Genomic DNA, 144,179 nt, shown 5'->3' on the forward strand with positions numbered 1-144,179 from the left:
ATACACACACACAAAGTCACAATTCCTTAATATCTTCAAAAATGCAGTCAGTGTTCACAGTTTCTGATCTCAAATGACGGTGACATTTAAGTAGGGATCCCAGCAGAGTTCATTCATTGCAATTGGTTAATGTGCTTCTTCAATCTTTATAGGTTTTTCTCTTTGTCTCTCCTCTCTTCTCTTCTCTCTGTTTGTTATTCAGTAAACCTGGTGGGCTGTTCTTGAGTTTCCCACAATCTGGATTTAGCTGATTGCAAGCCTGTACTATCTTTTATCATGTTCCTCTGTGTCCTTCATTCCTTGTAAATTAATCATTAGAACTAATGTCTCAACACCTTTTTATTCAGTTAATGGTTATTTTGGAAGAACTGCACTGTTACAATACACTTGGTAAACAGACATGCAATGTAACACTTGTAACTTGTATAATACAAGTTTAAATTATGCATTTTTACAATAATAAAACCAAAAGATTAAAATGAGACTGAATTTTAAATTCAGACTTCTAATGAGGGGTAGGAAAACTAAAATGATGTGCCAAATATGCTAGCATGTCAGTCTTTTGTTTTCAAAGATATAACATACTGGCTAGTCTTTTTTTTTTTTAATTTTATTTAACTTTACAATATTGTATTGGTTTTGCCATATATCAAAATGAATCCGCCACAGGTATACATGTGTTCTGGCTAGTCTTTAAAAAGGAAAAAGTTGAGGACTCATCTATAGTACGTAATATAATTCTAATAAAGTAAGGAATAGTTATGTCAGGTGGGTTCTTTTGTGATGTGTATTTTGCTTTGTTGCATAGGCAGGAAAGGAAGGCAGCTCTCTACAGTGAAGTGAAAGAGAAGACAGTTCATGATTTGAGTGAGGAAGTTTTTAGAAACAAACTACTTAAAGTGTGGTGAGACCATAGCTGACCTAGCAACAGTGTGTGTACTTCCTGATTTACAACCTTTATTTTGCACATAATGGAATAAACATCATTATTTGGCAACAAAACCTGCAACAGCTCTCCTTCAGGGGAGGACAGAATTTTTTAGTTATATTCATGGTCCTAGAAGAAGAAGCATTCTAATACAATGTTAATTTCATGGACAATCTAGTAAAACCACAGTTTACCTCAAACTTCATAAGCATAAAGTTTTAAGAAAATTGGTCATGTTTATGGTAAGCCCTGATCTGAAGGGCTTCCCTTGCTCAGCTGGTAAAGAATCCGCCTGCAATGTGGGGAACCTGGGTTTGATCCCTGGGTTGGGAAGATCCTCTGGAGAAGGGAACAGCTAATCTAGAGACTATGGTATATTGGAAGGACTGATGCTGAAGTTCCAATACTTTGGCCACTTGATGTGAAGAGCTGACTCATTGAAAAAGACCCTGATGCTGGGAAAGATCGAAGGCAAAAGGAGAAGGGGTGGCAGAGGATGCAATGATTACATAGCATTACCGACTAACGGACATGAATTGAGCACACTCTGGGAGACAGTGGAGGACAGAGAGGCCTGGCATGCTGCTGTCCTAGGGGTCATAAAGAGTCACCTTAGCAACTTAACAACACCAAAAAGTATATTCGTCTAGACTCTGAAGTGAGAACTGAAGGTTTTCTTCCTAAATCTTCGTTCCAGTTAATATCTTATGGCACCCCCCTCCCCCTCAAAGTGAATCCTCTTCTGAGAACTGTGTGTTTCAGGAAAAATTCGTACTTTAATGTAGGAATAACTGCCCGTGTGTGATCTACTTAGAAGTGGCGTTTGAAAGCAACTCCTAATTCCACTCCAGCTTGTTTTGTTCTAGTTATTTAACAAGTTTATAGGCTTCGGGTAAGAGGCTTGATTGTTACCTTCATTTTAAGGCACACATGTTTGATGTTCATTCTTAAAGCATTTTTCAAAAGAACAGATAAAAGTTACGAACTTTTACTTTTGAAGATGGACCCCTCACAACGATTTCTATTCGTGTAGTTTGCTGTCTTACTATACAGGCTGAGAAAAGCATGGTTTTCTTGGATCAGCAACTGTTCAGGGCTGCGACAGCCACGGCCCGGGTACCTGAGACAAAGGGGAAGGAGGCTTCAGAACAAGCTTGTCTTAACACGGAGTGTTTCCTTTCTAGAATACATATGGCACATAAAATGCTGAGGGCTGTGTTTCTGAGCTCTCTAAACCGAGTTGAACCCTCGTGAGACGTCTTTGCCTCCTTGCCTTCCATCTTTTCAGGGCGAAGATCTCGTTCTTCCCGTCGACAAAGTAGCGACCGCTTAGATAAAAGAGATGACTCAAACCAAATCGAATCTGGGCCGTTAAAATGAAATTTGGCCATCCCGGTGGTGGGCATGACTTTTTTTTTTTAACAACCAAAAACGAGGGGAGGGGAACAAATAACGTGGCTATAAACCATGATGTAATATTTAAATTTGAAAACCAGGACGGGGAAGGCTTTACATCGAAACAGCCAATCCTTTCGCCTTCCTCGACTGCCTCCGTGCCGCCTGCCCCGCAGCCCGTTTTTCCGTACAGAAACATGGCGCCGCCCTCTCTGGGGCGGGGGCCTCCCGGCTCCGAGTCACAGCCCACTGGGCCCCCGCAACTGGCACCCAGCCGCACCTCCCGCCTTTCCGTAAGGGAACATGGCGACGCCCTACGTGGGACAGGCGCCTCCCGGCTGAGAGCTTCCTCCCGCTACCCGACACTGAGGAGCCGCCGCGCTGGCCGCTACCCATCCGAGCCCGGCGGGGAGGACCGCTCGCAGCGCAGCGAGGGATGCGGCCTCCGAGGGGCAGAGGTTGAACCGGCCCTTCCCGCCGCGCATCCTCCCTGCCTCCGCCGCCGCCAGATCCCCGGCCGAGCGACAGTAGGGAAGACGCCCACTCCGGAGCAGGTGAGGGAAGCGGATGCGCAGGCTGGCAGCCCTGCGGAGCCCTCACGCCAGGGACGAGACCGAGATTGCAGACGCTGCTTCGCCGTTTTCCGTCGACCGGGGCCCAGTGATGTCGGGTGGAGGCGAGGAAGAGGTAGACACAGCGGGCAGGTTGAGTCTTAGCGCGGCCTTTGTCCCGCCCCTCGAGGCCAACCCTCCAGGCGCGCCTCGCTAGCTCCCGGCCCGGCCACTCCCTCTCAGGCCCAAACAGTTGTTTACAACGGAATCCAGACGCTGGGCGTGCGTGGCGTCGAGTGCTGGGGAAAGGGTTTCTCGCCGGCGTTGGACAGAGCTTCTTGCTGTTGCTGAAAGACCCTTTCTCCTGGGGAGACTCTTGAGAGCAGCTTGGGCTCGGCGTGAGGCTCAGACAGTCTTCACGGCAAGTGCGAGGATCCTCCTACCCTCGGTTCCCTTTTTAGGCATGGCAGGAGTTGGGGATTGAATGAATGAGCACACTGCATGCAGTTAAATGGTTCCTCGCTGCGTCCTATATAGCCCTCTAATTATAGTTACCATTTTTGGAAGCCGGTTGTGCACCAGCTGTCGTTATGCACGTCCTGTCATTGACACTTCCCCCAAACCCAGGAGGTAGGTAGCTGCGTTTTACAGATGAGGAAACGGAAGTTAACACAGCTAATAAAGAGCCAGAATTGGAACCCAGGTATGTCTGAGACTAACGCCCAGCCCTCCCGCATAAACTGACTTTAAATAGGTGACAGCTATCAGTAAATACTTAATGGGCATCTGTTCGGGGGATATACTTATATGTGTGGAGCATATGTGGGGAATGTGGTTGGTCTGGCCTGTAAGAAGTTAAAAATGTAGGTGAAGAGTTTTGTGTTTTTTTTTTTTTTTATTAAGAACTAGCAATTTTACGATCTAATCCCAACTCATCGCTCCTTTGTCACCTGCTGCTTGTTCTGCGTATTTTCATTTGCCTTTGCTCCTGCCCTTTAAGTGAAACGCCCCCCTTTTCACCTTCTCTTCCTCCAGATGTTTTGTGTTTGATTTTTTTTTTTTTTTTTGGCTGTACCAGCATGGCTTTTTAGTTCCCCAACAAAGGCCCCTTGCAGTGGAAATGCCTAGTCCTTAATCACTGGACCGCCAGGGAATTCCCTCCAAATGTTTTTTAATGGAGTGAAATCCTACTCTTTTCAAAAAGACAGGCTCAAATATCACCTTTTCTGGAAGGTTATCCCAGCCTCCTTCCAGGAAGAATTAGTTTCTCCTGCTTAGTGATTTCATAATGCCATTAAGGCATTAACTGTATTTCCTTGTAAGAATGTCTCTCTCCCCCTCTCGACCATGCCTTTTCATCGTTCTATTCCTATTTAAATTAGCATATTTTGAGTTGGCTTTAAGGCAATGATGAATGACAGATGTCTAACATCCATCCCTATAGGCGTTCAGAGAAAGGAACAAACACTGGTGAGGTTGGGCAAGTGACCTGCGAAAGGGATAGCCTTGAACCAAATCTTAGAAAGATGGGTTAGTTTACTAAACTGAATATTAAAAGACCTGGAAATTGCATTTTCTCCTTATTGCACAGAATGAGTTACTTCATCCTCAGCTCATTCCCAACATGTGAAGAGGATAAAATTAGAAGTGTTTTTGTTTGTCCTTTGATAGAAGATGCTGGTAATGTTACCCTTTGGTTCTTGGAGCATTTCCAGAGCCAGACAGGATTTAGGACAGAGGAGATGGGTGTCTGGAGTGGGATGCTGGAAGGTTAAAAAGGAATGACATTAAAGCAACCTTCATATTAATAATACAGGCCTGAAAATGTCAGTTCCAGTAACTTCATTTTGTTTAATGGGTTTATCTGATGTTCAGATAATTATATCAAATGATTCTTCTAATGTGCAGAAAGGAGTCTGCCAAACGTCCTGAAAATGGTCAACATTTCTTTTGATCCTTGGATTACCTTCCAGGTGTGTAATAAAGTCTAATTAGTGCTTATGAAAATATTTTGTGGTCTTCAAGTGCTACTAGTACAAATGCTAAATATTTTCAGTATTATAAATGCAGAAAACATTGTGTCTTTCTTTTCCTTTACTAGGAAGCCCATTAGGAATAAATAACTCAATAAAAAAAATTAGGGGAAAAAAACTTGATAGGAAACATTTATAGTAAATAAGGCCTTTATTCTAGGCCTTTATTAACTAGCCCAAACCAACATGTTAAGCGTTAGTCCTCTTCTAATCAGCACCTAAGACAGTTAACACCCCATCCAACCATATGCATTATGGTGGTTTGCAACTTCCTACTTTACTCACCAGCTTTTCCTGCTGACTGGCAAGGGATTAATAAAAATATTTGCCCCACACATTTTTCTTAAATGCTGCATGAGATTCTGCCTTCTATTTGTCATCCCCGGGTGTCTTATCCACATAATAGGATTGGGGAACCAACTTCTCAGTCCAGTGTATATTTACTTTGAACGCTGATGAAAAGCATTATTTCCAGAGTCTTCCTTTCAGCTCTCAGGAATGAAAGAATTTGAGAATTAAATCACTGATGGATTAAAATACAAGCAGGCAGTTTATAGTGTTAAGGCCATGTTCTCGTGACATGGTACTCAGATTGGAACAAAATATTCGAACTTGTTACTCTCTGAAGTATAGGCCCATGAATTTGATAGTTACAAGTGTCGTTTTACAGGTGATCTGTTTAATCATGGAAGTAGAATATTATAGTGGGATAAGGATAAGATCTTAGCAAGCCCATTTATTTTACAGGTGAGAAATCTGAAACCCAAAGAGGTTAAATCATTTGCTTAGAGTCACACTGCCAGTTAGTGTCAGAGCAAGAACATTTTGGTGTTTTTTTTTTTTCCCTCTAGGAAAGTGAATGAACTTAATTGAGAATGTCTGAAAACCTTGACAAGTCCAATATAAACGAAGCAGGAAAATCAAAATCAAGTGATTCTGAGCAAGGCCTTGAAGATGCTGTGGAAGTTTCTGATGAAGCTTTACAGAAAAAAATAAAGTCGGGCTCTCCAAGCACCCAAAGAGTGCAAAGACCTCACTGTAAGCACATTTGACTTTGGTTAGAAGCATTATCTTCATTGTTTTTGGATGATATTTTTATTATCCTTCCTTGTACATGTGGCCCTGAGCTAGGTTCTAATAGTATGATAGAATTGCCAATAATTAGCATTTAAGTATAGCAACCATTTTACAACTAACAGCCCAGTCACTTATGGATTTTCAATTGCATGAGAAACTCACATTTTAGAATAATGTTCAGAATATTGCTGTTTTCCTCCAGCCTCAGTGACATTCCAATTTATCTGAAATGCTCTTGAGAAACAGGGTGGAGTGAAAATTGCAGCTTTAATTAAGAGTGTTTTGAAAGGTTCTAGCCAGGTCTGTGCTTGTGCAGGTTAAAAAAAAAAGTTTTTGACTGTGAGTTCACCACACCCTAACTTCACTGCCTGGGGGCATCGTTCCCACAAGGATGAGGGGATTCAGTGTACTAACTGTGTGTGGTGAAGTCACTTCAGATCCCTGGCAGGAAGCAGGCCTTGCCAATGAGAGGATGGCAATTTCCGCAAGTATTCCCAGCAGATGCTCCAGCTCATGTCTTTTATTAGGAATACTCAGGGTTTTTGAAGTGAGTCCAAAAATGAAAGTTTTAAGAGGGATTGTCATAGTCTAAGAATGTCAGTGTTGATATTATCTCTTTAAAGTACAAATGATCAGTAATCCTTCATGTTTGCAAAAAGTATAGACATTTGGGAGTTTAAGGTATGTTTCTATTAAAATGGTAAAAGCCCCTCCCAGGTAATTTATTAGTCAACATGGTATTCTTAAAGCAGACATTGGTGGACCCCATTTTATTATAATTTATCATCGAATAGATTTTGATAAATATACTACTAGGTCACATTGTATTCAGGGAAGAAAACATGCTGTTAATAACAGTCTAACGTGGTTGTGTTATACCTTGTCTCCAATGTATAGTTAGAAAGTTTCATCTGTTTTCTCATTTTTAAAAGGAGGAAAATATGCTTATCTCTTAGGGTCATTGTAAAGACTAAATGAATTCATATAAAGCTCGTACAACAGTGTCTTCATATAATAAATGCTCGATAAACACTAGTTGTTAATACTACTGCTACTAACATACTGCATTTATTTATTATTAAAAATTTTTTTGGCCATGTCATGTGACTTGTGGGATCTTAGTTCCCCAAACAGGGACCCGACAGCCTTGGCAGTGAAAGTGCAGAGCCTAACCACTGGACCACCAGGAAAATTCCCTCATCTGTTGCATTTTAAGATACCCAGGAGATGGCTGTAATATGGATGTTGATGGCCAGTATGGTAGTGTTATCACTTATAGTTTCTGGTAAAGAAGTACCTTTGGATTAGAATCTTCAGTTCTTTGATTAATGGCCTTGCCTATGGCATCCCGTCAGTCTGATGGCATGATTCCAAATTAATGTCAAGCCAGCACTAGACTGTATTAGTTAACATTGTATGTAGTTATGTCCTTAAGGCAGCTTATCCTGAGACCTATGATCAAGTGTTGGGGAATCCAGGAAGAGTCAAAAAGGTGTATCAACGTGTCTGTGTATATATATTTTTCTAGGAAGGTCAGAAAAGCTTTCATTAAATTCTCACAGTTCCATATCAAAATGAGGTTTAAAATCAATGACTGACTATATTGTTTCTGGCTTTCTTGCCCTTTTTTCCTTGTAATAATAGGTAGGAATAGAGCTATGGACTCCAGTGGTAAAACTGCCACCCCGGAGTTTGGGGACCAGGTCAGGAGGCATCACTGCTTGCAGAGAGCATAAAAAAGAATTTATAAAATATGAAATTAGTTATCTGCAGACATTTCTCCCAAACTGTGTAAATGTATAGCTAATGAGTTTAAAGTAACTCTAAAATCACATCTTTGTGTTCAGTGGCTCAATCATGACCAACTCTTTGTGACCCCATAGACTGCAGCACGCCAGGCTTCCCTGTCCTTCACCATCTCGCAGAGCTTACTCAAATTCATGTCCATTGAGTCAGTGATGCCATCCAACCATCTCGTCCTCTGTCGTTCCCTTCTCCTCCTGCCTTCAATCTTTCCCTGCATCACATCTGGGGTTCTACAAATTAAAAGCAAAAAGATAGCCTTTAGACTTGCAAAGTAAAATACAGAGTAATGTTTGAATGATAGAAATACTGTTGGTAACTGTGATGCTGTAATTTATAATGGGAAATATATGTTTGGTTCTCATCCAGTTTCTGGCTCAGAACTTCTAAACTACTGGAATCTCCTGAGTGATGAGAGCTAGAGAGATGTCTTTTGTTACTCTAATGAGGCACAGCCTAACCTAAGGGGACTCAATCTTGAGATTAGAGGGTCGGAACTTTGAATCCTACCCATCCCTCCCTCCCACCTCTGGGGAGGAGGGAGGAGCTGGAGGTTGTACAGTTGCCAGTGGCCATTTATTTAATCAAATTTGCCTGTGTAGTGAAGCCGAGAGAAAACCCCAGAAGGACGGGGTTCCGAGAGCTTCTGGGCTAGTGAGGCCATGGAGGCACTGGGGGAGTGGCGCCCTGCCCCTCCGTACCTTGCCCTGTGCTTCTCTTCTATTTGGCTGGTTCTGAGTTACATCCTTTTATAATAATCCAGTAATCTAGTAAGTAAAATGTTTCTTTGAGTTCTGTGAACTGTTCCAGCAAATTAATCGAATAAAAGGGGGTGAGGGGTTGTTGGAACTTCCCATCCACAGCCAGTCTGTCAGAAGCACAGGTGACACCCTGGACTTGGGACTGCCCTCTGAAAGTAAGCGGGGGGAGGCGGGGCGGGGGGCGGAGTCTTGTGGGACTGTGTCCTTAACCTGTGGAATCTGATACGATCTCCAGGTAGGTAGTGTCAGAAGTGCAGCACACTTGTCTGGTATCCGAGAATTGCTTGGTGGTGTGGGGAGAACACCCTCACCTGCTTACCCTGCACGTATAACGTTTAATAGCTGATACAGAATATAAAAAAGGAAAAATGGCTGGCCTTGTCAGAATTGGTTGGCACTGATCCGAGGCAGTTATTTGGTTCTAAAAATATTAATTCTTTAAACATAGAGATCCTTAGAGTAAGGATCAGTCAACTGTAACTTAATGTTTCCCATAAGTTTCTCTACTTCCAAATACTTTATTTATTTATTTATTTTTCTGTGGGAAAAGGGAGGATTTATTATTTGCAGCAAGTAAGGAGAATACCAGGGATCTTTTCCAAAGCAATTTCTCCCTCAACAGCAAAACTAGGGAAATTTTAAGCCAAGGGTACCTCATATTCATGAAGGGGCTTGACCAGAGACTTCTGCATGGAATTGGAATAAAGGTTGCCAGAGCTGAAGCCCTTGATGATTGAAGCCAGGAGGGTCAGAAAAGGTCACCATGGTGACATTCCCTCAGTTCTGACCAGACTTCCATCTCAGCAGGTAGTTACCCTCCTCCACCTGGGTTGGGGGCATTAGTTCCTACAGAACTCGAAGATATCAGATATTGGATCATAATGTTTATCTTACAGAATTACTGAGATTTGTTCAAGGGCAAGCATTGTGGTCAGGCTTAAATCACAAAGTGGCTTAGGTCAAAATGGCTTCTTATATCAAGAGAATCATGCCTGGTTCTTTTTCTCTGGGGACCACCTACCCTATCTGCTTACAGTACTTTTGTTGTTATTGTTGCTGTTTAGTCACTGAGTCGTGACTCTTTTGTGACCCCTTGGACTATAGCCCACCAGGTTCCTCTGTCCATGACATTTTCCAGGCAAGAATTCGGGAGTGGGTTGCCATTCCATTCTCCAGGGGATCTTCCCAACCCAGGGATTGAACCCAGGTCTCCTGCATTGTAGGTAGATTCTTTACCATCTGAGCCACCAGGGAAGCCCTAGAGTGGGTTGCCATTTCCTTGTCTAAGAGTCTTCCTGACCTAGGGATCGAACCTGCATCTCCTGCATTGGCAGGCAGATTCTTTACCGCTGAGCCACTAGGGAAGCCCTGCAGTACTGTGTAACTTTGCAAATATCCTGTTTCTGCTTAAACTTCAACTCACTGATTTTAGCCTTTACCAGTGGATCTGTCCTGCACCAATATTACCCTTTTATTCTAATGGTGAATTTTTGAAAATTGAAGTATAGTTGATTTATTAATACAATATTATGTTAGTTTCAGGTGTCCAGCTAGTGATTCAGTTATATATATATATATATATATATATATATATATATATATGTTTCAGGTTATTTTCCTTGATAGTTATTACAAGGTATTAAATATAGTTCCCTGTGCTAAATAGTGAATCCTTGTTGCTTGTATAGTAGTTTGTATCTGTTAATGTCATATGTGTTGTATGTTAATTGCTTCAGTCGTGTCTGACTCTTTGCAACCCCATGGACTGTAGCCCCACCAGGCTCCTCTGTCCGTGGAATTCTCCAGGCAAGAATACTGAAGTCAGTTGCCATTCCCTTCTCCAGGGGATCTTCCCTACCCAGGGACTGAACCCAAGTCTCCCACATTGCAGGTAGATTCTTTATTATCTGAGCCATACTCCTATTTTATCCTAATTAGGAGTTAATTCCATACTCCTAATTTATCCCATCCCCCCGCTTCCCTTTTGGTAACTGTAAGTTTGTTTTTCTGTATCACTGAGTCTGTTTTGTTTACAGATTCATTTGTATTATTATTTTATTTTATTTTTGGTTTTTTGGAGTTTTTTTTCCTTCTGTAATTCACAAAGCACCTTCTGCTCCAGAGTTTAGTCACCTAGTTGATCAGTGAAGCATGCCATATTCAGATGAAAAAAATCAATTGTTATTCCAGTTACTATTTCCCATTTAGCACTGTAGTTTATTAAATCAGATCCTGGTGAGATTTATTAGATAAAGGGATGACACAGAGTTCTACATTTCTAAAGTGCATGACCAGACTGAAGTGTGGTGTGTCTGTGCTGTGCTCAGTCCGACTCTTTTGTGACTGCACGGACTGTAGCCTGTGGTGTGTCCTCTGTCCATGGGGATTCTCCAGGCGAGAATGCTGGAATGGATTGCCATACCCCGTCTAGGGGATTTTCCCAACCCACGGATGGACCCCAGGTCTCCCGCATTGCAGGCGGAGATTCTGAACCAGCGGAGAAGCCCAAGAATACTGGAGTGGAGAGCCTATCCCTTCTCCAGGGGAACTTCCCAACCCAGGAATCGAACTGGGGTCTCAGGCATTGCAGGTGGATTCTTTACCAGCTGAGCTAACGAGGAAGCCCTATAGTGTCTCTATATTCAGTTAATCAGTCAGTGTGGGTTGAGTGCACACGGTGTAGCAGGAACCCATCAGTCAAAGAGGCACATGCGTTCTCGGTCCTCCTGGAGCTTGCAGTCTGTGAGGAAGATATGGTCACAAGCATGGTGTAATATATTTGATGGCTAGGCTTTACTTTTGCTTCACTGTATTCACTCCACAGTAGCTGTTTGGGTGACATTTGCCCCTGCCATCAGTAAACATCCATTTACACGTGTGATTGGAAGCATCTCTGCAGAGTGTATAGACTTCTCAGCTCCTAGAACACCTTTAGTAAAGAAAGGTAGAGAGTATAACCATGTGAATTAGACCTTCATTTTATTTTTGGAATCTGTTCACCAACCTCTGAAAGGGCATTATTAACATCGTGTGGTTCTTAGCTTCTCTAACAGGGCATCAGTGTACAAATGCTGTAACAGTTTAGTGAGAGCTTTAGTGTTATGCCACATAGTAAAATAAATTGTAGGGTGAAGTACATGTAACCTTACCATTCTTTATGGCTCTTGTTACAACTCAGGTCCTCTTCACAAATTGAGGTGAAGCCGGGTGGTTCAACAGATCGCATCTTTATAAGCTGTCATTGATGAAATTGGTAAATTTGAGAACTCTCAAAACAAAAATAAAAACAAAAAACCCAACAAACCCACCCCACAACCCTATGATTAGCATGTAATGAATAACCTATACATGTGGATCTGTAATATACCCTGGTCATGTCTTAGAATTGCATCTTTCTTGATCAAACACCCTCCATTAATCAGTCTAATTTTTAAGTAGCCTTTAACTTGGACAGGTCCTGAAAACTTTCTTCTTCCTGGTTGTCTCATGGTCTCAGCACTTGGTACAAGCTGTTTTGGCCCACATAGACCCAAAACAATGAAGATTCACTTGCCTGTAACTGGAAAGAGTCTCAGTCTTTCCTAGAACATCCCTCAGTCTTCTTATCTTCTTTTTCCATATTAGGAAACAGTGAGCCTTAAACATTTAAGTGACTTGTTCAAGGCTTACACTGCACAGTCTGGAGAGAGCTGAATTTCTTCCTGACTTGCTCTGTCCACTGCGTTTCATGACCAGATAGTGTATTAACTGTCTTATTTATCAATTACCCAATTTATCAATTACCCAAATGCCTAAAATTGTTGAAAAAATATATAGTAAACTTATGAGAGAACATGATATGTTTCTGTGATTTTCATAAATTTAAGATGGTCAGACATTTGAATATTTTTGCAAAACCAAGGTTTAAACAAAACTTGGAAGCCCTGGTGACAGTCTATGAATTTCTTTATAAAAGTAAAAGAACTCAGTGGAGTTCTGATACTGAGTATATCACAGCGAAAGCTCCATCTTCTGATAAGTAGCAACAGAAAACACTATCTTGAAGAAATTGACTAACAATGTGTGTGTGTGTGTGTGTATATATATAGAAAGAGAGAGAGAGCGCGCACATGCACATATCCTTACTGAGTGCCTTACAATTTTCAATCAACTTTATTGAGGTATAATCTATATATAATAAAATTCACCAATTCTAAGTGATGAGTTTTGATAATACATGTACAGTTTTGTCACTACGACCACAATCATGAGCTGCTAGAATATTTCTATCACTTCTCAATATTCTCTTGTGTCCCTTTGCAGTGAATCTTCCCCACTCCCCCAGTGCCAGCTCTTAGCAGCCCTAATCTGCTTTCTGTGGCTGTAATGTTGCCATTTTTACAGTTTCATAGAAACGGACTCTCCTGTACGTACTTTTTTGTACCTGACCCTCCCAGGGGCGGTACTTTTCAGACTCGTTCATGTTGTTGCATGTGTCAGTACTTTGTTCCTTTTTTATTGCTGAGTAGTGTTCCCTGGTGAGGTCGCGCGACAATTGTTTATCCATTTTGCGGTTTATGGACATTTTGACGGTTATGAGCTTTTGAGTACAGATCTTTAAATGGCCATAATGTTCTCCATTTTCTTGGGTTAACACCTATGAGCAAGGTTGCTAGATCAGGTGGTAAGTGTACGTTTTAGTTTATGAGAAACCAAGAGGCTCTTTTCCAAAGTGGCTGTACCATTTGGCATCCCTACCACTTATGTATGAGAGTTCCAGTTATTCCGCATCTGTGCCAACACTTGGTAGAATTAGTCTCTTTAATTTTGGTTCATTTAGTAGGTGTGGATAGTGGTATCTCTCTGGTTTTGACTTGCATTTCCCTTATGATTAATGATGATCGTGATGATGTTGACCATTCATGCTCTGACCGGCCATTTGTTTATCTGCTTTGTAGAAATGTTCAAATCTTTTACCATTTGGTACTGGTTGTCTCCTATTATTTAGTTGTAAAAGTTCTTTATATATTCTGGTTACAAGTCCTTTATCCAATATTTGTTTCATAAATATTTTCTTCCATCTGTGGCATGCCTTTTCATTTTCTTAATATAGTCTTTCACAGAGCAAAAGTTTTAACTTTTAAGTTTAATTTATAAATTTTTTTCTTTTGTATTTTGAGCTTTTTGTATCTTATCTATTTTGCCTATTCCAAGATTGCAAAGATTTTGACCTGTGTTTTCTCCTAGAAGTTGTATAGTCTTAGTTTTTATATTTAGCTGTGAAACTCATTTTGAGTTAGTTTTAATTTATCATTTGAGGTAAGGGTCAAGGGTCATTTTTTTACAAATAGATTTCTGATTGTTTCAGCACTATTTGATGAAAAAACTAATCTCCCCTTATTGACCACAAACATATATATGTACTTCCCTGGTGGCTCAGATGGTAAAGAATCCGCCTGCAGTGCAGGAAACCTGGGTTCGATCCCTGGGTCCAGAAGATTCCCTGGAGAAGTGAATGGCTACCCACTCCAGTATTCTTGCCTGGAAAATCCCATGGACAGAGGAGCTTGGCTGGCTATAGTCCATGGGTGGCAAAAGAGTCAGATACGACTGAGGGAATAATACTTTCACTTTCCATACATATGTATGTGTGTGTTCCAGTCTAGTTTGGGATCCTCTGCTCTCTTCAGTTCATCTGAATATCTTGTGTCATGCCAGACGCACACAGTCTTTTTTGTTTTTTTTTTTTTTCTTTAACGTCATGTGGCATATGGTATTTTAGTTCCCCGACCAGGAATGGAACCTGTTTCCCTTGCAATGGAAGTATGCAGTCCCAACCACTGGACCACCAGGGAATTCCCACATGCTGTCTTAATTATTATTGCTTTTCTTTAAATCAGTCAGTATAAGGCCTCCAAATTTCTTTTCCAAAATAGTTTGACCTGTCTAGGTCCGGTACATTTCCATCCAAGTTTAAGAGTCCATTTGGCAATTTCAACAAAAACCTTGCTGGGATTTTGACTGGAATTTCATTTTATCAGTAGATCATTTTGGTAGAAATTGACAGCTAAGTAATACTGAGAATTGAAAAGATCTGTTGGGCCTTGATTTTGGATATTCATTGCATTTTACTAATATCCACAAACTCAATTTTATTTATTATTTTTATTACTATTCTCTGAAAATGCTGAAAAGAATTTTGTGAAGTTTTTCAACTTCCCCTTACATGACTAAAAAAAGATTTTTACCAGACAGGATATGACCAGCTCTTAGATTTGATTCCTTTTTCTGGTGAGCAAATGAAAAAAGGGAAAGAAGGGAGAAAATAACTTTTCAGTGACCTAGCAAGATCTTTACAGCTGTTAAACCATGTGGAAACCAGTGCCATTTTAAGCCCAGATTTATCACCATTGTGTAAAATTAATATAATCATCCTCCAGGCCAGTGCTTTTCAGAGTATGGTTTCTGAAACCATCAGTATCAGGTGGAATCTTCCAAGAAATGTAGTTCTCCAGCCCCGCCCCAGACAGGCTAAATCAGAAACCTGGAGTGGGGCCAGCATAAGCTCTCTCCCTGATTTTAAGTTAAAGATCCGATGTCATGGGCTTAAAAAAAAAAAAAAAAGCTTTATTAAGGTATAATTGATATACCAAAAACATGCATGTAGTAATCATTGACTTTTTAAGCATAGGAATTTCCCTGTGTTCCTTGGCTCAGAACACCTGAGGAGATTTATGAGTTGTTTTTTTTATTTTCCCCCTGGAATTTAAGTCTCAAACTTTATCAAAAGAAAGAGAAGAACAGAAAGCCATCATGAGGGTATTGCCACAGGTGATACAGAAATAAAACTCACTGGACCTGGCTAACAGTGGTGGAAAGGGAGAAATCAAACATAACTCTGAGTTTTTGGTTCGTTGGGCCTGCATTCCAGAAATTCTTGTGTCACACGGACTCTGATTTGTTCATCTGTCGATCTCTGAATTCTTATATGCCCCTAGTATCCTAGTTTTAGCATTGTTTAAACAGCCCCTGGCACCCTAAAGTACTCACTGCTGTTTTTATTTGGGGAGATTCATTCATGGCACCAGGGGCTTCCCTGGTGGCTCAGACGGTAAAGCACCTGTCTGCAATGCGGGAGATCCCTGGGTCAGGAAGATCCCCTGGAGAAGGAAATGGCAACCCACTCCAGTACTCTTGCCTGGAAAATTTCATGGATGGAGGAGCCTGGTGGGCTACAGTTCATGGGGTCACAAAGAGTCGGACATGACTGAGCGACTTCACTTCATTTGTGGCACAGTGTTAATGATGGAGCGAAACGTAAACTGCTAATGGGAACAAAAGAGGAGATCTTAAATATGGTGTCTTTTTTTCTATTTAGGGTGGACAGGAGGCATAGGGATTAGAAAATAAACTCTCAGCTTGTTGGGAAAGTGATAATCAGTAACTTTAAAAAGTTTTTCTAAGTTTTCATTTATTGTAATCATTTGCCATTGACCAGTTTTACCAAGGGGGAAAAAATGTTTTGAGTATTGTAAATGATCTCTACTTTTAGGATTCTAGGTTAAAAGAAAAAAATGAATATGAAATAGGTACAATTCTCTTGTTTGAAATTGCCAGAATATTTTCATAAGTAGAGGCATAACTGAAATTATTAGCTGTTAGCTGGTAGGAGAAACACTGCCTTCTAAAATTAATAAAAAATTTTAGGAGAAAATCCTAATTTAGAGGAGCAAACCTCTTACACCAGACTTTTGTTACAGCTAGTCCTCCTGGATTCGTGACAGTAGAAGAACTTCTAGAGACAGCGAAAGGAGTCACTAACATGGCCCTAGCCCATGAGATTGTTATAAATGGAGACTTTCAGATTAAACCCGTTGAGTTACCAGAAGACAGGTAAGGTGGTTATCTTGTTAGTAGAACACTGCCATTTCCCAGTTCTGGAAATATTTTCTTCACTTGATGTATATATTCTAAAATATTTTTCCTTTTGTATGTTGCTAAAAAATATTCCTTATCCTTGGAGTTATCAGAGTTTGAAAGTGTATCTCAGGACCACTGATTCTTGACAATGTAAATAAAAGGTCTGGAAGTCTTCCATGGAAGTCTTCCATGTTAGTGCCTCCCCCGTCCATAGCATTTAGCTGCCTCCTTTTGCGTGTTCATAGTACTGTTTCCTTCATTTCTTCTTTGTAACTGTCACATTGTACTGCAGTTGTTGGTTTACTGTCTTTCGTTACCAGATTGTAAACTCCTCAGAGACAAGGACTGTGCTTTATTCTCTATCCCTACCTAGCACCTGGCCCATATTGTATTGAATCTGAAATTCTATTGATTGTAAGATACCCTGTTAAAAGATGGATTGTCGCAAGAAGGAGAAAAAGCATTTCCCATTGTAATTGTGAAAGTACCATGAAAAACTTGGGTTTCTGTTGACAGAGCAGTGACTGCTGAGTCAGCAAGCTACAGTGTCTCCCACGTGAGGCTTCTAAATAGGACTTTACAAATGTTTCTTGTATGTTCTGCAAGGATAGCACTTTTTCATGTTCCTAGTGAAGAATTACTTGTTTTGCTCTCATGACATAAAGACTGGCTTTCCTGAAATGTTATATATAAGTTGTTATAATCTGGTACCTAATTAAACAGTTGTCCCATATGTCACATGAGAATAGGGTAATTTTAGGAAAAAAACTTCAAGTTTAAAGTCTTAAACTACTTAATCATAAACATCTTAGGAAATTTTCTGATATCAGGGAACTTAAATGAACAGATCTGAGCTTTCTAGTATTATTTTTATCATATGGCACTGGTATAGGCTGTTAATTGGACTAATACCACCTATCAGACCAGAAGAAAGTTATTCTCTCCATTGAAAAAATACTTATTAAGAAAGGTACTTACTGAAATAAATCACTAAAAATAAGGTATGTGATTGGTTTAAGTATGTTTGGGAACTCTTTCCTTCATCCAAATAATTAAAAAAATTTGTCACTCTAAACCCATAGAATTTGTGGTTTTGAGAGTGATTTGAGACAATGATATTTGCTTTTTTTCCCATTTGCCTCCAGCTTGGAGAAGAGAGTAAAGGATATTGTCCATAAAGCTTTTTGGGATTGCTTGAGTGTCCAGCTAAGTGAAGTCCCCCCAACGTATGACCGGGCCATCAAGCTTGTTGGTGAGATCAAAGAGGTGAGGCGAAGAGCAAGTCGTGGTGCTTTCCTGGTGTGTTAGGAGTTTTTAAGCCCACCTCTCTGTGTTAGTATAGCAGAAGGCTTTGAAGAAATTGAAGGATGAAGAGTTTAAATTGCTTGCTGAAATGTGGGTTTAGTGTATTTGTGGCTTACTGCCCTTTAAAAACTTTCAAACAAGCTATGATAACCTGAGGGCATTACTCTTATAAATGAAAAAAGGTTCAGATTTTTAAAAACAGAATTACTTAAAGAAAAAAAGTTATTTTATAAAATATGATGATTTATAAAAATCTTAACAGATATGAACACCTTCAATATATAAAGACCAGAAAAGTGACTCAGACTTTGGGATAAAGAAAGTGACTCAGACTTTGGGATAAAGACTTTGGGATATTAAGTGGTGGGTAGAACTGTTTTTACAATATCTTTAGCAACAGTTTCTCAAAGAAGTAATATGTCTTTGGAAATTACTATTTGTCATTGGCTCACAGGCTCACATTAATTAATGTGGTTTTTTTTTTTTTTTTCACTTTTAACAGTTTTTTCTTCCTATGTCCAGTTGATTGCTTCCTTAGAGCTTAAATGGAAGCTTAAATAGCTAGTCTAAATGATTTGTAAACATGTTTTCCTATAGATTTGTTGAATAAGAGCTTAAAATATGTGCACCATTACACTAACAGTTGGTAAGCCCTTTTTTGGATAATTGTAAATTCCTTTACATATCATAAAAAAATGCCATCTGCCTAGGAGGCTTTGATGAGCTTGGCTGTGCTCTCTTGTAGACTCTCCTGTCTTTCTTGCTGCCTGGTCACACTAGACTGAGAAACCAGATAACAGAAGTCTTGGACCTGGATCTGATAAAGCAGGAGGCCGAGAACGGGGCCCTGGACATTTCTAAGCTGGCAGAATTCATTATTGGCATGATGGGGACACTGTGTGCGCCTGTGCGAGATGAGGAAGTGAAGAAACTAAAGGACATGAAGGAGATCGTGCCCCTTTTCAGGTGGGTATTGTGCTAATCACCTTCAGGGCACCTAAAACACGTAGTGTGTTTTCAGAGTCAGACTTCCTCAAGTGTAAGTATTCATGCCTTTAAAAAAAAAGATTAAAAAGCAGACATTTTGTTGTGCTTATGTCGGCAGCGCATATCTGAAAATTGGAACAATACAGATCCCTTGGCAAGGAAGACTTGCAAATCTGTGAAGTGTTCCATATTTTTTAAAATAATGATTATAATTAAAGAAGAAAGGAGGGAGGGAAAAAAGGAAGTGAAGAGAAGGGGAAAGCTTGAAGGAAGAGAGGAAAAGACACTGAACTTGAGACTCTGGGTGAGGTTATAGTGTGTATACTCTTTAAATGACCAAAGGCAAATCAAGGCAAAGACTGATCATTAGCATATATTTTTAAAAAGTTAAAATTTAAATCTGTTTTTTACTAAAATCAATATAAATCCAATAGAACAAAAAGACATGGAATATTTTTTTAAAAGCAAACATTTTGTAAACTACAGAAAAGTAGAAAGGAAAAAATTCACCCATAATTTGATCACACAAAGGCAAAATCACTATTGTCATATTGATATATAAATTTTTTTAGTTTTTTTGCCTCAGCATTTTATTTTGAAAAATTAGAAATCTACAGAAAAATTGCAAAAACAATATAATCAACACTCATATGACGCTTACACAGATCCACCAGTTTTTAACATTTAGCCAGTTTGCTTCATCATACACTGAGGATGTGTGCACGTATGTATGTATTTTTCCATGAACCTTCTGATGGTTAATGTCAGATGTTATATTTCACCCTTAACTATTTCAGCAAGTACTTCCTAAGATTGTGGATATTCTCTCACATGATCAGAATACAACCAGGATATTTAAGAAATTTAACATTAAAATAATCCTATTAACTTTCAGTCCGTATTAATTTCCTTTAGTCTTTTGACTGTATATTTCTAAATATATATAATTATGATTAAATTTATATAATTTTTATTCTAATATGGGCAGAGGATTGACATGATGCTTTCTGAGAATTTGACTTTTGATTAAATTCTTAACTCTTTTCTGTAAACAGATATCAAAATGCTACTAGGCAACATTGCTTATGGGGAAAATAACCTCTGACTGGTAAATTGCCTGTGGACAGAAAGGAAGATAATGAACTATAAATACTGGATGGGATACCATACTTGGTATTTCCTCAAGTGGGGAAACTTTTGTTGTTGTTGTTGGGGGTAACTTGTAACTGGACATGCCCCCCATAGACACCCTAGAAGGCATACCTTGGAGTTGTTATGAGCTTTTAAGCCGTTGGGGCTCCCACATTTCTGAGCTGTCTGCTCATGGTTGATATTGTAACTCTTCTTGCAAAGGAGTGCTTGGTGTCACCCTGTAGGCAAGCTGTGTGAATAGATGGTGTCAGACCTGTGGTCTACAGTTGTCTTGTGAGTCTGTTCAGCTGAACCAAAGAAGACCTTCCAGTGGGCATTGCAAGCCTGACTTTTTTTCATTACTATTACACCCTAATTATTTCATTTATTTTTTCACTGAAAGTGTCATTGAGATAATTGTATACACATGGAGTTGTAAGAAATAATACAGTGCACTCTATCCCACCTCTCCCAAGGGTGACATTTCACAAAACTATCATCCTCAGTGTGTTGATCCTGATACAGTCCACTGATCTCATTGAGATTTCCTATATACACGTGTATGTGTTTATGTATAGTAATTTTTATACAATTTTATCACCTGAGTTTGCATATCCACCACCACATTCAAGATACTAAATAGTTCTGACACTCCAAGGATCTCTTGCATTGCCCTTTTATAACCAACTTATATCACTTGTTTAAACTCCTCGTAAGTATTTTCAGTGGCTGTAAAAATCCTTTTTCATGGATATTATTAACTGTTTCTCTGTTAAGATATACAATTAGATCTTGTATAGTTATTTAGTACTTAACCCTGTAGTGAAAACATCTCTGCACAAAACATTTTTCTGTATTTTAGGTTATTTTGTAAAGATAGGTTCTTAAAATGACATTACTGTGTCAGAGGATGTGAACAGTTTTAAGACTCATTGCGTGTTAGCAGGTTCCTTTTCAAAAGTTTTATAAGCAAAAAAAGTTTCATTTCTAGCTTTCTTGACATCATCATGCTATCAATATTCATTACCTAGAAAAATGCCTGGCATTGTAAGGTTACCTCAAGGTTTAGATAGAACATGTTTAAAAGACTGCCTTAAGATAGTTATTGATTTGTTCATTCATTCAACAAGCTCTTACTGAGTACCTCTTATGTGCTAGGCATGATGTTAGTAGAAATAAGATAGTCAGTAAGAGCCCATAATCTAGGCTTCCCTGGTGACTCAGATGGTAAAGAATCTTACCTGAAATGCAGGAGACCCAGGTTCAATCCCTGGGTCGGGAAGATCCCCTGGAGAAGGGAATGGCAACCCACTCCAGTATTCTTGCCTGGAGAATCCCATGGACAGACGAGCCTGGCGGGCTACAGTCCATGGGGTCGCAAAGAGTCGGACATGACTGAGCAACTCAGCTTTCACTTTCAAGAGCCATAATCTAGACAAGTTAAATGCGGAATTCCTTGGAAGAGAGACCTCTGGGGAAGTAGCTTGTAGCAAACTCATCCAAACTCAGATTCCTGCTGGAAGGAGAAGGGACTGGGGAAACCGGGTGTACACACCTTACTGAAGGAGGCTGCGGTGGCCGCTTGGCGCCAACCGGTGTAGCTGAGATGGCATGTGGGCCCAGGTTGCCAGATCTTTTGATTTTTTCAAGAGAAACTAGAAACCCCAGCCTTTAAAAACACTGTGAGCACAAAACCTGTGGGTCACTTCCAGTCAGTGGCCTGCCAGCTGGCACTTTCCAGTAGTCCTTGGGTTCCTGTAGGTGAATTCAGGGGCCTGTTGGGCATGCTCAAAGGAGAGGCACAAGGCCCTCCAGAACGTGGGCTGCCCGTGTACTTGGGAGTGGGACAGAGTGGTGGCGGGGAGGGGCCCCGAATTGTTCCTCAGACCGCGTAATCTTTCCCATATGTGATCACCTTGTGTGTGGGTGAGTTTATTCTGCCGTATGATGTCCTGTCAGCCCCAGAGGGCATCAGGAGGCCCCGAGGATGTTTGGTCTGACTCTTACCTCTGTGTAGGGCCACGCCTAAGCCCACCTTGGGTTCTTACCCCCCTTCTGCAGGCGGGTCGCGAGGCCGCAGTGCTGCAGGTAAGGGACAGGCATGCTGTGGAGGCATCTTTGGCATCATGTCAGTTTTGCCCATCAGGTACTTTCAGAGCACAAACTCACAATTATGCTGCCAAAGCCGGAGCATAAAACCTGCCCTGGAATTCAGAGACTAGGGCAGGGGAAGAGAAAGGAGAGAGTTAACTTTCTCTCCTAGGAAAGAAAATTAACCTGTAAGCTTGGAGACCCCGTGGAGAGCTCTGTGCTCTTAACCTTGGTCTGGGGCCATTCTTCCTCTGCTGCCGTGAGGGCTGACCCAGAGCCAAGGAATGAGCTCTGGGCCACACAGGCAGTGGGGAAAGTGATGTTTGCCTAGGGGCATGGGTGGGATTAGAGAGCAGCTTAAAAATTTCTTCTAAATTTGTTTTTCTTAATCTTCTTTCTCATGGCTTCTCCAACTTTTCTTGCCACCCTTTCCAGGATGAAAAAACTACCTCAAATCAGCTCACTTCATTTTTTTTTTTTTTTTTTTTTTAACCTCAGTGTTTACTTTGCACTCGCCTAGGGCTAAATCCTCTTATCTCTTCCAGGGCGATTTTTTCAGTGTTGGACCTAATGAAAGTGGACATGGCGAACTTTGCTGTCAGTAGCATTAGGCCGCATCTCATGCAGCAATCGGTTGAATATGAAAGGAAGCAGTTTCAGGAGTTCTTGGAGAAGCAGCCAAGTATGTTTAACGTTTTGTGGTACTTATTTGTTGTCTATGTTTTTTTCATTTTAGTCACTGTAGGTTGTTGCAAAATGATATTTTCAAAACAAAATGAAAATTTAATATGGGAATACGTGCGTGCGTGCAAGTCACTTCAGTCATATCCTACTCTTTGTGACTCTATGGACTGTAGCCCGCCAGGCTTCTCTGTCCATAGGATTCTTCAGGCAAGAATACTGGAGTGGGTTGCCATGCCTTCCTCCAGGGGATCTTCCAGACCCATAGATCAAACCAGCATCTCTTATGTCTCCTGCATTGGCAGGTGAGTTCTCTACCATTGAGCCACCAGGGAAGCCCAGTATGGAAATACAGTAGTCTCATTTGAAGACAGAAAAACAAGACATTAGGCCTTGATAACTTAGTTGACAAGCAAGGGAACTGTAAGTAGACGAGGAGAATAGAAATTTAAAAGAACAATGAAGTCCTAAATTAAATGAATTTTTAGTGAAAACATCAGTTTGAGGTAAATTGTTTACTTGGCCTTGATTTTTAAAATGTGACAAACTTCTTAGGACTGTTTAGCTCACATTTCTTTTCTCTATGAGGTACATCAAGAAATTTCTCTTTGTTGTGTGTGTAGATCTTCTGGTTTCATAATCAGAAAAGGTTTCATTTTTATGAACGTCTCAGATGATTGCTGGGAACGGTTAACTTTGGAGCCAAACTGTGTTGCATTTCTAGGGTCCTTTTTTTGGTCTCTGCCTTGGCAGCAGATGGTCTCAGTAAATTGCAGTCTTCAGTTCCAATTTATTACATGTTCCTTTTAGCCTGTAAATTTGCTGGTCACAGATGAAAATGGCAGTCTCTGGATAGATTGTGTAGTCTGATCAAAGTTGTTAATTCAGTGCCCCTGCTTGAATTGACTATGTACCAGCTTTGCCACAGATGACCTCACAGTAAGCCTAGGAGGTAGACACTATTTTTTAAACCAATTTTACAGATGTGGAAATAGGTTTTGAGGGATTTTTGACCAGAACTTATGACTACAGGGATTTCCCTGGTGGTCCAGTGGTTAAGAATCTGCCTGTCAGTACAGGGGACACAGGTTCACTTCCCTGTAGGGGAAGATTCCACATCCCATGGGGCAATTAAGCCCACTCACCACGACTTTTGAGGTCTGTGCTCCACAACAAGAGAAGCCACCTTAGAAGCCCTCACGCTGCAACTAGAGAAAGCCTGCGAGTACAAAATTGACCCACTCAGCTCTTTTTCTCAACCAGTATTGTACTGCGCCTCAGGAGACATCAGGGTTACAGTTTACAGGCTGAAGAGCCTTAGAGTAAGGGTCAGGTGCTGGCAGCCGGGCCCAGGCCCTGAGCCGGTCAGAGTCACTCGCAGCATGAAAGCCGAGGTTTCCCAGAGCTGGTGGCCTACAGAATGCTGCCTCCAGAGGCTAAAGGGAGAGCGAAGCCCAGAACCGGGAGCTCGGCGTGATCAGCGTGTGGGCAGGACCAGAGGTGTGTCCGGCTGCAGCCGTGAATAGCGGACTCCAGCCGCGCCCTCGACTGCACGCTTGGTGGTAAGGCGGCCTCCGCTGATGGGGCTGCAGCCCGTTCGTGTCGTGTCAGAGGGTTGTTTTTGCTCAGACAATGTGGACAAAAGCTTCATCTTCTTGCTCTTGTGTCCCTCAGAGTCCCTGGTACATTACTCAGCTTAGAAGAGTAGGAAAGCATGCCGGCAGATGGGAGACAACCAAGGTCCCCTCGCTGGGGTGGGGGAGTTCCCCCCAAATGCCATGCAGTATGTGCCACACAGGTGACAGGAATTACCCCCGGCAAGGCTGACCGTAAACCAGATTGATAGGAGGCTGAGATCTAGAGAAGGACAAGCCTCATTTTCAGTGTGGAGGGTACTTTACACTGGGAAACTCTAGCCAGCATCTCCCCCCATCTGTCCCTGGGCAGGAATTTTCTCATCTCACTGAGCTGGACTTAGCTTCCAGCCGCGTGTCATGCATGAGTGGCCGGGGTGGGAGAGCAAAGAGCAAAAGTCTGCTGAAGATCTGAGGTGGCAAGACCAGGGTGCATGCGCTGCGTCCACCATCATGGTCAGTCCTCAGCCGCCTCTGGGGTGGCGCTGGTGCGCGCATACTAACTTGCTTGTGGTGTCTGAATCTGTGCGACCCTGTGGACTGTAGAGTGGGTTGCCATGCCCTCCTCCAGGGATGCCATGCCCTTCCCGACCCAGGGATCGAGCCCGTGTCTCTTATGTCTCCTGCGTTGGCAGGCAGGTTCTCTACCACTAATGGCACCAGTGCCAGACCTTTGATTATGTTAAGAACCTTGACAGTCAGACAGATTATGACGAACCTAAGGTCACTCAACTGATAATTGCCTGTCCTGTGATGTAAACCGAGGTCTGTTTGATGCCAAAGTCCATGTTCTGTACTTTACCACACTTCCAGGATGATCTTCCCTAAAGTAATTCTGGGAAGTGTCTCAGAGTGTTCAGTAATGTTCCAAGTCTTGCTTTTTCACAGATTCCCTGGACTTTGTCACCCAGTGGCTGCAGGAAGCCACAGATGACCTTATGAGTCAGAAGTACAAAAACGCGCTGCCGGCTGCGGGAGGGGCTGCCGGCTCTGCGGACGGTCCCTGGCTAGATCCCGTGGCCGTGCAGAATTACGCGTACCTGAAGCTTCTGAAGTGGGACCACCTCCACCGGCCTTTCCCTGAAGTAGGTGCTCCAGGGCAAGCTGACTGCTCGTTTCTCTCTTGTACTGCTGAACTTCTGAAGAATAGTTACAACTCACATAGAGAAAGTTGTTCCTTTGTAAACTGTATAATTCCTGGGTTTTTAGTACATTCACAGAGCTGTGCTTCCATTACCACTGTTTCATTTCAGAACATTCTCATCACCAGAAAGGAAACCCTGGACCCATTAGCAGTCACTATTCTTCCCCCTTTCTCCCCTCACCCCTTGGCAACCTACTCTCTGTCTCGATGGATTTGGCCTATTCTGGACTTTTTGTTTAAACGGAATCATACAATATTGGCCGTTCATGTCTAGCTTCTTAGCATAAAGTTCATCCATGTTGTAGCATGTATCAGTACTTCATTCCTTTTTTTTTAAATTGTGGTAAAATATATGTCAAGTTTACCCCCTCCCCACATCTTTTTTCTTTGACTGAACCCTTTGGCCTGTGGGGTCTTAGTTCCCTGAACCAGGGATGGACCCCCCCCCTCCTCCTCCGCTGCCTTGGAAGGCAGAGTCTTAAACTACTGGGGCAAGCCCCTCCCATCTTTGCTTGGGCAGCTCTGGGCATTAGGTGCGTTCACGTGACTGTGGAGCCTCCACCCATTTACAGAGCAAGCTGAAACTCTGCACTCTTTAAGCACTGACTCCTCGTTCCTGTCCCCTCCCGTCTCCTCTGTGTTTCTGGATCTGACTGCTCGGTGCCGCATATGAGTGAAATCACACAGTGATTTGTCCTTTTGTGTCTTGCTTATTTCACTTAGTATACCATCTTCAGGGTTCATCCACGATGTTGCTTGTGTCCGCACTTCTTTCTGAGTCTGAATCTCTTCCATTGTGTGGCTCACCCCATTTTGCTTCATTCATCAGCTGATGGACACTTAAGTTGTCTCCAGTTTTAGGCTCTTGTGAACTGCGCTGCTCTGAATATTTGTGTACAAGTTTTTGTGTAGACATGTGTTCCCGCTTCCCTTAGGTATGTATCTAGGATTAGAACTGCTGGGTCACGTGGTGACTCTTCGGTGCTGCCAGACCATTCTCCAGAGTATCTGCCTCGTTTTGTAATCCCACCAGAAGTGTGTGCAGCTGCTAATTTGTGCTGCCGAGCGTCTGTCCTGTTTTTACTCATCCTGATGAAAACCCTAACTCAGCGATGTTGCTTTTCAGTTTTATCTAAAGAAACTGCTTCTCCTTCCATGCAGAGCCATGGTTTTTTTTTTTTTTTTTTTCTTTTTATGTTTTTTAGAATAAGTGCTACTAACGGCCAGAATCCCTTAAGGAGATGACTAACTAGGGATTCCCCAGCAAATAGGTGGTTTGGTGTCTAGACTCCCTTTCTTTTTTGAGGGCACTCAGGCTTCTTATCTCTAGCCTTCTCTGCTGCTTCTCTAATTTTCTTTCTCAGTTCCTTATTTTTCCTTTTAAGATGTTGTGAGCCTGAGTTTTCACCTCCTGTCTCTGAGTTCCCTGTTTCGTGCCAGACCAAGCTCTAAAGAGGGTGTTGAACTGGGGGTGGGGGAGGCTCCTTCCTGAAGAGTCACAGGCTCTCTCGTCTCTCCTGTAGATGTTTTACTTGAAAAATAGCTGTGGGGAAAACGGTGTTTTCACTGGGGATAGGTATCCACTCTCAGAATTGATCCTTGGAGATTTTTTTCCCCCGCATAGGTAAGAAGTGGATTTATTTAAAGAGAAACACACTCCCCAGACAGAGTATGGGCCATCTTGGAAGGCCATAGCAGCCCAGAAACATGGCGTGATAGTTTTTAAGGGCTGGGTAATCACATTGGCTAATGAATGGGAGGATTTACATCCTAAACCCAAGTACTACATACTGCTAGGAGGCTTCAAAGCAAGGACGCTGCTGCCATGTAACAAAGTGAAGTCAAAACAGGGACTGGTAAAGCCTCTCTGTTTGACAGTAGAGGAGTATCAGCCTTCAGAGATGGTTTTTACTTCGCAGAGAGAATTCTGGGCGAAGACTCCACATTGTTAACGTCCTGATTTGGTGCATTAGTTTCTTATACCAAGACCAGTCCTTAAACTTTATTTGGTTAATCTATAAAAGCTCAGATTGGACGTCGTATCCCCCCAAACTCTCCACTGCCCTTTCTCTCACCCCACACAGGGGGACTCTGGCCCGGCCGGACCCAGGCCTGTCCATAACACGGGGACACCGTCAGAAGTTCACTCACTAACTGCTTTCCACGTGACTTTGGGTTACCTGTCATTCCTGCTTTTCCTATTGACAGTTTTTCTATTTTTTTATTCACTCCCCATTTCTTGAGAGCCTCCCTTGTGCTGGATGCAGAGGGGGATACAGAGGTGAAGAAATACATCTCCCCCTCCTTCCCTCCGGTGCCCTGGATAGAGTGGATTTATTGAGTTCTGGCTCTGCCAGCTGCTTTATATACATGGTCTTTTTTCATCTTTATTTATTTATTTTTTACTTTTATTGAAGTATAGTTGATTTACAGTGTTGTATTAATTTCAGGCAAAGTGAATCAGTTATACATACACATATATCTACTCTTTTTTTTTACATTCTTTCCCCATGTAGGTCATTACGGAGTATTGAATAATTCCCTGTGCTATACAGTAGGTCCTTATTAGTTAACTATTTTATATATACTAGTGTGTACCTGTCAATCCCAATCTCCGAACTTGTCCCGCTCCCCTTTTTTCATCTTTAAAACAGCCCCATGAAGGAGGAATCCCCGTTTTGCATAGTTGTGGGGGCTGTGGCCACACAGCCCTCTGCTGGTCACAGCTTGAACCTGCAGCTCAGGATGATTTCTGTTGTATTCATCGCAGACAGTTTTGATGGACCATTCTCGCTTCCAAGAGTTCCAGCTCCAGCTGGAGCAGCTGACCGTCCTGGGGGCCGTGTTGCTGGTCACGTTCAGCATGGCAGCCCCAGGGATCGCCAGCCGGGCTGACTTCGCTGAGAAACTCAAGATGATTGTAAAGATTCTGCTCACAGACATGCATCTGCCGTAAGTGGCCAAAAGCTGTGGGGGAGGGTCTTCAATGGATGGTGCGAGGCAGAGGGTGGCAGGGAGCAGGCTTGGGTGGGGGGTCTGCAGTGTGAGACAGAATCAGGGCCACTCACCAGGGACTGAGGAAATCTGGCTCTCCAGTGCCCTGCAGAATTTATTCAGGGTCACACGGTCAAAGTTAGAGTCAACTCTAGGGTTGCTGAGCAAGGCTCTGGGACAGTGGCTTTCAAATGTTTGTGACCAGGACGCCTAGTAAAGAAATTCGTCTTCCATGGTGACAGAGCACACTTGGACACTCATGTAACTAAAATAAAAACTTCAAAAGTGAAACTTACCCAGCTGTGCTTAATACTTCCTGGTATTTCTATTATATTCTTGCTCCATTAAAAAAAAAATATTGGTTGTTATCCAGTGTTACCCTACGTTCACCACCAACTAACAGTTTTGTCAACACAGCCCTGGGGAAAGGTCAAATAAGAACCAAGTTGCATTCTTCCAGTGTGTGTGAATGTGGTTGAAGTTTTCTGCCCTTTGCACACCCCTCATAGACGTTCTGTGCTGGGTGTGAATGGGTTATTTATGAACCAGCGGCAGTCCCCGCTTGTGTGAGGGCGGCGGCTGTGAGTGCTCCTGCAGTGAAGCCAGGTTAGGTGATTTGTGTGGTTTCCACCTTTTGGAATGGCTCTAAATAAAGCTGCTAGTGGTAAAGAACCCTCCCGCCAGTGCAGGTAGGCAGAAGAGATGTGGGTTCAATCCCTGCTTCAGGAAGATCCCCTGGAAAAGGGCATGGCATCCCACTCCAGAATTCTTGGAATCCCATGGACAGAGGAGCCTGGCAGGCTATATCCATAGGGTCACACAGAGTCAGACACAACTGAAGTGATTAAGCACACACAAATAAAACTGTATCTAACGAGGTTCAACTTAGAGGATTCTTCAAGTGGAATGTCCACAAACCTCCTCCTCCTTACAAAGTGGAGAAACTGGCTGCTGCGTTTGCACACAGCCTGAGTGTGTTCACTGCCACGAGGGGTGTATCCACAAGTCCTGACCTGGCCCTCAACAGTCTTGACTCCTGCAGGGTGTTTGCTGAGGCGAGGCCTGGCCTGAGGCCCTTGCACAGGTGTAGCCCTGGGCTGTCGCCTAAGTTCCGCACCAGTAAAACTGCTCTGTCACAGCTCCTGAGGAGTGGGGCCTGTCTGGCGCTCCCTCAGAAGGCCAGCCCCGGCGTGTCCACCCTGGCCCCAGCATCGAGTCCCAGGGCTCGGACGTTTGCTCTAGATCCAGGAGAGAGGTGATTGCCCTCTTAGAAAACACCCACCACCACGAGGGCTCCCTCCAGAGATGTCAGGGGAGCCCGGGAGCTCTAGGAAATCAAGGTGTGAATTTTAACTTTAAGGTTTCAGTTCCGTTTATTCTTTGAAAGTAGTTAATACACTGTTTCAAAAGCCAAACAGATAAAGTGGTATCCAGTGAAAAGTTTGTCTCCTGCTACCACATTTCTGGTTGTTGGTGTTGCTCCAGAGGTGTCCAGGGTAGGCCTCGGTCAGTTCCAGCCTTATTTCACCCCATAGATGCGAGCAAGAAGTTGGGTTTTAGATTGTTAGACCAGGTATAACCTGAGCCCTCCCCTCGCCTTTCTGTTAGAGAGAAGCTCCCTGAGTCGGGTGGACACGGTCTGAGAGGCTTGGGGCAGGGAAGGGTCACAGTTTCCCCCTGAGCCGGCCAGTCCACAAATGGGTCGCGGGGGCTGGGGGCTGAGGGGACTGTGCACTCGGTTCACGGGCCCTCCCTTCCCTGCTTCTCCTTCCCTTCTCTGCTGAAGCTCCTTCCACCTGGAGGACGCCCTGACTGCCGTCGGGGAGAAGGTCTGCCTGGAGGTGAGCAGCTGCCTTTCCCTGTGTGGCCTCAGCCCCCTCACCACGGAAAAGGAGGCTGTGCTCAAGGGTCAGATCCAGGCCGTGGCCAGTCCCGACAACCCCATCCGCAGGATCGTGGGTACGTCTGGGGGAAGTCGGGGCCAGGGATGTGCCTGTGATGGGCTGGCGGACATTGTGGAGAGGAGAGGGATTAAATCACCTCTGTGTGGTGAGAGCGATCCCAAGTTCTGATAAGCGACCGGCAGCCAGCACTGTCCTGAGGGCTCTGGCTTTGGAATCCCGGGTCTTGGTTCAGAACCCTGCTCCAGCACCGTGAGGTAGTGGGAAATATCCGTATTGGTCTCTGCCCCTGGTTCCTGGCACAGAGCTGCTGGGACTCTGGTGGTTTCCTCCGTGAGAAGAGCTCTGGGAGCACCTTTTATTCGAATATTTGGTCTTTTCCTGATCCGGAGCTCCTGCAGCCTTTGGAATTTCCTGGGTTTGGGGAGCGTCTTTTGTTCTGAAGAGGTGACTCTTTGGACTCCCTCTTGGGGGCTGGTCCTCCAACAGGCCAAGCCATGATTAGAAGTTTGGAACTTTCAGCCCTACCCTCCATTCTCCAGAGAGAGAGAGGAGAAGGACTAGAAATGCCTGCAAGATGAGCCCTTCATGAAAGTCCCAGAAGTACAGGGTGTGGAGAGCTTCTGGGTGCGTGAACACATCCGTGTAGGGGGTGGGTGGTGCGTGCACCCCTGCTGCACAAGAACAGAGGCTCTGGCCCTTGGAATTCTCCCCGCCTCGCCTCATGAATGTCTTCACTGTTCACTTGTATCCTTTATCAGAGCCTTTATTATATAATAAACTGGTGAAACCTCCCTGAGTTCTGTGAGCTGCTCTGGCAGATCACAAATCCACGGGAAAGGATGCCATGTGAACCTCCGATGTGTAGTCAAGTCAGACAGAAGTGGTGGGTGACCTGGGGACCTACTCCTTTGGGTTGGTGTCTGATGTGGGCATCAGCCTTGTGGGCCTGAGCCCTTAACCTGTGGGAACAGAGGCTATGTCCAGGTGGTGTCAGAACTGAGTAAGATTGTGGGACACCCAGCTGGGGTCACCGACAACTTGGTGGTGGGAACCCCTCTCCCCCAGACCTGGAGTCAGAAGTGCTTTGAGGGGCTTCCGTGGTGGCCCAGATGGTAAAGAAATCTGCGGTGCAGGAGACCCAAGTTTGATCCCTGGGTTGGGAAGATCCTCTGGAGGAGGGCATGGCAACCCACTCCAGTATTCTTGCCTGGAGAATGCGCATGGACCGAGGAGCCTGGCGAGCTGCAGTTCATGGGGTCGCGCAGAGTCAGACACGACTGAAGCGACTTAGCACGTGTGCCTGGCGGTCCAGTGGTTAAGACTGCGCACTTCCAGTGCTTCCACCGCTCGGGGCACAGGTTTGATCCCGGGTTGGGGAACTAAGATCCCACATACCGCAAGGCGCGGCCAAAAGAAAAAGAAACACAAAACAAAACCCAGAAGTTTTTTAGACGTTGTAATGGGGCAAGGGTGAGGAGAAGCACAGCTGTAGGTCAAGACTAGGATGGATTTTCTTTGCAAGTACTTACTGTGTAGCTTGAGGAAGTGATGTGATACTTGAGATTCTTCATCTCTAAAAAGGGAGTACTACCAGCAGCACCTCTAGGGTTGCTGAGAGGACTGCCGTGATCATATTAAATATAAGTAAGGTCCTTCCTGCCGAACCTGGCAGCACATAGGACTCTGCAACAAGTCGCAATTAATAAAAATATTACTGCTATGTGAGCTGTTCCTTTCCATCATCACTGTTTGATTCTGTTCACTGGTTGATCAAGGAACACATCTAATATTTAATTTTTAGGATTATTGTTATTTGATTGTGAAGTCCTTCCTCAACTTCTTTGTGAAATCAGATAGCTGTTCCTCTTATAAATAATGAAAAGTTAGCAGGTTTCAGGCAAAAACAGAATGATCCATAGTTATCAGATTCTGAGTAGAGGCTGAACCAGCAATATGGGTGTGCTTCTAATACTATCACTTGGTTTTCTTTATTCCTAGGTAATATTTTATGATGGAGAAGGAAATGGCAACCCACTCCAGTAGTCTTGCCTGGAAAATTCCATGGACAGAGGATCCTGGCGGGCTACAGTGCATGGGGTCGCGAAGAGTTGGCCGCTACTGAGCAACTGAGCAAAATATTTTATGAAAAGAAAGAAAGTCCCTCAGTCATGTCTGACTCTTTGCGACCCCGTGGCCTGCCAGGTCCATAGTATTCTCCAGGCAAGAATACTGGAGTGGGTTGCCATTCCCTTCTCCAGGGCATCTTCCTGACCCAGGGGTTGAACCCAGGTCTCCCGAGTTGACAGGCAGATTCTTTACCATCTGAGCTACCAGGGAAGCCCTGCCAAAACAAGAATGCTGTCAGAAGTGGGATTTATAAAAAGAGAGTTACATGAATCAGTGTTTTTTTTTAAATATTAGATTTTTCCACCCCAGGCCTGCCTTAGTTACAGTTTCATCTTTGGATTCCTCAGGGGGAGCCTCCTGATGTTGCAGGGCCCTCAGACCCTCAAGATCATTGTCGTCAAGTGGGGTGTGGAGGCGGGAAAGGGCTGTGTGAGGAGACCGCTGGCTACCAGGCTGCCCTTGGTTCTGCCAGCTAAGTTTAGTCACAGCCAGTGGCGGTGTGTTACTGGCATCCAAAGAGTGTAAGTCAGTCACACCTGAGAAGGTTCCCTAGTTGAGGGGGGCGTGAAGTTTGAAAACACTTATTCGATATAAATGCCCCTGTTGCTTTTGTAATAAAATCTGCAAGGTTGCGGCTTGCACACACTCTTTTTTGACAGCTGAGGCTGCACAGGAAGGTATAGCACTATCATAGGGGTGAGGGTGCGGGGCTAAGAAAGCAAATGAAGTGATTCCAGGGAGTAGGACAAGCTGCCCACAGCTCCGTGAGCTTCACTGTGGGCTGTGGAGGAGGAGGCTCAGGCTTCTCTCATGGGCTTTGTGGGAAAAACTAGATCACAGGTTAGCAGTGCTGGAATCGTCTTTCTTTCTCCTCTTTTTGGAACTTGTATTTCTTGCTTTGCTTTTCCTCCCACTTTTTATGTGATCTTCAACAGTGGCTAATGTTGGTCTCATTGCACCCTGCTCCTCTGAGAGCAGAGCCTGTCAGCACCCTAGACTCTCCTTAATCATCCATGCATTTATCCTTGCTTTCCAAGTATATTATTTGGGACATTGCCTGGAGGCCGGGTCTCGTGGCAGGCATTGGGTGCCAGGGAGAGAGCGACAGACAAGAGGAGCGTGGTCCCACCCTGTGGAGGAAACATTACCAAAGAGATGAATGTTCAGAAGTGGGAGGTGCCCCAGGGTGATCAGGGAAGACTTTCTCAAAAAGGTGATGTTTAGGCTAAAAACTGAAGCATAAACAGAAGTTTGTAAAGTCGCCCTAACTAGGAAACAAACATCTGCTTTCTCTTCAATCACAGATTCCCGAATCCTGACCTTCTTAGACGCCTACCTTGCCTCAAGTCATCAGAAGCCATCGCCCATAGCCCCTGGGGGATTGGGTCCGATTCAAAAAGAGCTGGAGGAAGTTGCCGTTAAATTCGTGCGCCTGGTCAACTATAACAAGATGGTGTTCAGTCCCTACTATGACGCCATCCTCAGTAAGATCCTCGCCAGATCCTAACGCGTATAGTCCCTGTAGCAGCAGTATTACTTGCTCGACCTGTTCTCAGCTGTGATGTGGCTTTGGAAAATGGCTATTTAGTACATTTCTGTTTAATAGCACAGATTCCAAAAGGAAGAATATTGTGTATCAATGTTGAGAAGACTTGTTGGAAAATGCACTGAATTCTCTTTTGGGGGTTTGTATTTATGAGCGCAAGTTTACATCAGAGAGGCTGTTGTCCTGAGTTTCATAGGTAGCACTCAGCTTTTAACGGGACTGTCCTGTGTATATCGCGGTTGTAGCTGCCTGTCTCTCCCTGGAGTCTGGGACCGCTCTTCTGCCATCTGGGTTGTTTTTCTTTTAGACACCCGAGAGTATCTGCCAGCCACCCCAGAGTGAGAAGCCAAGCCGTGATGCGTTTAGACGCGCCCCTCTCTTGCACAGCCCACCCCTCCTCCCTCCAGGTATTTAAGTTAGAACTTTATAAATCTTACTGCCTCCCGTCTGCCCCCCTCGACCCCCAGTTATTTATTGCTTTCTCCCCTCCTGGCCCAGCCAGAGCCCTAGAATCCTTTCATTCTGGAGGAGTTATTAATACTTGATTTAAAAAAGCTTTCTCTTTGGTACAAAATTACTTCTGAACCTGGATGATCGTGTTTATGGGATGTAGAGAAAGGACAATTCTTTGATTTTTATGTCTTGAAAGTTGAGGAATCTTTTAAAAAATAATATGCTAGTGTAATATAAAAGAAGACAGAAATCGGAAGTTTTTACTGAAAAGTTCACTCTGATACAACACCTCGAGGTATTGACTGAATTCGAATTCCAGAATTGGATTTAAGTGTTTTCAGATAAAATAGCATAAGCTCACTTACTTCTCAGGTAATGAAGTTATAGGAAATCTCTGATTTTCGAGCAGTATTTATCTAGGAACTTGAGTGACCAGAGTTCCTGACATACCCTGTGGCTGAAAGGGTAGCTTGGGGTCTCATAGATGACCTGTTTTGTTAAAGAATAAATGTGTATCTTAGGGACGTTATGTGAGAAACTGAACTGTGAAGTCACTGGGGTGATCCCCAGCTGCCAGAACCACAGGGGTGGCGTCAGGCAAGGAATCCCTTCATTCAAGCCCATAAGGGTGGGGGTGGAGCTGAGGACAGGGTTGGGGAAACATCCACCCTGTGGACCATCTAGTGATACCAGGTTCCAGAGGAGCTACTGGTTATACTGGGAGGGATGTGATTTCTCCATCTGTTTGCTTCAGACTGCACTCTAATATTTTTACTTGCAGTCAGAAATGTAAGCTGGGTTCCATGGTCAGAGGTCATATTAATAAAGGTTAGTCTCAAGGACAAATCCTCTCTGGTTTCCTGGGCAGAGGTTAAAAGCTCAGTAAGTAGAACTTTTAAAGAACAAAACCACATCCTCTGTAGCGCGTTCAGTGAGGTCACCTCTGGAATTGTTCCTGGAGGTCAGGCTGCCATGGCAGCTGCGCTCACTGGTTGTAGAGAATGAGGTTCAGTGGGTGGGGTGGGGGGGCACTCTGGCTTGCCTCAACCTCAGTGTTCAGGGGTTCCCCACCCCATCCAAGGATGTGGGAGAGGGGTGTAACCCCCCGATGCAGGGCGGGTCACCACCTCCTGTAGCCATTTTCCCTAAATCTCCAGAGTTCTTCATTCTGCTTCTTTTGCAAGAATTAACTCTTAGTAGATTTTTTTCCCCCTCATGGGTTCCTACATGGATAGAGTGACGTTTGGACAGTTTGAAATCTTGATGCCCATGTAACAGGGAGCTTCACAGACTCCTGTGGCCCCCACTACCTCAGTGTCCCCTGGTGGAATTCTACAAGAGCCAGAATGAAGACAGTAAAGTTCAGAATCACGATATTCATATTGAATCGTTTTGCTGTTGCTCTTTGAAGATATGTGAGCTAGTTTTTCTTCCTGGAATCTCATAGGATTATCACTAAGGGCCAGGAAAATTCGTTTAGTTATTTAGTCACTCAGGAAATGTTTGCTAAGCATCTACTTAGAGCTCCCCCAATCCAGGGTATTCTGTCCCTCCAAGACAAAATACCTTTGGCATATAAATTATCCTTCAGAATTGAACTGGTTTTATATATATACTGCATGCTGGTTGGATCTGACATGGTTTCCTGCCCAAAAGGGTTTGTGGAAAACATATCTTTATGGAAGTGCTAAGTTTATTTGGCAATAGTACTTCACCACAAGTGGGTAGAACTGAGCGCCTTGAGAGCTGGGTTGCGATCAGCAGGTCAGCTTGATTTCTCTGATAGTTTCCTAAATGAATGAGTGAGTGAGTGAATAAAGGTCTAGAAGTCAGCTGTCAGTTGATGAGGTGACTAGTGGGTGGCGTCTCACTGTATGTAGTTTTCTTTTTTTAATCTCATTAATTCTAAAGCAAGCTGTAAAATGTGATTGTTCATGTGATGTAACCCTATAAATATACTTCAGGTAAGAGTTACACTGATATATCTTACTGATTAATGCAGTGGACAGGTATATAGGAACTTTTTCTCTGTGAAGAAAAGTTATTAAAAAGTTTGACTCAATAGGCATAAAACGTGCACATTACTGGCTGATAGTTCTGAATGGCTTATTTAGCAGTTCTGTTTTTGTGGCTTATTTTAATTTCTCCGAAGTCTTAAGATTCCTGGGAATAGAGCAGCCTCATTTCCTGCTGAATTTCAAGGGAGTGAATAGGTGCTGTTTGACTTCCAGTGATCTTTTGACATGCTCTGACTTGTATGTAAAGCACTTGTTTTTCTTTTGAGGCAGAACAGTAGAGTGGGAGGACTGAGAGCTGTCAGGAAACCAGAGCTCTAATCCCATTTCTGTCATGTGATTAGCTGGAGCAAATCGGGACCCATTTCAGTACCCATAGAATGAATGGACTAGAAAAGGGCCTTTCAAGTCTGACATTCTGTGATGAATTTGACTGGAATAACTGAAGTAGACTGCGGTCGGATTGTGCAGAGATCTGACTTAGAGGAAGATCTGGGTTGAGTCGTTCCTCTGTTGCCTTCTTGCAAGGAAGGCTCTGTGACATTGGGCCATTCTTCCTTAGGCTTTGTAAAACAAGAATACTAATTCACACTTCCTGTGAGGATTAAATTTGATAATGGATATTAGAATGCTTTGTACACACAAAAGAACTATAAATGGCTTTATTAGCAACAAAGAAGAGTATTGTAACCTTTTTGCCTGTAGGTGATGACAGATTTGACTGCGGGTGCCCAGCCTCCTTCAGTCAAGCACGTTTTACAGGCCTGTAGGGAAGGTTTTCCTCCTGTCCTGTCCCAAGACTGTTATTTTCTTTTATCCCCTCTTCTGTACCAGAGCTGCAATCTTACTTCTCTTACATGCTGCCACTCACCTGCCCTCCAGTGATTTCTCACTTCCACCTCCGTATTATTTGAAGTAAATGAATGGATGACTGAATGGTAGTGGATGATAGGCTATGAAACTCATATTAAAAGGCACTATCTCATTGAAAACCTAAATAAAGAATTACAATGATGTTTGCAATTGTGTATTTATATTGGGTTTTATATACCTATTTTAATGGTTTGCCTTTTTATTCATTTTTCAAAGCACCTTCATGGGACGGGGAAAGGAGAAACTTTTAAGCCTGAAATCCTCTATTAACCTACCGAATGTTCACTGATACTTTCAGAAAAAGCTAGAGTCCTAGAAATGTGTCAGAAACCTGAGCAGGCAGAATTTTACCTAAAACTGCCTTTAGTGTGGATTTCTGTCTTACCTATGTTGCCTTCTGAACTAACATATAGTTCAGAAGGCCCGATCTGATGGGATGTCACTTAATTTAGAAATCAGTTGTGTCTGACGTTGGCATCAATAGTCAGACTTCACCATTTTTGTATTTGTTTTATCTGAACTAAGCCTAGCTTCCCTGGTGGCTCAGGTGGTAAAGAACCTGCCTGCAATGCAGGAGACATGGGTTTGATCCCTGGGTAGGGAGAAGGAAATGGCAACTCACTCCAGTATTTTAACCTAGGAAAATCCCATGGACAGAGGAGCCTGGCACGGGCTACATGGGATACATGGGGTCACAAAGAGTCAGACGTGACTTATGACTAAACAACAACCTATCTGAACTAAACATTGAGAGTCTTTAAGTGCAACTTTTGACTTAAAGCAGCCTTAATATCAAAGTAACACTTTTTTTCCTTTCTCATTCTTATTGCCTCTGCTTTCTGAAGTACTGCTTGCTGTGGGCTCAAAGTAGAAATTGGTCACGTCTTGGACAGGGAAGAAAATTTAGTACATGGAATTGTTTTTTTTAACTTTTATTCCCAGAGCTGATAAGCTAACTTCTGTTAAATATTTAAAGTTTTACCTAAATCAGTAATATGGTAACTGAGTTTTGTTAACTTGGCATGAATTAACCATTCAAGAATTCTGAAATTTGTATTAAATAAAATATAACTGCACTTGCTGAACATCACAGTTAAGTAAAAACTACCAACTTTAATGAAGTTTGCTTTGGGAATTGAAATGTAAAAATCAAAATTTATGAACATGGTGATTTTAATTTTACTATCATATAAATCAACTCTTAGTTTTACATATTAAGTATATGCCAGTAGAGGATTATAAAATTACCAAATAAATTCATAATTATCCCCCAAGGTCAACATGCTGACAAAAATGGTTTTATATTTTTGTTCTTTTCCAGTAGTACATTTGATCACTTTTATATTTACTAGGTAGCTATAACCTTTTACTTTATGTGGCTATATAGATAAAACCTCTTGTTTGAAATTTAGTGCTAACAGCCAGAGTTTGACTGATTTTTGTTTAGGAAGGATTTATGGTCCTTAAATTTCATCCAGTTCTAGAATTGTGGGGAGATGCTATCATTGTTTTTATGAAGAGGAAAGATATGAACATCTTTTGGTAATTTCTCTGCGTCCAGCAATATGGATATATGAGTCTTTGGACATGTAGGGCTGGCTATATATACCACAGGAGTCTGCACAGAGTTTCAAAAGTGAGTTCAGATTTCTAACATCATGCTACTTGATGTTAGATGAAGGAATTAATTATCAAACATTCACAGAGAATCATACTAAAAACCAAAAGTGCATATATATAGACAGAACATTAAGTTCTACATATATAGAGAGAATATTAAGAAAATGTTTTCTTCTTAACAAGAAATAATCTGAAGTTTAAATGTCATATAATTTCTAGGGAAAAAAATCTTAGAAATAAATGCAGTAGGAGCAATTATAATACATATAAATGGCCTTAACAGTCCTTAGTCCCCAGAGAAGGCAATGGCAACCCACTCCAGTGTTCTTGCCTGGAGAATCCCAGGGACAGAGGAGCCTGTTGGGCTGCCGTCTATGGGGTTGCACAGAGTCAGACACGACTGACGCGACTTAGCAGCAGCAGCAACAGTCCTTAGTAGCACTTTTCACCAAGGTAGGTAGGGGTGTGTATGTGTGTTTTCTTGTTACAATGCTTTAAAAAAAAAAAAAAGATCATTTTCCTTGCATAATCATATGGCTTTGCTCATATGGAAACACTCTTACAGACCATTACAGGTATTTGAAATCAGTTTGTCTTCAATACACTACCCAACGATAGCACTCCAGCAAAGATTGCATATCTCTATATTTTAAAGTCTGCTATATGGTACTATATGGTACTACTTGTGCCTTTCAGGTTGTATTGTTGATAACCATGATATTAAAAAGAAAACCCACACAGCTTAAAAATGATACTTAACAAAATCTGAGGTAGAGCTGACTTTGTTTTAAGGAAATTTTACTCAGCTTCACTGGTAAAATACTGGAGACACACTTGTGATCAACTTCGGTAAGTATAACTTTGCTACATGTAAGTTTATATAAGAAACTGATAGAACTTGTCTTCATTTGTAGAAATATTTGAAGCTGAAATTTAATCACACTTGAATTCAAATTCTAAACTGTGTACCCAATATGTAAGATTGTCTTTTTATAGCCTTACTACTTTTCCTCTTGTTTTTTTTTTTTGGTCCTTATTTTTAGCCTTTATTCTGAATCAATCACAATCCTCAGGGCTCAACTTGTTTTTGGTCTAGTTTTCTAAAAACGAGCCTAGAGGAGGTAATGCTCCTAATAAAGAGCAAAACAATTCTTCTGACTTATTTTTTTTAAGGATAAATTTTTGCTCACTGTAATCAGTTTTTGGTTACTTGGCCACAGTTTTCTTTGATAGGTAAGAAGTGGATTTCTTCAGCGCGAAACACACTCCACACTCTGAGTGTGGACCGTTGCCGAGGGCTAGTGCAGCCAGCCAGTAGTTTTTCTTTAATGAACACTGAAATACATGTGAGAGCAAGACAGTGAGTGATTAAAGGAATACCACACTTATGTCACTTTTAAGAGAGACGAAAGATAAAATAGCTCAGTCTCCCTCAGATTTAATTTGGGGAAAATGCATTCATATTTGAGGATTTCTAAAATGTTTAATTTATCTCTTAAAAATGGATCCCTCATGTTTTCAAATAGTAGCAAAAAAGACCAGGAAAGGACAATAGTTGTATATATGGTAAATACAAGATGACTTGTATTGTTGACGTTTATTTGTAAACTGTATTGGCTGAATAACATAAGCTGCTATTTCAGATGTGAACGAAAGCAGCAGCAGGAGACATGACTTTTTTTGAGATCCTTTTATTTTTTAAAGGATTGTTTTAAAATGTTTGTTAAACTACAAAACCGATTCCGTACATTCTGCCATAAATAAAATGAACAATAAGGCAGGACTCTACATAAGCAAACCAAAACAGCTGTTTTCAGAAAATGTGATAAAATGCTTTACAATCATAAGCCATCCAGTTTTTAAAATAAAACTGTTGAAAACCCACAAGTCTTCAAGTGGTACATACAAGACACCCTTGAAGCAGGAACAAAATGTGGTTCTGCCACTTAGTACTGTTCTCACACTTTTGAAAACCTAGTTCTGCTTAGAGCATAGGTCTATTCCAAATCCTAAAATTCATGTAGGTTGGTTGTTGTTCTCAAGAACCATATGATAGAGGCACCAATGACAATACAACTTTGTTTCCAAGAACCTTGTAACAAAGCATTGTCTCTTTTAAACATACGACTTAGAGGCAAAAGGATAAGAGTTTTCTTCTGAGGCGGGCGCTACACCTGCTTCACCGGATTCGCTTCTGCTGCCTCGCCCTGTAAATGTCATGAACAGGGGGAACCACAGCTCCCTTTTCCTCGTCTTCATCTGAATCCTCATTGGGCCTTTTGACAGCCTTCGTGAGCACTGCATTACTTTCCACTGGGCCGTTGCCTTCTACCGCTAGCTCTGGGGCTCCTCCAGTAATGATCCTCACAGCTTCTTCAACTGCTATTGAAGCAAAACAAAAGGACTATTGGAGGGTGTTTACAAGTATGCCACTGTGTCATTCACTTTGTTACACAGCAGAAACTAACACAACATTGTTAAGTACCTATAGCCCAATTTCAAAAAAAAAGTACGCTGTGAAGGAAAACATATGTACTACTTTGGATACTTTATCATTTTGTAGTGTCCTATTAGCAAATTCTGAGATAGTACTACTGATACTAAATAAAGACAAAAAACTATGGTTAAAATTAATACAGTTTTCATAAGCAAAATCTGATAGTGCATGTTCACATGAAGAGAAAAGATAAGCTTTTTATGATATTTTTCTTAGCAGAATTAGAACATGAACTGGCCTCTCTGCACCAAAGAGGTTTTGGACCCCTGCGAGGTGTCCCTGTACTGCCGCAAGGTGGCTAGCTGGTTTTGGAAGCTTCCGTGGCGATCTCTCCTATCTTGGAGACAATACTGTGAATTCCACTCTAAAAATGGAGCCTCAGTCACTTACTATTTGGTATCTTGCATCTTCGGAAAATTTCCATTAGTTCATCCACTTGTACAAAAGGACCCTATTTTGACACAAAGAAAACTTAATCCCCAATAATCTGACAAGTTAAAATAGCCCCACTTTGTATTTCCCAAGATAAAAAAATACATAATTACTATATTTACCCATAGAGCAAGTATCTGTCATGAAAATGGTGAACAAACCTGGAAACAAATAGGAGGAGGGAGAAGTTTCATTAAAACAACTGCTGCAGGTGGCACTGGGAACACTCCACCAGGGACAGGGTGCAAGCCCGGAGCTGTAAGAGAAAGGAATAGAGGAATGGGACGGAAGAATTTCTATACGTGTAATAACTAACACAAGTAATTTGTACATTAATTACTATGTACAAAGAGTCTATGTTGCTTAAAAACATCTTAAAATGTTTTTAGTGTTTTATATGTTTGACCAAACTCAAGTGGGTGAGACAGTGAAAGCAGTCTCAACCTCATGGCCACTGGGGGGCAGAAAAGTAAACAAGTGACTTTGCGTAAGATGATCCAGAACCTGAGTTAGTCAGTTTTTGTCAAAGATCATGTCTAAGCCTCACAAGTCATTTTTTCAGCAAGCCCATTTAAAGTCAGTTATACAATAACATATTTCATTGTAAGGGCCTTGTTCAAATAGAATTCAGAGACTACTACATATTAGTAACTATAAACAATACCAAATATCACCAAAGTAAGTTTCCAGCTGTGCAGGTAACCTGTATGTAGCGGCATTTCAGAAAACTCTCTTAAGTATCACTGCCGAATGTGTTACTACAATCTGGATCAGTGAGGTTTTTTGTTTAAGACATTTTAAATTCATCTTGATCCAAAGATTATAGCCAAATCACTTGTCATTATTGACCCTGAGTCTAATTATTAACCTACAATGGAAAGGTCACATTAGTTTGCCCCCTCCAACCCCCACACACCTCTGGATTTAAACCAACAAACAAACTGAGGTCTCAGTACTGGATCTAAAGTCATGGCTTACGTGCTAAATGTCGTGGCTGAAATGGAATCATCTGCTGAGTGTCTGGTTTAGGGTATTCTGGTTTTCTATCCACTTCATCTTTCAGAACAGGCACTATAGAAGGAGCTACAACTGGGTCTGGAATTATAGCTGCTAGCTTAGCACGGGAGACATCCTGAAAATGCAGAACAGAAGAATCCTAAACCTGAAAAAGGGACTTACAGAGTAGAACTGTGCAATTCTACACTCCTGAGGATACACTAAATAGCTGGGTTAAAACCATAGTGAGAATGGAGAAAGAAAAGTGAGAACTTCCATGACAGTGAAGACTGACAAGTGTTAAGAGTCATTAGACTCAGTGTCACCAGGGGGGACATTTGTAGGATCCTTTTGTAGGTAATACATACCGGGTAGATGTATATACCTGGTAGGTAATAAATACCAGGTAGAGGTGGGGTAATTTGGAAGAAAATCTGCAGTTTTAGATATTTTCTGATATTTCCTTTCCACTAAAACCGAACATCATCCATCAGGTTCTCTAAGTGAAGAAGCTGATTAAGTAAGGTGCTCTTTCATGAAACCTAACAAAGCTTATCACCTACGTTAGTTCATAAGATTTTGCTAATGAAATGAAAAATTATTCCCAACATACTGTTACAGGGGAGAAGAAATGTTTGTTGAGTAACCACTGTTTGTCAATTTTTGCCGTTCATTCACTCTCTGAGGAGGTAGATAGGATCACCTCCATTTTACAGAAGGGACTAACGCTCAAAGAGGTTCTGCTATCTCCAATGTTATATGGCTAAGAAGCAGACAGAGGAGTTGAGAGCACAGGCCTCTCTGACCTCACACCCATTCTGTCTTCTTTTCAGTGTCCCAGCAATGCCTGCCAGGGCTGAGAGCAACTCAGAGAGAGCCTCTTTTGCCAGCATCAAGGGATATAAGAGAATTTCATGTTCTCAAAACTTGCTCATATGCAGTTGGTGGCAAATCTAAATGAGGACACCCACTGAGAATTGCTTTTTTCCCTCTCTTTCCCACTCTCACTTATGTGCCACACACGAAAGCATACTGATCCTTCCCAAATACAGAGAATATAAACAGAAATACAAGATGGAAAATTCACGAAGATATTTTCATTAACTTCCTTAATTTCCATTTTCAACTTGGCAAAGTTGAAACAGTCTAAAGATTCCACATAACAGTCTTAAAAATGCCTTTGGCTTTTCATTAAGAATTTGTTAAACCAGGAGCAGAATCCCCTCATCCCTGAGCAGTAACCCTAGTTCAGAATAGGAATATGGGGCTGGCACACAACTGGAGCTTCCATTAATGAAAAGGTCTGAAGTTTATTTTAATCTGGTTCAGACACAAGACCAGTGAGACTCTGGCTAAAAGAGGGCAGTGAGGAAATGAAGAATGATGGTGAGGAACATCCTAATGCTGGCTGGCTTAAGGAGACCAATCAATCCAGTACTCTTATGGATATAGCTTCCTCTTGGATTTTCATCTGGTCTTTGTTCACCTGACACAGAAAAATCAAGCAATGATAGAGCAATGGTTTCTCACCAAGGGCTATTTCTAGGCTATTAATCTTTCCTTTTGGCCTGAATGAGTTCAGGTTCCAGATCTGTTTTCTTAATGATGCAGTAGTCCAAATAGAGGAGTTCCATTCCTAGATAAGCTGTTGGGTTGAGGAAAAAGTTTGTTCCAGTTTTGTTCCAGAACTGGAACGAAATTTTTGGCCGATTAAATAATTTCCTAAAGGCGTCCACTGAAGGAGCCCTGTTTAAAGATACAAACACTTCAAAGAAATTTATGGATTTACCAAGCTATAAAGTTTCTTCATTATATCTACAACATATATAGCAGAAATTACATTTGGTTTAAGATCTCCTATCAAAACACACTCCTCAATTTTAAGAACTGTTAGAGAAAAACTAACAAGTGACATTCAGATTGTCCACCTGCCCACAAAATGTAAGAAATAGGCATTGACAATTTCAGGGAAAGAATGAAAGTTTGTTAAATCTCATTTTAATTCTCATTTTGTTCAGTACTGTTGATAATATTTCACAAACCCAAGGAAAATCCCTGAACTTTTTGTATTGTGCAAATCTATAATAAAACTAGACTAATTTCAATTTCAGAATTTACTTTAAAGTTTGTCCATGAACTCTTCTAAAACGTTGGGAAAGTACAGACATCACACACATCGTAAGCCCAAGTACATACCTTATACCCAAGTGCTTTTAGTTCACTTGCAGAGCAAGGATATAGATCCATGAACTTGTATCTGTCTACCAGTAAAGCTGTTTCTTTGCCTTCATACTCTTCTTTGAATGCTGTAAACCGTCTTTTCTCCACTTTGAGTATACTAGCTAGATCACCAATATTACTTTCAAAAGCTAGAAATCGGGCCCAGATTTCTCTGTAAGAAAATAAATATAATCAATACTTCACCATCCTGGGTTTGGGACTTACAAAAATCTTCCAGTTCCCTTCCTCCCCCATATTTAAATTATAAGAATCTATTTTTTTTATTATAAAGATTTCCAAGCTTCAAAACATAGAGTAGTATAATGAATACCTATATTCCATTACCTAGATTCAGTCATCATTAATATTTTGCTACATTTGCTTCCCTATGTTTTCACTTAAGTATCTGAAAGTGAACTATAGTCATCATAACCTTTCACCCTAAATACTTTCATATTTAAGGGTTTTTTGTTTTTCCTTATTTAGCCTACTTCCTATCATTTGTGGTCAATGAGACATTTATCCTAGAGACAGTAAACCGACTCTAGGTGGGAAGAGTTGAAAAGGAACCTAGATTTCCAATTACTCCTGAATGATATGACTTCACCATTTTGTAGTGGCATGAATTAAAATGTAGACTACATTCTTTGTGCAATGTATGAATAAAAATACATTTCAAAATCTAACATGATTGCTCTCTATTTTTTCCCAGTAATAGGGATCACTGGGGACAAATTAGTGCCTCACCACTGTTCTAACAGCCAAAATTAATTCTCTGAGACTCTACTTAAAATGTTACTAAGCACCTCTGTACTAAAGTAATACAGTGACTTCCTATTTTATGCTAGGTAGGGGACTATCGCAAAACTTCTATACTGGTAGACATTATTGCTACTCAACAAGAAAGTAAGAACTGGGAAAGTTAGGAAACCTGCCCAAGGTATAGCTGACTGAGTTGGAATTTGAACCCAAGACTCCAAAGCCTTCCTACTTTCACTGTACCACTATACCATCCTGTTCCTCTGGTATAACTGACAGAGTCAAAACCATAAATCAGGGATGTAACCTGTCAAACAAACTTTCATTTTGTAAGAGTCTTTGCTCTTGAAAAAGAGATACAAAAATTTCAGAACTCTGCCCTAATTTGTTCATATCAATTTATAGGGATATAGAGAAAGATATATTAAAATATTTAATAACAAATTGTTAAGGCATCTCTCAAAATAATCCTAGTCAGTATGCAAAAAAAATTTTTTTAACAAATCTTAAACAGGTATGAAAATATTGCAGGCAGCCATTTGTAAATGAAACTTCTAAAGAGCAGGGAAATTTCTACTGAAACTTAAGACTCACAACAAGCAAACATTCATCCCATAGACTACAGTTCAAGTATTAAAGCTGCCATTAGAACCTGACCAGTAAGTTTTCACAATGGCTTACCCAGATTTCTCAGGAGGAAGACTTCCAGATGTTAAAACTCGTTCAAACAAAACTCGAGTATTATTGTCCTCTAGGATATTAAAGAAAATTTTAAATATTAAAAAAATTTAGCTCTATAATTTAACAAAGCATTATCTCATTGTATCCTCACAAAAATCTTACACAGAGGGGTCTAAGTATTATCACAACCAGAATTTATATGTGAGGAAGCTTGAGGTTCAAAAAGATGAAGTAAATTGATTCAGCTCATTGTTAACTGAGTAATGGACCTGTAACTAGAAGCCAGACCATACTAAACAAAAGGTACTGAATAGGTGGGTGGGGTGGTAGATGAACATGGATGATTTTAGAAGATAATAATGCTGACATTGGGCTTCCCTGGTGGCTCAGCAATAAAGAATCCACCTGCAATGCAGGAGATGTGGGTTCAATCCCTGGGTTGGGAAGATTTCCTGGAGAAGGAAATGGCAACCCACTCCAGTATTCTTGGCTGGAGAATTCCATGAACAGAGGAGCCTGGAGGGCTACAGTCCATGGACTCACAAAAGAGTCAGACACGACGAGGTGACTAAACAACAACAAAGCTGACATCAGATTCCATCCTCAGTTTTACAGTAAAAAATATTATACATGCTAGTAACTATTCTAAAAAATGAAGCAAAATAATATAAAACTGGTGAGGAACATTCATTTCATACAAGAAATTCTTTTTAATTAAATGCTCCACCAACTTACTTTCTGGAATTAAGTCCTCTTCCAGAGAGTAGAATCACTAAGTTGAAATACAAAGTCATGTTTTAAGTTTTATTCTTTTCTACTACGCATCTGGTCCCATCACTTCATGGAGAATAGATGGGGAAACAGTGGAAACAGTGTCAGACTTTATTTTTTTGGGCTCCAAAATCACTGCAGATGGTGATTGCAGCCATGAAATTAAAAGATGCTTACTCCTTGGAAGGAAAGTTATGACCAACCTAGACAGCATATTGAAAAGCAGAGACACTACTTTGCCAACAAAGGTCCATCTAGTCAAGGCTATGGTGTTTCCAGTGGTCATGTATGGATGTGAGAGTTGGACTGTGAAGAAAGCTGAGCGCCGAAGAATTGATGCTTTTGAACTGTGGTGTTGGAGAAGACTCTTGAGAGTCCCTTGGACTGCAAGGAGATCCAACCAGTCCATTCTAAAGGAGATCGGCCTTGGGTGTTCTTTGGAAGGACTGATGCTAAACCTGAACTCCAATACTTTGGCCACCTCATGCGAAGAGTTGACTCATTGGAAAAGACTCTGATGCTGGGAGGGATTGGGGGCAGGAGGAGAAGGGGACGACAGAGGATGAGATAGCTGGATTGCATCACCAACTCGATAGACATGAGTTTGAGTGAACTCCGGGAGATGGTGATGGACAGGGAGGCCTGGCGTGCTGTGATTCACGGGGTCACAAAGAGTTGGACACGACTGAGCGACTGAACTGAACTGAACTATGTAGGTAGACAGAATGTTATATTTTTCTAAAATATTAAAATCATTAATATACACCTGTGATATCTAAGTTTAACATCTAATTATTTACATGACACATAATTTTTTATATTTCTTTCTTAAATCAGTTTTTATACCAGATCATTTTTAGTCAAGAAATTACATATCCTGGATTGTGGTGTGGTTAAGTTGACTAAATGAGATATATACATACATATACGAATTCTCTAGTCTTGTGCCTGGTCTAAGGTAGAAACCCAATAAAGGATTGCCATTATTATTATTACAGCAAAATAGAAAAATAAAGATAAAGATGCTCATAAACATAATGTTTCTTTTTGAAATCTCTTCCCCAGTAGCCTCAGGGCATTTTACTCTACTACTTGGGCATTTTTAAGTTTTCATGGCTTGAGATTTGTGGCTTTATTCCTACTACTGTTGGGAATGTGCTGCAGAATTAAAGACCATTCTGCAGAGGGAAAAATTCCAGGAACATAATATCAAAGAATGACATTGATGGTTTAATATTAACCATTACAGATCTAGACTCTACTTACCATTGAGGTGAGAAAGATAGTCAATATAGGCCAGGACATATTCTGGAATGTCTCCATATTTCTTTAGCCCCAGCTCAAAAATCTTAAAGGCAACAGATTTGTCCTAGAAGTAAAGAAAGCAAAGTACTGATTTCCATCAGATAAGATACTCAAAGAATATTAAAACTACATTTAAATATGACTAAGTACATTAAGATTAAAATGAATATTAAAATCATGTAAAAACTGCAGCACTAAATACCATTCAGGGGATTTAGATTCAGAAATATGGAGTTTAATAAGGTATAAATTAGCAGGCAGAGGGGATATGAACAATGCTCCATGTAATTTTACACAGATACACTTAGGTCTCCTTTATGATACAGAAGAATTAAAGTTTAATAACAGAAACTAGGACTGCCTTTCTTTTAATTAGTTTATCTCAGATAAAGGAAATTATTCTACCTTTATATTTTATTTCAGGACTTACCTTACTACAGTAATATTCCATGAGTGCTGCAGTAACATAGACATGGTGGCGGGTTCTGGTATCTTCTCTTGCTTTTTTAAATATCATTCTTCCAGATTTGATCCCTTCAGCTCTTCTTGCGAATTTCATATATTGGATATATACCTATGCAAAAAAAGTATTTGTTTCCTATAGATTAGGTAGAATGTGATGCCTGTGGGATCTAATACAGACTCACCATACTTCTATACTAACATGTTTTGCTGTATAAGAAAGCAATTTGAATACTTGAGAAATTGAAAAGTATCAATAAGATTATAGATATTGCAGTATTTAAATCCATAAGCAATTTTTTCTGGTATTAAAGATGCATGCAAATTAATTTTTTTAAATTGAGATATAATTCACATAGCACAAAATTCACCCTTTAAATGTAAAATTCTGTGATCTTTAGTAAAGTCACAAGGTTTTATAATCATTACAATCATGTAATTCCAAACATGCTAATTAAATCCTAAGAAGGAATAAAAGTGAAAATACTAGAAAATACTAGAATTTCTTGATTTATTGCTTTAAAAACCCACTACTCTATTTTCTAAAGAACATACAATGTAACTTCATTGATAACTGAATCATTTTATACTTTGCACTAACAGAGTACCTAACACATAATGAATATGCAATATTTATTTGATGAACAAAGGTCTCTGGACTATACACAGGGTGACTGTTGAGTAGGCTCCTGATTGGCCCAGTTTTGATGATGCCAAACCTCGTTGCCCAGATGAATGAACTATGAGTTACTTGAGGGATGAAATTTAACTTATTTGTCATTATACTGCTGGAATCTAGCACAGTGTATAGCACCGATGCAGGCTGCTAAACGCATTTTAAAAAGATGACTAAATGCAAGCAGTGGAATCCCAAGGTAAACAAACAAAAAAGGAATGGATCTGTAGTTGACGTGAGGCAGAGGGTCTAGAGCCCCGTGCATTGGCCTGTCCACTTCTCCTCTAATTGAAAGAGTTCCACTACACTTTTGCAAAAATAGTGGCTTTGAAAACCACTATTACAGAGTAGAGTGAGTTCCTGTCTAACTGCTTCCCAGAATGTTGGTTTCTCTTGCCTCTATTTACTTAAAAAGAAATATTTATTAAGCAACAATTACATAGCATTCAAACTATGCTCACAAGGAAGGTGTTAGAAAAAGCCCCACTGTAGCTGTTTCATACTTCTGTACTTTAAAAAAAAAATAGAGCAGAGAGTACCTCAGTAATTGTCAGGGACTGGGAGACAGGGAACGGTTGTCAGGTGAGGGAAATTCTGTGGGGTGATTTAAGTGTTTTATATTTTAATTGTGATGGTTGTCCCATGACTATGTTATTAGTCAAGATTCACAGAACTAACAATTCAACAAAACAGCAAATTTTACTTTATATAGATTAAAAAACTTTTTTATAAAAGCAGACTGCAAAGGTGGGAAAGAGATTTATAAAGTTACTTACCAAGGTGGGATCAATATCCTCAATTGCCAGAAGCCTGTTATATATACTGTGAACTTTCTCATACTTCATGCGACTCTAAGATGGTAGAGAAGAAGTGGATATAAATACCTACTCATAAACAAGCAGGATTTGAGCTCTGAGGAATCCAGAGGCTGCATCCCACAAAGGCACCTGCTTTGAGCATAAATATATAATAAGCTAAGGACTAATAACGGTTCATTTTGCATTATCTCTGTCTTCAAAAAGAAACATGCCTGGCAGAGAAGCAGCTAGGAAAAAAAATTCAGTGCTGCAGTAAAAAAAATCCAATTATAAGAAAGTTCTAAATATTTTAACTTACCTCTTCATAATCTGCATATGCAAAATAAAGAAGCATATTCTTCTTTAATAAAGTGCTTATGGCTCTTTCATATATATTAGCAGCTTCATCACTAAATAATTTGGCATTATTCATATCCTAGGAGAGAAAAAAGAAAGCTCACTTACAGTAATTTTAATGTAGCTGAAAGAGAATAAAACACAGACTCATCATATGTATATACCTATGGACATACATGCATTTCTGGATTCTTAAAAAATTCCAAAGACTTCTTCCATTATTTCAACATAAAAAAGAATTATGTAAGTACTCTAAGTGATTCATCACTTTAATACATTAAAAAAGAGCCACTATGTTTTAATTCTAAGGTAGTCTAATCACAGGGTCACTAAGATTCATAGTGACATAAGATTAAAGTTTTCAATTCTTACACATTATTACCAAAATTCAGTGTTATACTTTTAGTAAATTATTGCTATATCGAAACCACGAAAAGACCAAAAAGGGGGGAAAAAATGAACACTCACCCCCTTCTCTGCTAACAGTTTACTTGATTGCTCAAGGTATTGGGCAGCTTCATACCAAATATCAGGGTGATGGCCCAGCACCAGCAGGCACTGTTCATAAGCAAACATAACTAAGAGAAGACATTTGCAACATTTAATTAGAATAAACATTATTTATAAAACTATCCATATAAGTATCACAACTAAATTTTTAGGCTAAGACAGGGCCCTCAATAATGAATGATAATTAGAAATAAACTTTAGTGATTATTATCATCCACCCAAACCCATTCATTAATCATTTATTAAATTAATATTTATTGAGTACCAACTATATGCTGCTGCTGCTAAGTCACTTCAGTCGTGTCCGACTCTGTGCAACCCCATAGACGGCAGCCCACCAGGCTCCCCTGTCCCTGCGATTCTCCAGGCAAGAACACTGGAGTGGGTTGCCATTTCCATCTCCAATGCATGAAAGTGAAAAGTGAAAGTGAAGTCTCTCAGTCGTGTCCGACCCTCAGCGACCCCATGGACTGCAGCCCACCAGGCTCCTCCATCCATGGGATTTTCCAGGCAAGAGTACTGGAGTGGGGTGCCATTGCCTTCTCCGAACTATATGCTATGGAATGTGAAAGACACTGTGAATATACCAGTGACTAAGACTTCCTATATTCAAGAAGTCTGCAATATTTTGGGAAGATTGATATTAAGAAAACAATTGTGAAAATAAGCATGATGAGGAAAGTACAGTGTAATCTTAACTTACAGCAGCAGGACTTAACATAGTTTAGAGACTCAAGAAAGGCTTCACTAAGGACCTGACATCTAAGCGAAACCTGTAGAAGGGATAGAATCTGGTCAGATGAGAGTGTAAGTAGAGGCAGGAAGGACAGGAGTAGATACAAAAATGGTGCAGGCAAAGGAAACAGTACTTGTTAGGTTAAGAGAACAAGGCAAGACTGAGGAGTCTTTTTAAGTTCCAAAGTCTAGGCTAGCAGTGGCAGAGCAGTCTGTGTAAGACTAACTCTCGTGGGGGAAAAAATCATCAACAATACAAAAAGCAACAATTTGAAGGCACCAGAGAATGACCAAAAGAAAAAGAAACCAGAGAGGCCTGAGCACTAAAAAACTGGAATTTTAAAAAATTGTAGACATGTATTTAATATGCTATTCCCCTCAAATACACAGCCCTGTGTGTATAGTTCTGGGATAGCTAGAACTCAAGTCAAATGCTGAAGTTTTACCAGCTTGAGGTAAGTGACATGGAGTTCTGGGTTAGAAAAGCAACCGGAAATTAAGGGGGAAAAATCCCCCAAAAGAGAACCACAGAAGGTGGAGGCTGAAAATCTAGACATAAATGCCCTCAAATTTTTAACTGATTCTATAATAGACATCCACAGGAAAAAATACAAAGAGCCCGAGCAGAAAGAAGAGCTGAAAGCTGAGTGATATCTCATCAGCTGCCCACTGTAATGGAGACCATGTTTAGATTCTGACTCCCATCAGGTTAAGGGATTCTGAGTAAACACCTTGAACTTTCCATTGTCTTAAGAGTAAAGACTATATCCCAAGACTAAGAGATTTACCATGAGATAAAGGCCACTAACACAGGCTCATCCTAACACTGTAAAACCAAGCCTCCACAAAGTCGAGATCTGCCAGTAATTTAACTCCCTGCTAAAATAAAACCCAACATTCTTCAGAGGAAGATGACAGAATCTAGTCTTTACTATGTATCATTTACATGTCCAGAAATTTTTTTTTAAATGTCCAGACTTCTGACAAAACAAAAAATGTGACCTATAGTCAAGAGGAAAAGAAATCAAACCCTCAATGGCACAGATGTTTGAATTAGCAGACAAGGGTTTTATAACTATTTTAAATATACTCAAGGATAGAAAGAGAAAGATGGTAATGGCCATGGAATCTCAACGGAAAAAAGAAAACTGTAATACATATAAAAATTCATAGAATGGAAATTTATGGAACTGAAAAGTAGAATATTTGAAATGAAGAATTCACCAAATGGGCTCACCAGCATACTGTATATGATAAAATAAAGGCCAGTGAACATGGAGACATTTATAGAAATTATTGAGTCCGAGAAACATAAGAGGAAAAAAGCCTGGGGATAAAAAAAAAACAGCCTTGGTAACCTATAGGATAATATCAAGTGGCCTAACATGCATATAATTGGAGTCTCAGGAGAGCTAATCTTTACCTCTTTTAGTTATCAGGGTCTGATCTTCTGTACGTAGAGGGTTGCTCTTTTCCCACTGGATGTACTTCTTCCACATATCCACCTGCTGAGCTTCCTGAGGAGTATTCTGAGGAGGCACTGAGGGAGCATTGCGGTCCAAACCTTTCATTACTGTCTCATATTCCTAGACAATAAGCATTTAGAATTCTGTGGTAAGCTGAAGAACAACTCATGTATGGAATGGAGTTGATCAGTTTGGAATATTTTGTTCAAAATGCCTTTCCCCTCCCCAAATACTACTTGTTCAGTTCAGTTCAGTTGCTCAGTCATGGCCGACTTTTTGTGACCCCATGAATCGCAGCACGCCAGGCCTCCCTGTCCATCACCAACTCCCGGAGTTCACCCAACCTCATGTGCATCGAGTCGGTGATGCCATCCAGCCATCTCATCCTTGGTCGTCCCCTGCTCCTCCTGCCCCCAATCCCTCCCAGCATCATTGACTTTTCCAATGAGTCAACTCTTCGCACGAGGCGGCCAAAGTATTGGAGTTTCAGCTTCAGCATCATTCCTTCCAAAGAACACCCAGGGCTGATCTCCTTTAGAATGGACTGGTTGGATCTCCTTGCAGTCCAAGCGACTCTCAAGAGTCTTCTCCAACACCACAGTTCAAAAGCATCAGTTCTTCGGCGCTCAGCTTTCTTCACAGTCCAACTCTCACATCCATACATGACCACTGGAAAAACCATAGCCTTGGCTAGACGGACCTTTGTTGGCAAAGTATTGTCTCTGCTTTTCAATATGCTATCTAGGTTGGTCATAACTTTCCTTCCAAGGAGTACACATCTTTTAATTTCATGGCTGCAATCACCATCTGCAGTGATTTTGGAGCCCCAAAAAATAAAGTCTGACACTGTTTCCACTGTTTCCCCATCTATTTCCCATGAAGTGATGGGACCAGATGCCATGATCTTAGTTACTACTTTGTTTAATATAACCTAAAAACTATTTAAGAGCAGGGAGAAAGATAAAAGATTAATTACCCAAGAACAGGTTCCCAGGACAAGGTGAACAGAACAGCCCTGGGCCCTCTCTGTAGGTGATACAGAAAGTCATTCTCAGGACAGAGAGGTTGACTGATCAACATGACTAATGATCTGGTGGCATCATTATTGCCATCTCTGGAGAAACTTTAAAACTTCAATAGTTCATAGTATTAGGCTATTTTCCCTAACTTCTAACAGTTTCACTGAGTGGAAAGGAATGTACACAAGACAAAACTCTGTCCCTGAGAGCAATGTCATTAGACCAGACAGTAGTAACAGTATTCAGATATGTATGAGCAGATAGGAGGGATGGATAACAACTACTTGATTAATTCTATGTAGAACTTTGTCTCTATAACCTCTGTTTCTCTATTTTAAAAAATAATTTCTTCCAAACTTGATTTATTCTATTTTATCCTTTCACAAGTCCGTAAAGAGGTATTTCACTTTAAATATCAAATACATCATCTGTTCAAACAATGTAATTAACTGTTATTAGTTAAGATTGCCAATGATTGAACATATTGAGTGATACCAGATGGGAAAAGCCCCTGTGTAAATAACATACTCATAACAAACATTATAGTAAGTGGCCTGATGGAATTCCATACCTTTGCTACCCGCCTAGCATTCATGTAATCTCTACTCCGATCTTCAATCATTTTTTTAGCTAAATGAATATTGATACCCTAAGAGAAAAAAAAGAAAATGTACATTATTTAAAAATTAAATATATTTTAATATTAGGATAATACGGTTTATTCGTTTGCTAAGTAACTTTCAATTATTTATTTTGAGAGGTTTTTTGGTTAGTAAAATAAAGGTTTGATCAATTTATATGCTTAAGAAAACAAGGAGGACCTGCCTATATGTTATGAGAAGGGCAGTAAGCTTCAAAGATAGGGAATGATTTGGAAAGGGTCAATTATTTCACATAAAATTTTACTAATAAAGAATGATGTACAGATTCAGCTGGGTGAATAGCCATGGCTTAGTTCTAAAAGCCTTTTTCTAACTAGGTCTGCATAACTTCATTCATGCCTAGTAGTTCTCAAAGAGTAGTCCAAAGATTCCTGTTCCCCAAGACCCTTTCTGAGAGTCCGTAAGATCAAAACAATTTTCATATATCACTGAGACATGATTTGCTCCTTTCACAAATATACAGTGGAGTTTTTCAGAAGTTATATTGACATTCAATATGATACCAGATAGAATGTAGAAGCAGATATGAAAATCTGTCCTCTACTAAGTTAGATACCAGAGAGATTTGCAAAAATATTAAATAATGCCACATTTCTCAGAGTTTTTTCTTATTTGAGGAAATACAGTTTAATACTATTTATGTTAAAAATATAAGGAGTTTATAACTATAAACTTTAAATGAATTAATAAATATCTTGAAATTTTCTCAGTTTTAATTCCAACGTAAGTATTCATAGGTAAAAGCCACATTGAATTTAAAAGTTCTTTGGGGGCTTCCTAGGTGGCTCAATAGTGAAGAATCTGCCTCACAATGGAGATACTGGTTCGATTCCTGATCCGGGAAGAACCCACATTCCTCAAAGCAGTTAAACCCGTGCGTTACAACTATTAACCCTGTGCTCCAGAGCTGGGGAGCTGCAACTTCTGAGCCCACCCGCCCTTGAGCCTGCACTCTGCCACAAGAGAAGTCACTGCAATGAGAAGCCTGAGCGTAGCCTCTGCTTGCTGCAACTAGAGAAAAGGCTGTGCAGGAACAAAGACACAGCACAGCCAAAAATTAATAAATAAAATACTAATAAATCACTTCCTATGAAACAAAGATGTTGGACCACAGTCCCACATCGCGCAATTGCAAGGCAACAGTCACATCACTGTAACTAGGTGACAGAGATGCATTGCAACTCATCCCGACGACTGGAAAGTAACGCCAAACAGGAACTCTTTTGTAAGAGCCAGTGGCAACATGTATGTGTATGACTGTGTGGATGTAGTTTAGCACTGAATAAAAATGGTTTTGTAAGAATTGTAATTCTCCTACAGTATTCTCTAAAAAATAACTCAACAGTAATATGAGACCCTCAAAACATTAGGAATGGTCCTTTCATTACAATCAACATGAAAACAAACGTACGCAGCACTGATACCCAGGTACCTAATGTTAGAAAGGCTACAAACCCACAACGCATGGAAATTAAAATCACTTTGTCATAATAATAAACTACTCTCTCCTAATTTACCTCTTCATACTTGTTATAGTCTCTCCACAGCTGTTCAATGTTGATCATTGGATTAACACAACCTCGTTGATAAACTCTTCGAACAGCTGTTATTCTCTGATTTTCTGCATAAGATCCAACAGCTTCTCTGATATTGGATGAGAAATGCCATCAATTATATTGTAGCTAAATCAGTGTTCACACAGAAAATAAAACTATGTAAATACTTACACGCCTTTTAAGAAGTTGATGTAATCCACCCAAATCTAAGAAATAAAAGAAAATGTTAGTATTTTTCTTAGTAGTTTCAAATTTATCAAGTGTATGTATTAGAAAATTTTAACTCTACCTGGTAAGACATAATTTCCATTCCAATTTTATCCAGTGCAAAGTCATATGCTTGAGCCATCTTTTCTCTGAAATAAATGTGAAAGATGTTTTTTAATAACAGAAAAACTGTTATTAAAATGTATCTATAACTAAAACATAATCATAACTTCCGTTCAAAGGATCAGAACATTTAAATCTTTTATAAAAACAAAATGAATTACATCTTTACAAGTATACAGTGTTCTTTTGTGTTTAGCTTGTTAATGTCATTAATTTATATACTTTGTTTCTTTTCCCTACTACTTGTAAGCTTATCAAAGATAGGGGCCATGTTTTATATAATTTTATAACCTTCAAACTGACTCTTTTATGTAGAGATTCAAATGGGGAAATATCTGATTCATTGATTAAGCAGGTAAGTTATGGCTGAAGATCTATTAGCTCTGAAGTAATATTTAGGGAGAAAGAACTTGTTCAATATAAGACTAAGGAAGAAAAGAAAACAAAGAATTCTCGTTCTAGAAATAATTTGCCTATTTGTTACATACAAAAAGAGAATTTGAGAAGGTCCATTATTTATATTCAACAAAGATAAGTGAGGGTGCGTCCTAGTGAGGAGGATTACACAATACCACTGTCAAAGGTGCCTTCGAATAGTTAAAAAGCACATCACAAATGTAACCTGCCAAGAGTGCTGCCAGGACAATAAGAAACCTTTTATTAAGTTGACAACAAGCCTCTGAACAAAGCGATCTGGAGTTGCGAAAGTACAGTGTTTCAATATAGAAGAGGGGCTTGGATGAGTCAACTCTCCAGAATAAATCTAATGCCAGAGATTTTCTTTAAAGCCGTTTTCCCCATGTTTTACTAACTTCTCAGAGAATCCTGATTTTTCAAATCCTTAAATTTCTTCATCCTCTGGAGTTGAGTCGCAAGAGGAGATGAATAAATTAGGACATGACTGGCATCCTTAAGATCCTGATTTAACTTACTTGTAACTTGGTAGTTTACCCTTGGTTTCTCGGACATATGAAAGATAACACTTCCATAAATCAATGTGCAAAACCTTCATAAGGCATCTCTGAAATAGCTGTAAATACAGTAAAATATGAGAATCCACAGTTAAATAAATTTCCCATGTACTCAGTTGAAATGAAACATTAAAGAAACAAATTCAGCTCCTTTCATGAATTTAGCTTCTTACAAATAAATGACAAATAACAACTCCATCTATTTTGTTTAATCAAAATCATTCTCGTAATTACGTTCCTTTCCAAAATTTTATTATGAACATTTTCAATCACACGAATGGGCTGAATAAGTACAATGAACTCCTATATAATCACTTTGTTGTTATGTCGCTAAGTCAAGTCCAGCTCCATGGACTGTAGCCTGCCAGGCTCCTCTGTTCATGGGATTTCCCAATCAAGATTACTGGAGTGGGTTGCCATTTCCTTCTCCAGGAGATCGTCCTGACACAGGGACTGAACTTGCATCTCTTTCATCTCCTGCACTGGCAGGCAGATTCTTTACCACTGAGCCACCTGGGAAGCTCATATAATCACTAGCTAGATTCAGTAATTATTAACATTTTACTGTATTTGCCTCACAAATGTTAAGTCCTAAGTTAAACTTCAGCATAAAATTCAAAGTGTATTTAAGAGGACTCACCTTTTCTACCTTGTCATAATTTTTAGCTTTAATCTGCAGAGAAACAGAAGAAAAAAAAAAAGAATTAACACTATTCTTTTTAGAGTATTAAAACACTATCTCTGAGTGTTTTGATTAAGCTTGTAAATTCACTTCTATACTTTCCTATTAATTCTGCCTTTCAAAAATAACAAATAATAGAAGCCTGAATCCAACATGGATAACATGCATTGTAAATATGCCTTATATAAATTAATTTTATATGTAAAAAATGTTATACATTCAATATGTTGAAATTTTGTGAACTAAGAATTTTGTAAAAGTCACAAGATGAATAAATAAATACAAACAAGGCATATTTGAATAGAGCTTTGAATAGATCTACTAAAGACAAAACTTTACTTTCCCTGAAGAACTACTACTAAAACAACCTGAGTACGGTAGCAAAAAAGATTTGCTAATTTTGACCACATAAATTTTGATCACTCTGTCAATCTGCTATGCTGGGGATACCACAGTGAACAAATCATGCATAGTCTGTCTATGTCCTCAGAGAGCTTACAATTTTACAGGGGAAACAAGTGCCAAGGTGAGGGAACTACAGGGTGCTATGGGAACATTTAAGAGGCGAATAAAACTCAGGCTTGCTGCTGCTGCTGCTAAGTCGCTTCAGTCGTGTCCGACTCTATGCAACCCCATAGACAGCAGCCCACCAGGCTCCCCTGTCCCTAGGATTCTCCAGGCAAGAACGCTGGAAAACTCAGGCTTAGGGGACTGCAAAAGATTTTCTAGAAGTTAAGATGTTAGGAATGAGGTGTCAGGTCAGAATGGCTATCATCAAAAAGTCTACAAATAATAAATGCTGGAGAGCATATTGAGAAAAGGGAAACCTCCTACACTGTTGGTGGGAATGTAAACTGGTGTGGCCACTATGCAGAACAGTATGGAGGTCCCTTAAAAAACTAAAAATAGAGCTACCATATGATCTAGCAATCATAATCTTGGGCATATATTTGGAAAAAATGAAAACTCTAATTTGAAAAGATGCATACACACTAATGTTCACAGCAGCACGATTAACAACAGCCAAGATATGAAAGCAACCCAAGTGCCTATCAACAAATGATTGGCTTAAGAAGATGTGGTGTTTGACACACACACACACACACACACAAAAACACAAATGGAATATTACTTAGGCATGAAAAAGAATGAAATATGGCCATTTGCAGCAACATGGATAGACCGAATAAGTCAGACAAAGATGAATATTATATGTCACTGATATGTAGCATCTAAAAAAATAATACAAATGAATCTATACACAAAACAGAAACAGACTCAGAGGCATAGAAAATAAACTTATGATTACCAAAGGGGAAAGGGAAGAGAAGATGAATAAATTAGGAGTATAGGATTAACAAATCACTATACATAAAACAGATAAGCAACAGGGATTTACTGTATAGCACAGGGAACTATACTCAACATCTTATAATCTAATATGGAAAATAATCTGAAATATACGCTCACACACAACTGAATCACATTGCTATGTAGTTGAAACTAACACAAAACTGTAAATCAATTATACTTTAATTAAAAAAAAAGGATGAGTTGTTAGACTGATAAAGGGAGGATTTATTCCAGGTAGGAGGAGTAAAATGTGTGAAGACAAGGGTTAAATACTATTAGATTTCCCTTTGAATATTTTCATTAGATGGTAGGTGGGGTTAGTTGTTCAATTCTGATACATCAGCAAATCTTTGTATCAGCCTGATACATGAATAATTTGGTTCGTGAAATTGGCTTGTGGTCCTTTCCAATTAGTAGTATGTATAAATTTTCCCACTGCTTTCTAGCATAAGGTACTACAGATCAGAACTCTGGTGACAGGCTTTTTTTCTTTTGCTGATTTCTTGCTCTTGCTCTCTGGAACTTGTAAGATTTCACCCTTCATCTTCAGAGATCATAAATTGTAACAGGATTTGCTTAAACAGTCTTTGCTCTTTGAGGCAGTTAGTCAAAGCTCTGGGGTCAGATCTCTTGGGTTCACTTTCTGACTGTAATAGTTAAACCTTTTTTTCCTTATCTGAATTAGGGGGGATAATAGCACCTATTTTGTAGGGCTGCTGTAAGGATTCAACACGTTAATAAATGTAAAGCCCTTAAAACACTGCCTAGAAGAACTGGGAACTTAGTAATTAACATGACATTTTTATTATTTTTAAAAATATTTATTTGCATGTGCCAGGTCTGTTTAGTTGCGGCATAATAACTCTAAGTTTTGCATGTGGGACCTAGTACCCTGACCAGAAATGGAACTCAGTGCTGCCCTGGGAACACAGGATCTTAGCCACTGAACTACCAGGAAAGTCCCATTATTTATTATTACCATGAATTCTGCTTGGGACTCAACAGGCCCCTTGAAGCTAGAATCATGCCTTTTTCAGCTCAAGGCTGTCTTTTTAAAATTACTGCCTCTCTTCAATCTGTTCCTTTTTTTTTTTCCCTTCTTGAACTATTATACACATTAGTTCTCCTTCTGTCCTCAAAATCTGTTATTTTTATCCTTTCTTTGCCTTTGGCTTTAGGTTTAAAAATATTTCTTCCACTAGATTCTCCAGGCCACAAATTTAAGTCTCCGTGTTATCATTTTCCTCCATTTGATGTATTGTTGTAGTTAGTTCAACAATTAGCAATTTTAGCTCCAAAGATTTTTTGTGTTTTTTAAATACTGCACTTTCAATCTCATTGTGTTCCTATTATTTTTTTCAAGTTATTGTCTCTCTCGTCCAAAAGCTCTTTTTGTTGGGGGCCTGTCCCAACAGTTTGTGTTCCTTTCTTGTTGCTGGATCCTTAGACATGCAGTTATTTTTTCCATCTATTCCCTGAGCTCAGAGTTGGCAGTCCCAGTGTAGTAGCTGACCCTCTCTACCACAACAGCTGTGTAGCAGGTGTAGACAGCAAGTTGGCTGACGGTAGTCTTTTGACAAAAAAACAGAGAAGTCTTTACACAAGAGTAAGGAGGACTCAGCTTGCCAATTCAGATCCTTTTTGGTTTCCTGGAGGCCAGGCTGATGTCAACATCTCTCTGGGGCAGAAAGATAGTGGAAGGGTGCCAAGTATTTCTGAGTCAGTTTCTTATTCCTTGTCTTAGGCGCTCCACCAGCCCTGTCTTTCAAGACTTCTGTAGAAACTGAGGTTTCCTTTTATGCAACTGCTTGCCTCCGTACAAATAAATAAGTTGAGAGTGGGAATGAAGTAAGATGAATTCAAGTCACCAGACTTCCAGATGTAGATGGCAGATTATATACAGTTCTTACAACTGGCCAGAAAAACCAAAACTACTCATTGGGAAAACTGGCAAAGAATCTGAATAGGCAATTCTCAGAAGAGAAAATGTAAATGGTTAAAATTAATATGGCATCACACACAAATTTCCAAAATATGAAATACAAGTTAAAATAATAAATATCACTTTATATTCGTCAGAACTGTAAAAGCTTCAGAGGGTATTAACACTACCAAAGCAATGAGAATTAGTGACTTCATCCATTGCTGGAGGAAATATTGTTATGCCCTTTATAGAAAACCACTGGGAAAAGCTACTCAAATAAAAATTACACAACTTTTAACATAGCAATTTTACTTCTGGGACCTACCCCATAGAAATAAAAACACCAGGATGAAAATGGGTTTATACAGTTATTTTCTGCAAACTTTGCAACAATAAAATCATTAACAAAATAAATGTCCCCCAAAACGGAAGTGGTCTAATATTAATAAATCATGGTGCATCCACATCATGGAGCCTTGTATGTCCATATAAAACAAATTAGGGTTGTAACAAGTAATTTGGGGAATGTCCACAAGATTTTATTGGATGAAAAAAAGATTAAAATGTGTATAATATAATCCATTCTTGTAAAAAAAAGCTAATATGATCATGGTAGGTACAGTTCTATGGGTGGAGGGAGGAATAGAGACAAGAAAAAGAGACTGTATTTCATGTATATGATTTCATTTATGTATTTGAGTAAAAATTGTCTATCAGTTCAGTTCAGTTCATTCGCTCAGTTGTGGCCGACTCTTTGTGACCCCATGAATTGCAGCACGCCAGGCCTCCCTGTCCATCACCATTTCCCGGAGTTCACTCAAACTCACAAAAATGTAAACAAAAATTCCTAAATTTTTTCTTACATAAATTGATCTTGTATATTTCATTAATGATTTATTACTTCAATTAGTGTAAGTTCAAAATACATATGTACAAAAAGACACTTCTAATATAGGAAGACTCTATGGCCTTGAAATACATTGCTACTGATTGTCATTCATTTAATTCAATCAAATATTCTTTGACAGCCACCCTGTACATAGAGCCTACACTGGTAGCATTACCATTAGCAGGTATCTCACTTTTAAAACATCATTCAATCTTTAAAAATACCACTCTACTTTGGAGTAGCAGTGTGGTAAAATGAAAAGAATTTGATCACCCTTTATCAATCACTGAATCTCTCCCATCATCAGAGTTTTCATTTTTAAACAAATAATGCCTACTAAGAATGGTTTTCCAAGGACTGAAAAGAAGGCATCTAGACATTCCAGATACTCATAATAAATCATACCAATTAACAAAATTACAAAGGAATATAAACTTTTCATTACATCTTCTTTGAATAGAGCTATGTAAACCAAATTGCCAGAAAGAGCAATGTTGTTATTACAATTGGCCTCATTTGAGAAAAAGCAAAGGTTATGTGGACGATCATATTCAAATCCCATTACTGGTGAAACTAGTACAAGAACATGTGAACATCACTTTGATCATTCTACTACTATTTTTCTTTTTCGAAAGATTACTGTTTACTAGATTTATATGAAAACATCTTATCTTTAAGTTAAATATTTAAAAATATATTTAGCATAATTATGTACTTTTGTATAGGAACCTACCTGATAAAGTTAGGTTTAAATTTTAAAAAACTCTTGATAGTGCTTTGAGTTTTGTTTTGACATCAGAAATTCTCAGATCTTTCTGTCATTAACCATAGAAAATGCTTCCATTTAGGACAGAAAAACAGAACAGATATTTTTCCATAGAGGAAATGCAAATGACCAACAGGTACATGAAAAGATGCTTAGCATCATCAGGGAAATGCAAATCAAAACTATGTAGTTTTCACCTCATACCTGTCAGAATGGTTATCACCAAAAAGAACACAAGTAACACATGTTGGCTGGCGAGGATGTGGAGGAAAGGGAACCTTCATAACTGATTGTGGCAATGTAAATTGGTACACTGTGGAAAACAGTATGGAGGTTTCCCAAAACCAAAATAGGAATTCCACTCCTGGGTATATATCCTGAACAACTAAAATCATTCATTCAAAAAGATACATACATCCCAATGTTCAGAGTAGCATTATCCACAATTTCTAAGATATGGACGCAAACTAAGTATCCATCAACAGAATGGATAAGGAAGATGTGGTATTAATACACATAATGGAATACTAGTCGGTCATGAAAAAGAACGAAATTTTGTTATTTACAGCAACATGGATGGACCTGAAGGGTATTATACTAACTGTATTAAGAGAGAGAAAGATAAATGCCTGTATATTACTTACATGTGGAACCTAAAAAATACAATAAGCCAGTGAATATAACAAAAAAGAAGCAGACTCACAAATATAGAGGACAAATTAGTGGTTACTAATAAGGAGAAGGAACAGAGAAGGAGCAATATAGGAGTAGGGGGTTCAGAGGTAAGAACTATTAGGTACAAAATAAGCTACAAGGATATATGTACAACATGGGGAAATATAGGCAATACTTTATAACAATTATGAATGGAGTATATTAATAAAAATTGTGAATCACTATATTGTACACCTGTAACTTATATAACATTGTACAGCGGCTATACTTCAATAATTATAAAAGCCTCCATTTAAAGCCCTTTATAGATATGCACACAATTTTGCCAAGTTTCCTAGAACATGCTCACATCTTATCTATACTATTAAAAGTAATGCTGCCTAAGTTTAAAAAATAGGGATTCTTAAAAAATTATCTTTAGGGAATTCCCTGGTTGTCCAGTGCAGGGTGCACAGGTTCCAACCTTGGTCAGGGAACTAAGATTCTGCATGCTGCATGGTGCAGCCATAAACAAAAAATTTCGTTTAGTCTTCAGTTCTCTAACTTGCAAATGCTCATCAGAGGTTTCTGTTTTTCAAACAGGAATCCTAATTTATTCTAATGAAAAAAAATTTTTTAAGTGGTTGGAAATATACCCAAAAATGAACAATTTATCTGTTCATGTGATGGAATGATTGTTTCTTTCAAAGCTTCTAATAACATGGCCATTTTATTTTTGTAATTAAAAATAATTATTCCAAGAAAAAATGAGCATAATGTAATACTTATATTTTTATATCACTACTATTTATAATCAAAATGTCATACAACTGCAATATTATTTTTTGGTGAATCATTTGAAATATCAAAATATGAAAAGTTAAGGTGGAGGGAAAGAACTAAATTTAATAAATTGTCAACTGGCAATTCCCTGGAAGTCCAGTGGTTAGGACTCTGCACCCTTACTGCTGAAGACTTGGGTTTGATTCCTGGCAAGGCCAAAAAAATTATTTCCTCAAAATTTTTTTTTCTTACAATATAGCTTGGGGGAAAAAATCCCACCAAATTCTGTAACATCAGAACTTTTTAATGTTATTTTTTTAAATTTTCAATTATAATAATAAGTAACTATATAAATGTTTCAAAAACACATTTGACTAGTAAACTTAACTGGCAAGACTACTCTATAGAGGAAAGTAAGCAAAACAATCTAAAGAAAAAAGTAAGTCTCTATACATTGTGTTGAGGTTTTCATAAAATAACTGTTTTTTAAGACTCTACTGGTCCACACAGAAGAGGTGGAGTCTGGCCCCATCTCAAGTAAGATCACATGGCAGTTGCTTAAATAAATGTGATGAATAGCCAAATTAATTGTAAATCCACACTCTTTTAATTTGTTCTCTACATCTTTTCTACTCTAAAGCACAGCACATGCACTTTTGTGGAATTTAAAACAACCAATTTGAGTTGCAGAAGCTGCCTCATTCTGTGTCTTAATTTTCCAAAAAGTTCAGCCCCAATCCTGAAACCTGAAAGAAATGGAATCCTAAATATAAACCCTGTCTTTCATTAATTTACTCTTTTTCACCGCACTTCTGCTGTTTTCAATCCCTTGTACTCTGGAAATGATGTCTTAGATGGTTACAAAATGTAAGCAGATTTCAGGAATTTGGGAAACACTGAAGAATGTCACTCTAAGATTAAACAACAGATTTTAAAGTTGCCAGAGTAGCTGCAGAACATTCTCCTTCCCACCACCCAGTCCCAACCTTAAGCTAAAGACATCAGGAAAGGAGTACCTGCCAGCAAATCCATTTTTATACAAGAAATTGTATGTCTATGTGACAGGCTCTTTTCTAGCTCTATAGGTAACAGTGGTGGGCTAAACTAAGTTTTGTAGTTCATAGAGTTGTTTTAGTAAGGGAGTCACAAATAGTTTAAAATGTTTGCTTTGCTTATCTGTGCTTCCTAATTTTTCCTACAATATACTGTACTATTTCTATAACCTTCCTATTAAATGTAGCTATAAATGTATGCCTACATATACATATACATAGATTTACTTTTAACAGATTGTCGAAAACCTTGTTGTCCCATAAATTTTCAGTTCCTCCAGGCTCTTAAAATGTGCACATTAAGTAACATTTGTTAAATACAAGTGTAAAGTATAAACTACTTACAGTCTCAGTATGATTGACATTAAAAATGTGCTAAGCAAAAATATTATTATCTTCAGTTCTGGATTAAATTTATGTCCATTTTGATTCTTTGTACTAACCAAATTAGGTATTAATCTTCTACTTTTCTGAAACAATAAAAAGTATTTGTAACATGTTTAGGATTTACCAAGTAGATATGGGGATATGGACCTGAACTCAAAAAGTTTATAATCTAGTTATAATCATAGTATTATTGTAAAAACAGGACTAAGTTTAAATTATTTTCTATTGGTACCATGTCTTATAAACCCAGAGGAATAGGACAGTTACCAAGGAAAGTTTTACTGTGCAGACAGAATCCTGGCCATTGATGAGAAACAAATTTCTGAAAGTTAATGAAATAACATGCGTTTCTCAAGTTTTCTGTGGAACAGTGAAAACATTCACACAAGAAAGAACAGATACTAGGAAAACAGGTTGGCTAACTGTGGTGGAGGTCCATTATAGGGGGCCTGAAACACCAAGCAGAATTTCAACTTGATACTAAATTACTGATTCTTTCATCAGTTGCATGATCAGGCGATACTTTTATCACCCAACGATACAAGTACACGAGCTATGGCTCATGGTGGAGGTGGGAGTGACGGGTAAAGGTAGGAAGCTTTTGGTGCCATGGAATAAGGCAAGCTGGCACCTGCTGAGAGAACAGGGTATTGCTATCATCCGTAAGTGGGATTGGGAGAGGGGGAACAGGGAGAGAAAAACAGTAATATAGATGGTGGGATATGCCACAGGTCAAAAGGAACTCTGGGTACAGAAAAGATCAGTAAACCTGACAACAGGGAAATTATTGCAAATTTAAATTTAAAAGCCAAAACAATTCTACTTCTTAGAAGCTGAAATCAATGACAAAATACTCATTTATTAAATACTCAATGTATGTAAACATTACTCTAAGTTTGTACGTATTAACTCATTCAATCCTTAGAACAACACTCAAGTAAAGTACTATTATTATTTACTGTATGAAAGATGACAAAACTGAGAAAGGTTTAGTAAGCTGCCCAATATTGCACAACTGAGCTCTTTACACACTACATTGCTCTTTATCTAGATATATGTATGAGGATGTTCATTCAAAGAGTGCTTATGGGGACTTCCCTAGTGTCCAGTGACTAAGACTCAGTGCTCCCAATGGAGGGGGCTCAGGTTCAACCCGTCAGGGAACTAGATCTTACAGGCCACAACTAAAGATCCTGCATGCCACAATGAAGACTGACGACCCAGTGCTGCAAGTAAGATCCAACACAGCCAAATAAATAAATATTAAAAGAAAAAAAAAGAGTGCTTGTGGTGGAGAAAAATCTGGAAGCTTAAATGATTAAAGGCAGACTGACTAAATTCTGCTTTGTCTAAAAGTGGAATGGATTATTTATATATACATAAAACTTTAAAAGCAATGATGGGTATTTAAAATACCGAATGGAAATATGCCACGGTATATTATTTTTAAAAAGAAGCAGAATTTTAAAAACAGGCACACATTTGGCATGTTTATCCAATCTACTTATTCTCCCCATCCCACTTCCTGTGTCTCTATCTAGAGTGCAAGACGGATGAGCAGGAGAAATGCACACAAAATTGTTGGCCAAAACTGTTACCACTGGGAGAAGAGAGATCATTTTTCTTAGTTATTTCTGTGACAGATTTTATTTACATAAAACAATTTCACAGCGATAGAGGTAGGTGTTTTTTAAAAGAAAAGAAAGAAAACCATAGCTGATTGGGGTAGTAAATCTCTCTTCTGAATATTTCCTTTATGTTTTCCTTTGGTTATAAATATGTCTATTTACAAGTCATTTTTAAATGTTCTCAAATTCTCATCCACGTTTACAAAGCTAAAAAAATTATTAAGTAATTGCCAAGAAATCAGGCAAAATTAATTTCAACCAAAATCGTCAAAGGTAAAACTTTGACCTAAAATTGATTTTGCCCCAATTTATAGGGCATCTGTCTATAATTCTCACTTGACATTTATAGACTCATCCTTTTCACTTAATGTCTGAAACTCTTTGCTTCCAGTAGACATTTTGTAAACACCATGGCAAGTCATTACTTTTCAAAAGTAACCTGCAAATTCTGAGTAAGGAAAACAGAGCAGGATATTTCACTTTTGGAGAAAAGTGAGTAATTTGTCTAAAGTATCAAAACATCACCTAGTTAATCTTATGGCTCCATGTTTTTGCTACTCTAACCCCAGTACACCACCTACCCCACAGCCCCTCATCACTGATGTACAACATAGATTTTCTTTCTAAATGGTAAAATTGAGAATGGGAAATATGTACATTTGGGATCCTTGAGCTACCAGAAATGTCAAAAAACCAACTTTATAAGCCACTCATCTCAAAAACAGAATAAATTCTGTACTGTACAACCAGGGAGATCCTCAAGCAAGTGTGCTGATTCACTTCCCTCAAAAGCCTAGTATCAGTTTATTTCTTTCGCATCCATTTAGTCTTCTCTAGCCTGTTACCTTAATTTTCAGCTTTTATGAATTTTTTTTCTTAACAAAAAGAAAATCCTTCCAGGCAACTTAAAATATTATTCAATAATATAATTTCTCTAAGATTTCTACATGAACTTCATACATTGCCTTAGAAAATCTCACTTCACTCTCCTTTTGCTGAGTTACTCTCCCATTAGTACAGTCACACAACCTTTTAACATGTGGTGAAATTTTTAGAGTAGAAAGCCATTTACTCTTTACAATTCTTTCATCTTTCACCAATACTCCTCACTGCATATAAATTGAGACCTGTTTTTTTTTTAAAGTTAATTATCATTGGACAAAAGCCTTATTTTAGTCACTCTTCTGATCATTCTAGTCTTATAAATCACAATACTTTCTTTCCCATTTTGACAGATTCCTATCAGAATATCAATTCCTTGTATAATTTTCAGTGCATCAAAGGTCCTTCTATGCATTTGTTACAAACGCTATACATACTTTTATTACTGCTGAGCCAATGTACACTAGAAACCTATAATCATGGGTAATATTTCATCTAGCTTTTCTTAAAATCACTTTTAAAAATAGGACTGAGCTTCTACAATGAAGTGGATATAAATCCAGTGCATGAAAATTCTCTACTTTTTGAGCAACTTGCCTACGATTCCAGTATTCCCCTATTTATAGGGCATTCATTCCTCAAACTAAAACATTATGGTTTTTTTTTTTTCAATGCTACTATTCAAACACACTTTAGATCGGAAGTTACAATTACTGTCTGTAACTTTCCTTCTGATCCCTTATTACTTTATCCAAGAAATTAAAATCTACACTTGTACGTATGATCCAATTTCAGTTTTCTCAATCTTCTATGCATAGTTTATTTCTATCTTGTTAATGAAATAAGCTAATTTCATGTTCCTTTTAAAAAAATACTTATTAAATAATCTCCTAATCATCTTCTCACCATAAGTGTGTACACTGATTAAATCCTTTATCTATTCTCACACAAACTGTAATTAGTCATTTTTACTGAAATTCTGAAGCAGTTTTAAAAATGACCTGGCTAAACTTTTGTAAGATCATGTAAGAAATCTTTGATAGTGAAATATCAATTCTAAGAGGTAAGTCTAAAGATATTACAAATGTATAAAGATATTTAAGTAAAACTATATTTATTTTAGTTCCTCATAAAGGGAACAATATGGATACACAACAATAAAGGACCGGTTAAAAGCATGTCTAAAACAAACTACTTTGCCGTATTTGGAAGCAATTTTGTATAATAAATAAAATGTGCTATCATGTAAAGACATGTTACAAAAAAGTAAGATTTTATAGACAGCTACATCTAGAAAGGCTAAGTGGTAAAACACAGTGGGAATATGGATGTTTCTTCCCTTTTTGCTTACATTTTTCTAGTTTTCCTGCAATAAACATATTATCCTTTTAAATAATGAATAAGTTTTATTTTCCTTTTTAAACAAGCATAAGTTCTGCTTTCCTTTCACCTCTCTTAACTCCATTCGACACTATTTCATTATGCTTGCCTTTTAAAATGGAAATATTTAATTTCAAAAATTTTATTCATCTACATATTTAGCTTCAGTGGCAATAGTTTATAAAAGCCTACTATAATAACTGCATTTTTTCAATACTCCATTTAGGTATAATTCCACTGACTCATTTGAAAACAAGTCAACATCATTTTTAAAAAATCCCACAAACACACTTACTTTTATCAGTTTATTTCACAGCACCTAAAATAGTGCCTAACACATAGCAGACATTCAATAAATAGTTGCTAAATGAATGTGGATAATAATCTAGCACTGACAGCATATTCATTCACAGTTAACTTGTGGAATTAACATTATACTATCTTAAATATCAATGCAAATGTAAAAATGTAAGACATATAACTTTTATGGATAGCTTATTAAAAGTTCTTTAATTCTTGTCAAAACATTAACTAAAAAACCTTTCATTAAAAAGGTTTAAAAAGAATGCTAAGAATTATACTGTCAGACAATTCAGAATGAAATAACAATTGGATAGGATTAAAACTCTAATATGAATTTTGAAAACAGACTTTCACATGGTTTAGATAATTCCATGCACACACTCAAATCAACTTAATTTTCCATTAATTCTTTTGAATGAAAACATGGTTTCTTTTTCCCAAATAATACTGCTTTAAATAGCTACTTAAAAGTTGGAATTTTGGAAGTGGAGGTTTAAATAGGTAGGCACAGCTAACAAATTATTTTCATGAAAAGCAAAGAAAAAACTCAGGAAAAAAAAATTACACTCCAGAAGAATCAGTAAGATTGAGACATGAATCTTCTTCCTCTATGATAAACATGCTCCAAAACTAAAACTTTGGCTCTATTTCAGTGGGTTAAGTCCTACTTTGAAATGTTAAATACTACTTCCAGAATGTTTTATTAATCAAATAGGTATTTAAGTTTTAAAACTTCTTTTTTCCTTACTTTGTAAGTTCCTAAGTACCGTTATTTAAAGACTTATCAAGAAAGCATCCACTATTTTCTCTGGAATTTGTTTTATATAGTTTGAACAAATTCCAGAGAAAATAGTTTGTTTCACATTTTATCTCCTCCATATATGTTTGTGATGACATTTTCCAAAGTGATACCACATAAAGAATTAAGTTCAAATTCTATATGGAATACTGTCATTAGGGTTTTAGTAGACAAGACTGCAATAAAGAGTACACTGGAATTCCCTCCTTGTGCTGTGACAGAAATGCAAAGAAAGTTGAAGGGGAAAAGAACCTCAAGAGCAAGACAAGTGAGAAGATGATGTCACTTTAGTTTGTAAATGAAGTCTCAAGGAAGGCTACTATAATCTAATACATGGCCATTCTTTCTAATGGATCCTAATACACAGATCTAATTTCATCCAGGCTTTCTTTATGTGACCGGTTAGTGGGGATGTCAGATTACTTAAAGCTGTGACATGTAAAAATCAGAAGGTAATTTTAAAATTTTCTAATGCTATTTCTCAAAGAAGTTGAACTCCGGGCAGTCCTTTCCCAATCATTCCCTAAACCTAAGGGAAGACAGTAAGGACAGGGATAAACCATTGCTCTCTCCTCCTCCTCACACTCCCTCATCATCCCACAGTACGCACCCAATAAACTAGCACCCAATAAACTAAAGGTTGGATTTTCAGATTGTTACAGTTCAGATACACTGCTGGATAGGCAGGCATGCATGTTGGAAAACCAGATTTTTATGAAGTATTTAGCTGACCACTGAGAAAACAAGTTTAAAAATATTTACTGTTTTAAAAAAAAAATTAGTACAAATAAAATCCTTACACATAAAACTCACTTCAAAGGGAGCTCTACAATACTAGAATGATGGCTTCATGATTTTGATGCCTGACATTACTGAATAGCACAAGAAAATCTGTACTGGGAATCAAGACTTTTCTCCAAAAATACTTTATAAGCAAATCAATTTAAGGGAAAAAATATATAACTAGCAACAGAAACATACCCTTATAAAATCTACTTAAAACTACTATTATTACATAAGGGTATTCAAGCCTGCTCATATCTTTCTAAAGCTGAACTGCAAGAATGTTAGAAGCTCAAGACATGTATGAGAAAAATAATTTGCAACTTTAAGATTTTAGTGGGAAATTATAGATTTGATGAACTAGATGAACACTGAAGCACAAAACAATTGAAAGACAATTATTTAAAGCAAGTCATGAACACCAAAGTAACAAATAAAAATACGGTCTTTCACATCAGAGAGCGTATTTATCATTCATTCCAGTCTGACATTGAGAAAAACATAAGCAATAGAGATAACATACAATTTAAATGTCATATTAAAATTATCTAAATTTATAAACAGCAAATCATGCTAAAGTTAAACTTTCCTTAAGTCCCGTAATGTAAAATGTTCCTGACAAATAACAAAAACAAAACAAAACAAAAATGGAATAAGGATATTAAGTTTCAGAAAAAGAAATCTTAAGGGACTTTAAATTTATAAAAACAGATTCAGTTTCACACATAAAAGGAATACAAATCAAAACCATACTGATAATTGTTTACATATGAATACTGGCAAAAGTTTAAAGTATAATATATTGAATTAAAAAAGAAGTGAGGAAGTGAACTCTTTCAATATCAAGGATTATTAATAGGATTTTTAATTATTACTTCAGTGGAAGGCAATTTGGTTAAAAAAGCCCCTCAAACTCTTGAATCTAGCAATTCCTTATCTAGAAATAAATTCACAGATATATTTACACAGAAATGACATGTACATATATTCAACACAGTAACATTTCTAATAAAACAGGTTTGGGAGGAACCTAAAATGTTCTTCAGTAGAAGACAGGTTAAACTAAATATGGAATAAGTATTTGTGATAAAAAAGAAAATTTATTTTGTTAAGTAAAAAAGAAAAAAAGGTGTAAAAGAAAACCTAAGGGGCAACTGTTCATGTAAAAGGAGAGGAAAAAAATCAGCTGAATACTTTTCCACTAGAGGGAATTGGGTGACTCAAGGTTGGGCAGATAAAAAAACTTTTCCCTGCAGGTCGCTTTTATAACGTGGGTTTTTAAACCACATTTTAAAGTACACAAACATGCTATTTTAAAACTTTTTAGATAGTATGATAATTTGGGGGGGCTTCTCTCATGTTTAAACATACTTCTGTATTTAACCATCAATTCTGAAAATATTCCAAATACTCTAAAAATGTGTAAAGTAGAACATGTATTACACGTACATATATTATATGTATATTATTATTAAACTATTTAATTAACAATATTTTTTAAGGCAAGAGTTTTAAAACTTCTAAATACCTAAAGCATTTTTAAAAGAAATCAACTTAACACAAACTGATAAATCAAACTACAGAAATACAACCATAAATTTATTTACTCAGGTGATTTTCAAGCCTAAAAATGGATGTCAACAAATGGAAAAACACATTGATGTCACTCAAGATTAGTGTTTAATAAAGTATTTGTAACATTTAATAATAAATTAAAGAAATATAGATGGGTAAAAATTTTACTCAAAGTCAACATTTACTTTAACAAACTGTTGGATGCCACAAACTGTAAACTTCTGGCACTAAACTGATCATTTACTGAGTTCATAAATTAAAATAAAAATAAAATTCATAATCATTTCCCTCTAAAAAATGAAAGTAAAAATATATCATGAATTATAATTCTAACAAAAGTTCTTTCATATATGAGAATTTTCACTAGAAGAGAGTAACTCTGGAGCAGAGAGTTGATCAAGAAAAATACTGAGTAATTTGATGGATAATGACAGGAATATTCTTAAAAAATAATATATGTAAAATTTTAGTTTGAGGAAGTTATATACTATAATGGGAAATGGCAAAAAATACATATGTAGTCTCTATAAACTTCTGAGATGACTCATGCTCTGCCTGTAAAGTGTATTTCTAACTAAATTCATTTCTTAAAAAAATACGTATGTAGCTTTGACAATGACATTAACCTTGCCAAGAATGTCTTTCTTCACCCTCATCAAGATTTTTCTCCTTGGTATAGAATTTTGACAGGTTTTTCTAAGTAAATTGAAGAGGCAATTCCCTTGTTTTCTGGCTTCTACTGTTGTCAGGAAACTGTCAACATGTCACTCCCTTGAAGGCCGTTTGTCCTTTTGTTTCCAGTCATTTCTACGATGAGTTGATTTTTTTTCTGTAGTTTCACTCGTCTACATGGGAATTTTTTTTTTTTAATCCTGTTTGGGATTCATTAAGCTTCCTAGATCTGCTGAATTCTTGCATCATCCTGAAATAAGTTAAGTGTTTATCTCTTCCAACTGAGCTTCTGCTCAATATTTCTCCTCTACTTCTTGAACTTCATTTACACACATTTTCACTCTATCCTTTGTGACCCAAATCCTTTCATATTTTCTGTGTCAGTTTCTGTAAACTCATCTGGATTTCTTGAATTTTCCAATTCTCTCTTCATCTGTGTTTAATCTGTTATTAATCTAATTCCATTTTAATTCTAGTCTTTTAAGTCTTTGTAGATCCTTTTCTGCTGTACATGGTTTCCTCACATGGTTAGTTTTTAACAAGTCAACTCCTTTTCCTTGGAAAAATATTCAAGATTTTCTTCTGTGGCTTAGGATGAAGGTGCATTCCTCCAAAAAAAAAAAAAGTCTGAATGAGATTATCAGACACCTAGGAGCATAATTCAGGTTAAATCCCCGTTACAATCATGGTTCAAAAGCTTTTTGAACTATCCAAGTGATGTTTATTTGGACCACAAATCCATGCAAGGCCCAACTTGTTGAAATGTCTCAGGACTGGAATTCCCATTCTGCTCTGCTCAGGAGCACAGCAACTTTCCCTAATCTCCTAGGGTTAATATGGCAACATAGATTTATTTCTGGTTCAGTGTCATCCTGAGTATTTTATGCACATAGCTTTAGAGTAAGAGGATGTTTTGTTGGGCAGGCCTTAGGCTTTGACTTTTTGCTACCTGAACTCCTATAAGCATTTGAAATTGAAGCTCAAGTTCTCCCAGTTTGACAAATGCTCTCAGGGTAGAAAACTTCAGGAACTCTGCTAATCTCCCAGCGTTCCTACATTCTGTTTGTTTTCCAATTAGGTTTTGGCTTCTTTACTACATTGTTATTCAAGATGCTTTGTAAGAGTATTTATTTGAGTAACCAAACCCCTCATATTGCCCATATCTTCTTCAATGTATTTTATTAACATCTGGCTTCAAAAATAATCAGGAAAAAATTTTGTATGAAAACTATCCAGAAAAGCAATCAAAAACTTTAAAATTCAATGTTCATTCAAATACCAAATTTCAAAGGTTAAAAAAATTAGTTCAGTATACCGAATATATTTCCTCTCATGTATTAGATAACTCTCAAATAAGTATAATTCAGTTCTCTGAAATATCTTATAAACCAGCAATTTGAGTTTACCACTAATGTTTGCCATGCCAAAGTGAAGTCTGGGTGAAAGTTACAAAGACAAGAAGTAAAATGATAATATTTAACACAGAAGTCTACTGTTTTTAAAGGCAAAGGCTGGAGTAATTCATTCTTTTATACTTGTTTTTAAAAATAAATCTATGTAAGGTTAAGTTTACGGATTAAGTTAAAACACACTTTCTATATTTTTAAATATCTAGATGTCTTAAATGAACTTCAACCCTCAATCAGATGTTGGCACTACACACATATACAACATCAGTCAGAGAAAACGTGTGGGTAAGAGTTAAAATGTTTATGCTTTACTAATTTGACAAACAACCTGTGAAATCTGATAAATCAACTTGTGAATACTCAAGTTTTTATCTCATACACACACATACAAATGTCTGATAAGTTTTACTTCAATATATACACCTAAGCTTTTCTTATAACCAGTCAGGAATTTATTTTCTGTATCAGGTTTTAAAGGAAAGCATTTCAGAATTACAAGCAAACAGTTTTAATGCCCTTTGGTAATTCTTTAAAATTGAATAATTCTTTAAAAACCTTTCCTTTAGGACATACATCAAGACAGAATAATTCTCAATGTCAATGATGCTTATTCTAAAATACTTAAACAGCTGAAGGCATTAGACAATTCAAAATGATACTTTGTCTTTTTAGAAAAACTGTAAAGACATTTTTAAAACCTATGTTAATAGTAAAAATATTGGTCATGCATAATTTGATGAAAAATGTTATAAATGGCGATCAAACTCTAATTCTTAGAAATTAAAAATTCAACTTGAAAATAATACTAAACTTAATTTTATTTCCTACTGGGGATTTTTCACCTGACAAATACTTAAGAGTTCCACTAAATTCTAGATTCCTGAAACATACCAATATACAAAATATCAAATTTAATAAGGAAACTGTTCAGTATACTAGGAGATAAGCATTATAGGTGGAAAAAAATAGAGGAAAGAATCACTTTCGAGGAGTTGGGAACAACAGTGGCAATTTAAAAAGGTGGCAAGAGCAAATCTCATTGAGAAGAAAACACTTTTATAAAAATTTGAAGAAAGCAAAGGATTTTGCCAAGCAACTATCTGGATAAATATCTTCAGAGCAGGTAAAACAGCTAGTATCTTGAGGTGGGAATGTGTTAAGAATATTTAAGAAGGCCAGAGAGACTGAAGAAGAGACTTTATTATGTTAATTATCATACAGTAAGCACAAATTTTCTTACTTAAGTGGAAATCCTGGTATTCATTCATTTTCTAATAATTATTTACTCAACCTATCTGACTCTATGACTAAGAAATAACTGACTGTTCAACATATAAAAATGTTTTTACAGATTAAAAAAAAAACTATATTCAATTTCTACTTGAAACAGAACCCTGATTATTCTAATGTTTTTGAAGATTCCAGAAGTAGCCAAACCCAATCAAGAACCAGAATTCAATAATTCAGTGATCCAAATTCACTATAATTCTCAATTACTTACTGCTATAAAAACATTGTATTACATGTAATACCAATGTCTAATATATACATTATCATTATTGTATCAATACAATTCTTACTAGTACTTCCCTCCTCATATTAAACATATTGCCATAATCTACCCTCCCTAGATTTTTAGACTTTGTGAAAATATGAAAATCAGTGAATAAAATAAATTTACACTTTTTTCTCAAGACAAGTCTGAATCCCAGTTTTTGTGCTTTCACTGAATTTTACAGTTTTAAGTATTCCAGAAATATTCACAAGATATCAGAACCTTAGCTTCAGGTTTTATTCAAAACCAAGTTGCAATCCTTGATACTATGAACAATAAAAGTGCTAAGTGGTATTAAAAACTGTGTCACTTTGGTGTAACTCTCACTTTGAGTACCCACTTGCATACTAACTTATGTATTTAACCAAATAAAAGGACAGTGTTCTACACATTTCATTAATAAAATTCATATAATAGATGAGTGATAATTTTCTTCTGTGCAGAAATCAATTTAAACTGTTATTGGATAAACCAGAAATATTGGCAATGTGGTATCCTACCATTTGGTAAAACTAGATTTTATTCACAGCTAAAATTTTTCCAGGAACCAGCTTTTTCAAAGTAGCTATTCAAGTTTTGTCTTCCTATAAAAAAATTACCAATTTTCTTCCTTTGAAAAAGTTTTTTGCCTCCTTCAAAATGAATACACTGGTCAATTAATGTCACATTTTACACGTGAAGACACATGTAATCTTCATATAGATTATAGAGAATGAAAGGTTTCATAGCTCCTTAAGACTCAAATACCAAGTAAATATTAGTGAAACCAAAAGAATTTCTAATCAACAGGCAACTTTCTTTGAAAACTGTACAGGAAACTTCCAGTCATTTAACTTTTAAGTTTCTGTTAACATCTGAGTTTTTTAAAAGGCTCAGAACTAGAAATATTATCACAATTTAAGGTTTTCCTAGAGCAAAATTACATTCACATTTTAGTCATCATGAAATTTCAGATGTCCATACTTATCAGATAATCACACTCTTTCTCCAGCTTCATTTCCTCTCTTTCTCCAGCTTCATTTCCTAACAGCTTAGCTGCAATTCTAAATTAACTATTGAGCTGCTGTTTTCGCAATTAAGAAAAATTTCATGAGATAGTCACAAGTCATCTGTTTACAATACTTCAAAGGACTAGAAGCAAAACAGCTTAAAAACTATCAAGCTGTTTCAATTTCTCAAATTGAGCATGTTTTTCTCCCCTTGTTTAGACTAGTGCTTCTTTCTGCCAAGGATCCTGTGCTTTTGAGATTTCCATTTAAAAAGTCTTGTTCTTCTAGATTTCCTTGACTCACCCTCACATACACCCCCACTTCTCATCAAAGCACCTATGGGGCGTGCCAAGCTAAATTTGTTTACTATGGACACCTTTACTATGCTATGGACACCATACGTTTGTGAAAATATACAGATGGTGTGGGGCCTGAAAATGAACTATATGACTTTTTTCAGAATCCATAAATTCAACAGGAGAAAACCAAAATTGAAAGAGACACATGTATCCCATTGTTCATTGCAGCACTATTTACAATAGCTAGAACATGGAAGCAACCTAGATGTTCACTGACAAATGAATGGATAAAGAAATTGTGGTATATATACACAATGGAATAATACTCAGCCATAAATTCAATAGTCAATTTTGCTACAGAAAAAGTGTTTTAACACTTTGGGCAATTTTATCTGAATATAATCCAGGCAAATATGTTGATAGGTAGGTATCCGTAAGTCTTCAATCTACCAACTGTTGTAGGATACTTTTAAGGACTTGACATGTAAAACTACTTGACAAAACAGCTTGCTAACAGAATTCTGCATATTTTAATCTGCACAGAATCTTCTAGAAGCTACTCAGAACTGCTAAACTTTTATAAAGTAATTTAAATTTTGATATAACTTTATAATGGTTTATATAGAATCAGCTGGACTGTATTAGGAAGATTCATGAAGATATTTCAGTTTTGGGGAGGTACTCAAAAAGCGTTTCTTGAATTTCTAAGTCTGATTAAACCACAAGTTCCAAATAACCGGAAATGCTGATCTTCAATAATGATTTTTCTCATTAATAAAGGAATTAACTAACACTTTCACTTTTTCTTTAAAAAAAGGTGGATATTGTGCCCCCTGACTTCAATCTTCCATTTTTTTCATCAAACTTTGCTTCATGATTTCAAATATTTTAAAGTAAGCTCTCCAAAAAATGAAAAAAAAAAAAAAAAAAAGTACATTCTGTCCTCTCAGAAAACTTTTACAAAACTTCTATGGGAAGAAAAGTATGAATATAATTCATTAAGCAGACTGAACTGTAATATACTTAACCTAAAATCTAAACTCTGGCCTTGATTTGAGAAAATTCCATCCTAATAAAACTCCTAACTGCTAAATCAGGAATGAAAGGTAAACTTTCTTGTTTTCACATTGCTGAATTAATGCAGAATTGCTAATTGCAGCTTCTGTGTTTGAAATTTCTTTCTACTTTTTGAAATTAGAACCAAGTACATAGTGCAGAAATTTAAAAATCCTGAAGGGTAAAAATAGAACTTTGCAAAGTAGAATTTTAGAACTAAGATTTTATACAAACCATAAGGTGTGGTTATATATTATTGTACTATGCCATTTTCCAAAATATTTGTAGCAATTTTATGTTGTTTTGTGTAGCTATACATACATATTTTTTTCAAATGTACTGCCAAATCCTAATAGCTAAAAAAGAATGCAAGAAAAATGTGAGCAAAGAGGAGTCAGTTATGAACCTCCTATTTAGCTATTTCTACAACTGTATTTTAGGTCCTTTGTTAGTATAGTGTGGTTACTAAGTAGGAGCCCAGACTTATGAAATAGGTTATCTGAGAAGAATGTCCCCAGCTTTCCTATTTACCTCTGAGTAGCTTAAACTTTAGTAATGCTGATCTTAGGAAGGCTACTTAAGAATTCTTCAGAAAAGCTGAACATCTGGAAAAAACAGAGGATAATACTTACCTACTTTAAAAGCTAAGTTGTGATTAGTCAGATATCTGCTATCAAGTACTTTTACAGTGCCTGGAATATATTAAAGGCCTAATTATTCTTAGTTATTATTGTTTTGGTAAGTAATCAGAATAAAGGAAAAAAATCACTATCAGTAAGATAGCAATTAAAAATCAACAATGGACTTTCTAGAATATATTTCACCTCCAAAAATATCCTCACACTTTTAGACTATCATTTTTCTATGCAATTTAGTAGTTTTGTAGATCAACACTTAAAATGTAATATAATTTAAAAACATCTGCTTAGTGCTCACTTCAGCAGCACATATACTAAAAAGAAAAAACAAACCATTTGCTTACTTTTAAGAATTCATGTACAATCCTATGCATATTTTGGGTAAGATCCACAAAAATTTTAACTGATTGTAAATATATTTAAATTTGGAATAAAATAACTCATAGTAATAAAAATATAAAAAATCCCCCATCCCACTAATATCAGGATAGTTATGAAGACATCTCTTGTCTAAAATAGCTAATGGGGACGTTTCCTTTTACAATTTACACATTATTGGAAACAGTATCTGAATTCACAGTCAAAGAAAGGGAAAGGAAAAGAGTGGGAAATAGTATGAAATCTGTTAAAATTAAATAGAAGATACAGCAGAAAAAGGACCACTATAAGAAGAAGATAAAAAACAGAATTTCATCCATCATAGAAACAGGGAATTTTACAAAGAGTATGAAACAGTTGGAAAAATATAAACATGAGCTGGGTATGAAATTATATTAGAACACTGTTCTTTTTCAGTGGGATAATGAAATTGTGGTTATGTAGGACAATACTGTGTGTGTAGAGAAGGGAAAAGTACATATTGCAAAATATAACATTGAGATAAGGCAGAGGGTGTATAAATATTTACCATAATATACTATTCTTTCAACTTATTTTAAAATTTTCAGAATAAAAAATTGGAAAGGGAAAACAGAAAAATTAATGGCTTCCAAAAGGTCACATTAATTTGGCTGAAGAGCTAACAGCAGCAAATCATAGGTCACCAGGTTCTAAATTCTGTGTCATTAGTATTCTTCCATACTATCCTCTATAGACTAAAATTTACAGATTCCTTGCATTTTTTTTAAATAAATTAAGTATCTTTTCCATACTAGCAAAAATTATCAGATCACTGTTTTAATAATAATGGGGGGAATTCTGATATGCCCCTTAAGATCCATGGCAAATAACTAGCCCAATTATAAAATACTAAATCATAGACATATAAGTTCTTTCAACTTGCAATGTCTGTTCTTTAAGTGTAAATCTCATGACTCTTCTGTGAACTTGGGGAAACTCAAATTTACAACAGAGAAAATATCACTTCTCCTGGGAAAATACCACTTCCATGCTTTATTACTGTTAATAGAGAAATTATTTCCTTTACAGTGTTAACTTTATACTTGAAACAACAGAGAATTTAAGCAAATTGAAAAACATGGTATTTTCAAAAATAAGTATTTATCTAGATTTTTGACTAACTTTTTTAACCTGTAAAGTCAAAGATCTCATGACTTCTAAAACACAAATTCTTACTTGAAATAATTTGCCATTTGATCAATTAAGTAAATCAATAACAATATTTCCTAAAGCCTACAGATTATTTTGAAAACATAAAACCAGTTAGGTTTCTATATGAGCAGGGAAGCAAAGTTTTTAACCTCCCCTGATGATTTGTGATAGAATTTAAAAGCATTACTGACAGAGTATATGATCTATGTTTAGAAAACTTGCTATAACCATAATATGCACAAATCTGGTTAAGTCATCATCTTTTCTAACTGCAAGTATCAGTAAACTGATCAAAAGGGAAAACAACTGAGGGCAAGGAGAAGCCAGTACTTTCCAAGTTTTCAAATAAAAATAAGCTGAAATTTGCATAATTAAGTACATATTTATATTCAGTAATACATATACTGAAAAGCCCTAGAAAAACATGACTGATTCAGGCAATAATTGTTAAGAGTTCAAATGGAGTGGGCAGTTGTTGAGAAACAGGATCTTTATAGAGTCTCAAAATATCTCCCCATTATTTTATTAGTTATAAAAGCAAAAATAGTAAATACACGGTCAAGGAAAAGGTCAACACTGATATCACCAGTAAGAGGTAAATGAACATCATGTGCCTCTGATGAGGACACACAACCACCTGCAGCTTTTCAGCTGTAGTGAACATAACCTGAATTTAATAAGGGAATAAAAAATTTAAGACAGAATTGTTCAACATCCAAGGAGACTGGAGAAGAATGACACCTATATACAATGATCTTGGATTAGATTTTGATTAAAAAGACTGCTATAAAGGACGTTACTAGAACAATAATTAAAGTAGAAAGTGGACCGCAGACTAAACTTCTAAGTTTGTGTACATATGAGAGTATCTTTGCTATTAGCAAATGTAAAGTATTGTCATGATGTATGCAACCCAATCCCTTATGGTTCAGGAAAACCAGAACTGATAGTTATTTAAAACTGACATTAGTTATTTAAAAAAGCTGCTGTAAGCACTGTTTACAATAGCTGAGACGTGGAAGCAATCTAAACGTCCACAACAGAGGAATGGATAGATGTGGTACCTATATACAACGGAATATTACTCAGCCATTAAAAGAATGAAACGCCATTTGCAGCAACATGGATGGACCTATAAAGTCATACTGAATGAAGTCAAACAGAGGAGAAATATCCTATGAAACCCCTTATATGTGGAATCTAAAAAGAAGTGATATAAATGAACTTACAAAACAGAAACAGATTCACAGACTTGGCGAACAAACTTATGGATATCAAGGGGAAGGGATAGTTCAGGAATTTGGGATGGACACATACACGCTGCTGTATTTAAAATGGATAGCCAACAAGAAGAATCTACTGTATCGAACATGAAATTCTGCTCAATGTTATACGACAGCTTGAATGGGAGGAGAGTTTGAGGTAGAATGGATACAGTAAATGTATGGCTGAGTCCCCTTGCTGTCTACCTGAAACTATCACAATATTGTTAATCAGCTATACCACAATACAAAACTTTTTTTTTTTTTTAAATGCTGCAGTAATCCTTTCAAGCCACAGTTTAAGCGGCCATCTCTTAACACATGAAGACTTCCTTAAAAGCTGATTCTTGAGTTTGGCACTTAGGTGATTATACTGTGTTTTTAAAAAAAGAAAGTTCATGGAGTTAGAAAATCAGGCTTCAAAACCCAGAAATAAAAGAAAAAAACAAAAACCTGAACAAGTTTAGTAATGCAACCCTAAATCTGACCACAGATATAATAGTCACACTGCCAAAAATACTACAAGAATGAATATCTCTAAGATTACTTCTTGACAGATTATATACTGACTGATAAATCACAACATGACATAGTCAAAACAAAATGACTTTATACCCAGACAAATATAGTAAGTATTCTGCCAGGTATGAAATATACTCATATGGCAATATGATTCAATTATTGCCCTCTAAAGAAAGCCTCAATTACCAAAACTGGCTGCCAGAAACAGCTAACAATAACAGATCCCACATGGCCATTCTTTGGAGATTGAGTCAGTAATGCAGGTGTGGTAAATGCAAAGCCTGAATGGTTTAAAAGTTTCCCAGGTGATCCTAAAATTGTGTTGTTTGCACACTTTGGCTCAAATGGGTAACAATCTCTTGATTTAATTTACTCATGTATGAAAAGGGGCTAAGCTAATTCATCTTCCAGCTCTAAATTTGATTGAAATGTAACCTCCATCTTGACTTTAAATATGTAATACAGAGCCAGTTTGTTGGATTAAAGAATTTTCAAGAAAATCATCAATATGCAAGTCATTACCTTTTCTTTAAACTCAGTTATGAAAAAGTAAGTTATGGAAAATGTCATCATAATACCATTCCCCTTGTTAATATGTGAGGTGATATATGTTAACTAAACATTGTGGTAATCATTTCACAATACATACATGTATCAAATAATTTTATTTTTATGTCTTAAACTTATAAAATGTTGTATGTCAATTATATCTCAACAAAACTTAAAGAAAAAAAAGACCATTTCACATATAATCTTTAGACAGAGACTTATAATAGTGTTATCTGCATATGCCAGAGCTAAAACTTTGTGTTTTTTTTTTTTTAAAGGTTGTAACAAACATGTTCTGTAATATGAATCAAAGTATTAGGGAGATTAAAAATAGCTTTGGGACTTCATCTTTGGATATTTTTACAAAAATATTTCACACCGTCCTTGACATCAGATGGTTTTCAGAACTATCACTTAACATTTCCAAATACAAAATTTTTCTTTGGAGGTTTCCTAGCATATAAAATGGTAAAACTTACCCCAGGTTATGCTTCCCTGAGCTTTGAAAAGTCGTTTAGTTTCTCAACAGGTTGTAATCAAAGCAAATATTCACCATTTTGTTGAATTTGCTGTAGAGTCTGAATACATGGAGGAAAACTTTATACAGAATTCAGTTTATTATACCATTATATTAATCAACTACGTTTTCTGCTCCAAAGTTGCTAAGAGCAAAATTGTTTACTAAGAAAAATTAAAGTTTAAAAAGTTATTTACAAGCAAATAAATGCATTCTTGTCCACATTCAGAAGTGTAGTTTTCATAGATATCACTATCATTATTTCAGACATCTTCATTTCTTGGAAATGCCTTGAGCCATATTCATTTAAAAGGAACAGCTGTTTTTAAGTTGAAAGCACATATTAAACAAAATATAAAACAACAAACCTGTTAGAAAACACTTGAGCCTTTATGCGGTCTTGTCTTTTAAGAGGAAGTCAATTAATTGCCACCAGGTTCCCTTATGCTCAGAAGTTAGAACCAAAGCCGATTAATTCTGCTTCCAAATACAGGGGTTTCTAACTCCCTATTATTGTAAAGGTCTTAGATTCATTTGTGTTTATTCATGGTTGCCACGTGTTGGAGCATATCTTTAGTATCTTTTGTGATAGGGGTGGAGGTTGTATTCCAAATAAATACTCTAACGTCTTACTGATTATAATCCCCAGTAATCAAAAAAAAAAAAAAAAAACGCAACACCCAATTAAGTATCAAATATTGTATATTAAGTGTTGTTATTCCATAAATGCTCAAGAAATTTAGGCTAAACCACTACCCACAGGGAAACCTCAAACTGCATGATCCAATAGCCCTTTGTTTCACAACAAATTTTGGAATGTTTGAATTTAAACAAAACCTGGTTAGAAATGCCTTTTCCAGGTTTTCAGAATACACTATAACTCTTATGACATACACAAAAATAGAATATAAGAAAGCCTGGTTAAAAATTGAGTCTTTGAAGGGGGGCGGGGGAATGATCCTTTTTCCCCAGATTTTTTTATCAGTGATTGCAATGCTTATAAATTTGTTTTACAAAGTTAAAAAAATATAAAAATGATCAGGTTGATTAGTAAAAATTTTACCTGAAAATAAATGGCTACATTTCACATAATAAACGATCTTGAAGATATAAAGAATAGAACCTAAGATTTTTTTAAGAGAAATTTTGTTACATAAATTAACTGTCCTTTTGCAAATAGATTATGCAATGCCTGGGGTGAAAAGAAAAGGCTCCAAGGGAAAAAATGTATAGATCATGTTAGTAGAAGTGACAACACCTAAATATCTATGCTACTATAATGCCAGAAAAATGAATGGGATAGTTCAGTAAGACCTAAAATAGAAGTTCGATACTTAAAATAGTAAATGTAAATACTTCCTTTGTTTTAAAAACAGTATGTAATTATTCATATCACTTTCAGGTATTTGATCATCAGTTCAGTTGTTTGCAAATAGTTTGTTTTCTTTTACACTCCTACACTACATTTAAACATGCATGTAAGAAACTATAGATTTAAAAAACATATTGCATTTTAGAGGACAATCTGAATAATCACACAGACATGGACCAACATTTATTACAAACAGGAATAAGAGCAGATCTATAAGAAAAGAGTACAGATTTTTTAAAAAAGACTGCAAGCTGAAGTATAGAAAAGAAGTTGTGATCTATAATTTTTTTCCTGCATTTAAAAATCACATTGCTCAACATGTACAAAACATTATAACACAGTAGTTTAAACTGCTACTTAGAGGAATTAAAACAGTATAGACAGTGGAGAAGTTTATTTCAATTTAGGTCACCCATGATCCATCCTGAGTTCACTTCGATTTTCCAAGAAGGAAGGTATTTTTAAAGGTCATTTTTCCCAAGTAGAAAGGTTATTTTGAAAAACTGAAGTATGTACTTCACATCCCATTATAAGAAAAGGATTCACATTAAAATAGTTTTAATAAAAGGCAATCAATTCTCTATATACTTTTATTAAACAATTACAGCTTTCACAGACAGCAAGACACAATGTTGCTATTACCAACAGTATTACCTTCTTCATTTCTCCTTCAGCTAACAATTAAAAAATCATCCTAAGAAAATTTCTTATGAATGTGGCTCAATTAAAAACAAATTACTGCTAACACCAAGATATTGTAGCTTACATGCTGTCACACTGATTACCTAGCTACATGAAGAGCTACAGTAACCAAAAGGGGGAAAACCAACTTAAAAAACAGAAAAACTATAAATTTTTTCAATTCACTAATACTTAGTGACCATTCTAAAAAGGGGTTCATTATGAGCACTTAGGCTCTAAATCGATATCCCTTAACTTTACTGTTTAAAAACTCTCATTTTTTAAACTCTAAAATATACTGCAGTGCAGATTTAAGACATCTGTCAACCAGAGATGTATTAAGATGTTTCCTTTGCTATTTTCATACCTTAACAATTAATACTTTATAACTATATCACTTAAGAATAGTCATATTGTTCGCTTCTATGATATTGCTAGACCACATAAAGTAGCATTTTGGAATTCAAGAGGAAAGCAATTCTATGAACTGGAGGCAAAATATGATCTCCTACATAATATATACAATACTAAAATAATTTGGCCTGATTTTGAAATTAGGTATGTATTATATATAGGTGTATTAAATATACAGATGGTGGTCCTACATGTCCTTTCAATAGAACAAGAGAATTTTACCTTCAATAAGCAAAAAAAAAAAAAAAAGTAGGTAATGAATTAAGGATGACATTTTAAAGTTCAAATTTTACAAAAGTATCTAAGTATTGCTAAACGCTCACTGATATGAGAAAAGATATACTGGCAAATATTAAAAATACCAGATAGTGTTATTAACTTCTTTACTAAGAATTATTTATAATGTGCTCCCATTTCCAATTGATGTTCCAAGTTTAAAAGCAACCCTCTGACTCCCCAAATCCCCAAAACACCACTCCCCCTTGCCACTTTGTTCCTAAGTAGGATTTTCAAGAAGTTTCTCTGGGGAAAAAAATTATCTCATTTTAAAAGATGTATGTACTTTCTATTAGAAAAGAACTAAATGTATTTGGACTCGCACACACTGATTTAACTGAACATAAATAAAAGAAACTTTACAATTTTCCCACCATTAAGTAGTGAGTTACAACAAATGTCTTAACAAAACTTTATTTTCTTGAGAGTGCATACAGGATGTTATGCAAACACTGTTAGTAGTACCTTTAATGTGAAGACATTCTTATTATTACTTCAGATTTTAATGTTTCATAAATAGGCTATGTGTCTTCTTCAGAAATATTCAAGGCTACATTGAGTGATAAGGCCAAAGAAAACTTTAGCCCCTCACAGACTAAACAAAGTACATATGTGAAAATAAAAAAGAACAAATTAAGAAAGAGAAAACCATTGCTCAGCATATGCATTTTTAAAATTTGCATTCAATGTAACATCTTAATTTCTAAACCAGAAATAAAAATTTTATGAAATACAAATATATATTCTGTACCATTTTTTTTTTAATCAAAAGACGTTTTACACATACATTCATATTTGTGTGTCCAGGTGTGTGAAACTGCAAACATTACCAACTAAATAAATGTCAGGCAACTGCTAACAGCTCTGAAATAGTATGTGAAATGAGCCAATTATTTAGACAACTTCAGCCCTTTGGAATAACATCTGGTCTGTCTTAGAATTCAGTTTTTATTTTTAGCTAGCAAGTGGAAGAAATAGACTCACTGTGCTTTATGCTTACAGAATGAATATCTAACAGCTAATTTCAGTTTAAATTATGCTATAATAAAATGAATGAATTATAACTGAATATCTGAGAAACTGAAAGAAATTTCTAAAACTCAGAACATACTATTTCATTATATCATGTACCAATTATGTTAATTTCTGATGAGTTTGCAGAATATCTGCATATAAGCTAATATGTAAAGTCAAACTGGAATGAAGAGCAAGTATATGTAGATGATCCTGGCTTCAGCATACTTCAGACAGTTTTATTCACTCACCTGGTGAATTTCATGCCAGTATACTCTGATGATTAGATATACTAAGGAAGGAAATGGTCCAAAAGGATAAGTGATAAAACCTTAAGGATATGGTGGTCTTGGTCCAAAATCACAACCAGACTCCACATAAGATACAATCTCTCTCACACATACAAACACACAAACACACATACCACATACACAACCACACAGAAAAACTTCAACACACACACACAATGTTCCTGCTACTGTCCAGTAATTCCCCCAATCCCAACATAACACAATATAAACTATAACACAAATACAGTGAGTACACTGTAGCCTCAATTTAAATCTGCAGTTAGTTAGGTCCATTCTGAGGGACACATCACAGGTGACACTGTGCTGTGTTGAAGTCTGTTCAGTACTGCTGACTAAAGCCCTTTGATTTGTCCAAAACAGACCCACATATTATAAAATTTCAGTTATTGTGAAAATGTTATGACGAGGCTGCAGTGTACTTGATTATGTTGAGAATTTATATTATAAATTAATATTCAAATAAGAATACCTCATAAGTATAAATAAGTTACAAAAATAAATGGATATCAATTTTCAGCTTAATGTGGATTATCAGCTATTCCCATCTCACCCCATCTCATTAATGTATCACCAGAAAAATGATTATTTGGTGCCAACTGTTATCAATACATTAACATTTTATTATCATCTTGATTGCTAATTCTGATCTTCAAAAGTGAACATTTCCATTCTAATCATAAACAAGAATGGGGCCTTTACTCTGTAAAATAAAATGCCTGACTTCAAATTTCAAGACAGTTATAAAGAAAAAAATAATAATAATAATAAAAACAAACAAAAAAAAAACCAATCGAAGTATCATTGGGTAAATTATGATTACATAGGTTTGAGTTCATATTAACTTATTACTGTATAATGTAAACTTTATCCTAAAGAAAAACTTTAAAAATTACTGAAGTGCTTACATTTATTGACAAACCATGCATTTTCACAAAATTAAAATCGAAAATAATTTTTTACCTAAAGGTTTCATTTCACCAGAGACACTCAAAACACCCTATGAAACTAAATTAACATTTCGTATTTCCTTATAATACCAGATTCATTTGTAAATAGGAATAAAAAGAAAAATGAGTTCTAAATAAATGACACAGGAGGCAATAAATTGACACATGACAAGTAAATAAAAGGCTAAAGCACTCCAATACCATTGAAACTGTTTTAATGTTGTTGCAACTCCAAAATGCAACAATCATCAGCTTGTAAAGACCCAAATTTCAAAAATTCATTTTAATTACTCCTTCATACCTATTTTACAAAATAAAGGCAGAAGACAGTTTAAATCCTCCTTGTCCTACTTGTGCTATCTATGTTCCTAATTTGTTTTCTATCACTACAGTGTATGTTGCAATTCCCATCAAATGCTATATAAGAAAAAATAAAATAAAATATTAACCTCTGCTTCAATGTACAGTTTCCAGAATCTGCCAGAACTGGGGAACTGGGCAACAAGGCGTTCATAAGTCTTCCGTGCTTTGTCTATAGGTTGATTCTAAAATTGAAAACCAATAAACAGCATTTACAATGTTAGGATTATGAAAATATTATTTACTGCAGAACCAAGTAGTGTGATTGGACCCATAGAGAAGGAAATGTAATCCTATATCACTAAACCTGTGCCTCTCGAATGAGAATGCTCCAAGCGTCAAGGTCATAAGGATTCTCTTCTAATTTCTTTTCGGCTTTCTTCACCTTCTCTGGGACATACTCAGCTGCCTAGGGGGAAGAAAAATAATGAACTCAAGTTACTGTTTTAAAAATCTCAGGACTAATTTAATCCAAGCACAATATATTAGTTCCCAGATGCAGTATCACAATAAGAAGCATGAAGGTTTATAAAAGAAGGCTTCTTATAAAAGAAGCCTTCATTTTCTGTAATCTAAATCATTTGCATAATAACAAATTCAAATGGACACATACTTAAAAATTAAAACATTTGTAAATTTAAATAAACCCATCTCTTTTTTAATGAAATAAAACATGGCAGCAGTTCTCCAACTTTTTAGACTCGGACCCCTTTTATACTCTAAAAAGTGAGTACACCAAAGAGTTTTCGTTTATGTAGGTTATTTCAGTATTTACCATGTTAGAAATTAAAACTGAGACAAGGTTAGATATTTATTCACATACAAATAATAATAAAAGTATTTACATGTTAACATAAATAAAATTTAATGAAAAATAACTTTAAAAATTCATTTAGATGATTATCCTTGTGACATATATTTGCAAACCTGTGTATAATAAATATGGCGGGCTTTAAAATGCAGCTGGATTTTCACATATGCTTCTGAACTCAACCTACTGCAATATCAAATCATGTAAAAATTCCACTGTACACTCATGAGAATTAAAAGTGAAATAGGCAAATAATGTCTTAAATCTATTATGAAACAGTATGAGCTCACAGATCAAAGTCTTAGGAACCCACAAGGTCCCTGGACCAACATTAAGAAACACTGCTTTAGAGAATTCATCCTGAATCACAATGAAAAAGCATGAAATCACATGAAAACTTTATTTTGACGTAAAAGTTTTAAAAGCATTATTTACAAACTGTATATACAGCAACTGTATATGAAACTGTACTTACAACTGTATACAAAAACTATTAAAGAAATCTACAATGAAAGAGACTGAAAAGACTGTAAAATAGTCATGTCTGGGTGATGTGTGGTAGATGGACAGCTGACTTCCCCCCCTTTCTCAGTATTTTCTAAACTCTTTAATAAAAGGTGGTTTTATTTTTATTATAGAAATACAATCTTAAAGTCAATACCTAAAAAAGTAGCCAGGACCTATGGCACACATACAAGCATTACTTTTCAAATTGTTGTTCACAATTCTATTTTGTACCACAAAAAGAAACGGATACGAAATAAGCCAGATAAATTTGCATGAAGTTTTGTTCTGCCTTTGTGGGAGGACTTCCTGAAATCGTAATACAGCAATGCTGTGCTGTGCTGTCATGTCCAACTCTTTGCGACCCCATGGACTACAGCCCGCCAAGGACCTCTGTCCATGGGGATTCTCTAGGCAAGTATACTGGAGTGGGTTACCATGCCCTCCTTCAGGGGCTCTTCCTAACCCAGGGATCGAACCCAGGTCTCCCACATTGCAGGTGGATTCTTTTACCATCTTCGCCACCACGGAAGCCCAATGTAGCAATAAATATTAGTAATATTCAAGAGAGGGAAGCATTGCTTCTAACATCTCTTCCCCCCTCACCTTCTTCAGTGGCACTTAATATATCACCAAGCAATTGGGGAAATACCAGTTGGGGAAAAAATTTTTAAGTCATGTGTTTAGGTGGGAAAAACTACCTGGAAGAAGTATACTTTCCTTAGGAATAAATCAAGTTTCCACCACTGGTAAGTACACATTTAGAAAGGAAAATGTGTTTTAAAAGACTAATGTGATTTTCTATCAAAATTATGATGTCCTACTAATACACAAGAGCTTTCAGAAGCTTGCTCAAGAAACTAAAACTGGAAAAGTTTAATAAAGGAAAACCACTGGCTCCACTCATATACTAAACATGATACACAATAAAAGAGTTCTGCAATGGTGATAAATCAATCACTGGATCAGGATGGTTCAGAAAGAGGATACATGGAAAATTAGCAAATAAAGGTGATATTTGAAATCAGAATGTTGGGTTAGTCAATGCATGATGCTAGAATAACTATCTTAGAACAACTGCAAAGTCAATAAAAGCTGAATCCCAATTTTAACCATTCTATCAAATTAATTTCAGACAAATCAAAAACATTAAAAACAAAAACACAAGAAAGAACCATCAGAAAATGTACTGAAATTTATCTTTGTGTGGGAATGCTCTTTAAAAGCCTTTGAAAAGAGTAAACTTAATTCGTAAAGTTTATTTACATTTGTCCACGGGGAAAGTATCACAATGAAAGTGAAAAGATGAACTTGAAAAAAATATCCCCAGCACATATGGCAAAGTATTAAATTTATTAATATAACATCTAGTCACTAAAACGTCAAAAACTAAAGAACAAAATGGGCAAAGTATTCAAACAGCTCATAGAAAAAGAACAATGAACTTTAAACACTGACAATAAAACAAATATAAGCCATAAAATAAGATATCAAAGGTGTTTTATAATTAACACTGCACTGGCAAAGATACTATCAAATCAAATCAGTCCATCCTAAAGGAAATCAGTCCTGAATATTAATCAGAAGGACTGATGCTGAAGCTGAAACTCCAATACTTTGGCCACCTGACGCAAAGAACTGACTCACTGGAAAAGACCCTGATGCTGGGAAAGAATGAAGGCAGGAGGAGAAAGGGACGACAGAGTAAGGTGGTTGGATGGCATCACCGACTTGATGGACATGAGTCTGACCAAGCTCCAGGAGTTGGTAATGGACAGGGAAGCCTGGCATGCTTCCGTCCATGGGGTCACAGAGAGTCGGACACGACTTAAGTGACTCAACTGACTGACTGAACTGGTCAAGATATGTAGAAACAGACATTCTCAAACTGTTGGCAGGAGCAAGCAGTAATACTGACCAAAAAGTAACACGAATATCTGACCCTGCATTCCAGTTCTGGCCACTTATCCTACTCTGCTAAGTCACGTCAGTTGTATCCGACTCTGCTCGACCCCAGAGACGGCAGCCCACCAGGCTCCTCTGTCCCTGGGATTCTCCAGGCAAGAACACTGGAGTATTTCCTTCTCCAGTGCGTGAAAGTGAAGTCGCTCAGTCGTGTCCGAGTCTTCGCGACCCCATGGACTGTACCCTACCAGGCTCCTCCGTCCACAGGATTTCCCAGGCAAGAGTACTGGAGTGGGGTGCCACTGCCTTCTCCTTATCCTACTCTACATGTATACAAAGATGTGCACAGAATACTCAGCTATGTGGCTGTTTGTTGCTGTGCAAGACTAGGAATAATTTAAATAATCAAAAAAAAGAAACTGGTTAAATAAATTATGGAATTTGCAACCACCAAAAAGAACAAGGCAGGTCTATAAACAGCAACATGGGACATAAGAGCCAGTTTAAAAAAAAAGTAGGTGTGGCTGGGGAGACACACACACACCACATACAAGTGTACTTTACACATTGTATACATACTCTTCTGCTGTTTGAAATTTTACTGTTCACCTGAAAAATATTTCCTCAGTGCCTATTATGTGCATTGTTTAAGGGGCATCTGGGATACAACAAAACAAAGACTTTCAGTTTACTTCTTGACAAAACAAATTTTAAAAATATTTTAAAATAAATGATGGTTTGTAAGATATGAATCATAAAATATTAATGATAAAATAAGAAGTAAATATGATACAGAACTTTAAATTACGACCTAAAAACCAGCTAAGCTAATCAAAGCTACTAATAATAACAATTAGTATTTCAAAGCAGTCTAATGGGAGGCCAAATCATTCAAATTCACGTCTTCAAAATTAACCTACCAAATTAGATAATGTATACTATATGCAGAGTACATCATGTGAAATGCCTGGCTGATGAATCACAAGCTGGAATCAAGATTGCCAAGAGAAATATCAACAACCTCAGATATGCGGATGATGCCACTCTAAGGGCAGAGTATGAAGAGGAACTAAAGAGCTTCCTGATAAGGGTGAAAGTGGAGAATGAAAAAGCTGGCTTAAAACTCAACATTCAAAAAACTAAGATCACGGCATCCAGTTCTAACACTTCATGGCAAATAGAAGGGGAAAAGTGGAAGCGGTGGCAGATTTTATTTTTGGGGGCTCCAAAATCATTGTTGACAGCAATTGCAGCCATGAAATTAAGACACCTGTTCCTTGGAAGAAAAGCTATGACAAACCAGACAGCATATTAAAAAGCAGAGACATCACTTTGTCAACAAAGGTCCACATAGTTAAAGCTATGGTTTTTCCAGTAGTCATGTACAGATATGAGAGCTGGACCATAAAGAAGGCTGAGTGCCAAGGAATTGATGCTTTTGAATTGTGGTGCTGGAGAAGACTCTTTAGAGTCCCCTGAGTAGCAAGCAAATCAAACCAGTCAATCCTAAAGGAAATCAACCCTGAATACTCATTAAAAGGACTGATGTTGAAGCTGAAGCTCCAACACTTCGATTACTTGATGCAAAGAGCCAACTCACTGGAAAAGACTCTGATACTGGGAAAGACTGAAGACAAACAGAGAAGAGGGAGGCAGATGAAATGGCTGGATAGCATCACCAACTCAGTGAACATGAAATTGACCAAACTCTGGGAGATAGTGAAAGACAGGAAAGTCTGGAGTGCTGCAGTTCACGGGGTTGCAAAGAGTTGGACACAACTTAGTGACTGAACAACAACACATACCATAATCTGCAGAACAGAGAAACTCAGAAGATGGCATCTAATATGTGACCAGCGTAACTGCAGCAAGGATAAATGTCTCCTTATGAAATAAAATAAGCCATTCATTTAGTGATTCTCAACCCCGGCAGCACATCAGAATCACCTTGGGTAAAAAGCATTTAAAAAGATACTCAAGTCTCACTCTGGATCATTTGAAATAAAATCTCTAGGAATGAGCCTGAACTGTCACTATTTTAAAAAAACTCTTCAGGTCCAATTCAAGAGACATAAGGGATGCAGGTTTGATCCCTGGGTTGGGAAGATTCCCTGGAGAAGGGAATGGCAGCCCAGTCCAGTATTCTTGTCTGGAGAATCCCATGGACAGATGGAGCCTGGCAAGCTACAGTCCAGGGTTCGAAAGAGCCAGACATGACAGCATCAAGTGGCACACAGCACTAGGTGGTTGCAATGTGCAGCTGAGTGGAAAGTAATGGCTCTGGCTCAGTGGTAAAGAATCCACCTGCCAATGCAGGAGACGGGCAACCCACTCCAGTATTCTTGCCTGGTAAACCCCTTGGACAGACTGGTGGGCTACAGTCCAGGGGGTCACAAGAGTCAGACACGATTTAGCAACTAAACAACAACAAGCAGTTCCAAACTTTTTTTTTTTTTTTTTGGTACCACTGTACCTTCTTGCCACTGATGTCCATGGGAACTTTCTCAGGATAATGTTTTCAAATATACAAAATAAACTATGTGGGATTCAATTATACTGAAATATAATTATCTAAATATCTTAAAGTTTTACACAGTAACAAACACTTAACACATGAAATAAAATCTAGTGAATCTACTGATGAGTGCTAACAGCACTGTGAATCCTTCTGTCCCAGTCACACAGCTGTTGCTCACAGTACTAGCATGGTTTCTTGCCCACATTCATAATAGAAGGCTTGATTTCAGTTAAAATTAGTGAAAATAGTTTTATTTTGCTCACTCAAGTTCATGGAACACCAAAAATTGTATCAACAGACACTTGGAGGATGGAGTTACCATGGACTAAGAAGCCCAAGGAAAGGATGATGGATCAAATGTAAAACAAAACAAAACATTTATTGACCATCTACTATGTTAGGCATTAATCGCCACTCCTTGTTAAGTAACCAATAATCCCATTCTGTAATAAAAAATATAATTAAATTACATGAATCTGCCAGTTAAATCTGGCAGAACTATGAATCAGCTCTTTGCAGAATCTCTTACAATGGTAAATGTTTTCCTCCAGACAAGGATGTAGTCAAATGTTTGTAAAAGAATCTATATATATATTCTCTATCAACTGAATTAATAGAAGATAACTGAAACGGCCCAGTATCCTCTAGTAGTTAAAGGCCACATTTCTCACAAGAAGAAGTCATTCATTGTCACAGATATGAACCAGTTGGGTAACCAAAGAGTATAACATTTTTGTTTTGTGGTCTGGTTACTATACTTGCTGTTGAGCAAATGAAAATGGAAGTTTTCTAGAATCAACAAGTAGACTGAGGCTTCATAAAGAATAGAGTTCTATTATTGGGTTGGCCAAAAAGTTCACTTGTCATTTTCCACAACACCTTACAGAAAAACCTGTTCTGGCCAACCCAATATTATTTTCTGAATCTGTTGCCAGATCAGAGAAATAGGTCACTTTAAGAAAACTTGTCGCAAAGTTTCTAGTGCCCATTTGTAATGGAATTAGGTCAGAACCCTGTCCGCTGCTGCTGCTAAGTCGCTTTAGTCGTGTCCAACTCTGTGTGACCCCATAGACAGCTGCCCACCAGGCTCCCCCGTCCCCGGGATTCTCCAGGCAAGAACACTGGAGTGGGTTGCCATTTCCTTCTCCAATGAGTGAAAGTGAAAAGTGAAAGGGAAGTTGCTCAGTCGTGTCCGACTCTTAGCAACCCCATGGACTGCAGCCTACCAGGATCCTCTGTACATGGGATTTTCCAGGCAAGAGTACTGGAGTGGGGTGCCACTGCCTTCAGCCAAACAGCCATCTCATGTTTACATGTCCCAAAAACAACTATAAAGAAACTATCAAAATCCAGCTTGTCTTTGGAATACCTGTAATTCTATTATCATCCTATAGGGGGATGTTAATGGGGAATAGGATGGGCCCCAAATCAAATGAGCAGAACAAAGGCTGGACTAGTTCAGTTCCCAATGCATGCACATTTAATGACACTAGTAGGGCACTGGGAGCTGCTTTGATTTGCACAATTTTAAAATCAGAAAAATTATAAGACTGTAAGGAGTATACAGATACACATCAACATATACTATTTCAAATGGGTACAAAAATCAGAAAAACTTGTGAAGCAGATGACAGACTTTTTTTGTAGAAGGCAAAAATGCTGCTGAGGAACTACCTGAGTATCTGTTCTATGAACAATTTTTCTAGTCGTAGAGTATTGCTAAAATACCAACTTCTCTCTGAAGAATTCCCCCATGGACAATTGACTTAAAGTATGGAGGTAGGATACATTATACATGTTTGACCTTTTTTATTTTTAATAATAGCTTTATTGAGACAATCAAATTCCATACAATTCACCCATTTAAAGTGTAAAATTCATTGCTTAAATTTAGTATATTCACTATCACAATAAATTTTAGAACATTTCTATCACCCTAAATAAAAACCCATACCCATTAATTGGCATTCCCATTTCCCAATCCACCTAGGCCTATGCAACCACCAATCTGTTTCCATAAATGTGTAGGCATTTCATGTAAATAACACAATGTGTTTTGTTTCTGACTTTCACTTTGCATGTTTTTAAACTTCATGTCTTCATATCAGTACTTTCCAGGGCCAAATATTGCACTGAATGGATATCCCACAGTTTATTAATCAGTTGATGGACATTTGGATTATTTCTAGTTTTTGAGTGGAGTTCCTTTTGTATTTTCTTTTTACTTAGGTGTATCAGATGAGATCAGTCGCTCAGTCGTGTCCGACTCTTTGTGACCCCACGAATCGCAGCACGCCAGGCCTCCCTGTCCATTGCCAACTTAGGTGTATACCCAGAAGTAAAATTGTTATGCCATAAAGCAAACTATGTAACACTTTGAAGAAGAGTCAGACTGTTTTCCAAAGTGACTCAACCATTTTACAGTTCCACCAGAAAAAGGGCTCCAATTTTTCTTACATTCTCACCAACACTTGGTATTATCTTTTTGATGATTTTAAAAGACAGTAGAGTGGTACCTCATTGTAGTTTTGATCTTTATTTCACTGGTAGTTAATGAAGTTCAACACTTATGTTTTTATTGGCTATTTGTATGTAGTTAATGTCTTTACAGATTCCTTGCCCATTTTTAATTGAGTTTTTTTTTTGTTATTGCATTGCAAATGTTTTTACATATTATAACTATTAGTTCATTATTGGATATATAGTTTACAAAAATTTTCTACCCTTCAGTTGGTTGTCTTTTTACTTTCTTTTTGCTATGGGAAGCTAACTCAGAGAAACAGAACTTACAACACTGTCTCACAGGTTCCTGCATTATTTCAATGGTTCTCAAACTTCTTATAGAGAATCACTTTGCACTCTTACAACTGAGGAACTAGAGGCATTTTATAAAATGTGGGTCAAATCTATCAATATTATATTAGAAATTAAAACTTCAAAAATTTTAATGTTAATTCATTTAAAAATAAATTTCTAATTTTAGTTAAAAATATTTTCCAGGACAACAACAACAAATTAGTGAAAATGATGTCACTGTTTTACATTTTTGTGATCTCTTTAATATCTGGCTTCTGCTTTCAATCTGCTGCAATATATTATTTTTGATGAAGACCACAAAACTACAATTATGTAGTCTGAAAAAGAAGCATTTTTTAATCATCTTTTCTTACAATTGTCATGTGTCATGGATATGCCACATAGCTTCGAAACTGAGGCTGCAAACCACTGTCTATACAATAGTTTAATTTAGATTAGGTGGTTGTCAATAGGGTGGGGTGCGGAGAAGTGACAGACTATTATATTAATGATTTTAAATGTATCAGTCAGCTCAGTTCAGTCACTCAGTTGTGTCCGCGTCTTTGTGACCCCATGGACTGCAGCATGCCAGGCCTCCCTGTCTATCGCCAACTCCCGGAGTTTACTCAAACTCATGTGCATTGAGTCAGTAATGTGTATAATCTAATTTAATTTCTTCTTTCCATTTCCACCAGGGAAGTAAAACTTGGACAGAAAAAAAAAAGTACTTCACTTTCTTCAAATAGCTATTTTTGTGATATATGGAGAGGGTGTTATGCTGGAGGTCATATGTAAATTAAATTAAAACAGAAGTCAGTGAAAATTTAAACCAAGTGATAAAAATCAAAAGTATGCAGAGAGGGATGTAGTAAGTTAAAGAATGTAAAGTTACATAAGCTTTTTGACAAAGAGTTTTGTTGATCTTTGCAACAGAATTAGCAGAGTCACAAAACTAGTTTTATAATGAGTATTTTCCATTCGTGAGTGACTATAGTAGGGACTACCAGATCACCTGACCTGCCTCTTGAGAAACCTGTATGCAGGTCAGGAAGCAACAGTTAGAACAGGACATGGAACAACAGACTGGTTCCAAATAGGAAAAAGACTACATCAAGGCTGTATATTGTCACCCTGCTTATTTAACTTATGTGCAGAGTACATCATGAGAAACGCTGGGCTGGATGAAGCACAAGCTGGAATCAAGATTGCTGGAAGATATATCAATAACCTCAGATATGTAGACGACATCACCCTTATGGCAGAAAGTGAAGAGGAACTAAAAAGCCTCTTGATGAAAGTGAAAGAGGAGAGTGAAAAAGTTGGCTTAAAGCTCAACATTCAGAAAACTAAGATCATGGCATGTGGTCCCATCACTTCATGGCAGATAGATGGGGAAACAGTGGAAACAGTGTCAGACTTTATTTTGGGGGGCTCCAAAATCACTGCAGATGGTGATTGCAGTCAGGAAATTAAAAGACGCTTACTCCTTGGAAGGAAAGTTATGACCAACCTAGACAGCATATTCAAAAGCAGGGATATTACTTTGCCAACAAAGGTCCGCCTAGTCAAGGCTATGGTTTTTCCAGTGGTCATGTATGGATGTGAGAGTTGGACTGTGAAGAAAGCTGAGTGCCGAAGAATTGATGCTTTTGAACTGTGGTGTTGGAAAAGACTCTTGAGAGTCGCTTGGACTGCAAGGAGATCCAACCAGTCCATCCTAAAGGAGATCCGTCCTGGGTGTTCATTGGAAGGACTGATGCTGAAGCTGAAACTCCAATACTTTTTTTGGCCACCTCATGCAAAGAGCTGACTCATTGGAAAAGACCCTGATGCTGGGAGGGATTGGGGGCAGGAGAAGGGGACGACAGAGGATGAGATGGCTGGAATGCATTATCGACTTGATGGACATGGGTCTGAGTGAACTCTGGGAGTTGGTGATGGACAGGGAGGCCTGGTGTGCTGCAATTCATGGAGTCACAAAGAGTTGGACACGACTGAGAGACTGAACTGGTAACTGATAAATATAATAGGGAGAGAAAAATCAGTAAAATACTATCAAAGGCCTCAGTTCAGTTCAGTTGCTTGACTAGACGGACCTTTGTTGGAAAAGTAATATCTCTGCTTTTGAATATGTTGTCTAGGTTGGTCATAACTTTCCTTCCAAGGAGTAAGCATCTCTTAATTTCATGGCGGCAATCACCATCTGCAGTGATTTTGGAGCCCCCCAAAATAAAGTCTGACACTGTTTCCACTGTCTCCCCATCTATCTGCCATGAAGTGATGGGACCACATGCCATGATCTTCGTTTTCTGAATGTTGAGCTTTAAGCCAACTTTTTCACTCTCCTCTTACACTTTCATCACTCCTCTTTCCCTTTCATCAAGAGGCTTTTTAGTTCCTCTTCACTTTCCGCCATAAGGGTGGTGTCATCTGCATATCTGAGGTTATTGATATTTCTTCCAGCAATCTTGATTCCAGCTTGTGCTTCATCCAGCCCAGCGTTTCTCATGATGTACTCTGCACATAAGTTAAATAAGCAGGGTGACGATATACAGCCTTGATGTAGTCTTTTTCCTATTTGGAACCAGTCTGTTGTTCCATGTCCAGTTCTAACTGTTGCTTCTTGACCTGCATACAGATTTCTCAGGGGGCAGGTCAGATGATCTGGTATTTCCATCTCTTGAAGAATTTTCCACAGTTTGTTCTGATTCACACAGTCAAAGGCTTTGGCATAGTCAATAAAGCAGAAATAGATGTTTTTCTGGAACTCTCTTGCTTTTTCCATGATCCAGTGGATGCTGGCAATTTGATCTCTGGTTCCTCTGCCTTTTCTAAAACCAGCTTGAACATCTGGAAGTTCACAGTTCACGTATTGCTGAAGTCTGGCTTGGAGAATTTTGAGCATTACTTTACCAGCGTGTGAGATGAATGCAATTGTGCAGTCGTTTGAGCATTTTTTGGCATTGCCTTTCTTTGGGATTGGAATGAAAACTGACCTTTTCCAGTCCTGTGGCCACTGCTGAGTTTTTCAAATTTGCTGGCATATTGAGTGCAGCACTTTCACAGCATCATCTTTCAGGATTTGAAATAGTTCAACTGGAATTCCATCACCTCCACTAGCTGTGTTCGTAATGATGCTTTCTAAGGCCCACTTGACTTCACGTTTTAGGATGTCTGGCTCTAGGTGAGTGATCACACCATCATGATTATCTGGGTTGTGAAGCTCTTTTTTGTACAGTTCTTCTGTGTATTCTTGCCACCTCTTCTTAATATCTTCTGCTTCCGTTAGGTCCATACCATTTCTGTCCTTTATCGAGCCCATCTTTGCATGAAATGTTCCCTTGCTATCTCTAATTTTCTTGAAGAGATCTCTAGTCTTTCCCCTTCTGTTGTTTTCCTCTATTTCTTTGCATTGATCGCTGAGGAAGGCTTTTAATCTTTCCTTGCTATTCTTTGGAACTTTGCATTTAGATGGTCATATCTTTCCTTTTCTCCTTTGCTTTTTGCTTCTCTTCCTTTCACAGCTATTTGTAAAGCCTCCTCAGACAGCCATTTTGCTTTTTTGCATTTCTTTTCCATGGGGATGGTCTTGATCCCTGTCTCCTGTACAATGTCACGAACCTCCGTCCATAGTTCATCAGGCACTCTGTCTATCAGATCTAGTCCCTTAAATCTATTTCTCACTTCCACTGTATAATCAGAAGAGATTTAGGTCATACCTGAATGGTCTAGTGGTTTTCCCTACTTTCTTCAATTTAAGTCTGAATTTGGCAATAAGGAGTTCATGATCTGAGCCACAGTCAGCTCCTGGTCTTGTTTTTGCTGACTGTATAGAGCTTCTCCATCTTTGGCTGCAAAGAATATAATTGATCTGATTTCGGTGTTGACAATCTGGTGATGTCCATGTGTATAATCTGCAATGTTTTTCTCCATTTATTTTATCAATGTATTCAAAACCAACTTTGAAGGTCCAAGTATCTTCAATCCCTAACCTAAGTGGTTTACAAACTCATTTACTTAAATATCACCGTGATATTCATTTCCAATGAAGATTTTCAGCCTCACCTACAGAATCTATTGCAATATATCTAAAATTGAGGTACAGGCAATAATGAAGCACCTAAGTGAATATGATACAATGGACCACTGACTCCATTTTGAGAAACACCACCGAATCCATCTGTTCTATAAATATGTGTTTCCCCAAATGTTGTTTCCTCAAAAATAAAGCAGAATCAGACCTAAGCCATTTCTTTTGTTGTTGTTGTTAAAATATTAAGAAAACTGCAAACACTAAACGTTTCAACTCGTAAGTTTCTCTTGGTAGTTGTTTTCCAAAATCAGAACTAGACTACAGTAGTACTCGGCAAGACTATTCAAGAAGTAACTAAGCCACTTCATATGCCTAAGGCATTTTACGTGACAGGTGACATTAGTACTGGATGCCAGCTTAGTCCTATGTTCCTTTACCAGTGCGACAAAACTACTAGATGTTTTCAGTGAACAAATCTGAATATATATCCTGCATATAATCCCTTCAAATCTTTCAAAAACTTAAGTCTACTAAACATACAACATTTCAAAAACTTGGAAAAAGCAGGCCAATAGCTATTGGTCCAAATAATTATACTTATCATACTTCTTAAATTTGTTTATTCATTCGCTAGGAAACAAACAGCTTCGAAGTATTTGTTTTATACATAAAAATCTTAATCTTTTAGAATGTGAAAAATGCAGCTTCTTTTGATCAGGAGGGACCAAAAAATAAATTTATTTGATAAGCTAAGTGAAACACTAGAAAGACAACAATTAAGAATACTTTTACCTTTCGGGTTTTAATAAATATTTACTGCTTATTATAAACTATCCATTAATCTAAAATTAGGTTAAACATTTGCCCAACTAAAATCTCTTTTAAAATCAATCTCACACCATTACCAACTATTCATTAAAAACAAGAAGACTCAAATTCACAACTAAGTTTTGTCTAAAAAAGAATAAAGATTTAGGGATAATGGCAGAAAAGTCGAAAACTATGAATTGTTTTTTGCAATCATCCACTTAATAGATACAAACATCTGAATAGATTTTACCATTCTGGAAGGCCTATCTAGGATGCCAATTTTTGTGTTCCTAAGGAAGACAGAATGCAATCTCGTCTAACACAACCTCCCTCTGTTGTACTTTTCAGGAAAACCAGTACTGTAAACACAGATCTATCTCTCTTAGGAACAATTACTAACAGATACAGTATCCTATATAGTAAATTTCCTCAAGAAATATTAACAATAAGATCAAATCAAACTTGCCTGTCCAAAACTGTTACACTAAGTATCACTTAAAATAGGACAGGGGAAAGTTAGAAAAGGCTATTACAGAAAGATTTTGTTAAAAACAGATAAAGATAATTGTATCCAAAGAAAAGACTATCATTATAACATATATTCTTGGCTTTTTCCCTTCCTCTTCTAATCTTCACACACATCCACTTAGGTTTAAAATAGGCACTTTTTCCTTTTAACCACTACTAGATACTAATCGTTACTCAACAAAATAAATCAGGTTTCAACAGTTTTATCTTTCTTTCCTAATTAATAAGTACAGAATAGAACACATATTTCTCATGTTTTCTATATCTTCCTAAACTTATTTTTCACAAAAGCAAAACACTTTTATGGCCCTGAATTCTCCTCTTTGTTAAGAACTTTATTAGCCATTAATTTGAGCTTCTTCAAGTCACATAATCCCCCCCCCACCCCCGCCAAAGTAAAGATCATTCTTTTTATACTTCAGGCCTTCCTAACTCTAGGAAAGGCTATGAATTGTTTGAAAACTGAAATCTTATTACTGAAAAACAAAAGTGTAGAATCAGAAGTTTAGGGACTTAAAAGTTTCATCGGAATTGACTTGGCCAAATACATTTCTCCCTTCTTCTTTTTCTGTTGGTCAACAAAACTTTAGAAACCATTCACTCTTATGCCCAAAATACTTTATTTTGTATTATCAGTAATTATAAGCACTTGTCTTCCCAAAAAGATACAATTCTATAAAATTTTGTAACATATAGCATATGGCTTGAGTGCAAAAATTTATCCATTTCACCTTTAATTACCAAAACAGTGATCTAGGTTTTTAAGGTGAATAAGGCAGCCCTTTCAATTCAAAACTCAGTGAACGAACTCGAAATAGCCTATTAAATGCTGTAGAGGTGGCGCACAAGGTAAAATGGTGTGAAGAATGAGATCAAAAGCTGAATCAAGCAGTTAGAAAAAAATGTACAAGATAAAAATAGAGCCATAATCCCACAGGGGAACCAGATGTGCTTTTGTCAGGGGGGAAATCTATATGCATGTGGTTCTGTCATGACTAAACTGGCAAAAACAGTAAACACGAGGCTCCAGAATACCCACCAACACTGCAAAGTAATTTAAACAGCACTCTAAATGTAAAATAGAACATCCTTACAAGAGTTAAAAAAAAAACTACACACAAGTAAACCTCACTCTTGATTTTGCTTGTCTACAATCATTTCCCTCTTTCACAGAGCACAAATCCAGAGATTCAGTACCAAGAAATGACCATCTATATTTTTGAATAACAAATCTAAAATATTATCAGGTTTACTGAACAAATTATCATTTTTTTGAGTTTCGATGCTAAACAGCTAAAAGAAATCTACAATTCATATCTCAAAGGAGGGAAACCCCTTGGCATCTTTCCAAAGCAAATCCACCATTCAGAGTGGTTTTGATCTTTTTCTCATTATTCTTCAAGTTTTGTTTAGTCTTTTTTCCCCCCTTGTCCATCATCACTCAATTTTCCCCTAAATTTTCATTGACTGATGCCTTACACATCAAGCAAGCTAGCTGATTCATATTTTTGATCATGTGACCCTTCAAGGTATTGTTTAACCACTGTTCCAGTTAAAAGTTGAATAATATCACATCTGGGATTTGCTTCAAAGTAATGGAGGTGGGGGGCTTCCCAGGTGGCTCAGTGGTAAAGAATCTACCTGCCAAGTAGGAAAGGCGGTTTCGATCCCTGGGTTGGGAAGATCCCCAGGATAAGGAAATGGCAACTCACTCCAGTCTTCTTGCCTGGGAAATCCCAAGGACAGAGAAGAGTGGCAGGCTACAATCTATGGGATTGCAAAAGAGTCAGACATGACTTATTGACTAAATAACAACAACAAATGGAGGTGGGAAGAGTAAGTGAAAGTATGGAGAAAACAGGTTTAGCTGTGACAAAGCTCTGTAATAGAAGCATCATATACTATTCTTTTTTTCTTGCATGTTTGAAATGTATCTTTAAAAAAATTCAAAAGATTATATGAAGATAATTCTTTGTTGGTCATCAGATGTCAAAAAATGTCTTACAGACTGATGGAAAAAATATATAGGATACAGGAAGCACCATAAAAGTTAGGACAAGTTAAGCATAAAAAAAAAAAAAGCTATAGCTGAATTTAACATAGTAAATTCAGAAAACACCATAAATCCACAACAATATTCAATCTTTTAAAAGGAGGGGAAAAGAAAACAGGAATTTCTTCTTTGAGGAAAAGTATGAGCCAGTAAGTCGAGACAGAATAGAATTTTTTTTAAAAAATCACAATTTGCCATTTCCAAGGAAATAACTTATTTATTCAAGGATTATCAATTGACAATAAATTAACTAGATAAAAGGTTATTGAGGAACACAGTTATCGACCCACAGATTACTAACTGCAAAGGGGGAAATAATCCTTTACAATGAAAAGACCCAGCAGTCATTACCCTAACCAAGTGAACAAACTTAAACCATTGCTGACAGAGGAATAACCTAGCATGAAGTGCTTTTTGATGCGATGCTGTATTATACACAAAAATATTTAACCTGAATATTATCAAAGCTCTGAGTTTAGACATAACTGTTACTTTCCAGGAAATACAGAAGATGAAAGAACAAGTTAAATGATACCTCACACACATCAAATAAATCCAGACAGAAAATGAGAAGTTCTACGAGAGAACTGTTCTGGATTCTTCGAATAGACAATAATTATCCTAGGGGACAAAAAATAGAGGGACTATTCAAGAGACATCAAATGATGCAAATAACCTACATTATACATTCTAATTTTTAAAATAATAAAACCCTCTGAATCACACTGCCTTCTGGAAAACTGAGGAAATTTGAATATGAACTAATTTTTAGAAGTGATACGGTATTACTATTAATTTTCTTAGATGGGAAATGGTATAATGGTTATAAAATAGCATTAGGTCTTTATACTGTATAAGAGAAGCTGAAATAAGGGGGGCTGAATATGTGTTGACTTACTTTCAAATAAACATGTACAAGATATAAAGCAAATATGCCAAACACTCAACAACTGTCGATTCTAGGTGAAGACCTGTACTATAGGCATTCACTGCACTTTTATGTCCTAAACTTGGCACATAAAACTAATGGGTGAAACTTTTTTCAAAAAATTACCACTTTCTCTCCCACTTAAAACACCACAGTTCTGAGTTGAAAAGGTCATGGCACCATTTCAGTGTGTTTACAATTTTAGATAAATTTAAGAATTAACAATGAATTCGTGAAACTTTCAATGAAAACCTTAGTACATTACTCCTCCTCCACTTGCAGGTGACAAAACATGAACCCAGAAAGAGGGTAGTATATGTAAACACATGTGACGTAACAATTTAAGGACTGCAAATCTGGGGCATTCTAACAGGATGTAAAATGTAAATACTGAAAATTTCAGGACAGAAATTTGTCGACGAGCAAACACAAAATTCAGTTTATCAAAACTTTAACGACAATACAATTTATAGTCACTCTATTCTCTTCAATAGAAACATTCCAATTTTGCCTCATCTCTGTCAACCTCCAAGAACACTTCCCACTCCACAAGCCGGGCACTTGAAAAACGGAAACGTAAGTGTATTTCGTTGCTATGGCAATGGGAAATTTCAGGAACTCGAACTTGAAATCTGCAGTCTATCTAGCCTCCATTTTAAAAACCATTTACCTAAACATACTAAACATAAATCGAAAAAAAAAAATTTGACATCTTTCATAAAATATCAGTTTCCTCTTTCAAACTAAAAGGTAAAGACTATCCTACAAAATTCTGAATAAAAAGCAAAAGGAAAAAATCATTTAACAAAAACCCTGAATTTTGTAATACTTATATGTCACATATCCAGTACTAAAACAGCTGTTTTTATTTACAGTGTCCATATCGAACTTCTCATTTCGGATTTATCAAACTCTACAATTATCTGTGTCGTTGGAAAAACGAAAATTAAATACTACGGGAGGGAGCGGGAGAAAGCCACAAAATTCCCAACTTGGCATAACGATCCTCTACTCCTATACTGCTTCCTCCCTCATTCGCTCTGGCGAGAATCTATTTCTTCAGATCAGTTTCATCTCAAATTATTTCTCAAACTAGTAACCAGTTTCTGGGTACAGTGTATATCGGAAAGACGGCTGGAGAGAAAGAACACTGTCAAGTTTTTCGAAAACAGCGAGTACACGTTAAAATAATCAATTCCTAACCCCTAAACACCAAAATGGTATTAAAGTAAAGAATCTCACCGGCTAAGTCCCATAAACCTAAACAGGACGAAGTAGTTTCCCAGCTATTGTCTAAATCAAATATTTGTTCATATTAACCCCTAAGACAGAGAAGCCAAAAGAGTTTCAAATCTCAGTCAGATCTCGCTCCCCATTCCCACCGTACTTCTGTACCCAGCCCTTGGGATTCACTAAACCCCTGATTCCTTCCTTCCTCAAGCGAATATGGCTGGAGTACTCGGACGAACAGAGACGTGGAGAGAAGAGGTCGCCACGAGGCCCCACCACTCTCCTTCCTCACCTGCTCCGTGGCTCCGTCTCCTGACATGGCCTCAGCCGATTAGAATTACGAACTGGCCCGCGATGCCAAGCTAGAAAAGAAAAATTAAACTAAAAACCACCCCAAGCCAGTAAAGTTGCCCCCTGCCCTGCGGAGCCAGACGGCCAACACGAATCGCCACCGCCCACTCAGATATGAATTAAAATGGCTCCGTCCCGGCCGGCCGAGTAGGGGGTGTGGCTTCTGCATTAACTTCCGGGGCAGTAGGCAGAGCTAAGAGCGCAAACTCCTAGGTTACTCAACCGCGCAGAAGCAGAAAGACCCCAGGGGGCGGGCCTAGTGCCTGTACTGACGTCACAGCTCTGCACTAGCGAGGCTCTTCTCGAGAGAGCGGCAAGCGGCTGGAAGGCGGGAAACTGTTTCTCTTGGAGGCTTCTACGCCTTTTGCAATTTAATTATCAACCTGCGGAGCCGAGCTCTTAACTGTTAAAGCCTGAAATCGGTTCTGTTCAGGCAAACTGGCCATCTTATGGATCAGTGCTTAGTGTTAAATTTCTTGTTGTTCCGTCGCTCAGTCGTGTCCGATTCTTTGCGACCCTGTGTACTGCAGCAAGCCAGGCTTCCCTGTCCTTCACTGTCACCCGGAGCTTGTTCAAACTCATGTCCAATGAGTCGATATTTTAGAGATCATGAATCTATAGAGTTTTCTATGGTCTCAGCTAAGGTGCTTCACACTTTTCCCGGTATGAGGGGAACAGATCAAGCCAATGTTTATTTATGCATTACTCATGTGTCAAAGATTTGAAGTCTGTAAGGGCTGGATTTAAGCTTGCCACCCCATCATGGTTTTTGGTTAATAGCAGTGAGGCTCTAGAACCAGACATGGAACAACTGATTGGTTCAGAATTCGGAAAGGAGTACATCAAGGCTATATACTGTCACCCTGTTTATTTAAAGTGAAGTAGCTCAGTTGTGTCCGACTCTTAGCAATCCCATGGACTGCAGCCTACCAGGCTCTACCGTCCATGGGATTTTCCGGGCAAGAGTACTGGAGTGGGTTGCCATCTGTGCAAAGTGTTGTTCAGTCACTCAGTCGTGTTCTCTTTGCGACCCCATGGACTACATCATGCCAGGCTTCCCCGTCTTTCACCATCTCCCAGAGCGTGAATACATCTTGTGAAATGCCATCTTGCAAAATGCTGGGCTGGATGAATCACAAGCTGGAATCAAGATTGCTGGGAAAAATATCAACAACCTCAGATATGCACATGATACCACTTTAATGGTAGAAAGTGAGGAGGAACTAAAGAGCCTCTTGATGAAGGTGAAAGAGAGTGAAAAAGCTGGCTTAAAACTCAACATTTGAAAGTCTAGGATCATGACATACAGTCCCATCACTTCATGGCAAATAGAAGGGGAAAATGTGCAAACTATCAGATTTCATTTTGTTGGGTATCAAAATCACTGAAGATGGTGACTACAGTCATGAAATTAAAAGACACTTGCTCCTTGGAAGAATAGCTATGACAAACCTAGACAGTGTATTAAAAAGCAGAGACATGACTTTGTCAACAAAGGTCCATATAGTCAAAGCTATGGCTTTTCTGGTAGTTGTGTATGGATGTGAGAGTTGGACCATAAAGAAGGCTGAGCGCAGAAGAATTGATGCTTTCAAACTGTGGTGCTGGAGAATACTCTTGATAGTCCCTTGTATAGCAAGGAGATCAAACCAATCAATTCTAAAGGAAATCAACCTTGAATATTCATTGGAAGAACTGATGCTGAAGCTAAGGCTCCAATACTGTGGCCACCTGATGCGAAAAGCTGATTCATTGGAAAAGACCCTGATCCTGGGAAAATTTAAGGGCAAGAGGAAAAGGGGCCAACAGAGGTTGAGATGGTTGGATGGCATTACTGACTCAGTGGACATGAGTTTGAGCAAACTTGGGGAGATAATGATGGATAGAGAAGCCTGGTGCTGCAGTTCATGGGATCACAAAGAGTCGAACATGACTTAGTGGCTGAACAACAACAACTGGAGCTAGACTGCATTAATTTTTTTAATTAATTTACTTTAATTGGAGGCTAATTACTTTACAATATTGTAGTTGGTTTTGCCATACATTGACATGAATCAGACATGGGTGTACATGTGTTCCCCATCCTAAACCCCTCTCCCGCCTCCCCATCCCATCCCTCAGCGTCATTCCAGTGCACCAGCCCTGAGCACCTTGTCTCATGCATCGAACCTGCACTAGTGATCTGTTTTGCATATGATAATATACATGTTTCAATGCTATTCTCTCAAATTATCCCACCCTCGCCTTCTCCCACAGAGTCCAAAAGACTGCATTAATGTGAATCCTGGTTTCATCTCTTGCTAGATGGGTAATCTTGGTGAGTGACCATGGTCAATAAAACATCTCTGTCCCTCAGTTTCCTTGCCTACAAATAGGAATAACAATAATACCTGCATTTTTTTTTGTTTTTTAGACGGAAGGGCATGTGGATCTTAGTTCCCTGACCAGGGATGGAACCTGAGCCCTTGGAAGTGAAAGCATGGAGTCCTAACTGCTGGACCATCAGGGGATTCCTAGTACCTGTAATTCCAATAAGTTATACATGATAAAGTGCTTGGAACTGTACTTGACATAGTCCAGGATTAAGTGAGAGCAAGTCTTCGGAACTCTTTCCCATTCACAGATCATCATAAGACTTATTCCATGCTCTTGGCTATGGTGCCGTATGGCCCAAAGTAAAATATTCAGCCTTTCTCATACACTCCTTGTTCTTTTCAGTCTCCTCTGCCTCTGCTCTTGTTTCCACATCTGCCCTTTCCACAGCCTGAACTCTAACTCTTCAGAGTAAACACATGAGCACAGGGTGTGTATTAGAGATATTTCTGCACCATCCAGCTGTAGAGGACTAGTTTTCTATGATAAACTCTCTGTCTCTTTTATCTTCTATATCTCCATTATCCTATGTTCCAAGACCCCTAGTAGATACCTGAAACTGGATAGTAGCAAACCCTATATATTCTATTTTTTCCTGTACAAGTATATCTATGTTATCATAGTTTAATTTATAAATTATGAATAATAAAAGATTAAGAATAATAAAGCAATCATAACACCGTGATAAATGTTATATGAATTGCATTCATTCACCCACTTGTGCGCTTATTCTCTTTCAGAATATATGCTTGTACAAAGTAAATGCCTTTTCCACCTCAACTAAGCACCTATCACATACTGTGGCCATAAACTTTGCAGTTTGAGGTACAACAGTAAAAGTAGAATGAATTTATTTTTTCTTCTTCACAATTTCACAGATACAGGATTTGTTCTTACCATGGATCTTAGCAACCTCAGCACACAATATTTTTCCTTCCTTTAATAAGGCAAGAACTTTCACATTTTCATTTAAAGAAAGCACATTACAACTTCTTCTGGCATATGCAAATTGCCAGCCTCACTACTCTTGCTTTTGGGGGCCATTCTTAAGTAAAATAAGGGTTAACTGAACACAAGTACTGAGATACCCCCTCAGTCAATCTGATAACAAAAAGGGAGGGCTAAGTGGCACCAAATTTCATCATGCTGCTCAGAATGATGCACGACTTAAAACTCAAGAATTCTTTTTGGAATTTTCCATTTAATATTTATTCAGACCAAGATTGATTACAGGTAACTGAAACTGGATGGGGTGGGGAAGGGGAGGCAGAGACTACTCTACATCATAAGACGTCTCTACAATGGAATATCATGTAGCTGGTAAACTGATGCTAAGGTACAGTTACTGACAGAAACATCCATGATATTGTAAAGCGAAGAAACAATACAAAAATAGTGTATGTATGTATGTGTGTGTGTATATATATATATATATATATATATATATATATATATATACATGAAGATCCCCTGGAGAGGCGGATGGCAACCCACTGCAGTATGCTTGCCTGGAAAATTCCATGGACAGAGAAGTCTAGTGAGCTACAGTCCATAGCATCGCAGAGAGGTGGACATGACTGAAGCGACTTAACACACACATATATACACACATGTATGTATACAGTCAATCTTCCATATCTGTGGATTCTGCATCCTTAGAGTTAACCAACTGTGGATTGAAAATATTCTTTTAAAAAATCCTGAAACTTCCAAAGAGCCAAACTTGAATTTGCTGCTGCTTACAACAATTTACATAGAATTTACATTGTCTTTACAACTACTTACAGAGCATTTACATTGTATTAGGTATTATATAATCTAGAAGTGATGTAAAGGATGTTCATAGGTTAAATGCAAATAGTATAACATTTTATATAAAACACTTTGAACATCCACAGATTTTGGTGTCTGTTGGATGCAGGAGGGTGGACCCACTGTATATATAGTGCCTCAAAGCATTAACAGTAGTTACCGTAAGTCCCCTACAGATGAAGCTTTAAGTTTTGAACTTTCACAGATGCGAGTGAGCACAGAGAAAGGATAAAGACAAGAGGAAGAAGTAACTGAAGAACCGAAGAGATTCCCAATGCAGGAAGTAGCAAGGGGATTTTCTTTATTTGAAGAGGCCTGTTAGTTTTGGAGGCACAGGACCCAGACATGATTGGCCATGGAATTTAAGCTGGGTAAGGAGGAGAAACGAGGGCACCAAAAGTGAACAACAGTAGCATCTCTAGATTTGAGGACCTCTGGTGGCATTAAAGAGTCCTCTAGAATGGGAATTCCCTGGTGGTCCAGTGGTTAGGACTCCATGCTTTCACTGGTAATGTGTCATGTGGCCAAATTAAATGAATAAATAAATAAAATAAAGGGTCTCTAGATAGAAGGAGGACTGAGCTAGAAAGATAGAAGGTGGTGATCAAAGAACTGAAATGCAAAAAAAAAATGAGATTACAGGGAATCTGTAGTTTTCCATAATGACAAAATCTAGGGTGTGACCATAGAAGTGAATGGCTGAGGTAGATTTGAGGACAAGGTCATTAGAGATGTGTTCAAAAAATTGAAAAGTGTTGGTGTGGGAAGTTTTCTCTAGGCATACATTGAGCAAGAACTAAGAAAGGAGCTATACTAATGAGTCAGGAACTAAAATCTTTGAGAAATAGGAAGAACATATTTCCAAATGTTGATAACAATATTCAGTTCAGTTCAGTTCATTTGCTAAGTCGTGTCCGACTGTTAGTGACCCCATGGACTGCAGCACGCCAGGCTTCCCTGTCCATCACCAACTCCCGGAACTTACTCAAACTCATGTCCATAGACTCAGTGATGCCATATTACTACTGTTAATCACTCTAAGGAAGGAAGTATAGAGTTTTTCTGTTAGAGGTTCTTTAACTTTTGGTTTCAAGATCATTGTAAACTCTTAAAAATTATTGAGGACCATATAGAAATAAAAACTGATAAAATGTCAAAATATTTATTAAGTAAATTAAAAATAATATCATTACAAGTAAACATACATGTTGTACATTAATGAAAAATAACTGTATTTTCCAAAACAAAAAATTAGTGAGAAGAATGGCATTTTGCAAATTTCCTTAATGTCTGGTTTAATAGAAACAGCTGGATTCTCAACCTGTTTCTGAATTTAATACATTCACATGTCATTTAGCCTCTGGAAAACTTCCCTGTATGCTCATCAGAGAATGAGAGTGAAAAATGACTTACACATTATTGTGATATATTTTGATCTTGTGGATACCCTGAAAGATCTAGACATGCCTGTAGCAAGATATGGTAGCTTCTAGGCCTATCTCAATAAAAGCCCCACCTGCTCAGAGCTCCCCTTCAAGCTAGATAATCTCAACACACACTAGCCTCAACATTAATCAAAATGTTACTGGTATTTTTGCTGTAGTGTTTTCATATATGTTATCTTAATTTTTATTTTTTAAGCAATGAGAGGAATTTTTTCGCTCACCAAGGAAAATTTGAACAGCCAAATTATGTGAAAAAGCAAGGAAATCTGGAATTGAGGAAAAAGTGGTATCAGGGGCGTAGTCACAGGATTCTCTCCATCTTCTTTTTCTTGGTATATTGATATTATCCTTGCAGCTGACTGGCTTTCTCTTTGTATGATGGTGTTAGAGGCTATATAAATACACCACTCAGTTGTTCTTGAGCTGGCCTTGAGAATGGGCCTGAGAGATGTGCAGCTGCAGAAAGCTTCATTGACCAAGGGTCCCAGTTGTCGAAATCCATTGAAGCTATGCTTTTCATGAGCTGCTCCCAGCCAGGGAGCAAGAACACACAGAAGAGCTATACCAAAAATGTCTATTAAGACCTGGATAATCACAATGATGTGGTCACTTCCCTAGAGTCAGACATCCTGGAGTGTGAAGTCATATGGGCCTTAGGAAGCATTACTATGAACAAAGCTAGTGGAGGGGATGGAATTCCAGCTGAGCTATTTCAAATTCTAAAAGATGATGCTGTGAAAGTGCTGCACTCAGAAATCAGCAAATTTGGAAAACACATTAGTGGCCACAGGACTGGAAAAGATCAGTTTTAATTCCAGTTGCAAAGAAAGGCAATGCTAAGGAATGTTCAAAAGAATAAGTGAAGTGAAAGTCGCTTAGTCGTGTCCACCTCTTTACGACCACATGAACTATACAGTCCATAGAATTCCCCAGGCCAGAATACTGGAATGGGTAGCCTTTCCCTTCTCCAGGGGTCTTCCCAATCCAGAGATCAAACCCAAGTCTCCCACATTCCAAGTGGATTCTTTATCAACTGAACCACAAGAGAAGCCCAAGAATGTTCAAACTACCTCACAATTGTTCTCATCTCACATGATAGCAAGGTAATGCTCAAAACCCTTTAAGCTAGGCTTCAGCAGTATGTGAACATATGCAGGCTTGATTTAGAAAAGGCAGAAGAATCAGAGGAGATCAAATTGCCAACATTTGTTGGATCATAGAGAAAGCAAGGGAATTCCAAAAAAAAATCTGCTTCTTCTTCATTGACTATGCTAAAGCCTTTGACTGTGTGGATTACAACAAACTGGAAAATTCTTAAAGGGATGGGAATACCAGACCACCTTATCTGTCTCCTGAAAAAGCTGCATGCAGGGCAAGAAGCAACAATTAGAACAGGACGTAGAACAGCAGACTGGTTCAAAATTGGAAAAGGAGTACGACAAGACTGTATACTGTCACTGTGTTTATTTAACTTATATGTAGAGTGAATCATGCGAAATGCTAGGCTGGATGAAGCACAAACTGGAATCAAGATTGCCGGGGAAAAGATCAACAATCTTAGATATTCATATACCACTTTGATGGCAGAAAGTAGAAGAGGAACTAAAAGAACCTCTTGATGAAGGTGAAAGATGAAAGTGAAAAAAGATGGTTTAAAACTCAGCATCAAAAAACTAAGATCATGGCATCAGGTCCCATCCCTTCATGGCAAATAGATGGGGAAACAATGGAAACAGTGACAGACTTTAATTTGGGGGCTCTAAAATCACTGCAGATGGTGATTGCAGCCATGAAATTAAGATGCTTGCTCCTTGGAAAAAAGTTATGACCAACCTAAACAGCATATTAAAAGGCAGAGACATTACTTTGCCAATAAAGGTCCGTCTAGTCAAAGCTATGGTTTTTCCAGTAGTAATATATGGATGTGAGAGTTGGACTATAAAGAAAGCTGAGTGCTGAAGAACTGATGCTTTTGAACTGTGGTATTGGAGAAGGCTCTTGAGAATCCCTTGGACTGCAAGGAGATTCAATCAGTCCATCCTACTGGAAATCAGTCCTGAATATTCATTGCAAGGACTGATGCTGAAGCTGAAACTCCAGTACTTTGGCCACCTGATGTGAAGAGCTGACTCACTGGAGAACACCCTGATGCTGGGAAAAATTGACGGCAAAAGGAGAAGGCAGTGGTAGAGAATGAAATGATTAGATAGCATCACTGACTCAATGGACATGAGTTTGAGTAAACTCTGGGAGACAGTGAAGGACAGGAAAGCCTGGCGTGCTGCAGTCCATGGGGTTGCAAAGAGTCAGACATGACTGAGTGTCTGAACAACATTAGCAGTCTAGCCAGGAACTGAGAGTGTTAGGGATTCAAAGGAGGGCCCATTCCTGGAAAACCAGAACCTCTTGATGACTGATTTTGAAGACTTTCCAACAGCTTATTAAATCTTTCTTTGGCTACATGGTAATCTAGGTTGCTACTTTCATCTGTCTCTTACCTGGAGTCAGACTTGTACTGCAGTTGGACGATCCTCTTAGCCTTCTCTGGCTCCTTTCCCCTCTTCTCTCACTGGTAACTTGACTAATAAAGTCCTTGAACATTTAATCCTGTTTAGTTTCTGCTTCTTGGAGGACTAGACTAACAGACTCCTTTAAGGGAGTCGGCTGTCGGGGAGCAGGGTTACTGAAATGCCTGGATGTACCCCTTGTTTTTATAAATTTCAAATATTGATCCTGGCAGCCTCCAGTTACCTCAGGCTGCCTGTAAAGTAATCCAGGTGTAATCAATTATTATTTTTATTCATGCTTGGTTACAAAGTGACCCTTTGTAAGGGTCAAAGTCTGCTCTCAACTTTTTTTTTTCCCTCAACTAATCCTCTTAGTTTAAGCATACAACTTCGCAGAAGGCCAAGTCCTTTTAGAAAAGCACAGATTTCATTATAGCAGAAATATGTGTACGTGCAAATGTTCTTATCCCTCCCCTCTTTATTTCATGGTTTTGCTCTTTGCCTTTGTTGTTTGTATTGCAGATAATCTCCACATTAACACATCAGATTAGATCAGTCGCTCAGTCACGTCCGACTCTTTGCAACCCCATGAATTGCAGCACACCAGGCCTCCCTGTCCATCACCAACTCCCGGAGTTCACTGATGCCATCCAGCCATCTCATCCTCTGTCGTCCCCTTCTCCTCCTGCCCCCAATCCCTCCCAGCATCAGAGTCTTTTCCAATGAGTCAACTCTTCGCATGAGGTGGCCAAAGTACTGGAGTTTCAACTTCAGCATCATTCCTTCCAAAGAAATCCCAGGGTTGATCTCCTTCAGAATGGACTGGTTGGATCTCCTTGCAGTCCAAGGGGCTCTCAAGAGTCTTCTCCAACACCACAGTTCAAAAGCATCAATTCTTCGGCGCTCAGCCTTCTTCACAGTCCAACTCTCACATCCATACATGACCACTGGAAAAACCATAGCCTTGACTAGATGAACCTTTGTTGGCAAAGTAATGTCTCTGCTTTTGAATATGCTATCTAGGTTGGTCATAACTTTCCTTCCAAGGAGTAAGAGTCTTTTAATTTCTTGGCTGCAGTCACCATCTGCAGTGATTTTGGAGCCCCAAAAAATAAAGTCTGACACTGTTTCCACTGTTTCCCCATCTATTTCCCATGAAGTGATGGGACCGGATGCCATGATCTTCATTTTCTGAATGTTGAGCTTTAAGCCAACTTTCTCACTCTCCACTTTCACTTGCATCAAGAGGCTTTTGAGTTCCTCTTCACTTTCTGCCATAAGCGTGGTGTCATCTGCATATCTGAGGTGATTGATATTTCTCCCGGCAATCTTGATTCCAGCTTGTGTTTCTTCCAGTCCTGTGTTTCTCATGATGTACTCTACATATAAGTTAAATAAGCAGGGTGACAATATACAGCCTTGACATACTCCTTTTCCTATTTGGAACCAGTCTGTTGTTCCATGTCCAGTTCTAACTGGTGCTTCCTGACCTGCATACAAATTTCCCAAGAGGCAGATCAGGTGGTCTGGTATTCCCTTCTCTTTCAGAATTTTCCACAGTTTCTTGTGATCCACACAGTCAAAGGCTTTGGCATAGTCAATAAAGCAGAAATAGATGTTTTTCTGGAAGTCTCTTGCTTTTTTGATGATCCAGTGGATGTTGGCAATTTGATCTCTGGTTCCTCTGCCTTTTCTAAATCCAGCTTGAACATCAGGAAGTTCACGGTTCACATATTGCTGAAGCCTGGCTTGGAGAATTTTGAGCATTACTTTACTCAAGATGTGAGATGAGTGCAATTGTGCAGTCGTTTGAGCATTCTTTGGCATTGCCTTTCTTTGGGATTGGAATGAAAACTGACCTTTTCCAGTCCTGTGGCCACTGCTGAGTTTTCCAAATTTGCTGGCATATTGAGTGCAGCACTTTCACAGCATCATCTTTCAGGATTTGGGATAGCTCAACTGGAATTCTATCACCTCCACTAGCTTTGTTCGTAGTGATGCTTTCTAAGGCCCACTTGACTTCACATTCCAGGATGTCTGGCACTAGGTCAGTGATCACACATCGTGATTATCTGGATCGTGAAGATCTTTTTTGTACAGTTCTTCTGTACATTAACACTACATTAACATTAACACATAGAGATCTTCAATCATTTTTATAATTGTGAAGGACTCCATTGTATGGATGTACCATAGCTTGTTCAACTTATTCCCTATTGATAGACAGGAGGGTTGTTCCAATCCTTTGCTATTACAAATAGTGCTACAATAAATAAAAATGTGCATATATTGTTTCTATTTGTGGTGGCATCTTCAGCACAATTCTAAGAAATGGAATTGATGAGTCAATTGGTAAATACATTTGTCATTTTGGTAGACATGAGATATTTTTAATGTTGGCTTGTACCATTTTGTGCTTTTACTGCCAATATCTGAGTGCTCCTTTCCTCACAGTCCTGCTATAGGGTTGTTGTCAAACTTTTGTATTCGTGACAATTTTAATAAGTGAGGCATGGTGTCACAGTGAAGTTTTGTTTTGCATTTTCTTTATTACACATGAAGTTGAGAAGATTTTCTTATGTTAAAAACCATTTTTACTTTCCTATGAACTCTATTCCTGGCATTTGCCCATTATTCTATTGGGTGTTCATTCCTTTCTTTGTGATTTCTAAGATCTCTTCACATAGTAAGGAGGTCAGTCCTCTGCAGTTTAAGTTGCACATATTTGCCCTCCCCCAGGTGTTCTTACATGATACTTTACCAGATCAACTGAGCCAGAAATGATCTCTGCTTCTAAAATTCTTAGAAGTGCCTCATTAGCTCAGTATTGTCAGTCTCATAAAATCCTTAGAACATTTCTTTGTATTGCCCTGTGTTGTATTTCCATTCATATTTTCTCTCTTCTGCTAGATTATATCCACTTTCTAACAGAGTACTTTTGAATGAATTAAGCAGTTGATTTTAGCTATTGCTTGAAATGTGTAAATCATCAACTAGAGTTCGGGAATTGTCCTGTATTATAGTTGTTATTTAACATTTTTAGAATTTATTTAGTTCAGTCCTTTCATTAACTCTCAACATCCTTTTAGAGCTAAAAATTATTCTGATACCAAAACTGTACAAAGTTGGCACTTACAACAAGTGTATGATGTGTATGCTCAGTTGTATCAGATTCTTTGTGACCCCATGGACTGTAATGTAGCCGATCACTCTCCTCTGTCCATGGGATTTTCCAGGTGAGAATACTGGAGTGGGTTGCCATTTTCTTCTCCAAGGGATCGTCCCAACCCAGGGATTGAACCATGTCTCCTGTGTTTCTTGCTTTGACAGGTGATTCTTTACCAGAGCACCATCTGGGAAGCCATATAACAAATACTAAGGCAAATCTTACTTATAAACAAAATAAAATTGGAAAAATAAAAACTCAAAATTAACCAAATAAAAGAAAAACAAATTGAAAACAGCACCAAGCTTAAAAGAAAATATAAAATATCAGATAGTTAGATTTATCCATAAGCATGAAATAATATTAGCAAATCTATTAATGAAGATGTTGTTATAACAATTGAAAAAGAATCATTATTTTCTGATATTTGTTTAAAATATTTGATAAAATTTCACACATATTAATGATTTAAGAAAAAGAGTCTCTAACAAACTAGGACTAGAAGGAAACTTCCATATTTAATAAAGAATATTTCCCAGAAATATACAGCAAATCATTTAAAATTTAGATATGCCACTTAATGCCAAATAAAGTATAAATGTTGGAAAGTAATCTCTGAATATTTTCATAGAATATGATTTTCTACCTAGAAAATACAAGTAAATCAACTGATAAACTATTAGAAATAATAAAATCCAGTAAGGTGGCCCAATTAAAAATCATCTTACAAAAATGAATAGTTTCTTATACTCCATTAGCAGTGAACTAGAAAAATATAGGAAATTCCCTGGCAGTTCAGGGGCTAGGACTGGTCCAGTTTCCACTGCAGCGGGCACAGGTTCAAACCCTGTCAGGGAACTAAGATCCCGCAAACAGAGCCAAAACAAACCAAAAAAAATCATAAATGAAAAGATATTCTGACAATAGCAAGAAGAACCATAAGACATCCAGAAGAAGTGTTTCCACTGCAATGATTTGGACTCTGGTGTTTCCACTGCAGAGGGCATAGGTTCAAACCCTGTCAAGGAACTAAGAGTCCTCAAGCATGGACAAAAAAGTCATAAATGAAAAGATATTCTGACAATAGCAAGAAGACCCATAAAACATCCAGAAACACCTATGACCTCCCACTTGCCAAATTCAGTGTTCAGCCTAAGTCTTTTGCATCTTATTCGGTGTATAAGCAGTATATGACAAAGCTAATTACTGTGGGGTTTTTTTTTGGACATTTTCATCACTTTGACATTTAGGATACAAGTTTACTCCTTTTGCCACTACCTCAATGGCCGCAATTATGTAAACAAAACACTTTGGTACAAATGTTGTAATACCTTCTTACAAAGAATTTTGCCACTTGCAATGTTTCCATGAATCCCCCAGGTGGCAGACAAATGCAATTTCCCCTTCATTTGGTAAGAACATTACTTCCTTATTACAAATCAGTTAGAAATATTAATCAAAATTCTAGCATATAGTTCAATCATACCTACCGTATGATTAAGGAACTAACTTCTTATAACTCACATAAATACTTTATTAGAAACATTAATGGCAACTGTAAAATTGCCAAGCAATCGTTGTAATTAGACACTCTGATAAATATATATTCCAACTGATCCATCACCCTTTACTTAGAAATGTATCTGCTGGCTATGAAAGTCAATACAGCTCCTTTGTTTGGGATCTGAAAAAATTAAGTATCACTGATAATAAACCAAAAGCTCTATTACCCAGCTGATTGGAGTTTTCAAAACTTCTTGGATTTTTCTACAGTTATTTCTAATTTTAAACTCATATCTACTAAAATTGGTCATAAAAGGTTGGGTATATGTGATACTTGATTATAATACACTCACTTGCTATAAATACATTAATCATATCCCATTTCCTCACCCTCATGGCTCTATTGTCCTAATGTTTTAGTCTGCTATGTACATTTTGATCTATTTTACAAAAAGGTTAACAGGCACATGATTACAGCTATGTAGAGAGATGGGCAAATATTTTAAAAGCTTGTGTGAGAAGGACACAAATATATCTGGAATTTTGTTTTTAAAAAAACATGTTACCACTTCCAAGCAATGCATTCTTCATGTGCATAATGAAACTGACTTGAATGACTATTGACTCATCTTGAATTAGAACGTTAATTAAACTCATCTCTTACACATGTCCTAAATTTAGTCAAACTCTACTGCTTGAGTTTAAAATGATTTCAAAAGTAAAAAAGATAGAGATCAGTTCGTTATCAGTTCAGTCGCTCAGTCGTGTCCGATTCTTTGCGACCCCATGAACCGCAGTACGCCAGGCCTCCCTGTCCATCACCAACTCCCGGAGTCCACCTAAACCCATGTCCATTGTGTCGGTGATGCCATCCAACCATCTCATCCTCTGTCGTCCCCTTCTCCTCCTGCCCTCAATCTTTCCCAGCATCAGGGTCTTTTCAAATGAGTCAGCTCTCCGCATCAGGTGGCCAAAGTATTGGAGTTTCAGCTTCAACATCAGTCCCTCCAATGAACACCCAGGACTGATCTCCTTTAGGATGGACTGGTTGGATCTCCTTGCAGTCCAAGGGACTCTCAAGAGTCTTCTCCAGCACCACAGTTCAAAAGAATCAATTCTTCAGCGCTCAGCTTTCTTTATAGTCCAACTCTCACATGATAATCAGTTTCAAAAAACATCTGCTACTGCTGCTAAGTCACTTCAGTCGTGTCTAACTCTGTGCAACCCCATAGACGGCAGCCCACCAGGCTCCCCCGTCCCTGGGATTCTCCAGGCAAGAACACTGGAATGGGTTGCCATGTCCTTCTCCACAAAAAACATCTCAGATCAGATCAGATCAGTCGCTCAGTCAGGTCCGACTCTTTGCTAGGCATTGTTAAATTCATTGTTCTAAATATTTTAAAAACCTTCTTAAATTAGTCAAACATTAGAACAACAGTGTTGGCAAAAACTGGGGGAGGGGAGTAATTACAATCTCACCACTTTGGAAAACATATTTTATTTCACATTGTCCCTTTTTGTATTTAATCATATGCAAATATTTCTTCCCTTTTGGTACACTTCGGGTATACTGTACAGTTTTGATTTCTGTGGAGGGCTATTTTTTGTTTTTAAAAATGGAGGGCCAGATAACCTAGAGAGGTGGGATGAGAGAATGGGAGGGAGGTTCAAGAGGGAGGGGACATATGTATACATATGGTTGATTCACATTGCCGTACCGCAGAAACTAACACAACATTGGTTTCTTTACAACACAACATGTTTTGGTTGAAAATTTCTTTTTGACACTGTAAAGCAGTTTTCCTCTAATTAAAAATAAATTTTAGGGAGAAAAAGATGGCGGAGGAGTAGGTGGACGTGGAGTACATCTCTCTGCACGGATACATCAGGAATACACCTTCAGACACAGAAGTGAATGCAAAACACCAGCTGAGAGCCAACAGGAGTACCTGACCAGAGGAAAAGAATATATAGAACCTCACAAAATTCAGTAATGAAGGAATTAGGGGGGAAAACAGGAGTGTTAGTAGGACTGGACCTGCCCTCGGTGGGTGGGGGAACTGAAGCAGCAGTCTGATCCCCACATCAGGGCAATTGTCTGGGTCAGAGGAGAAACATTTAAGGCTGAGAGTAAAACGGCTGATCTGTGGCAGCCTTAATGGAATGAGAATCAGACAGTCCTTGCTGTAGCCATACATACCCTGGGCAGGGATACAGGTCCACTGGAAGGCGCAGCGGCTGGGAGCTGAAGTTTAGGGATTGTGGAGCAATCCCAGGGCAAGGGCTGCTATTGAATGCAGAGAGATGGACTGAGGGGATGTGAGGGAAGAGATTGTGGTGGGAAATGCCTGTGGAGGAAAGCCACGCAGCCAGGGAAGCAAGGCGATACCGCTGAGTCACAGGTAGGGGTTGGAGCCATCACCATATCCTCTCTCCCCACAACCCAGCACCCGCAGCTGAATAGAGAGACTGGCACATCAAATGCCCAATGCACTGCACTACAGAGTAGGATCCCACCCAGGGTGCCCCTTTAAGGGCCTGAAGTGCTTATCTACAGAGTAGGACCTCAGCCAAGGGAACCTCTCTATGTGCCTGATGCTCCAAACAACAGACAGGGACCCCAGTGCCTGAATGGGTGGACCTCCAGAGAAAGACTGGTGAAAGAGGCCTTCTGATCGCCAGCTCCAAGAGGCTCAAAAAAACACTCTGATAGGGCCATAACTCCTGTGGCGGAGGCAGTGCATGTCACTCCACACTTGGTGCTGCCAGGGTCCCTGAAAGCCAAGCAGCTGTGCCACTTTTACGCTCAACTCTCACTGGGGTAAAGCTGCCCCAGGCAAAAGAAGTCTTGCATCTATGCACACAGGTTTGCTTCAGTAGTGTTTGACTCTGCGACCCTGTAGACTGTGGCCTGCCAGTTTTCTCTGTCAGGGAGAAGGGTTCTCCAGGCAAGAATATTGAAGTGTACTGGCCAGTACTGGTTGTCATACCTTCTAGAGCACTGTATTTCCTGCTGCCCTCGCCACCAACTCCCCTGGGTACCTGGTGCTGTCAGAACCCATGCAACCCAAGCAGCTACACCACCTCCACACCTGGCCCTCACAGGGGCAAACCCAAGGCAGCCTCAGGAGCAAATTCCAGTGGACAGATGACCCACATACACAGGTGGAAGTAAAACCACAAGTGAAACCAAGGGGCAGTGTGGCTAAGGAAGAAGACTCAAAGCCTTCCTACCAGCTGTACAAGCTGCAGATTAAGTCCACATGATTTTCTTTATTCGCCGGGCCAATCAACTGTACTGTATTTTTGTTGGACTGTTTTGACTTTGCTCATGGGTGTATATGTACATATGTATATTCCATTATTTTAATTATTATTTGCCTGATTTTGTAACTGTCATTTGTCTGGGGTTCATCTTTGGCTTCTCATTTTTGAATATTTGTTTTAATCTCACTTAATGTCATAACAAACCACTTGTGGAGCTTAATTCCTGACCAGAGATCAAGCCCTGAGCCTTTGGAGTGGGAGCATTGACTCTAAGACCCTAGACTACCAGAGAACTAACCCTAGGGAGTATCAAATAATGAGAATTCACACAAAGAAAACCACTTGAATACAAGACCCGGCATCACCCAACCATCAGTAGCACCCCTGCAGGCTGCCTTATATAAGCAATAAACAAAACAAAAACGCAAACCCAATCATCATCAGACAGGATTAGCAACTCATTCAGCCTTGCCCATCAGAGGAAAAACAAACAAACAAAAACTCAGCACAAATCTCACCCTGTATGAAGCTGGACCAACGGTAGGAGGGCAGAAACCAAAAGGAAGAAAGAATTCAATCTTGAAGCCTGTGGAAAGGAGACCTCAAACACAATAAGTTATAAACAAAAAATGAAAAAGCAGAGAAATATTACACACATGAAGGAACAAACTAGAAACACAGAAGTCCAAATAAATGAAGAAGAAATAGGGAAACTACCTGAAAAAAACTCAGAATAATTATAGTAAAGATGATAAAAAAAACATTGAAAACAAAATGGAGAAAATACAAGAACTAATTAACAAAGATCTAGAGGAATGAAAGAATAAACATACAGAGACATAATTACTGAACATAATTACATACAAAATAACATAATTACTGAAATTAAAAATACTCTAGAAGGAATCAATAGCAGAATATCTGAAGCAGAAGAATGAATCAGTGAACTGGAAGATAAAATGGTGGAGATAACTTTTGAAGAGCAGAATAAAGTAAAAGAATGAAAAGAACTGAGGCTAGTCTCAGAGACCTCTGGGACAATGTCAAACGCACCAACATTCAAATTATAGGTATTCCAGAAGAAGAAGAGAAAAAGAAAGAATATGAGAAAAAATTTGAAGAGATTATAATTGAAAATTTCCCCAATATGGAAAAGGAAATAGTCAATCAAGTCCAAGAGGCACAAAGAGTCCCATACAGGATAAACCCAAGGACAAACATGCCAAGACACATACTAATCAAACTAACAAAAACTAAACACAAAGAAAGAATATTAAAAACAGCAAGGGAGAAGCAACAAGTAACATACAAGGGAAATCCCATACGCTTAACAGCTCATCTTTCAGCCGAAACTCTGCAGGCCAGAGGGAATGGCAGGGTATATTTAAAGTACTGAAAGGGAAAAATCTACAACCAAGATTACTGTAGCCAGCAAGGATCTAATTCAAAATTGATGGAGAAATTAAAAGCTTTCAGAAAACGAAAGTTAAGAGAATTCAGTACCACCAAACCAGCTTTACAACAGATGTTAAATGGACTTATATAGTCAAGAAATAGAAGAAAGAAGATCTACAAAATCAACCCCAAACAATTAAGAAAATGGCAATAGGAACATATATACCAATAATTAATTTAAATGTAAATGGATTAAATGCTCCAACCAAAAGACACAGACTGGCTGAATGGATAGAAAAACAAGACCCATATATATGCTGTCTACAAGAAACCCACCTCAGACCTCAAGACACATACAGACTGAAAGTGAGAGGATGGAAAAATAGATTCCATGTAAATGGAAAGCTAAAGAAAACTGTAGCAATCCTCATAGCAGACAAAATAGACCTTAAAATAAAGAAGATTACAAGAGATAAGGAAGGACAGTACATAATGATCAAGGGATCGATCCAAGAGGAAGATATAACAATTGTAAATATCTATGCACCCAACATAGGAGCACCTCAATACATAAGACAAACACTAACAGACATAAAAGGAGAAATTGACAGTAATACAATAATAGTAGGAGATTTTAACACCCCACTCACACCATGGACAGATCATCAAAACAGAAAATTAATAAGGAAACACAAGTCTTAAATTATACATTCGATGAGATGCATCTCATTGATATCTTCAGGACATTCCATCCAAATCCAGAAGAATACACCTTCTCAAGTGCAAATGGAACATTCTCCAGGATAGACCACGTCTTGGGTCACAAATCAAACCTCAGTAAATTTAAGAAAATTGAATTCATATCAAGCATCTTCTCTAACCACAACGCTATTAAGACTATATACCAATTACAAGAAAAAAAAAACAGTAAGAAACAAAAACACATGGAGATTAAACAACACGTTTCTAAATAACAAACAGGTTACTGAAGAAATCAAAAGGGAAACCAAAAAATTTCTAGAAACAAATGATAATAAAAACACAACTACTCAAAACCTATGGGATGCAGCAAAAGCAGTTCTAAGAGGGAAGTTAATAGCAATACAATCCTACCTCAAGAAACAAGAAAAACATCAAATAGACAACCTAACTTTACACCTGAAAGAACTGGAAAAAGAAGAACAAAAAACCCCCAAAATTAGTAGAAGGAAAAGAATCATAAAGATCCAAGCAGAAATAAATGAGAAAGAAATGAAAGAAACAATAATAAAGATTAATAAAACTAAAAGCTGGTTCTTTGAGAAGATAAACACAATTGACAAGCCTTTAACCAGACTTATCAAGAAAAAAAGAGAGAAGACTCAAATCAACAAAATTAGAAATGAAAAAGGAGAGGTTACAACAGACAATACAGAAATACAAAGGATTATAAGAGACTATTGTGAACAACTATATGGCAATAAAATAGATAACCTGGAAGAAATGGATGCTGTTGCTGCTGCTAAGTCGCTTCAGTGTGTCCGACTCTGTGCAACCCCATAGAAGGCAGCCCACCAGGCTCCCCCGTCCCTGGAATTCTCCAGGCAAGAACACTGGAGTGGGCTGCCATTTCCTTCTCCAATGCATGAAAATGAAAAGTGAAAGTGAAGTCGCTCGGTTGTGTCCGACCCTCAGCAACCCTATGGACTGCAGCCTTCCAGGCTCCTCCATCCATGGGATTTTCCAGGCAAGAGTACTGGAGTGGGGTGCCATTGCCTTCTCTGGAAGAAATGGATAGATTCTTAGAAAAGTCCAATCTTCCAAGACTGAACCAGGAAGAAATAGAAATTATGAACAACCCAATTACAAGCACTGAAATTGAAGCTGTGATAAAAAAATCTTTCAAAAAGCAAAAGCCCAAGACCAGACAGCTTCACAGGAGAATTCTATCAAACATTTAGAGAAGAGCTAATGCCTATCCTTCTCATTTCAGTTCAGTTCAGTCGCTCAGTTGTGTCCGACTCTTTGCGACCCGATGAATCGCAGCACGCCAGGCCTGCCTGTCCATCACCAACTCCCAGAGTTTACTCAAACTAATGTCCATCAAGTTGGTGATGCCATCCAGCCATCTCATCTTCTGTCGTCCCCTTCTCCTCCTGCCCCCAATCCCTCCCAGCATCAGGGTCTTTTCCAATGAGTCAACTCTTCGCATGAGGTGGCCAAAGTACTGGAGTTTCAGCTTTAGCATCAGTCCTTCCAATGAACACCCAGGACTGATCTCCTTTAGAATGGACTGGTTGGATCTCCTTGCAGTCCAAGGGACTCACAAGAGTCTTCTCCAACACCACAGTTCAAAAGCATCAATTCTTCGGCGCTCAGCTTTCTTCACAGTCCAACTCTCACATTCATACATGACCACTGGAAAAACCGCCTATCCTTCTAAAACTCTTAAAAAAAATGCAGAGGAAGGAACACTTCTAAACTCATTCTATGAGGCCACCATCACCCTAATACCAAAACCAGACAAAGATGACACACAAAAAGAAAACTACAGGCCAATATCACTGATGAACATAGATGCAGAAATCCTCAACAAAATTTTAACAAACAGAATTCAGCAACACATCAAGAAGCTCATACACCATGATCAAGTTGGGTTTATTCCAGGGATGCAAGGATTCTTCAATATATGGAAATCAATCAATGTGATACATCATATTAACAAATTGAAACATAAAAACCATCTATCATCTCAATAGATGCAGAAAAAGCCTTTGACAAAATTCAGCACCCATTTATGTGTTTCAAACTCTTCAAAAAATGGACATAGAAGAAATCTACATCAACATAGTAAAGGACATTCTCAATGGTGAAAAACTGAAAGCATTCCCCCTAAGATTAGGAACAAGACAAGGATGTCCACTTTCACCACTATTATTCAACATAGTTCTGGAAGTCCTAGCTACAGCAATCACAGAAGAAAAAGAAATAAAAGGAATCCAGATGAGAAAAGAAGTAAAGCTCTCACTGTTTGCAGATGACATGATACTGTACATAGAAAACCCTAAAGATAATATTAAAAAATTACTAGAGCTAATCAGTGAATTTAGCAGAGTGGCAGGATACAAAATCAATACACAGAAACCACTTGCATTTCTATATACTAACAATGAAAAATCAGAAAAAGAAATTAAGGAATCAGTCCTATTCACCATTGCAACAAAAAGAAATAAATACCTAGGAATAAACTTACCCAAAGAGACAATAGACCTGTACACAGAAAATTATAAGACACTAATGAAAGAAATCAAAGATGACTTAAACAAATGGAGAGATATTCCCTATTTCTGGGTGGGAAGAATCAATATTGTGAAAATGACTATACTATCAAATGCAGTATACAGATTCAATGCAATCCCTATCAAATTACCAATGGAATTTTTCACAGGACTAGAACAAAAGATTTCACAATTCATATGGAAACACAAAAGACCCTGAGTAGCCAAAGCAGTCTTGAGAACGAAGAATGGAGCTGGAGGAATCACCCTTCCTGACTTCAGATTATACTACAAAGCTACAGTCATCAAGACAGTATGGTACTGGCACAAAAGCAGAAATATAGACCAATGGAACAAGATAGAAAGTCCAGAAATAAACCAATGCACCTATGGGTGCCGGGGTCCAGCCCCAGCTGATCCAGGGTATTCGAAGGAGAGACGGCATAGGCGAGGGTCAGGAAACAACTGCTTAATTAAACGTTAATTAAGGATATAAAGAGTAATAGAATAAGGATAGCTCAGTAGGAAAATTCAGTGGAGAAAAGAGGCTGAGTAGCTTGGTTTACACGGGGGACCAATAAAACTTCAAGACAAGAAGCTTGCACCACTTACGTAGGCCGCAGGCGTCCTTCCGTTCTCCCGAAGGAGAGGAGACACTGAGGCCTCCCCGGTCGGATCTTAGAAGCCCAGGCATAATTAGTAAGCATGGTGGGTTCCGCGCTCCAGATGGAGACTCAACCAGAGTGAGAGAGAGAGACATGGGGAGACCAGTCTTTCGAGGAACTGATCCCAATTCTTTATTTTCCATGGTCTACTTTTATACACTGAGATGTTATGCAAAAGTCACGCGGGGTCAGCAGTCCTGACTTTTATCAAAGTCAGGTGCTTCATACAAATGTATACAGAGGTCTTAGGGGTGTTACATCATCTTCTGGCCAGGGGGCCTGCTGACAATTTACGACCCTCTCCTTGTGACAGCGGTCAGTCAACCAGGACACTTATTTCTCCAGGGGTGATTATTCTTAAAACAGACGCCACCCAAATAAAGTTACATTCCTATAGGGTGAGGGTGTAGTGGGTTTTAGTTAAGGAAAGAATTTACTTAGCCTAAGGTCTAACGTGATTTATATCAAAGGTTAATACTTATTTCTTCTATATATTCATTAATGTGTGTAAGGGCAGGGGATATGGAGACTTAGCAACAAACATTGGCTCAACAAATGAAAAAACCCTTCACCAATACAATTTCTAATCAGCCCATTATACTTATACTAATAATTTTCTAACTTTTCTAAAGAACCTGTTTTTAGAAGGTTTAAAGCATCTCATGCCTCTCACAGTTGGGAGGCTGTGAGCAATCACATGTGGCCGGACAAGCCTGTCAGGCAGGCTAGAGAACCTTCAGAGGAGTTTGTAGGTTAAAACACTCCTATCACGCCCAGGAATTATTATTAACTGGAGCTCTAAGTTAACTCCTTCTCCGAAAGAGGTGGTGGGGGACAGCCCCCCGTAAAGCCAGAGGTGTAGGTGAGAGCACAAAGTAGTAAAGTAGGCAGGCTCTTGTTATGGGGGTAGATGCTCGAGGATTTCCAGGGGGACTCCTGAGGCTCGATCCCGCCTTTGCGTATGTCGAGCCTCCTTCCTCATGACCTTTGCCATGGGCGGAGTGCCTCACACCGGCCCCCAACATATGGGTACCTTATTTTTGACAAAGGAGGCAAGAATATACAATGGGGAGAAGACAGCCTCTTCAATAAATGGTGCTGGGAAAACTGGACAGCTACATGTGAAAGAATGAAATTAGAACACTTCCTAACACCATACACAAAGATAAACTCAAAATGGATTAAAAACCTAAATATAAGACCAGAAACTATAAAACTCTTAGAGGAAAACATAGGCAGTGTACTCTATGACATAAATCAAAGCAAGATCCACTATGACCCACCTCTTCAGTTCAGTTCAGTTCAGTTCAGTCGCTCAGTCATGTCCAACTGTTTGTGATCCCATGAACCGCAGCACGCCAGATCTCCCTGTCCATCACCAACTCCCGGAGTCCACCTAAACCCATGTCCATCAAGTTGGTGATGCCATCCAACCATCTCATCCTCTGTCGTCCCCTTCTCCTCCTACCCCCAATCCCTCCCAGCATCAGAGTCTTTTCCAATGAGTCAACTCTTCGCATGAGGTAGCCAAAGTATTGGAGCTTCAGCTTCAGCATCAATCCTTCCAATGAACACCCAGGACTGATCTCCTTTAGGATGGACTGGTTGGATCTCCTTGCAGTCCAAGGGACTCTCAAGAGTCTTCTCCAACACCACAGTTCAAAAGCATCAATTCTTTGGTGCTCAGCTTCCCTCACAGTCCAACTCTCACATCCATACATGACCACTGGAAAAACCATAGCCTTGACTAGACGGACCTTTGTTGGCAAAGTAATGTCTCTGCTTTTGAATATGCTATCTAGGTTGGTCATAACTTTCCTTCCAAGAAGTAAGCGTCTTTTGATTTCATGGCTGCAATTACCAACTGCAGTGATTTTGGAGCCCCCCCAAAATAAAGTCTGACACTGTTTCCACTGTTTCCCCATCTATTTCCCATGAAGTGATGGGACCAGATGCCAAGATCTTAGACCCACCTCCTGCTGCTGCTGCTGCTAAGTTGCTTCAGTCGTGTCCGACTCTGTGCGACCCCATAGACGGAAGCCCACCAGGCTCCCCCGTCCCTGGGATTCTCCAGGCAAGAACACTGGAGTAGGTTGCCATTTCCTTCTCCAATGCATGAAAGTGAAAAGTGAAAGTGAAGTTGCTCAGTCATGTCTGACTCTTAGCGACCCCATGGACTGCAGCCCACCAGGCTCCTCCATCCATGGGATTTTCCAGGCAAGAGTACTGGAGTGGGGTGCCATTGCCTTCTCCGCCACCTCCTAGAGTAATGAAAATAAAAACAAGTGGGAGGGACCTAATTAAACTTAAGAGCTTTTGCATAGCAAAGGAAACTATAAGCAAGGTGAAAAGACAACCCTCAGAATGGGAGAAAATAATAGCAAATGAAACAACTGACAAAAGATTAATTTCCAAAATATACAAGCAGCTCAGACAACTCAATGCTAGAAAATCAAACAACCCAATCAAAAAGTGGGAAAAAGACCTAAACAGACATTTCTCCAAAGAAGACACACAGATGGCTAACAAACACATGAAAAGATGCTCAACATTGCTCATTACTAGAGAAATGCAAATCAAACTACAATAAGATATCACCTCACACTGGTCAGAATGGCCATCATCAAAAAGTCTACAAACAATAAAGGCTGGAGAGGGTGTGGAGAAAAGGGAATGCTCTTGCAATGTTGGTAGGAATGCAAATTGATACAGCCACTATAGAAGACGGTATGGAGATTCCTTAAAAAACTAGGAATAAAACCACCATATGACACAGCAATGCCACTCCTAGGCATATACCCTGAGGAAACCAAAATCGAAAAAGACACATGTATCCCATTGTTCATTGCAGCACTATTTACAATAGCTAGAACATGGAAGCAACCTAGATGTCCATCAACAGATAAATGGATAAGGATGTTGTGGAACATGTACACAATGGAATACTGCTCAGCCATAAAAAGGAATGCATTTGAGTCAGGTCTGATGAGGTGGGTGAACCTAACCTATCATATGGAGTGAAGTGAGTCCCAAAGAGAAAGATAAATATTGTATTCTAATGCATATGTATGGAATCTAGAAAAATGGTACTGAAGAACTTATTTACAGGGCAGCAATGGAGAAACAGACATAGAGAATAGACTTATGGACATGGGGAGAGGGGAGGAGAGGGTGAGATACATGGAAACTCACATTACCAAATGTAAAATAGATATCCAACGTGAATTTGCTGTATGGCTCAGGGAACTCAAACAGGGGCTCTATATCAATCTAGAGGGGTGGGATGGGGCGGAAGATGGGAGGGAGGTTCAAAAGGGAGGGGATATATGTGTGTATACCTATGGTTGATTCATGTTGAGTTTTGACAGAAAACAACAAAATTCTGTAAAGCAATTATCCTTCAATAAAAAAATTAATTAATAAAAATAAATTAATTAATTTATAAAAAAGAAACCTGTTGGGACAAGATCAGAATGAAGGCAAATTATGAAATGGAGACAGCCTTGCTTAATGGATGTGAATACACACAGTTACTATTATTTTCATTTTTTCAAAGGAATATGTGTACATGTTTAAAATAAAATAGACCAGAACTTCTTATTAGACAATAAAAACCTCTCACCTCAAAAAACAAAAAAAGTGAAGCCTGTATGAAGTGGTTTAACAAAGACTTTCTACTACCTCCTACTGTCTCTTAAAAGAAGAAGCTAAATGCTTTTGTCAGGAATAGGCACCAGGGTCAGAATCTACTGAATAAGAATCTACCCAATAGATATACTCCACACTGATGAATTAAACAACCCAATGACAGGTACCCAACTTGAAATTCTGAAGCTGAAAGAAGAGGGACACCAGAAGAGGGAGAGAAAGACCATGTGGACACATGTGACCAGCCCTGGAATTGTCTCGATTATGAAACGGCCTAACAGTTGTAAACCACTCGTGTCCTCATAGTTAACCTCCTTTGTCCTTAAGGCTGAAAGAGCTTCTTTTCTTCTTTACAAACTAAAGTGGGACACAACCACATTGTGATAAATTATCAATTTGTGTCCTCTTTCTCCTTCTTTTTCTGCTCACTCACCTTTTATGTGCGCTTGTTCACCAAATGATTCATTTGAAATAAAAGAACAGATTTTACCATCTCCAAAAACAACTTAATGTGGTATAAAAATAGAGAGTATTTTAGAACTTGGCTCCCAAGGTTTCATTATTATCCTTTATTCTGGAAATTGTATGAAGGATGTTTTTATTTTCTAAAAGAAAAATCTACAATATCCATAAATTTACATTATCTAAAATGCCACATGTTTTGAGGACATGAATTTGTCCCACAAAAGACTCTCAGTAAGTATGTATGCCTCATAAACTTTGCACAGTAGTACAATACTACCACTATACTCTGTGCTGATTTTTTCATCCAAAGACTCCTAAACGCCTTTCATGAGGCAACAAATACTTTGACTCTCTGATGGTCATTTCATTGTTTACTGGTAATAGTACACAGAAGGATGGAATGTGCTATCTCTGGCATGAAGGGTTCTGCTAGAAGTTTAAAGAGAATAAAATGTCTTCATACTTCAGTGATTATAGAGAAAACACTTGTGGAAAAGAGAGAAAGCAAAGTTCCAAGAGGTATGTATTTATTATCTCCATGCTGGTTATTTGGAACTTGTTGTCAATGAGGTCATAGTTTTGATCCCAATGTGGCTCGTTTATCGTTGCTAGCTTCCTTAATCAGAGGCTGCACCCCTAGCTCCAGCCAACTGCTTGACAAATGTCTCTTTTTGATCTAAAGAATTCCTGAAAAGAGAATAAAATGATTTGTGTAAAGCCACTGGTATAACTGGAAAAAATAATTTAAAATGCTTTTCCAATTGACTGGATTAATTAAGCTATCTCTAGATGGTAGTCATTTAGAAAGGCACTTCCTATATGTGTGCTGTGCTTAGTCACTCAATCGTGTCCGACTCTTTGTGACCCTATGGACTGTGGCCCTCCAGGCTCCTCCATCCATGGGATTCTCCAGGCAAGAATACTGAAGTGGGTTGCCATGCCCTCCTCCCGGGGATCTTCTCAACCCAGGGATCGAACCCAGGTCACCTGCACTGCTGGAGGAGTCTTTACTGTCTTAGCCACACAGACAATTCCTAAGTGATTTTAAATGAACAATTAATTGATTCATCTTAATGGAGATGGATGATTTCCCTGGTGGCTCAGATGGTAGAGTCTGCATACAATGCAGGAGACGCTGTTAGATCCCTGGGTCAGGAAGATCCCCTGGAGAAGGAAATAGCAACCCACTCCAGTACTCTTGCCTGGAGAATCCCATGGATGGAGGAGCCTGGTGGGCTACAGTCCATGGAGTCGTAAAGAGTCGGACACGACTGAGTGACTTCACTTTCATTATCTTTCCATGGAGATGGGCTTTCCTTAATGTGTTTCTTGTGTACCAGTCAATGTACAAATGAAGTCATTTATTATTTTAAAAAAATTTATAACTGAAAGTTATATGTAAATAACTTTATATATATATAAATAACTTTATGGTATTATATATAAATACTATATGAGATAGGGTATTTGTCTCTTTCTCTCTGACTTATTCATTTAGCATAATGCCCTGGAGGTCTATCTGTGTTGCCTCAATGGCATATGTATTTCTTTTTTTTTTAAATGACATTAATGTTCCACAATATTTCACAAATTCTTCATCCATTCCTCCATTAATGGTCATGGCTTGTTTCCACTTGGCAACTGTAGATAATGCTTCAGTGAACAGGGGAGTGCTGATATCTTTTTGAGTTAGTGTTTTTGTTTGCTTCAAATAAATACCCACTTCAAATAAAAAACTGCTTCATATGGTAATTCTTTTAATGTTTTAAAAACTTTGGGCCACGCCATGCAGCATGCAGGATCCTAGTTCCCTGATCTAGTCAGGGAACCCATCCCCCCCACCCCCTACATTGGAAGCTGGGAGTCTTAACCACTGGACAGCCAGGGAAGTCCCATTGTAGTTCTTTTTTAAAAGGTTTTAGGAACTTCCATACTATTTATCACTGTGCCTTCATCAATTTACATTCCTACCAACAGTACACAAATATTCTCTTTTCTCCATATTTTTTAAAATAATAAATGACTCCATTTGTACATTAATTGGTATACAAGAAACACATTTAGGAAACCCCATCTAACTCTAATCAATTAATTGTTCATTCAAAATCATTTAGGAATTATCTGTGTGGCTCAGATGGTAAAGAATCTGCCAGCAATGTGGGAGACCTGGGTTTGATCCATGGGTTGAGAAGATCCCCTGGAGAAGGGCATGGCAACCCACTCCAGTATTCTCCTGTCTTTTGAAAACAGCCATTCTAATAGGTATGAGGTGATATCTCTTTGTGGCTTTGCTTTGCATTTCTTGATGATTACTGATGTTGAGCACATTTTCATGTACACATTGGTCATCTGTGTGTCTTCTTTGGAAAAATTTAGTCCTATTGTTTGTTTTTTTTGCTTCTGAGTTGTATGAGTTCTTTATGTATTTTAGATATTAACCCCATATCAAATCATGATTTTTGAATATTTTCTTCTATTCTGTAGAGAGGATATCTATATCTATCCTAAAGATAGGGATAGTCTGACTTAGTCTGCTCTCACAAGGTTTGTTAACAGTTGGAAGATCAGAAGATGTTGGTTTTTTATAAAAAGGACAGTTTAGTTTCTCTGGAATCCTGTTATGTGTTAAACCACTTTCTCAGAGTTTTAGGTCATGGAGGGAGTTGTATCAACATATAATATACTTTCCAATTAGATAATTAGGAAAGTATGCATGCATGAGGTTTTCTTAAAGAAATAGCCAAAGAACCATCTACAATCAAGGACTCAAGGTTGTAAGTAGATTGGAATTTTTCTCCTAGTCTCCTGGTAGACTAATTTGACCCTGTTTTCTTTTCATCTTTTCTTATAGACTACATATGACTCTAGGATTAATGTTCAAGGAAAGTAAAAAGAATAAGGGCTACTTGGAGAAATTGTTGATTTCAAGCTGGGGCAGGGAAAGACAAGCTGAGTTTAGGATATCCCATTGTATTAGAAAGTAAGGAAGGGACTTCCCAGTTGGTTCAGTGGTAAAGAATCCTCCTGCCAAGCAGGAGACTCAGGTTTGATCCCTGAGTCAGAAAGATCTCCTGGAGAAGGAAATGGTAACCCACTCCCATATTCTTGCTTGGGAAATCCCATGCACAGAGGAGCCTGGTGGGGCTACAGTTCATGGGGTTGCAAAAGAGTAGGATATGACTTAGCAACAAAACAAACACATACACACAAGAAGAGGGAGGGGACCTATGGCTGATTCATGTTGATGTATGGCAGAAGCTAACGCAATATTGTAAGGCAATTATCCTCCAATTTAAAAAAAAAAAGAAGTAAGCAAGTATAGAAAAACTGATGGGGACGCAGGAGTCAGCTTGAGGCAGGTCCCACTGGTCAAATATTAATCAAGTTGAGCATTGAAGTACATAATAATAGGAATGGGCTATCACTCATTGATTAACAAAAAAGAACTTACGAGTCCATGTTATTATAGAAAAAAATCACCGTTTTATAGCTCCCATAGTCATAATTGATGTATACAAGAGTCATCAAAAAATGCTAAAACTCTTATGTAGAAGACTCTTGGGGAACAGAATGCACTCACTCCAGTACTCTTGCCTGGAAAAATCCCATGGATGGAGGAGCCTGGAAGGCTGCAGTCCATGGGGTCGCTGAGGGTCGGACATGACTGAGAGACTTCACTTTCACTTTTCACTTTCATGCATTGGAGAGAGAAATGGCAACCCATCTGTATCCAAGTATCACTCTACAGAATCCTGTTGGAGACATTCGAAAGGAACTTAGTCAAATGAACAAAGTTAACATCTATAATAAAGCAAACTAACATTAAGACTCCCTCAGGTTTGATCATTGTTTAGAAGTACTCACAGAACTCAAAAAGCTGTGATCACAGTTACAGTTTATGATAGCAAAAGTTTAGAGACTAAATTCAGCAGAGTGAAAAGAAGCACAGAACCAGGTCTAGGAGGAACCGGGAGTATGGCTTCTGGTTGACCTCTCTTAGTCCGTGGATAGCACTTAATTCTTTTAGTAACCATGTGTGACAATATGTATGAAGGCTTGCAAACTGAAGAAGCTGACCCAAGCCTGGGTGTCCCAGGTTTTCTTGGGAGTCAGTCACATAGACATGCAGCATATAAAAACAGGTACAGTCACCAGATATCAAATTGTTAGCATAAATTATCTGATCAAACAGATATGGGATGGTCCAAGTTCGAGAGCATACAAAAACATTATTTTTAGGCCAGACTTTCAAGGGCTCAGAGGTTATCTCCCTGGAGGACATAAGGGTCCAACCAGTCCTTTCTTTGGAAGGTGTGGAGTTTGAGCAATCAAGCCTGCTGAGTTAACCCTTTAATGCATACCACCTGATAGGGAATCTGCCTGCAAAGACCTGGGTTTGAACCCTGGGTCAGGAAGATTCCCTGAAGAAGGAAATGGCAACCCATTCCAGTATTCTGGCCTGGAAAATTCTGTGGACAGAAGAGCCTGGCAGGCCACAGTCCATGGGGTCAAAAAGATTGGGCAACTAACACTTTCCTGATAGGGAAAGGACACAAATCAACAATGCAGTATTGTGATAAGGTTTTAACCTAGATCTAGTCATGATGGAGAAGGCAATGGCACCCACTCCAGTACTCTTGCCTGGAAAATCCCATGGATGGAGGAGCCTGGAAGGCTGCAGTCCATGGGGTTGCTGAGGGTCGGACATGACTGAGAGACTTCACTTTCACTTTTCACTTTCATGCATTGGAGAGAGAAATGGCAACCCACTCCAGTGTTCTTGCCTGGAGAATCCCAGGGACGGGGGAGCCTGGTGGGCTGCCGTCTATGGGGTCGCACAGAGTCAGACACGACTGAAGCAACTTAGCAGCAGCAGCAGCAGTCATGAGGATATCCAGGGTGACTGGCATTTGGCAAAACAACTGTTCTAGCTTTTAAAGAATGTCAGTGTTACAAAAGACAAAAAGCAAACAAAAAAGATGAAGAACTGTTCTAGGTTAAAGGAGACTAAAGAGATATCACAATTAAACACCATATGTGATCCTTCATTGAATGTCCTTGATCAAAACAAGACAAACAGAAACAGGTATAAAAGACATTATTGTGACAATTGTGGACATCTGAATATGGACTGTTTAGTAAATACTAATATGGTATCATTTAACTTATATGCAGAGTACATCATGAGAAACGCTGGGCTGGAAGAAGCACAAGATGAAATCAAGATTGCTGGGAGAACTATCAATAACCTGATATGCAGATGACACCACCTTTCTGGCAGAAAGTGAAGAAGAACTAAAGAGCCTCTTGATGAAAGTGAAAGAGGAGAGTGAAAAAGTTGGCTTAAAACTCAACATTCAGAAAACTAATATCATGACATCTGGTCCCATCACTTCATGGCAGATAGATGGGGAAACAGTGAGAGACTTTATTTTTTTGGGCTCCAAAATCACTGCAGATGATGACTGCAGACATGAAATTAAAAGATGCTTACTCCTTGGAAGGAAAGTTATGACTGACCTAGATAGCATATTGAGAAGCAGAGACATTACTTTGCCAACAAAGGTCCATCTAGTCAAAGCTATCATTTTCCCAGTAGTCATGTATGGATGTGAGAGTTGAACTACAAAGAAAGCTGAGCACCAAAGAATTGATGCTTTTGAATTGTGGTACTGGGGAAGACTCTTGAGAGTCTCTTGGACAGCATGTAGATCCAACCAATCCATCCTAAAGGAAATCAGTCCTGAATATTCATTGGAAGTTCTGATGCTGAAGCTGAAACTCCAGTACTTTGGCCACCTGATGCGAAGAACTGATTCATTGGAAGAGACCATGATGCTGGGAAAGATTGAAGGCAGGAAGAGAAGGAGACAACTGAGGATTGAGATGGTTGGATGGCATCACTGACTCAATGGACACAAGTTTGAGTAAGCTCCAGGAGTTGGTGAAGGATAGGAAAGCCTGGCGTGCTGCAGTCCATGGGGTCGCAAAGAGTCGGACATGACTGAGCGACTGAACTGAACTGATTTAGGAGTAATGTGTCATGATGTATGCCACTAACATGTAAATAGTTTAGTACAATAAGTATAGTTATGTATGTAAATGTACATATGTACTTATGTATATTTACATATATGCATACATGTTAGTGTGTGTGTGTGGGGGGAAGACACAGCAAGAGAAAGAAAAGCTATATATAACAAAATGTTGATATTAACTAAATCTAGGATAAACATTCCATTTATACTTCCTACAACCTTTCTGTTTTTTAAATTTTACAGAACAAAAAGCTGGAAAAAAATAATTCTATAAACCTTTGGGGCAGGAAGAAAAACTGTTACAGAAAGAATTTTACCAGGAAGTTAGCTGTAGCTTTGGGGTTTCTCCCCTTGATATTTATTTATTTATTTTATTGTGGTAAAAACAATATGCCACATTAAATTTACCATCTTAACCATTTTTAAGTATAGAGTTCAATAGTTTTAATGCATATATATGGAATTTAGAAAGATGGTAACAATAACCCTGTATGCGAGACAGCAAAAGAGACACAGATATGTAGAACAGTCTTTTGCACTCTGTGGGAGAGGGTGAGGGTGGGATGATTTGGGAGAATGGCATTGAAACATGTATATTATCATATGTGAAGCGAATCGCCAGTCCAGGTTTGATGCATGATACAGGGTGTTCGGGGCTGGTGCACTGGGATGACCCAGAGCGATGAGGTGGGGAAGGGAGGTGGGAGAGGAGTTCAGGATGGGGAACACATGTACACCCGTGGCAGATTCATGTCAATGCATGGCAAAATCAATACAATATTGTAAAGTAATTAGCCTCCAGTTAAAATAAATAAATTTATATTAAAAAATAGAGTTCAATAGTTTTAAATATATTCATTAAGTGCAACAAATTTCTTCTAGAACTCTTTCATCTTATAAAACTGAAACCTTGGATCCATTAAGCACTAATTTCCCTCTTTCTTTTCCCCAGCCCTTGCCAACAACCTTTCTACTTTCTGTGATTTTAGATACCTCATATAAGTGGAATCATATCTTATTTCTGTGACTGGCTTGTTTCACTGCATACTGTCCTTGAGGTTCATCCATGTTGTTGTATACTGTAGGATTGCTTTCTAAGGCTGGATGATATTCCATTGTATGTATGTATCACATTTTCTTTATGCATTTATCCATTGATGGACATTTGGGTTATTTCTACCTCTTAACTACTGTGAATAATGTTGCAATGAACATAGGTATGCAAATATCTCTTTGAGATCCTGTTTTTGAATTCTTTTTAGTATATATCCAAAAGTAGGAATAATAGATTACATGGTAATTATTTTGGTTTTGATTTGCCTGTCTTATGTCTAGTAATGTTAAGTATCTTTTCATATGTTTGTTGGTCACTTGTATATTTTCTTTGTTTGGGTTAATTGTTTTTATTGTTGTTGAGCTGTAAGAGTTCTTTATATCCCTCTTATCAGGTGCATGATTTTCAAGTATTTTCTCCCTTTCTTTAAGTTGATTTTTCACTCTGTTGACTGTTTCCTTTGAGGCACAGAAGTTTTAAATTTTGCTGTAGTTCCAATTTGTCTATTTTGCTTTTGTTACCTGTGTTTTTGGTGTCATATCCAAGAAATCATTGTTAAATCCAATGTCCTGAAGCTTTTCTCCTTTGTTTTCATCTAGAAGTTTTATACTGTTAGGTTTTAGATTTAGATATTTAATCTATTTTGAGTTAATTTTTGTATGTGGTATAAGGTAAGGGTCCCACTTCATTACTTTGCATTGGATATCCAGTTAGCTATTGGTTTTTAAACTTCTTTTTATTGTGTGACTGGCAAAGATCTTATTTTAACAGCATAATATGTTGATTAGTGAGGGCATGATAGTGGTGGTTTTTTTTTTTTTTTTTTTTGGTTTCACTTAAACTTGATAGGAAAAGTTATCTTAGTTTGATTACATGAAAGCTATGTGCAAATTTTCTCTATAGATATATTTAACTACATAAGCTTTCTTATACATTCTTATACATTTTATTAATGTGTAAAAGGAAAAAAAAAATCTGAGGAATTCTTGTGGTACTCAGCAAGCCATAATATAGAAAAGTCAGTTGAATAGAAAGAACAATAACAACAGGAAGAAAGTAATGTATTAGTTAATTTGTTTTCCAAAACTTAAACTGTAAAAAAGGGGGTCTTGCTTAGAAAAGCAACACTGAAAACAAACTCATATGCCACTCATTGTGCTAAGCGATTCTCTGGGGGAAAAAAAAAACAGAGGAATGTCTTAAGTAATATGATAGTGGAAGATGGGACAGAACAAGAGGTATTTGGAGTAATTGAATTAATTAAGAATATAGTGTTCTACACATGCATAAACATAGATCAGTGGCAGATTCAGGGGAGCGCTATTAGACTGCACCTGTTGGAGTCCTCAGTGAATCCAGTCCTTGTTTGAGGCTTCCAGTTGGAGCTGGCAGTTGTTGTAGGGATTAAATTATTTAAAGCCTTCAGCTGGCTAGTGTAGGCAAGCAGTGGCTTAGAAAACACTTAATCTATTTTTTAAAATCTGTTCCTAAGTTTGTTTTGCTTAGACTGTAAGACTACATGCACCACCCACCTGCCACATTCTGGAAACCTTTTGTCAGAGTGGGGAAATTTATCCTAGAAGAAGAGATCTTAAGGGACTAGCTCTATTTTAATACAGCATACTTTTACTGAAGCATAATTTGTAATAAATATTTTGTTAAGCAACTAAAAAGGTATTGTTTAACAATGTATTTTCAAATTGTTATCACCGATTTACTTATTTCAACAGTTATCTTTTAAAGTTTTATTTTTAATTATAGTTAGAGGGGCTTCTGGTATCAAAAAATATATGGATCCTTTTAATAGAAACATTTTAAAAAGGCAACTCCATGTGTATTGAGTAATTTGGTAGACTATTTCAATATATGTAACTTCCTTTTAGAAAACTAGTATTACTTAGTAAACCATACTGTGCCTTGAAGTAACCTAACAAGAAATTTGTATAAAATCTTCTGGATAACTCTAAAGCAGGGGATAATGGCAAATCTACTTACATGTAATTAATGTTACTTACAGGCCCAGACTATTCTTTCACCTGCAAATATCTTCTGTCCTACTAGAAATATTTAGTCTGATTTATGTCCCTGTCATTCGAATCTGTTGGATGCATGATAGATTAAATTAATATATTTCCAAAATAAAGAACTATGTCTTTGACATCATTTACTGCCTAAAGTTCTTTCTTGGCTGCTTCTAAAATAAAACTATTTTTCCAAATTGTGAGATGCAAAATAAAATAACTATGGTGGCCACATACTCGTTTTCCTAAAATTTATGTGTTAGAGCTTATGAAACAAAAATAGAAACAAAACCCAATGTAATAGGAATAAAATGTTGAATATAAAAGCTAAATTTTTAAAGTTACAGGTCTCAAGATCCCTTATTTGTAAAGCTAAGAAATTTCATCACCTTGTTTCTTTTCCTCCTTAAGACCTTTCATTACTTTAGAAGCGTATTTTGGGCATGATAAAATGAAGACAAGATTCTTAGCTATGTAGCTGAGGAAGAAAATCAATTTAAAATAAATTGTCTCTTAAATATAAAAAATAAAGATCCAGCTATTCTAGCACAGTTTTTTACTTGACTGCAAGTATACCACCCCCCCTCCTCCCCCAAAGCGAGCTATGATTTCACACTGAATGGTAGCAGCCTTTGGCCTGGGCCAATCAAACCAAATGATCTAAATATTCATACCAGAAACATTACCATGATTTTTATTTAACTAATT

The 144,179-nt window shown here is 38.0% G+C and overlaps 2 protein-coding genes and 1 pseudogene across 13 annotated transcripts; 2 read left to right on the forward strand and 1 right to left on the reverse strand.

Moving 5' to 3' along the window:
• Positions 1 to 2,626: 2,626 nt before the first annotated feature.
• Positions 2,627 to 37,482, forward strand: TCP11L1 (t-complex 11 like 1). 12 transcript variants are annotated; one of them, XM_055549266.1, is made up of 12 exons: positions 2,627 to 2,877; positions 4,783 to 4,847; positions 5,759 to 5,945; positions 16,288 to 16,420; positions 17,593 to 17,713; positions 18,498 to 18,718; positions 22,507 to 22,643; positions 25,165 to 25,361; positions 28,191 to 28,372; positions 30,201 to 30,373; positions 33,750 to 33,929; positions 34,299 to 37,482. In XM_055549266.1, exons 3-12 carry the CDS (start codon positions 5,783 to 5,785, stop codon positions 34,331 to 34,333), a joined length of 1,542 nt encoding a protein of 513 aa, XP_055405241.1. In that variant the 5' UTR covers positions 2,627 to 2,877; positions 4,783 to 4,847; positions 5,759 to 5,782; the 3' UTR covers positions 34,334 to 37,482. The 12 variants fall into 12 exon arrangements, 11 of the variants coding, with proteins under 11 accessions (XP_055405241.1, XP_055405242.1, XP_055405244.1 ...); XM_055549263.1 differs by lacking the exon at positions 2,627 to 2,877 and adding an exon at positions 3,078 to 3,577; XM_055549265.1 differs by lacking the exon at positions 2,627 to 2,877 and adding an exon at positions 3,782 to 4,344.
• On the forward strand, positions 18,842 to 18,934 carry LOC129629400 (uncharacterized; annotated as a pseudogene).
• A 3,186-nt stretch (positions 37,483 to 40,668) lies between the features above and the next one.
• On the reverse strand, positions 40,669 to 109,043 carry CSTF3 (cleavage stimulation factor subunit 3). The gene is made up of 21 exons (XM_055549275.1): positions 108,797 to 109,043; positions 90,696 to 90,797; positions 90,478 to 90,573; positions 58,795 to 58,827; positions 58,116 to 58,213; positions 57,143 to 57,209; positions 57,025 to 57,059; positions 56,815 to 56,941; positions 55,207 to 55,284; positions 53,574 to 53,736; positions 51,374 to 51,483; positions 50,868 to 50,984; positions 50,528 to 50,602; positions 49,044 to 49,187; positions 48,575 to 48,677; positions 46,538 to 46,607; positions 45,074 to 45,269; positions 42,860 to 43,013; positions 42,043 to 42,137; positions 41,840 to 41,900; positions 40,669 to 41,334 (listed from the first exon to the last, which is right to left on the reverse strand). Exons 1-21 carry the CDS (start codon positions 108,821 to 108,823, stop codon positions 41,132 to 41,134), a joined length of 2,154 nt encoding a protein of 717 aa, XP_055405250.1. The 5' UTR covers positions 108,824 to 109,043; the 3' UTR covers positions 40,669 to 41,131.
• Between the last annotated feature and the right edge of the window lie 35,136 nt (positions 109,044 to 144,179).

Source organism: Bubalus kerabau, chromosome 15 (genome assembly GCF_029407905.1).
Source record: "Bubalus kerabau isolate K-KA32 ecotype Philippines breed swamp buffalo chromosome 15, PCC_UOA_SB_1v2, whole genome shotgun sequence".
Lineage (NCBI taxonomy): Eukaryota > Metazoa > Chordata > Mammalia > Artiodactyla > Bovidae > Bubalus > Bubalus kerabau.

Bases quoted from the DNA above. Each gene is read 5' to 3' on its own strand.
- TCP11L1 (XM_055549266.1), top strand. From the start codon at position 5,783: ATGTCTGAAAACCTTGACAAGTCCAATATAAACGAAGCAGGAAAATCA. The intron at 18,719-22,506 runs GTGGGTATTGTG...TATCTCTTCCAG, and splicing joins GAGATCGTGCCCCTTTTCAG to GGCGATTTTTTCAGTGTTGG. The intron at 33,930-34,298 runs GTAAGATCCTCG...TTTTTCTTTTAG, and splicing joins CTACTATGACGCCATCCTCA to ACACCCGAGAGTATCTGCCA.
- CSTF3 (XM_055549275.1), bottom strand. From the start codon at position 108,823: ATGTCAGGAGACGGAGCCACGGAGCAG. The intron at 56,942-57,024 runs GTAAGTATTTAC...ATCCAATATCAG, and splicing joins ATCAACTTCTTAAAAGGCGT to AGAAGCTGTTGGATCTTATG. The intron at 43,014-45,073 runs GTATGTACTTGG...CTGCATTTTCAG, and splicing joins TAAAAGCACTTGGGTATAAG to GATGTCTCCCGTGCTAAGCT.